The 144,179-nt window shown below is 40.0% G+C and overlaps 1 protein-coding gene across 4 annotated transcripts; it reads left to right on the top strand.

Moving 5' to 3' along the window:
- Positions 1-28,690: 28,690 nt before the first annotated feature.
- On the top strand, positions 28,691-114,691 carry LOC149286018 (transducin-like enhancer protein 1). 4 transcript variants are annotated; one of them, XM_089494537.1, is made up of 20 exons: positions 28,691-29,586; positions 30,921-31,009; positions 32,833-32,896; positions 33,244-33,288; positions 56,002-56,064; positions 57,747-57,821; positions 70,220-70,424; positions 71,237-71,253; positions 86,940-87,056; positions 88,740-88,793; positions 90,455-90,607; positions 91,579-91,723; positions 92,688-92,878; positions 95,032-95,108; positions 100,289-100,538; positions 104,150-104,397; positions 112,119-112,266; positions 112,903-113,053; positions 113,675-113,751; positions 114,065-114,691. In XM_089494537.1, the coding sequence occupies exons 1-20, from the start codon at positions 29,563-29,565 to the stop codon at positions 114,170-114,172; spliced, it is 2,301 nt and encodes a 766-aa protein (XP_089350663.1). In that variant the 5' UTR covers positions 28,691-29,562; the 3' UTR covers positions 114,173-114,691. The 4 variants fall into 4 exon arrangements, with proteins under 4 accessions (XP_089350663.1, XP_089350660.1, XP_089350662.1 ...); XM_089494534.1 differs by having other exon boundaries at positions 57,747-57,851; XM_089494536.1 differs by having other exon boundaries at positions 30,909-31,009.
- The last annotated feature ends 29,488 nt before the right edge of the window (positions 114,692-144,179 follow it).

Raw genomic sequence — 144,179 nt, 5'->3', positions numbered from 1 at the left:
ATAGCATGAAGGTAATTTTATGCAATATTTTAAAATTCTTTTGTACATGAAACAAAGTTTGTGTACACTGAGCTATCAGGAAGCAAAAGTGTTATTATCTTAGCCACCCATGGGAAATGTTTTTGCCTTTTGGAATATTTTGGGTTTTGGAATTCCAGATAAGGGCGACTGAAGCTATAATTAGCTTAAATAATATCAATACATGGGTTTCAGTTACCGGTTTTCATGTCAGAAGTCCTTCCACATCTCTGTGTAACAGTGTGGTTATTTGTTGACATTCAAGTTGTTCTCAAAGATGTATGGGCCAGAGTAGTTGCAGTCATTCTTTTCTGTCTACATCAGTGATGGGTAACTGTGACCCCCCCCCCCTTCAAGATGTGTTGGACTCCCTTTATTACTCACCATTGACTATGTTGGCTAGGGCTGTTGGGAGCTGTAGCATAAAGACATCTGGAGACACACAAGTCGACCACCTCTGACCTATATATCTGCTGAGTCTCGTTCCCCCCCCCCCCTCGCTTTAGAAATGAGCAAAGTAGTTGAAAATATAATCGCACACATGAAAAAACACCTGAAGGTCAGGGCAAAAAGCCGCCATCTGGCAATCTTGATGCAGCATAACAGTGGAATAGTTTTAAAAGAAAACAGCTCATTTCACTTACTAATGATTTCCCTCATGTGTGTAATTATGCTATTAAAAATGTCCTTAATTTTTGCCAGTTTTCAGCGACTTGCTGATAATTTTACACACAAAAGCTATCAAAAGACCAAGTAAAGGGCAGGAAGCCATGAATAAAACTATGAAAATTCTTTAAATGTTCCTTTCAATTAAAAAAGGAATCTGTCAGCCCATGAGATTTAAAAAGAAAGCCAACAAGTAGGAGCAATTCAGTGCAGATGTCAGCATGTGTTGCCTCAGAAATGTTCATTGTGCAGAAGAGTAAGCAGTGTATATAAGATAAACAAGAGAACAAGCAAGCAGTTGATGAAGCCTTATGCTTATTGGCTAAGGGTGAATGGTCTTGCAATGATATGGTTCAGTAGCAGACATTTAATGCTTTTAAAACTTGGTGGAGTAGAAATAAGGGAGGGCTGACATTGATTCAAGTGTGAAATAAATTCAGCTAAATCAGTTTGAGGCCAAATCACATCTACATGCACACATATATGTAGGGAATTAACTAATTTAGGCCTGGGACAGATGGGCCCGAAGTGGTGTGCTGCCACCAATACCAGGGTTTGGGAACGCACAGTAACCACCCACTCCCAAGCCCTAGCATGTCACGGCGGTGGCATCCCATCCACACGGGCACTGCCATGATGACATAAGCGACGTGCAGTGTACAGATCACTGGTGCACCAATGGCGCACTCGTGAAGTGCGCTGGGCGCCACAAAAAGAACCCGGTTTTTCTGGGTTCTTTTTACTGTGCCTCCAGCCAGCCGTTTTGGGGCAGTTTCAATCCATCACAAAGAAACAGACTTTTTTTATATACTAGTAAATATTACCAGTATTGCCAAGGTTGATGTTCATGTTTTTACTTTGATAATGTGATTACTTGATAATGTCATTTGATAATTCAATATAATTAAATTATAGTGTAGTGAGTACAAGAGAGCCAGTGCAGTGTAGTGGTGTGAGTACTGCACTGCGACTCTGAAAACTAGGGTTCAATTCCTCACTTGGCCATGAAATTCACTGGGTGAAAGTGGGCAGTCACATTCTCTTATCCTCAGAGAATGGCAAACCTCTAGACAACTCTCACCAAGAAAATCCCATGATAGGTTTGCATTAAGGTTGCAATAAGTCAGAAATGATTTGAAAGCACACAACAACAACAACAACAACAACAACAACAACAACAGTATAAGAAGTGGAGAGCCAGCATGATGTAGTGGTATGAGTGTTGGACTATGACCCTGGAGATCAGGGTTTGATTCCCTGCTTAACCATGGAAATCCATAGGGTTACCATGGGTGAATCACATACTTTCAGCCCCAGAAAACCCTGTGATAGGTTTGGCTTAGGGTTACCATAAGTTAGAAATGTCTTGAAGGCACACAAATCAAAAATATAAGTACCAGTAGCTATATTCAAACTTATTCACTCTAAAAGTAAAACCATTGGCCTAAATCCAGTACCTAGTCCCAGCAAGAATATACCAACTGAATCAGTGAGAATCGTATAAGTGTTCATTTTTCACTCAGCCACTAAACCATGTAGTCAGCAGGTCTGTTAGGCCAGGAGAAAGAATTGTATTACACTCCAAATGTTGTTGGACTGCATGCAGTCCCAGGGCAAGAGCTTGTTCATTCCTGTTCTATAGAAAGCTTATTATTATTGTAGACATGAGCCAGAGCAGCACAGAGATCAAACTGTTGGACTGGGAATTGAGAGATCCATGTTTAAGTCCCCAATGAGCTATACCATTCACTGGACCAGTCATATACTCTCTTTCAGCCAACTACCTGACAGGATTGTTGTGAAGAGAATATAGGGTGGAGGAACAGCCATATATACCACCTTGAGCAAATAACAAATAATAAATGGGGGGGGGGGCAATTAAATTTATATCATCCAAAGGATACAAACAGTTAATCTAATGTTAAATCCAGTAAATAATTCTCATATCCAAAGCAACATCACTGAAAATGCTGTCTGTTTGTAGTGTGTTTCTTCTCTTCACGTTTGCCTGTACTTTAGGTAACATGCAAAGCTACTCTTAGAGTAGATATTGGCAAAGCATAACCCTTCAGATGTGCTACCAGCAGCCTTAGCTTGTATAGCAAATTGTGAGGAATGATGAAAGTTTCAGTTCAATAACATCTGGAGTGCCATACAAGTCCCATAACTGATTCAGGCCTTTGAAATACACTTCTATGTATTTTAAAGATGCCTTAAATATATATATATTTATAATGTGTCTAAATAATTACCATCTACAGGACTTACTGTAAATTAGTCATGAAAAATGTATCCCATTGATTTAAAGGAGTCTGTTCTAAACTGGAAAAAACAACAACCCTCTGGCTCCCTAGAACTATTTCCAAAAAGGTTCTTAACACTTGTGAACTGGAACAAGGCATTTCTTTACTTCCCCTCAGAGCCATATTTTGTTGTACAATCTACCGTAGAAGTAGATCTCCTAGGCAGGCATTCTATGACATTGTCATCTGAACAGTTATTAAAAAAAAAAAGAGGGGCAATCTCAGCCACTTTCCTGACTAGACACACAGAACATCTGAGAGAAAAATAATATCCCAACAAATGTATTGCTTTTTTGCTAAATATTCCAGCCAATGTAAGGTTTTGGGACAAAAATGATCCAGGCGATTTCTCAAGGACCCCTAAATGTGACAGAGGAGAACTGATGTGCTCTGGTTGTTAGCAGCACATGGGAGGAGGAAACAGTAGACTTCATTAGAGCCAGGAAATATCCCATAAAATGTACAGGAAGCGTACATATTATTTTATTTTCTCTCCCCTTATTTTAATTTTATAGCATCCAGTGTCTTCTGGCTCTGGATATTTTGGTAGAACACTCCTGATTCTAACAATGTTTTGAACAAGGGACTTTTTTAAACATCAGGGGATACACTGGGATTCTAACTGAGGGTAGAAGATACTTTTTGGTTTCTGCATGGCAAACTTTCTCTTATCTCAGTGCAGTAGAGTCAAAGTGGCTGAAGTGAGAAGAGAGCAGTCCATTACCATCTGGAATAGCAAAAACCATGGTTCCAGATAGCTTTACTTTCCTTCCCAAAGGAACAATCTCTTGCTGAGTTATTATAAAAATAAATGAATGAATAAATATATTTATGTCTCTTCTGCTGTGCTTTTTGTTGGGGTTTTTGTTGGGGGGGAGGTGTTCAGTCTTCTGCTTCATGTTCTTAACCTTTGGACTTCTGGTTTCTGAATCATGGTTTATTATTTTAATTTGAAAAAGTACTTTTATGTTCTACAGCAAACCAGTGGGTGCGCCTGTGTTGTTTCAACATGATTTTGTTTGGGAAACACTGGTTTATAGTCTGCCCCAACAGCCAGAGCTTAGGGAAACACTGCCAGCCCGTAATACATTCACAGAGGTCAAATATCCCTTTGTGGAAAGGAAACATGTCAAAAGAAATACAATTCATAATTTCCCTGGCTGGTACAGGTCTTGGGGCGTTGTCTTACACCAGTCATATTTTTATACCATAATGTTTGCCCATAAAATGGGTGGCTGAAAGTTACGGGTGAGCAATTGCTTGTGAAGCATAGCGTGAATTACCACCTTGTTGCCAAACGAGTGTACATTTCACACAAACTGTAAAAAAAAAAATGTCATGCAGGGAGGTGAAGTCTGAGATGGAAAAGATAAAAACATCACATTGTTGGCATTACAACTAAGGTAGGAAAGCAAGTGACAATAGAACTGCATGTTGGTATAAGGCCTATAAAACATAATCACATTCCTTATGTAGAAAGAGAAAATAAGGGGATTAGGAAAAGTTACATCAGACCTGTCATCACAGGATTCCAGAAATGAAATGTGAAATATTTTTTTAAAAAAATAAATAGTCGTACATGTGCCAAAAAGAATGGAGAGGGGGAAAAGATTCATGATATCTATGTACAATGACTATATTTGGGTGCACCAGTTTCCCTCATGTGGTTACAATTATGCAAAAGGTAATAGTGGGATTATGCTTCACTAACTCTTTTGCTGTTCTGATTTCCCTTCTAGAAATAGCTCTGTGAATGGAAGGATTGATTGTTTGACTCTACAAGGACATAACAACTTAAGACCAAAGACTTCAATACTGTTTGCACAGTGGCCAAACATGTCTCCGGTATGGGAAAATTGAAAGCAGGGGACTTTTCACACTACAACATTATAGCACTATGATTCCATATTAACTTCAATGGCTGTCTACTGTAGAATCCTAGATTTGTAGTTTGGTGATACCCTAGAGATATCTAGCTGACAATCCTAAATATTATTTCTTTAACTCAGGCGGGTTATAGACCACCATTTTGGACGTCCTCAGGACGTCCTATTTTTAAAAAGGGGCGTCTCTTCTAGACGCCCCTTTCCCTATCACGGACTCAGTCCGTGACAAATGGCAGCAGCCATTCCACATGTTTACGTCTTGGACGCATAGCGTCCAGATGGGTCGCAGCGGTTATGACGTCCATTTTGGAGCTTCTTTTTTGCTCCACGAGGGAGTCACGCGGTTTGTATGCTGCGACTCCCTCGCAGAGCAAAGAGCAGTGCCGGCAGACTGCCGCAAAGCGGCGGTTTGTAACGCCTCAGAGATTCCAGGTTGCCATAGGATGTTGCCTTAGCAGTTAAAGTGGAATCATAGCACTATGTAATGTGAAAGGGCCTCTAAATGTAGACTTTGGAGATCCAGGTTCAGGTTACCAGTTAAGGTGTGTCTACACTGTCTGCTTAAACTGGGGAGTCCAGAGCATTATGCCTCTGATTGGCCCTACACCAACCATAATGATAACTACATGCATGAGGCCAAACCCAGAGCAATGCTGTGTCATTTTGTACATGGTCTGGCCAGGTCAACATGGCATTGAGCCTGCTGTTTTGTCCCCTTGTCCCTGGATGCACCCTAATTGGCCAAGCAACTTCTTGTAAGAGATTGACCAGCACCAGAACTTCTGCTTAAACCAGAATGACATGCCTCACCATGTGATTAATAAGAAGGAGATCACTCTACTCCCTCCTCTCTGATCACATGGGCACCTCATTTTGACCTCAGCAGAAGTTATGGCACCAGCCAGGCTCTGGCAGGGAGCTGCTTGGCTAGTGAGGCTACAGCTGTAGTGGCCTGTTGATCATATCTCCAAGCACCTGTTTCTGTCCTCAGTAGAAGCAGTGGTGCACTGAGCAGGCTTTACATGGAGCTCCAGTCCACAAAGAAGTGGCAGAGGCTCCAAAAATAGGCCACCCCCTTTCCCTGTGCTGCTCAGAGTGGGTAAGGGGATGGCATGGTGATCCAGATGTCCACACACCAAAAGAACTTGAGGTCACTTCAGACTATCTGAGAAACACCAGGCTTTTCTCCAAGTTTGTTTAATTTGGAGTAAAGTTGGGTTACGTGCCCAAGATTGTAGTATCTTCCTTGAAGTAGCCATAAGACATGAGGACTGCTGGCACCAGCTTTGGGTTGAGGTCAGCATTTCTCCCCAGTGTAGACAAGCCCTGAGCTATGAAATACATAGGGTGAATTTGGGGCAGTCATTGGCTCGCAGTCTGCTCTCGCTTACATGATTGTTGCCTTAAGATAATGTGGGGAAGGAAAAATCCATCTATGTCACATTGAGTTCTCTGGAGGAAAGAGAGGGTATAAATGTAATAATAAAGTAGGCTCCCCATATGATTCAGAAATCAAAATTCTAAATTGTGTGGAAAACTACCCTAGCACGTGACGGGGGTGTGAAAATGGTGGCGCCCTGTACACATGGGTACTGCCATTTTGATGTAACAGCCACGTTGCATCCAAATGGCGTGGCGTGGCCATTGCGTCCTGGCACCCTTTCAGCAGTGCTGAAAGGAGCTCCAAAACAGAGCTCCTTTCACGCCGCGTATCACTGGTGCGGCCTTTACACGGCCGCACCACTGATACTGAAGAGAAAGGGGCCGAGCGGCCCCTTTCTCTCTCTCCCCACCACTGTTGGGGTGTCCTTGGGGCATGAAGCCCCAAGGATACCCCTTTCCAGGCCGCGGGGAAGCAGCATTTTACCGCTGTGGCAGCTTAGGCTCCGATCTGTCGGGGAAAGGGGCAGGTGCAGGCCACTCCAAAAGGGCAGTCTGTATCCCGCCCTAGTTTACCTTAGAGGATGGTGGCCATACAGCAATGACACTGAGATCAAGACCTGCCATGCAACAGGTTCATGGTAAAAGCATGAATTGGTGACCAAAAGGACTTTTTGTCACATGCTAGACCTTGGAGGGGTTAAGGAGAGTGGCAGCTAGTGACATCCATGTGGGGTAGTGAAACTTCTCTCCGTATTAATCTAACTTTAAAAGTACTGTCCAAGGGGCTGAATGTTATCCCCAAAATAGGACCAATGTGTTGGATATCTCCCTTAAGGTTTAGATTAAAACTCAAAGCAGATTCACCAGATTCACTGATATGGGACCCACCAGCTGCCACTGGTAGGGGTACTTTTTGAGTGTGGCTTCAGGCAGCAAAATGTCTTGGAATGGCAGCGAATAAAATTGCTAAGTTTATGGAACATCATTTGTCAGGATGAGGGAAATTATAATTCTTAAATTGCACATCAGCAATGTAGATTTCAAAAACATTCCAAACTGTCAATTGACTTACAAAGTTAAGAAGGGTTCCTCCCAATTTTAAGGTGCTGTTTTCCCTTCCTACATCACAAGTCCAGAGTTGGAAAACTTATTTTGGGAAGACTACATCAGTAGCTTTGTTGCCTGGAGGATTTTGGAAGATATAATTCTGAAAAAGTAATTTTCACAAGCTCTACTCACAACTTGCAGTGTTTAGGAGGATGAGAAAAGGTTATTTCCAATGCTTCCCCCAAATTTCTGAAATTCTCCTCCATCAGTATTTAATGCTATCTCTGGGTGTGACAGATTTCCATCCATCAATTCATTTATAAAAGTTGAAATTTCCCTGGGTCCACCACAAGACAGTATAAGCAAAGGCCAGGCAGTTGTTATTTCCAAACAAAAATTCACTGTAGTTTTCTTCCATTGCAATATGATATAGCATTTCATTTTGGGAAATGAAAATGGTGGCGAGGCCCACTGTTCACTATTACCATCAGGATTCTGAGTGAGAAGGATGGGACCGATCAGGAATTACTTTACTCAGGACTCCCTCAGGGCCCATCTACACTTGGTCAAAAAGTCTGAATGGATTCCTCATCCGTTCTGCCCTCATACCCACCCCAGAGCCTTTCCACACCTGCTTTATCTGCAGCAGTTTTCTTCAGTGCTGTTCATGTGGTCCACTGTTAGCTCCCAACTTCACTGTGTTTCCCACAGCTCCAGGACAGATCACTGCCTGACAGGGGCCACCATTTACCTTCTCTTCCAGAATTTATGTTAAAATAAAGAATTTTTTTTCTTGCTTGTGAGGCACCCAGCACTTTGTTAGAACCTCAGAAGATGCTGCCAGGGGCAGAGTGGAGAAGAGAAAACCAGCCTGGCGTGAGGTTTTCCCCTCCTCTGCACCACTCTTTAAAGGACGTTTTGAGGTTACAGCAAGATGCTGGCCACCTCACAAGCAGGAAAACTCTTTCCTTTAATATCTTTCTGGGTGGAGAAGGTAAATGGTGGCCCCTACCAGGCAGTGATCTGATCTGTCCTGGTTCTGTGAGTTGACAGTAGTGGCTGACCTGACTAAAAATGGTGATGCCTAGAAGATAATCCATCCTGCTCTTCCCGCCTCACCTCCAAATTTGGTGTGGAACTTGCCCCCCCCCCGCCCCGCACACACAACACCTCCATATAGACTTGGAGACAGACTTTGAATCAACACTGTTCAAGCACTAGAAAAATGCTCAGATTGGTTTAAAATGTACCTCAGCTATCAATATCTCAAAGTCCAGAACAACAAGACACATTTTTTCTCAGAAGTCTTTCCCTTGGTTCCCCTTTTACTACAATGTCATGAGAAGAAACTAGAAAGAAGCCATTCTTTCAAGGCTATGGCTCACGTCTATGGTCTCAGGGCTACACAAAGTTCATCTGTGAGGCAACATGTGACTTCCAGGGTTGTTTTTGTACTCCTTGACTCTCATGAATTTTCTGGACTACCCCTTTACTAGCCAAAACAAAGAGTGATTTGCCTCTCCAGAAAGCCTAGCCTTTTAAAAAGACTGCATATGTTACACCTCATACCATGCACTATTTAATATTTTTTGAGGGCGAGAGTCATTCCGCTATTCCTTTCTTTGCAAGTCCATAAATGTGGGTAATAATGATTGCTGGATCAGTGATGGTTGTTGAGTAGCTCTGGCTTTAAAAGATACCTGAATTTCACACCTTGATAGCTTTCTCTGAGCTTCTGGTTTACCACACAATTGCTGAATTGAGAGCTCAGGAAACTGTCTGGACGTGCCCTAACTCTGCGGTGAAAACTCGGCATGAGACTTTAAGAGAGGGTTCCTTTTTTTTTTCTTTTTTGGGTTTTGGTTTGTTTTTAGGGGAAAAAAGAGGTCTGAGAGCACAAATTTATTCTCCCCTGTTTGTGGTCTAAAGCCAGACCTACTTCTTTCAACCCCATTTGTTACTTAGAAACCACAAACAGTACATTTATGGCTACTGCAAATCATATCCATTTTCTCCACACGAAGCACTTATTCTTTTTTTGGACTTTTCTGCACATGTGAACTTTTATACACAATTTGCATATTCCCCCCAGGGATTCTCCCTGTGTAGAAAATGATGAAACTTTGAAGAGTCTCTTAGGTTTTTAATATTTATTTTTATGACTTGTTTTATTTATTCATTTTAAATTTTTTTCCTATGCTGTACTTCATTGCTAATTCCATCATATTAAATGAAATAACTACATACAGAATAACAAACCAAGAAGCATAATGTTTTAAAGTCTGGGAGAATGAAGATCTTTTTGCCAGCTGTTCAAGGCATAACAAGTCAAGTGACTGCCAAATTTCCCTGGGGAAGGAATGCCCTGGGTGGAAAAAGCCATATCTGTGTTTTTCACCTGTCCGATCTTCACCATAAAGGAAGGCATCAGCAAATACCGAGGTTGGTGTAAGTTGGAACAGGTGTTCACTTTTCAGCTTGGGTCCCAAACCATGTAGGATTTTATGTGAAAGTACGGACATCTCTGATTCTATTTGGAAATCAACTGACAGTGTGTTCATTCCTTTCAGCAGTAGCAAGGTATGCTCTAAATCAGTGATTCCTAAAGTGTATGATATCCCCTTCCCAGCGGGTGGAGGAAAGATCCAGGGGACTGGTGAGGGCAGCAGAGGGGCCTTCAGTCAAAATATCAGTGCACATGAAAGACAAGGAGAACCAGCAGACTTTAAGACCATGGTGGTGATGAGGGTTGGATGAAACGTCTTTTCGGGGTTTCTTAAAACCACAATGCAGCCTCTCTGATCATTTTGTTTGGTGGTGTCTCCCACTCTTTGCCTGCCCACACAAGCTCACTCCCTTCGCTGGCTCTTTCACTGGTGGTGGCACTGGCGTTTGGGAAACCCTTGCAAGCCTTGGGCTCAGGGGCATTGCTTCTATGGCTCAGAAGGGCACCATTTTGGGACAAACGGACTTGAGTTGAGCAAGGCGTTAGTGCATGTGGCAGTGGGAGAGAAGAGGCAGCAAAAAGGACCCTGCTTAAGCTTTGTGAGATTTGCTGGCAGGTTAGAGCTACTCTACTCCTCCTGTTTTCTTTCATTGGACAAGCTGGGAGCAACAACTGAGCAACTGGCTGTGGAATGACTGAAAGCCTTCTTGCCTTTGCTGAAGGTGTGACATGTGTGAGAGGCTTCTTGGTTGCTGTTCAGCCAGTTGCTTGGTTGCTGCTCTCAGGTGTCAAGGTGCAAAGCAACCAAGATTGGTTATTTTGCATTTGCAGTAGAAGAGTAGTAATAAGATCAAGAAATATGCAAGGGGGGGCTAGGATCATCACCCAAGGTGAAAGGGGACAGTAGGCAGAAAAAATTTGGGGACCACTGCTCTAAATAGACAGAACAAGTGTATCCTGTACTACCTGGTAGTTTCTGGGCCATCTTCAAAGACAACTAAGCCCTAAATGGCTTGGGCCCAGGATACCTGAAGGACTGCCTCTCCCCATACATTCCGTCCCGCACCCTCAGAACATCTGGGCAGCAATTACTTAGGGTCCCCGGGGCTAGGCTTGTCTCCACCACTAGGAAGACATTTTCCATCGCCGCCCCGGCCCTCTGGAATACGCTGCCCATAGAGCTCCGCTCGGCCACCTCCCTGGCCCAATTTAGGAGGGATTTAAAGACCTTCCTTTTTAGAGCTGCATTCCCCGATTAAAGTCCAATGGGCCTCCTTCCTCTTCACTGGCAAGGGGATTGGCTAATTCGGGGCTTTTCTGTTTTTCTGTTTTTTATTGAACCTGTATTGTACTGATGTTTTTATTGTATTGTTTTAATGTGCTGTTAACCGCCCTGATCTATTGGAAGGGCGGTATATAAATAAAATTTTTATTATTATTATTATTTATTTTTTATTATTATTTAACTCAACATAGAAGTATATTCAGTTAATGAAGTAGATGTGTTTCTGGCCATTACTTCTGTAACAGAAGATTTGGTAATAGCGGTACAAATAGCATGAAAAGAATAGGGATAGGTCCCTACACCACAAAAAAGAAGACTAGTTCAACAGTTCAGAAACTATTTTTCCTTCAAAATTAAGAATGTGCACATGTGAAATGGAACAACCAGCTCAGTTACACCTTACATAGGTCTGAACTTTCTAGAGACTGCTTGATGGCTTCTTCCAACATGCTTCCAAGATAACCTTTTCTTTCACCAGGCACCACTTTTTCTTATGATTTCTGTTTTTGTAGTCAAACTTAAAGACTGATGCTTTTTAAAAAAAACATGTAGGGGGGAGCTAGTGAGGCAGGTCTCTTTTCTCTCTCTTTTGTTCTTAATAAGGGAATTTGGAGGCAGCTGCTGTTTACCTTGCCTATTGCACACAGGTGCATATGGTTACAGTAGAATCAGCCAGAGTAGAATCCCACTGTTTCCCAGATCAAGTTTTGTTTATTGTATTGCTTGCTGCATATGCTGTGCTGCAACACAATAGCAAAAATCTGTCTTCTTCACTATCCTGAAGCTTACTATTGATCAAGCCTACTAATATTTTATCCAGATATTTTAAACAAGTTTTTTTGATACTGAAAAATGTAAAGGTGAAATGAACTACTGTTGTGTCAACAATATCCCCCATTTCTCTCCAAAGAGTGTCTTCTAGACAAGACTATAGTGAAATAAATTAATGTCAACCAAAGCATGCATAGGTCAGGCATGGGGAAAGTGAAATGTCTGGGCTTGGCCCATTTGTTTGGCCCCTAAAGTCCTTGGAACTCACCTCAGCAAAGCATAAACACAGGGAGCCCAAGAGGCACTGATAGCAGCAAACAGCTTACTGGTGGCACTCTGCGCCAAGCTATGACAAATGCTCTTTCATCCTCTTTCTGTACCATAGATCAATGCCATCCTTTGTTCTTACTGCAAAGAACATTTTATCCCAATTAACAAGGGTTAATAACAACAAAAGACCACTCAGCTTTCTCACTGTGTCCAAAGACAAAATAAAAATAGTTGAGCAAGTGGCTGTATTTTCCTAAAAAATGCATAAAACTAGTTCCTAGTATAGTCCAGTCATTCTGCAAGAACACACACACACTGTAGACTTGTTGATCAATAGATAAGCTCAAAATTATAATACCTGCTGTGTAAATGGTTGCACAACTGTGGGATCCAGCATAGCTACATTGTTGTATATTTATGCCACATGACAAGGAATTTTATTAATTATATTGTTTATTCATTAAATTTATATTCCAACATGGGACCCTGGGTAGCTGACAATTTGAGTTAAATAAAGCTAAAATAATACAGTTAAAATGATACAAGGGATTGTATAGATTTTTTTAAATGAATAAATAATTATATTAAAACATTAACTTAAAACAGTTTTTAAAAGGCAGTTAAAATATGATAATAATGATAGAGATATAAATAAAGCTCATGCCAGTTAAAGGACTTTCTGCAACAGTTGACATTCAAAGGCTGGAGTAAACAGAAAGGTATTTGCCTGCTAGCTGAAAGAGAGCAGATCTTGGCCTGTTTTTTAGTATGAAGACTGTCATACTTGGGACATATCATGAGAAGACACAATTCACAAGAAAAGACAATAATGCTTGGGAAGATGGCTGGCAGTAGAAAAAGAAGAAGACCCCATTCCAGGTGGATAGACTCATTCAAGAAAACCACAGCTCTGCGCCTCCAATAACAGGGTGACTTAAAAGGTCTCTTATTCATAGGGGTGCTATAAGTCAAAGTCAACTTGGTGGCAATTAGCAATAACAGACATATTCACTTTATAATTCAGAGAAGTTCCCTATGCAGATTCATATGCTGAAATGCCCAAAGCAGAAGTGGGAAAACTGTGTTTATTTTTCACAGCACAAAAGGAAAACAATGCTTCATCAAAACTGCTTCGTCTAAAGTCATATTCATTAACGCTGTAGAGCTATACTCACCAGGGAGGAAGCCTCATTGCTCTCATGGGGACTTGCTTACAAGTACAGGACTGTACTGTCTAGCATTTATATAAGTGAGCATTCCATGTGTATCCTTTTCACATGCAAGTACCAGGAATACAAGCTGTACCGACAATCAATGGCCCATGTGGATATGCAGGTATCTTCACCACCACCACCACTTACTTTGTATTTTTTTCTACGTTTTGTCCTAAATGGGATGCACATATAAGTATTTTGTAAGTGTGTTCTACTCTTTCTGTACAATATAAACATAAATAGGACCATCTACAGAAGACATGCATATCCTCCAGGACATATTCAGAGTCACAATTCCTCTTTTAAGTACAAATGGTAGAGCATATTCTGTGTACACAGAAGATTTTCTGAGCACTCCTGCTCAAAATGGATCATATGTATGGTGGGACCTGAAAGCCCTCCTGAGAGCTGGAGAGGCACTGTCCATCAGAGGAAATCATACAGGACTAGATAGAAGCCTTACTCCAGGATGCTGGTGTAAGGCAGCTTCCTATGTTCCAAGAGCGAGTCAGAATCGGGAAAGTTTGCCACTCTTAAATACATAAGAGGTATGTTTTTATTTATTTATGTAACTTGACCTTTCCCACCAGTTTAGCTTCTTTGATCTGTGGACCTACCTGGTGGTTGAAAAGGTGTATCTGAAATATGTGCACATGATTCACTTCCCAAATTTGCTTCATAAAAGATGTGTGTTGACATTTTTAGAGAGAGGCAGTAAATGCAAATTTCATCTTCTTTTGATCTCTGCTATTCAGACTCTTGCACCACACCCATTATAATTATACCATGAGCGCTCGTCAGCAGTTTATGAAAAGGTGACATCTTTCCACTATTTGCTGCAAAGAATATGTAGTTATTTTAAAACATCAGTGTTTGGGTATAAAGCATTGCACCAATTAATCTGTGGTAGGAAAATATAAAACCTCAAGGAGATAACAAACAGATGTGAGGTGGTCTCTATTACTTTAAAAATCTTCTCAGCTATCTTAGGTTATGAGAACACACAGAGCAGCTCATTTGTATTGTGGGAAAGAGATCAGCAATGTCTTGTCCGCATGGGCCAAAAGGCCTGCTTCCCCCTGCCCCCTGATCTGGCATTGTCCTGTTCAGACAACATACGGCACAAACCCCAGTTCCAGTGTAAACAGTCCTGATGATGTCTGGCACATTCAGCACCAGAACTGAAGTATAGCCCCATTTAAAACCAATTAAAATAACTTATTTCTTATTCCTTATACAACTGAGCTGCTCAGGATAGCTGATATGTGTTAGCTTAAGGAGATCTGGAGCTCTCTGTTCCCATGCAGAGTCTGCATGGGCTTCCTGCTAAACTGCCCTTTGCATCTGCTGCTGTTGCCAGTGGCTCACCCTGAAGTCAGAAGAAGGTGCCAGCCATGTGATCAAAGATGGGCAATTTGTTCTGACCCCAGGAAAATGTGACCTACAGCAGCAGTGGATATGCTGGGTAGCTCAGTGGGACACCCATGCAGACAGCCAAACCAGCATGGGAATGGTAAGCCTTTCTCAGGGTGACCTCTCAGTCCAAGGGTTGGTCAGTGACAACAGAGTCCCTGGTCAGCAGTTAGCCTACCCCATTGCCCAAGTCATGGAACAGTCTTCCTGGGAGAGCTCATCTGCTGATTACAATGTTGTCTTTCTAGTGCCAGGCAAAGATGCTTTTGTTGTCTTAATATTGAAAGGAGTAACCATATTAGTGTGGTTTAGCATTTAAAAAAAAGACATAAGGAATGAATCCAGGAGAACCTTTGAGACTAAGAAAAAGAATTTCTAGCATGAGTTTTCATGGATGCAGTCTGATGAAGGAACATTAAATGAAGAGAACTGTGTCCACCAAAGCTTATGCTAGAAATTTCTTCAAAATGCCTTCATATCTGTTGTCCTAGCTGTTTCAGTATTTGTTTTTGTTTTTTCTTTTTATATATACCGCTATTCCAAAGATCATAGCGGTGAACAGCAAGTAAGCTAATTAGCAAGTAAGCCAACAGTCTGGGTACTCATTTTAGCGACCTCAGAAGGATGCAAGCCTGAGTCGAGCTTGGGCCCTTTTGCTGGTCTTGAACTCGCAACCTTGTGGTTTCGAGTGAATGGCTGCAGTACAGGCATTTAACCACTGCGCCACCAGGGCTCCTTATAATATAATAGTATAATATTAATGTTATTAGTATCATTTACATATTGATATTCCCATGATATCTCAGCTTTTATAGCACAGTTCTCTATGATCTGGTCATTTTCTCAGTTCAAGTTCTATATTCTGTATTTGATTTTTTTAAAAATTCTCATAGCACAGTTGAATGGTCTGTTTACATTTTTCATAATGTTTCAACCCTATATATTACAGCTGAGCAACTAAGAAATATAATAAAGAATGTTGTCTGTTTCCTGCATATAGTCTGTTGGCAATGGAAATAATACTGTACATGATTTATTCTTTTTTAAGTAGATTTTTGTTGAATTTAGACCTTTCTGCTGGCTGATACATACAGATTATGACAAATGAGGGAAATGTGTATGTGTTTGTTTTTTAAATCTCAGAAGTGACCTGTGATGGAAATGTTTTATTATTATGACTGTTCAGATTAGTTTTGGCATATAAAAGCAATGAAGTGGTTCTGCTAAAGCAGCTAAAGAAACATGATGAACACAGGGCAAATGTTCAAAAAGGGAGCGTTTGTAAAAGTCTCTTCTGCCAAACTAAGCAGCTATATATATTTATTCCAAAAATAAAAAAATACAAAGTATATTATGTTGTGGTATAGTGCCAGGATTTTAATAATTAATGCTTTCTCTGTTATTTTCCATTATTTTCTCTCTCACAGAGAGACACTTATTGTACCTATTTATTTGCAAATATGCTCCACTGAAGTCAGTATGGCTTACTTCTGAGTAGATATGTGTAAGACTGCCAATTGCATTGTAAGGAACAGAGCAAAGAGCCACAAAATCTTGGGTTGAAATGTTGTCATAGCTGTGATCTCAACAGGTGAATAGGCCCATTTGCACAGTAGGAACAATAATACTACTGTACTTAACAGGGTTGTTGTAAAGATTAATGAGATAAAGCACTTTTGAATACTTGGCAGCCCTGTTTAAATGTTAAGTATTGCTATTATTTCTAGCTGCTACAAAAGGGTAAATGACCACAGGAAAGGCTGCAATATCCCCCCCCCCCGAACTATCCGTACAGTCACACAAATGCTTTATTTAGGTTGCAACCAACCTGGAAAATTAATGCAGTTTGACACTGCTTTGACTACCATGGTTCAATGCTTTGGAATTCTGAGATTTGTCATTTTGTGAGATATTTACTTTTATTTGTCGGAGAGCTGTGGTGCCACAACAAACTACAAATCCCAGAATTCCATAGGATGAAGCCATGGCAGTTAAAGTGGTGTCAAACTGTGAGGGTCTTAGTACTTGGGAAGAACTCTAAGGCGGGTTACACCTTGCGCTGCCTGCGCTGTCATTAGCTGCGCCGAGAAGCCCCAGCGGCCAAACCGTGAGGCTTCCCGGCGCAGCTAAAAAGAAGCTCCAAAATGGCGCTTCTTCTTGCATCGCAGAAATGATGTGACGAGGTGCCAATGGCGCACTCGACGTGTCATTTTTGTGACGCTCCGTGCGGACGCTAAGCGTCCGGCATGTAAAAATGGCCGCGCCCGTGTGTATAGGGTGCGGCCATTTTTACACCCCTGTCACGTGCTAGGGGTGAGGCCGGTATGGACACTAGTTACTCGGCCAACCCCTAGCACATGACGGGGGTGCCGCAAAGGCCTGTGCGGAACGGGCCAAAGTGAAGGGGTAATAGTGAAGAGGTATCCTGAGGGATATAGGTAGCCATCAGTGCAGGTTTATTAATTAGGTTTAAGGATAGTAAGCCAGCAGTATGACTATGTGAGGGTCCTGGATAACAGTAACTCTTATTCTCTGAGAAGAGCAGTGTACAGGAAATGGTAATTGCAACAAAGTTCAAACTAAGAAAGTAAAACTCTCAAGTGAAACCAGTAACACAAATACATGCAGCAACAAATGCTTTATTAACCTACAACCAAATATCTATTGTTTGCAACATCTTCTAAATAAGGTTCTGTTATTATTTTAGTAAAAGCTTGTTTGAAGCTTGTTTGAATATCCATGTGACTAACCATCAAAGCATTTTACAGCACAGTTAAAGTGCATTTATATAAGAGTGAAGCAGTTTCACAAATACATTGGAAGTCACAAGAAAAGTAAAGTGACTTAAGTGAGGCAAACAGTAAGAAATAGGGTCACACTTACTACCTCACCATAGCACTCTGTCAAAGTCTAGGGCCAGCCTGGAGAGAAGAGTGAGCCTTGGCCAATGTCGGATGATGCTGGTCTCTGATATTTTCCCTGGATAGATTCATTCCCACTGGCTAGACTTACAAGCTGTCCAAGATTTCTACAGGGCACCATGTTGGAGAATGCTGAGATACACATTCTAGCATTCCTGACTGAGCATTACCTTGCAGTTTCATTGCCCAAAGGCCATAGAGACCCCCAGCTACCATGGAGACCACACTTTCCACTAACATGGTCTACATGTCAGCATTCCCAAGTCTGGGCATATCTGCTAAGGCAGTGATTCCCAGACTTTGGTTTCCCTGATGTTTTGGTCTTCAGTTTCCAGAATTCCTGACTGTTGAACAATCTGGCTGGGGCTTTTGGGAGCTAAAGTCCAAAACACTTCAAGGACCAAAGTTTGGTAATCACTGTACTAAGGTGTTCTTATACTTACTACTAGATTCTTCACTTTATTTAAACTAAATATATCTGCTGTCATGTTTTGATAATAAGACTTTGCTTATTTGTATGTAGATCTTATTTTCAATGCCATGTTTTGCTTTTGGTAACCTCAACCTGGATTGGTGCATAGCCAATAGACATATGACCACCAATGTCCAATAGACACATGACAAGTAATCCCGTTGGTCTATGGAAAGGGGGAATAAAAATAACAGAAGCACTGAATACATTAAAGAAACAATAGGAAATAATTCCTTTAGTAAAACTAATTAAAATGTGTCAAAGAAGTAAGCAAGCTTCCATATTCCCCCAGGGCATGTTTTCAGGCTGATGTTAAGTAAAAAAACACAAAAACAAGTAAACAAGCAAAAGCATCAAAAGAAGAGAGTGTGTGTGTGTGAGAGAGAGAAAGCTAAGCAGGGTGGAAACATAAATGTTACAGGAGTTTAGGAGCAGCTTTTTACTCAGTTCAGGCAGATACAAGGGGGGGAAAGGATGCATTGGCAGGTGGTCTTTATTACACAGATTATCACTGTGTCAAGTATCTCAGAAAGGTGATGCTGCATGTAAAAGGTTATCAGATCTGAGCCATGGAGTCTAAAAAAATTACTTTGGCAACACTGTGATGGTTAATATCACTGACATTTTTCTCAAATTTTATTTATTTCATTTTTATTCTAAAACATTTACACCCTGCCATATCACCTTGGACTTTCATATGGCAAAACATACGTGGGAAATGAAAATTTCTCTCCAGAATGAAAGAGTCTGTTCATCTCTTTATCTTTTTAAATCCTTTGCATCTAGACTCTCTCTCTCTCTCTCTCTCTCTCTCTCATATATATATATATATATATATATATATATATATATATATATATATTCGCTTCTAAATACTTGCAAAAGGTATTGAAGTTTTAAAGGAGCTGCTTTAATTATAAGTGCTACAGTAATGAATTCAAGTACACTAATTTTTCATAAATGACTTCCCCATCTGTCTCTAAAGTATGCTCCAAAAATTATCTCAATGTGATAATATTATGGTTCAAAGTTTACCACATTTTCCTTGTCATGCATACAGCACATGTTAGGTTTTTTTTTTAAAGAACTATTATTAGATGAGTGTGTGTGTGTGGTCTGTTCCTAATTTATTTGCACTTCAACCTATTAGAATCAAACATCAGTTCCTGTAGGCAAAGAAAGTCTGGAGAATGGAGCAGACATTTTCGCCCAGACGCAGAAGGGAAAGCAACTTCTGAAGTGCTGCAACTTCTTCATCTCTTCTAGACCACTGTACAAATTGTTCACAAGCATGGAAGGCTTCCAAAAGGCCTAATTAGCAACTCACTGCAAACATTTTTTGCATTAGCTAATGATCCAGCTACACTTGTAAGTAAACAGTCCCAACATATCTAATCAGTGCAAGGAAAGAAAAAGAAAAAAAGAACGGGGGTTAAAAAAAGCCAACAGAATGCCTATTAAACATCTGGATATAATTTTCCAGTTTGGCTTAGAACAAAATGAAAACATATGCGGCCTCTTTTGATCTAAGCCTCAACAAAGAAATTGTTGGACTTCTTTTTTTTAAAAAATGGGGAAAAAAAGAAAATACCACTCTGGCCAGTCAATGTGTCATTTTCATAAAACCAGGTCATTTTTCTTCAAGTGTTCCCAATTTAATTCTCTTGGTTTCCTGCAATCTCTAATTTTACCATATTGTGTGAAACCAGAAGAGAGTCTTTGGAGCTGATCTTATTTATGTTTTAAGTGCTCGTGATCCCTGCTACTGTTTCTTTCTCTTTCTTTCTCACATTCTTTCTTTCCTACACTCAAGGTCCCCACTCCTGGGAGCAAAACACCAAGGTTGCATTGTGATGCACAATGGTTGGTTGAATATAATGATGATAAAACAAAAGAACCAGAGGAACTGGCAGTGCATGGCTTTCCATAGTCCTTCATCCGGGTCCGTATTCTGTTAGACCCTGGTCTATCATTTGGATTAGACTAAGGTCATGAACAGATGGGCCAAATGAAGTGGCTTCCGGCTGCTTTGAAGGTGTGCTGTTTAAATGACACATGGCTCCAAACCAGCTGGAAGCTTTACTCTGGACCTTAGGACAGAATAAAAAAGGAGACAGGATGGTCCAGTTGGCCTCTGCGTCCATGGCCTATATTGGGGGCAGGCCATGTGGACAGCTGGGTTCTGACCCACTTTCGGCTAGAATGGACTCAAGACACTTTTTTGTGCCCATCTGTTCCACCCCATTGACTGCATCCACACTGCAGAAATAATCCGGTTTGACCGCCATGTCTCAATTGTATGGAATTATGGGAACTGCAGTTTGTTGTGGCACCAGAGCTCTGTGACAGAGAAGGCCAGCCAAGGTCATGAACTTGTGTGGTCTCATGGTCAAAATGGTGGACCAGCACTGCTGAGAATGAGTGTCAAATCCCCACTTGGTCATGAAATCCTTTGACCAATCACTCTTTCCTGCCTAATCTGCTTAATAGGGCCAATGTGACGATAAAATGAATGTTTTATGCATTCTGCCTGGACAACAACAACAACAACAGCAGCAGCAGCAACAACAACAACGATGATGATGTTAAAAATGCAAATAGCACTGATTAACATGGACCACAATTTACTTGGAAATTTTCCCATACAACCTAGAGTGAAATTAATGTCTTGTAATTTTTTAATCTTTTCCTTTACAGGACAACATGTCGATTGCTTGTATCTGACTGTTTGACGTTGATCTATGATCCACTTCATTGCCTTTAAAGCAATTTAAGTTTGCCACTCTGCTCTCCTTTCTGATACAGAAAGCAGCATTTTAAAAATAGAGTATACAATGCAAGATAAGAGCTTGCAACTCTATGATGCCTATTACTATTACTACTACTACTACTATTTCCTTTTACTGGTAAACAACGATAAAGCCTGAAACAGGATATCCTAGGGGCAGGTTGGTGTTGGCTTGGGTTCCATCAGATCCAAAAGTTGCTTCATTCTTTTTAGAAGAGACTGATCTAGATTCTTGATCTATGCCAGCCTGAAAGTGATATATGTAATTTCTGTCCCATCATGTAACCAACATTTTTTTCCTTATCACGTTCAGTATGAAAGTTAGTGTACAGTTACTATATCAGTGCCACCCTTGCAAAGTAGCTAATTTATGTAATAATTCTTGTCAGTTTTTGTATTAATTTTCTTAGGCTGGAAAACCACGGGCATTAAAGGTGACATTATAATGAATGCAAAGTGTTTTCTCGTACTTCAGTGTTGGATGCTGCTTCATATCCTGTTTATTTACACATAAGATTAAATGGGATTATTTATACTCAAGACTCTAGCTGCTGGTGTGTCTCCCCCCCCCCCCCTTTCTGCCTTTTGAAATAACTGTGTGAAAATGTTGTGTACTGTAATTATCCTAGCAGGAGAATCAAGGAGAAGGTATGACCTTAAACTCCATGACGTTTCAAATTATGTCCTTCATTAGTGTTTCTCCAGGCAGCACAAAATCAGCCCAAGCGAGTTACAACCTTGCTAAATCAGAAAGTATTTGTGTGTTTCTAAAAGTGTAGCAACTTTTAATTTAGGCCCAAGCAGTCATTCTGGAAATACAGAACAGTTGACCATGGCTAATCACAGCCATCACATTCATGAATAACCAAGGACTTTTTTGGGCAGATGAAAACAAATGAATTTGGATTAGGACATTCCGAAGGGACAATAAAAATGCCTTTTGTCTCAAATGTGGCTTTGCTTAATGATGAATACAGTTAACCCAGCATCTAATGTGGGAAAGAGGTTTTTTCCTCCAGACTTGAATATTAACCCTCATAAGAGGTATTTTTTTTTTAATCCAAATGATGTGGCAGACATGATTTTTTTTGATCTGTGTGTGTGTGTGTATGTGTGTATGTATATATAGCTCATGAGTGCAAAGTTACATTATTTGCAATGCTTGTTTTCGATGGTACTCTTAATTAATGATATGAAGTGACTATACTCAGTGTGCAGGCTAAACCCGTGACAGCCTACAGGTATATGTAGCTATACATTGCCCAAATTGCAGAAAGTGAAATGAGACAGAATTCTTAAATAGCACTACAGTTTGGTCGATTGCATACATTAGTATCAACTGATGTTTAAAATGCATAATTTCATTATAGGCAAATGGGGTTTCTTTGGTGGGGCATTATCCCAGTTAGGTTAATGTTTTGGTAGGACTTCCATAATGCCATCATCAGTGCTGATCACATCTTTTTGACAAATCAGCAACTAGGTTTAGTTTGTGAATAATAGATTATTTTTTGTAAGTTCAAAATATTGTCACAGCCTGAGCTTTACTATCTTGGTTAGTAAAGCATTAATTGTACAAATGTAAATATTTATCTTGGTATAATATGAAAATACAAGATGCTTGGTTTTGAGAATCATTCCATGCCCTTCCCTATCCATAAAATGAATACAATTCCTGGAGAGCTGGGAAGTATAAAGAAGTGGGATATATGAAAGGATCCAGTATGCAACAACATGTTCAAAACAGTGTAGTGTGTATTTAATATGCACAACCTATTTCCATGTGTATATATGTGTGTTGTGTGGGTGCAGTGCGTGTAGGAATTGAACATGACACTTAGCAGTGGTAGAAAAATGTATTGTCCCAGTCCACTCATGGGTGAGATAACAACTGAAAGCATCCTGGAAAGTGTGTGTGTGTGTTGCAGCAAAGCTTTTATAGCCCTTTATAGGTCACAGTGAAGCTGTCCCCAATTTAATGTGTGAATCAATATAATAAAGAACAGGGCTTTTTTTTTTACCAACCCACCATCAAATGTTGTTGAACAGGAATAATTTGTTAAATATGTAAATGAGCCAGCCTTTATGGCTTTAAATATCCACTGATTTCCCACTGTCATTTCAGCAACGGAAAATAGGGGGAAATGCTTGCTGGTATCAAAATCTTATGTAGCTTGAAAGCATGCATTTCGAGGAACACAGTTAGCAGAATGTACCTTTAGATATGTTGGAACTTGCCCTGATAAAATTAAACCCCATCAATAATTTTATCCAATTAAATTTTAATTAATTATATAGCACACACACACACACACACACTAAATGTATGAGCAAGTATGGGATACAGAAGGGAGAAAACTCTTCTTCATATTGCAAAATTCATTGTTTGAATTAACTTTTAGCTCATAATAGCAGCATGTGCTAGCAGGTTAAACACAAACCCTAACCTAAACTTTGCTGTCATAACTCTACACTAAAATTGTTTCTTGGTTTGTAGCTATTACTTATGTACTTTACAATGCAAGCCTGTACAAGTCTACTTAGAAGTAAGCTGCATTGATCTTAATTAGTCCTGGCAAACAGATATAGGATTGCAGTCTTAAGCGCACAGATATGCATCTCTGCTGCCTATTATGAAGGAGTCATAGGCCTAAATCCTATTGATACTCCCAACTAGAGCAGACTCAGGGGCTGTGCAGACTGCCTCTAAGGCAGATCGAGGCCACGGAAACTGCATGCTATGGCCTTGATCTGGCCTTTCTGTGGTGCAAAAAGGAGCTGCAAAAAGTGGCTTCTTTTTGTGCCCTGAAAAGGGCACCTTAGCTGCCACACTGTGGCTTTATGGTGTTCCTTTGGTGCTATGTCATCTAAGCACAGCACCAGAGGAGCGCCATGACGCCACATGCCATGTGGTGCTGCAACATGGGGGCAGAGTTGGGGCATGTGTTGTGTGAATGCCATGTTCCAACTCCACCTCCAGGCCGATCTGCACCTGAATAAAAAGGATATATATAATTGTCAACTCACCATATAACCCTTGCTTCAGTGTGGCTGTTTTCATTGGCACTACTAGTAAGATTCATTCCTATGTCCATAGTTGAGCATTGGTGAAGGCAGCAAAATTATGTTATATTCTTCATCTGGTACATTGAAATTGCATACAACATATAGCTCTTCTATCCTTAAGCCTGTTATTGCAACTACAAGTTTCTGCCTTTGAAGAATTGTTTCCTCATCTTTATGTTATTTATTTTCTCTCTCCTTTAGTACATTCTGGTGAATGTTCTGGAGAATAAAATGGAACCTTGGTTCTTAACATATATTGGACTACAACCACCGTAATCAAGCCTTCAGGTTTCCTGGGACTTCTGGAAGCTGATGTTCAAAACATTTAGAGGTCAATGTTTCTTCAGCCCTTTTCTGGTCAATTCTCATAGAGTGCTTATCAGGCTTATTGGCACTCATCATTGTGTAGTTTGAACTGGAAGTACACCTTGGAACAAATTCAGCATTCCCTGCTGTTGAAGATCAGTAGTGTTAGGTGCCAAGCAGTCTTTCAAAGAAATGTGTCTGCCATCTCATTATGAAATCCCTGATAAGCTTCTGAGAAACCCACAACATAGCTCAAAAACCACTGATGAAAGTGATAAGCTTTAAAATGACTCAAATGAGCTTTGTATGACTTGTAAAGAGTCGTAAATATATTTTCCTTCACCGATGTTCGTGCCACAGAAATATGCAGATCTCCATACACTTTTAAATTAACAATGCCTTCTTTTTGTATCCCGTACGGTAAATGTAGATAGCTTTTTGTTTCTGTTTGGGCTGCCTCTTCTTGGCAACACTTGGAAGTCGTTGCATGGGGACACTCTAAAGAGTCAAGTGTAGTGTCACCACTATCAGTCATTGTGTAGAATCAAGCCATATGATACCACACCTGTTTTTACCCCACTTGGGCATTAGGGATGGAATGCAACCACAGTACTGAGGTTTTAAAGAAATATGATGACCGAATATTATGGCAGTAACAAATTCAGCAACAAAGATACAATAAACACACCTCTGGGAAGGAGCTGTGTCATTTTCAAATGCCAAAAAATTACTAAAAGTACAAATCGTTATGAATTTTGGCTGGCATGACAAACCTAATTCTGTGCACACTTCACTAGAAGAAAGGCCCATTGAATATAAAGGGGTTCATTTCTGAGTAAACAGGAAATGGAATTGTAGAGCATAATGGTATCCTGATCTCACTGGAGCATGTGTGAAATCCACAATTTACATTCATGAAGGACTTCATTTATAAAACCCATATTCAAAGCATCCCAGTGCCTAAGGCATTCTTATTCTTCAAAGATAAGTGGGGTTTATTGTTAAAAGCAGCTTTTAAACATGAAACATCAATAGGGCCAAATAACCTTAGATCCAAGAATTGTGCCTTGATACTTTGCAATTCAGACTATTAGGCTGATTTTTTTAAAAGCAGTCTTGAAGTCCATTTTTTGGAGACAGGTTAGCAGAATTCAATTAGGAGGGATTTCTAACTTCATATTAAAAATAAAATAATATAAATAAAACGATTCGCTTCCAGTCCTAAATTAAACTGGCTAAAATGGATAAAGGGTGGACTACTAGGAGTGGATTTTTGTGTAGAATAACTGCGAACTAGATTTGTTTCTGGAACTCAAAAGCAGTATCTTCAGAGTGAGCATCTTATGCGCTAGGTACTCACTGGTGTATCTCAGGATTCTAATGAATAAAACTGACAGGGATGCAGTCCTCTCGTCCTTGCACTATGGCCCTTTTGTCATAGATAGTTCTATGGGATATTCTGGATATAAATCAGGTGAAAAGGGTCACCACGATGCCCTTCAACACTGGGTAACTACTTCTTCTGTTTTGTTCTACATGGCACTTCTCTGAATCAAGTAGGAATTTTGCCACTGTCCTATCAAAAGCAGCCTCCTAATAAATAATAATAATGATGATAATAATAACAATAAAGCAGCCTCTTAAATGCATTAAAGGTAGGTTGACTTTTTTCTTTATTCTTCTTTGTCCAGCAACTAAGGGTGCTTTCGGATGAATATCTTAATGTCTTGTTCATGAGAGTTTACCATTTGTAGGTTCTCCTATGTGCACCCCTTTATTTCTTCAATCTTTTTTCTTACCAATGGGGGGAAAAGACACTATAAACACATGATGCTCTTTTTTTTAAATCAAGGTATGAGCCTTCTGGGTGCTTCATGACGCCTCCTCATGTGCTTCTAGTAATTCCAATTTTTTTCTCCTTCACTGATTTCCTATGGTAAGAAGACAATATAATAATAATAAGAATAAGAATAATAATATTTCTATCCCACTTCTGTTTACAAACAATTGGAGCGGTTTACATAAAATTCCAACAATACCCCACAATTCCCTCCCCCCTAAAAGAACAATTAAACAATTAATAATTAAAAGTAATCTGTTGAACAGACCATAATTTAACAAAATGATGGACCAAAATGATGGAATGTTTGGAAAACCTAGGGAAGGTTCAAAGTCTTTGCTGAAGCCCTTATAAAATGCAGAAACTGAAATGTGGAGGCCTGAGGTCTTGTTTGAAACTCTCTTTAGAAGCACTTAAAGACAGGGGCAGGAACTGGGTGGTCCTCCAGATGGGGTTGGACTGTGATTCCCAGCATTCCTCACTGAGACCTATGCTGGCAAAGGATGATGGGAGCTGCAGTCCAACCAGCGTGAAATTCTGTTTGGGAAGAACCTGAAGAAAGACAGGGGAGGAAACTGGGTAGCCCTCCTGATCTGGTTGGACTGCAGCTCCAAACATTCCTCCCTGCTAGCTAAATAAAGGATGATGGGAGCTGCAGTCCACCCAGTTCTGGATGCCAATCCATGGCCTAAGCTAAGACTTTGGATTTGTTTACCTTTTGGAGTTATTTAAGGGAGGGGAGGGCATTGCAGTGCCTGGACAAGGAAGCTTACAAAGGATGAGGCAGTCTGCGCTGAGATTTAATGTTAATCCTTTAAAAGATAGGCTTTGATGGGGGACGGGGGGGGGGGGGAGGGAGGGGGCCACGGACTAGTTAAGAATCTCTTGGCAGGGCCTGCCAGCCTGAATATTAGCAAAATATAGTGGGCCTTCGACATTCGCTGGGGTTGGGGGCACAGGACCATTGTGAAAGTGGAAGCACACTCACACAAATATAATTTATTTTACCCACAAGAACACCTCTCTAGGAATGTCTAAGCTCTCCTTCCAGAGCAACTTTATGGTCGACATCTGCCCAATGTTGGCCATAGAAGTGTGTTGGAGGACCTACAAAGGCCTAGAGAGGTGTTCTCTCCAAGAGTCTGTAGTGGATGTTCTGGTGGATGTTGACCATAGAGTTGCTCCCGAAGGCCTAGGAATTCTGAGGGAAAACATCTTAACCAACCTGTGAAGAACCAAACCTGCAAAAGGCAAAGACGCAGATGTGGAGGACTGACTGTATACTGCAGAGCCAAGGGGCCCAAAACAACGCAAACCAAAACGATTCCAAAGTGCCTCATTCTTCCTCTTCTTGAATTCACCTTTGGGGGCCTTCATGACGATTTAAGAGGGGAAAGTGTTGTGAAAAGAGGCTACATTTCCCAAAGCCTTTGAGAAGAGGAAGCTTTGACAGGACTGGTGAGGGACGCACCATTCTCCGAGGCAACCACTTCATGGGCCCCTAGTGATGATAACAACCACCTTTCTATAATGCAGAGAGTCAGCATGGCCTAGTGGTTTGAGCGCTGGACTACGACTCTGGAGGCCAGGGTTCGATTCTCAGCTTGGCCATGGAAAGACACTGGGTGACACACTCTCAGCCTCAGGGGAAGGCAATAGCACAAGCCCCTGCTGAAGAAATCTTGCCAAGAAAACACCACAACAGCTTTGCCATAAGGCACACAACCACAAGAAGTGTTCTTTTAAAAATGTGAAGTCGAAGGCTTCCATGGCTGGAGTCCATAGTTTCTCATGGGTTTTTCTGGCTATGTGTGTGTGTGTGTGTGTGTGTGTATATATATATATATATAGAGAGAGAGCAGATAATAATATATATATATATATATATAAACATGTGTATGTGTATATATATATATATATATATATAGTGTATATTTATATGCCACTATCCTAAAGCAGCCTCCACATCAACTCTTGAGTCCTTCCTCCATTTGCTTAAATAGGTCCAGCTCCTGCCTGCCCTGCAGACAGGAAAGATGCCTTTATTTATCTCCTTCTGTCATTTCCACAGATATCTGGGGGAAAGTCGGGCAAAAGAAGGAGTAAAAGAGGAGTCAAAATAATAATAATAATAATAATAATAATAATAATAATAATCGTAGTCAAAGAGAAAGGGGGACTGCGCATGCGCAGAGACTGGAGAGGGCAGAGCCTCCCTCCCTCCCTCCCTCTCTCTAAGTGCCCCACGTTACTTTGATTGACACCTCCGCCTCGCCACTCTCCTTCTCCCCGACCTTCCCCGGTCTGAGCGTTCCACCGCCTCCTATTGGCTCCTCGCTCGGAGGGGTCCAGCCGCTCGCCTAGAAAGGCTTCCTAGCATAAAAAAAAGAGGCGGAGGAAGAGTAGTAAGAAGGAGATGCAAAAAAGGGGGAGGGGGCGGAGCGAGGCGATGCCTGTCAAGGCGCGCTCCCCATTGGCGCGACGTCACGGCCCCACGTTGGTCCCCCGAGCACCCGATTGGTCCTCTCGGGGCGGAGGGGCGGGGCCGCGGAGCTGGTTAGCTGGAGGAGTGTGAAACCGCGTGTTAATGTAACCAGCGCGGGCGGATACATTGTGTCCCGTTTACTGAGATCCCGCCGCTGCCTCTGCCGAGCGTCCCGAGGAGTTTTCTCCGGGAAAGAAAGAGAGAAAGAAAGAAAGAAGAAAGAAAGAAAGAAGAAAGAAAGGAAAGAGCTTTAATTTCTCTTTGGGCGAGGTCTGTTTCGGGGAGTTTGGGGCCATCGATCGCCTGGATATTTTGTTTTGTTGTTCCTTGGAGCAGGAGGAGAAAGGAAGGGAAGGAAGGAAGGAGAGGAAGAAGGAAGGAAGGGAAGAAAGGAAGGGAAGGGAAGGGAAAGGACGACCGGACGGGGATGAGGATGATGGGGATGATGGGGATGACGCTCCCCTTCCGCCCCGCTTTCCTTTCGGGCCCCAAATAGGCGAAGCCGGTGGAGAGGAGTCTTTGATTTTGGGTCCGATTGGTTTTGATCCCTTTGGATTGCTTGGTTTCCATTCCTTTGCAACTCTCCGGACGAGAAGGTTGTCTTTATTGTCTCCTTCCCCCTTTTAACTTCCCGCCTCTGGCCATAAAACTCTCCGGACCAAGAGGGCTGGATTGTTCCTCTCTTTGATTCCTGCTGCTCCTCCGGGCAAACTCTGCCCCCTTCGCTCGCTGGCTCTCTCGCTCTCTCCGGCCCCCCTTCCTCCTTTCCCCTGCCTCCTCCTGGGAAGGAAAAGGAAGGAAGAAAGAACCGGGAGAGAAGGAAGGAGCCTGTCGCCTCCAACCGAGCACAACAACAAAGAGGCCAGCGGCGAGGATGAGCCGCCCTCAGCCCAGCAGCAGAGCCTGAGCACCGGAGGGAAGAAAAGTTGGGGCCTTTGCGGAGGAGGAAGAGGAGGAGGAGGAAGAGAGCAGCCCAGGAGCCATGTTCCCTCAGAGCCGGCATCCCGTGAGTGACCACCCTTTCCCCCCCTCAGCTGCGTCCACACTGGGGAAATAACGCGGTTTGGCACCGCTTTAAGTCTTTGTCTGACTCCTTACTATGGAATTCTGGGAGTTGGAGTTTGTTGTGGGGACCAGAGCGGATTTAAAGCAGTGCTAAACCGGGTTATTTCCCCAGTGGAAACCCATAGCCCCCCCCTTGTGCTTCCCCTGTTGCCTCTCCTTCCCTATGGATTCCCCCATAGTTTATTGACCACGTCCCACAGAGAAGGGTCTCCCATCCAAGGACTAGCCAGGGATGGCCCTGCTTAGCTTCCAAGACCAGGCAGGGTTTGGTTCCCCCCAACTCACCTCATGGCCAGCCCTATGGATTCCATAGGCAAGGCTGCCCCATGGGTTTCATAGGGTTTGCTCAGGCGAGGGAGACTCTGGAAGGGGGGGGGGGGTTGCCAGTTCTTTCTTCTGAAATGTAGCCCACAGTGTCGTTGGCGGTCTTCCCTCCGAATGCTAACCAGGGTTGACCCTGTTTAGCGTCCTCTATCAAACAGGATCCGGTGCCTGTTTTGTGAGTTTGTGCCTTCAAGTCACTTGATAGGGTTTTCTTAGGCAAGGGAGATTCTCAGAGGTGGCCTCACCACTTTCCCCCCTCCAAAATATAGGCTGCCAGACCTGGTATGAGTTGGTGGTCCCTCATCTAAGTGCTAACCAGAACTGTCCCTGCTTAGCTTCCAAACAGGATCCGGGGCCTTTCCAGTATGGACCTTCAAGTCGCCTTCATGACTGACCCCATGAATTTCATAGGGATTTTTTAAGTAGGGAAGACTGAGAGTTGTTTTTTGCCCATTTCTTCCTCTGAAATATAGCCTACAGCGCCTGGTGTTAGTTGGTGGTCTTCCTTCTAAGCACTGTCTAGCGCTGTCCCTGCTTAGCTTCCAAGATTGGCCAGGATTACGTTGCCTTTAGAGCAAAACTGGTCGTGGATGAAAGGAAGACACCACAAAGTGGCATCAAGGTGTTTGGGAGCAGGCCTCTTGGCTGACTGTTGTGTGTGTTTAAAGAAAGGGAGGCTGAGCATGTGGTGGCTAGAAGTGCTCAAATCTCCAAGGGGATATTTAATGCTGCCTTGGCTCCTTTGGTGCCCTTAGGTCATGCTGAGTGGCTGCTTTCTGTCCTTCCTGCTCGGCTTGCGTTCTGGAGGGTTGGCCAAAGGTTACCAGGGTCATGGGATTAAAGGGACGCCTTCGTCTCCTTCTCTAAACAGTTTCCTTACAAGTTGACTCTTTTCTCTCCCTCTCCCTCCCCCCCCCCAACATGGCACCTCTCCTTCAGACGCCGCACCAGGCTGCAGGACAGTCCTTTAAGTTCACCATCCCGGAGTCTCTCGACCGAATCAAGGAAGAGTTCCAGTTTCTCCAAGCTCAGTATCACAGGTAGGTGCGGCCTGGACAGTTCACCGACACCCTTCTTGTTTTCCTTTGCTCCTGCTTGGGATTCGAGGCCCTTCTGCCACCCACCGCACGCGCTTGTTCAAACGGGTGTGTTGGGCTTCTTCCAAATGTACTTAGCCTTTGCGCCCAGGTGGTGGCGTGTGGAGTCAGTTTAAGGCCTGTCACTCACCGCAGGAGAAGGGAGGGAAAAACTGGAACCATTGTTTTTATTTGTAGGAGTTTTTTTGCACTCCTCCCTCGTATGTTTTCAGAGCTTCACGGGAACTGTCAATATTTGCTTTGCAAGCCTTTGATAGCCGTCTTGAGTTGACATTTGATCAGTCAGTGTTCCTGTCCTCGTTTCTGCCGCTAAATACTTGAAAAAATCGATTTAAAATGTTGTTCTAAAAGCAAGAGGTATTATCAGGATACCCCCAGTCCCAATAAAGGAGTCATTTTCCTGGCTGTTTTCAAAATGATACTTGAAAACGTATTTTGGGTACTAACAATCTGATTCTGAGCACATCTTTTCATCATAGACATCAGCTTAGTTCAGTGAGATTTACTCTCAAGTAAGTACGCATCAAATTATAGCAGAGCGGGCAGATGTGGTGTCTGCATACACTATAAAAATGGCCTTTAGGTTTCGCCACTAAGCCTACTTGTTAACATGTCCAATAGAAAGTACTTCAAAGCAAACATGTTTTTACAGTCAGTTCTAGGAATGTTTTATGGTTCACCATGTATTATCTTCGTTTGTAACAACACACACAAAATTGAAATCAAGTGTTGCACAGTTTGAGCACTCTATGTACACAGTCTTAACTCAAAGATCAAGCCCATTCAGATAAGTAGTGATCAAACAGCAGTTTTAACATGGTGTGAGCAGATCAGGTATTGCAGTATACCACTGCAAATACCCTTTAATCATAGCAGCAAAATCTGGGTACTTGAATTTTCTAAAGGATTTGTTTTAATGGCCTTCGGCCTTCAGGTGTCTATTTGGAGCAAGTGCACTTTAGTTGTAATTTCATTTGTGGGAGTTTTAGAAGTAAATTTCCATTGATCTTAATTCTGTGGAAAGTGTTTGGGAATGAACAACCACTGCACAGTAAAACATCCTCTGTGTTTATTGAGGTGTATTAATAAGTAAGTTGTACATTGGATTGCAGCTGGGCAGCATCAGATGGTTTACTCAGAAATAAGTCTCATTAATAATGGTAATAATAATAATAATAATAATAATATGATTTTTATTTATTTTCTGCCTTTTCCTTGTGGAATCAAAGTGGATTACAAAACAAGATATCAAAAATACAAAATACACCCCCCCCCCCATTGAGTTCACTGAGACTTTGGCCGAAGTTCACAGACTTCTCTAAGATATGTTTCATTTGCCTTCAGTTGAAAGGAATACAGAGCTAATGTAGGTATATAAAGCAATTAGTTATACATGCGATTAAGCATATATGTGATGCAGCAGTTGCTCTGTGGCATCACTGACATTGCACTGCCATACTCATTAAAAAAGGATTTTTTAAAAAAGAAGAAGAAGAAGAAGCTATTTTTGGGAAGGACAAGTACCTTCTGCAAAGTACACATACAGCTAGATTGTTCATGGTTTCTCCATACTCTCTCTGTGTAATTTGATCTGCATAGATATTATGTACTCTGTGTATTCAGACTAGGTCTTCTATATTAAAGCAGTAGGCTAAAGCTTTTCTATATTTACACTGTATATACTATGACAGTTTCTCAAACTAGTTTCTTTTCAGAATGCAAATAGAACTGACATAGCTAAACATTGCTGTTTTTCCTCCTCCTAGCCTTAAACTGGAATGTGAAAAACTGGCAAGTGAAAAGACAGAAATGCAAAGGCACTACGTGATGGTAAATATGGCCTCATCTGCTTATTTCTTTTATTCATGGTATAAAATTGCCAAATTGGAAGGGCTTTGGAGGGTATCTATTCCAGCCCCCTGCTTGGAGCAGAATCTAGTCACAGTATTCCTGACAGATAGCTATCTAGCCTCCACACAGATACCTCCAGCAAAAGAGCCAAGTGCCTCCCAAAGCAGATTGTTCCCCTGCCTAACAGGCTCTTTGAACATTGTTCTTAATGCTTAGCTGAAATCCGTTTCCCTGATTGCTCTTGGAGTAACGAAAAAGCATTGCTCCATTTTGTGCATGACAGTTTCTGGATTTTATTTTTAACAGACTGTTCTCCTTCTTTACAGTACTATGAAATGTCATATGGATTAAATATTGAAATGCACAAACAGGTAAGAAATTGCTACACAACTCATTTGGTAACAAATGTTTAATGTTCTTTGAAATAAGAGATTCTGTGTTTATAATTAAAACTGGCTGCGTAATAGATGAAATCTAATAGATGGGGAATTATGCGTATAAAATACACAGCTTTTTAAAGTGCTGGCTGGTGGTATGAGGACTGTAGGAAACAATTTTCATTGCTCTGGTACTATCCAGTGCTTCAAAGACACTTAAAGTTAAATGCTTTCAAGGAAATGGATTTCTAGAAGGAAATTCCATTTCGGTGCAACCTTGGATCTGCTTCCCCAGTCTTTTATGTCCATGTAGCATATGGTGATGGTTGCTCAAATCCTAGCAATTTAAAAGCATGAAAAGATTAGTGACTTGGAAAACTCTCCTTATGACTGAGTTTGCAAGTTCCCATAAAATTCACACTTATGGCCACTATAATGGTGAATAAAAAGAGTATTGAACTGGAACAAGGCACTAAGGACCTCATAAGAGAAGAAAAGCTAAATGATTGCCCAGCCCAAAGGACCTTCAATTGAGTAGTTATTGTCTGCCAAAGAAAGCATTAATGGCAGGGTGTAAGTATTCTGTAGATATGCTGACATCCACTTTTTCATCAAGATGCTGGTACAATAAGTCTTTCAGAAATCGATGGCCTCTTTAAAAAATTATCATTAGATGAAGTTGCACAGTTGGACACATTTCAAAGTGCAACAATACAATTCTTTCTTGATGTATATGTGCTATTTCATCTAAAACTCTTGTTTCATTAAATTAAAGAGCATGGCTGACCGGCTAGGGCACAGCGAAGAAATTGATTAGTTCAGGCTTCACATCTTCAGTATATTCAAAGGCTTCCATTAAGCAAGTGTGTTTCAGTGCTGAATTCTGCTTTTGTACCTCTGAACTCTTTGATTTTTGGGGGGTGGGTCTACAAAGTCTATCAGATTTAAGAATATTGTCTTTGGTAATGCAAAGTTATCGCAACACAGTGTCAGTGGTATAGACAGTGCATTTGGTAGGCATACTGAATTATATTAACTTACATAAATACAGTATCTTATAGTCTCAGGATATATTGCTGAATTTAGAGAACAAATGTTAATTCTGTTTTCATTTATAGTATTCAATCTACATGCAGCCTTACTTTGAAAATATTAGGCATGTATGTATAAAATACATGGAGGAACAAAATATTCAAGTCCTTATTTACTCATACTTGTTATTAAATGGAAGTTTAAGTTTAGTGGCTTGTGACATCTATTTTACCTCAGTTGGTCTTAGTTTTGTTTAAGAGCTTGACTTATCTTCTAGTATAACTGAGGTAAATGGTAATTTGGAGCAGAAGATTCAACACTGAGTTACTTTTCAACAAAATTTAGTCTTCAATTTGACGTCTCAGATTTTATCCTTAATATGTGTATTTACTTAACCAATTTTGTTTCCCTCTATTTTAGTATTTTGTAGACAGTGTGACCTTGCCTATAAAAACACAGTATGAACTGCCTACATTTCTGGTAGAGAAAGCTGGCAAAGACAATGTTTATACTCAGTAGGAGTTCATTATATTGTATACAGCAGTAGATAAACCTTGACTTTAATCTACAAACTAGTGTCATACTGTTGTTTTCAATTGCACAGAATTAAATAAATCCGTTCTTACCTGAGCAGTATGTTCTGAAGGGAGTGATGTCTTGATAATCTTAGACTTTAAGAAAATTGTGGAGGAGGGTGGTTGGGTGGCTGGGATAAACCTTCCTGGCTTTAAACGTGGACAGTATGTTCCTAGGCATTTGGTAGAGAGTAATCATAATTCTTATTAAAACTGGTGATGTGTAGCCCCTAGGGAGTAGCCAGGCTCAAATTGATGCTTTTTGCTGGCTGATCACCAGCCTGGCCTAAGTGCTCATTATGTTGTAGAGAGAGGGCCTTCAGAGCTCTCATTACGTTTGACAGGAATTCTCTCCAGGGGGAAACTGGGCATTAGCTAGACTCCTGACAGGCTGGAATTATTCCTGCTTTATGGCTTATAACCAAATGCTTAGCAAGGCATCATCAGGGGACACAAAAGTTGTCATATCTGACAACATCTTTAAAAAAAGAAAAGCTAGAAAAATGCTGTGATGGGGAAAGTTTCACTGAGCCCTGTGTCTATATGTCTCTGTAGCAATGCTTTCTGAGATCTCTTCCCCTAGCCCTGATTCTTAAAACTTTGATAAAGTAAACACTGCAGTTGCTTTGCTAACATGGTTAGGCAATTATCTAGGCTGATGACTCAAGGAGAAGATTTTTTATTGCTTACTTCTGTAGTTGCTCTTCCATATTAGCACTGTGTTTCTAAGGTTTAATCTTGGCTTTGTGAATTTAAGACAATGTAAAAAAAATTTCGGAGCGGGGACAGTCTTGTATTGTATTCCTGTTCCCCTGTTACATTCCTTCCCTCTCAGAAGATAGCGGAGTTGCATTTTGAGATTCCTTAAATATAATTCTGTACTCTTCCACTTCAAGAGGTAGTGCTGAAGTTTTGATAAACACGTGGTTTGTAGTTAACTTCTGATGTACAGACCTGTAGGGAGGGTCTCTTAAAAGTACTTTAAGTAGACTTGAAAAAGTACTTAGTTTAAGGGGTGGGGTTGGCCAAGAACGATGACTGATTGTTTGGTTAATCCTGTCCTTCTGTAATTAACGTATATGTACAAGAATTCTTCCAATCTTACTCTGTATGTCTTGCCTTACAGCAAAAAAGAAAACAATTCTTTTCAAATTTGGGACTATCTTTTTAAAAGTTTGGCCTTTTCAAGCTTGTGGTGTTCCTGCCCCATACTGCTACTTACATTTTTTTTAACCAAATACTGCACTCGACAGGTTGAGTATCCCTTATCCAGAATCCCAAAATCCTCCACATGGATGGCTGAGATAGTGACACCTTTGCTTTCTGATAGTTCAGTGTACACAAAATTTGTTTCATGCACAAAATTATTAAAAATATTGTGAGCAAAAGTACTTTCAGACTATGTGTATAAGGTATGTGGGGGACATAAATGAATTTCATGGTTAGAGTTGTCTCCCATCTTCAGGATAGCTAATTATAAATGTACAAATATTCCAAACTCTGAGAAAATCCAAAATACTTCTTGTCCCAAGCATTTCGATTAAGGCAGACTCAACCTATACTACTTATAATTGTTGTGACATGTAGAAGGGAATTTCTTGGACCAGAATGCTCATATATCAGCCATGATGTAAGACTAGTACCATATAAATCAGAGATGGGTAAAGTGTATAGCATGTAGAGAGTCCCTAAGGTCATTTTTGTGGTCCCTTGCTCTTCCCCCCCCCCCCCTTGGGGGGGAATAATAGTGTGTCAAGAATATTTTTTGCTCCAAAATGCACCAAAATATCCTCTAGGGTAGAAAGGGCATTTCCAACATATTTGGAGGTCTTCTGACCCCCCCCCCCCCAGTTAAACAAATGCCCTTGAGGATATTTTTTTTTGGGGGGGTATTTTTAATGGAAGCAGGTGCAGCCAGGGTGTGTGTGTGTGTGTATGTGTGGCCCTTCATCGAGTCCTGGAGGGTTAATCCAGCCCTCTAGCCTTCCACTGTTATATGGATATAAACAGACTTCTGCCTGCCACAATATATATAGCTTAGTTTATTTCTTGAGTTTGTGAAAGTAACTTTAATCCACTGGAGGATCCTACATGAAGATTTCCAGTTTTTAAAAGGATTTTTAATTGAAGTTTTATATATGCTTTTAAAATACAAAGAGCACCAATTACAACAACAACAGCAACAAAAGAGCAGGGGAATTAGAAAGAGAAAGCAGAGAGGAAGGCCATTTGTTTTAAAAAATGTGATGTCCCTTCTACCATGTCCTGGATAGTTCTCGAGTACTTCCCACCCTTCTGTAGTAGACCTTTAGGACTCTATGAAGAGTTGGCAACAGTTGTCTTCAACCCATCTGTCAGTGGGATTTGCAGTAAATATATTACTGTGAGTGGACGTTTGCTCATGGGATTTCAGTTTTTATTTTCAGGGGGGGGAAAGCAGAAGTAATGAAGATTACTTCTTAACTATTAGTAACCTTATTTTTCCATCCAACACAAGTACAAATAAAAAAAAAAGGAGGCTTGCCTCCTTTTAGGATTCCACATTTTAGCTATATTTTTCAGACAGAGAAAAACTTCCTTGCTTGTTGTGCTTCCATTACCTGCACAATTTTGTGTAGGTGAGGGCAGGCTTGGTATTTAACAGCTCCGTTCCTTTCTAGATTGCATTCTGGAAACAAAATTAATCCTTGATCTGAACCTGACGTAAATTTTTCTAGGAAACTGCTATAAAGGTTATGAGATTTATGTCAATATTTCATTTTTAGTGGACTTACTCATTATGGCAGTAGAATTAGCAGGCATTAATGTGGTGAACGTGGTGCCAAGACACAATTTCTTGGATAATTGTAGCTGCATGGAAAGCCTTCTGTCTGTCATTCTCACCAGTCATGTCTGTTGGCCTGCAGAATAAACCAGAAGGTAAACCTTCTTGTGTGTTAAAACCCTAAATTGTTTAGGTGTAAGATTAGCCTTTGTTCAGTGGCAGCCGGCCAAAGAAAGATTGATCATAGCTAAACCCAGTGACAGACTATATAAACTACTACAGTGTTTGAGTTCCTGCCATCCTAAAAGTGACAGGTGGGCCTTTGTCTGCTTCTGGTAGATTGCTATGATCTTTCTGACCTGCCTTCAGGCAAGCTTGTCACTCTGCCCTTCTACGTTTTTCTATTTGGTTTCCTGCCTTCTCGCTTCCAAATAATTACAGCTTCAAAAGCAGTGCACACTGCTAACAGTGCTAATCTTCTCTTTTAAGGAATCACTCATGTATTCAAGACCTCTGTGCCCCCCCCCCCCCCAACACATGCTCACAGCATCATGAGGAGTAGATGACTACCATAGTGGGTTAAATACAGTGGGAATGAAGAGACCTCCATGGTTCTCCAGAGCTCTTTTGAAAGGACTGGAAGTATTAGTCTACTCCTCAGTGAGATGATAAACTTGAATCTGGGATGCATTAATAGAGACTGCAAGGGGAGTTCATAATGTTTAAATTTGCCATTACAGTAAACTAGATGTAAAGAAGCCAGGATTCTAGCTACCTTGATTTCTACACAAAGAGAATCTGTGGTTATATGGTTGTCTTTGTTGTGAGTGTATAGATGTTGTCGGAAGTGGTACAGGCAAAAACTGGTTGAAAGGCAGATTATTGTTTAAACAGATTTAAAGGTAACCTCTTTAGATTGTTTGCAATTTGATTATGGATATGAATGGGTTTCTGGATTTCTTCTGAACACATTGATTGTTTGTTATGAAGTCATTAATGGGAGAACTTTTAACAGTGGATTACTGAAGAATATATAAGTTTGCAGGTTTTATCAACAAACCTAGATATTATATTAGACCCAACTGACAGGGTTGAAAAATGCTTCCAGTATAAATGTGCTCTCTATGTCACTAAAATGCTTTAGAGAATATTGTGAAAGGAGCTACTATTTTTTGTAATATTTCCTCTTAGTCTGCAAAATGGTAGTCAGATGACGCCAGGCACACTTAACCCCTTTCCCCAGTGAATACAACCAAGTGTCTGGGAAGGCAATGGGAGAATTCTTTTGCACCACTGCTCTCCCTCCTGGATCTCCTGCATAACTTTGCTGCCAGAGCTTTATACTCCACAGTCTTAAATAGGATCTCAACCAACAGGAGAGGAAATCTGCAGTCTAGTATGCCTTCTAGCCCAAGGGCTGGTATTACAGCACCCTGTGTAAGCTTCCTGAGACATGGAAAAACTTGAAAGAGGAATGTGCTCCCATCATCAATCTGCTGCATCTGCCTTGTGATGGTAATTCATAGGACAGGACTGTATCACATGCCCCTGTATGAGGTTTGGGTTGGCTCCAAGTTAAAAGGGACAACATGTTATCTAAAATGGAAACATAGTCATAGTTGCCTGTGCCCTGATTTCTTCTCCTGAGTGTGTGAGAAGTACTTATCTGCAGTCTTACCTTGGTTAATCAAGGCACTCTAAACAATTAAACTAATTGGAAATGATTAAAGTTAGGGCATGGCTTATCTCTTGTGTGTTGTGTCTCTTCTGGATTGTGACAGAAACCTTTGGCTAAAAGTCAGCTTCATGTAGTAAGGCTTTCAAAAATTACTGGATAGAAAATCAAGCCATGTGTTGTTGTCATGGTTTTTTTTTTTTTTTTTTTTTTGGTTCTGTTTTCAGCCTTTTGATATCTTGAGTAAACAGTCGGTCAAAGCAGCTTATGGAGTAAGGTGACCAGTCAGTGTATTGACAAGAAGAGACACAATAGAAAACTGCATTAGCAGGCAAGCCATTGGGATTTGCAGTAAATATATTACTGAACACAAGTGAATTGCCAATACTGCTTGTTTAGCAGTTTGCAAGGGCAATGGCAGTATGGATTTTTGAATTAGAAGGGAAGGACTGTTCTTTCTCTGTGCTGGAACATCTAGCGGATGGCTGAGAAGAAAATTGATTTAAAGAACAAAATGCTGCAACCTCTGTTTTGTGCCATGTGAAAGGCTTCTATGGATTAGTGAGTGAAAACACAAAGGTAGCTTTCAGTTTTGTAGAAGGCGAGCAAAGCAAAAGGGTTCTTTGTTTGCTGCCTGGTCAAGATGGCATTCAGCTAAGCCGAAAAGATGTGTGGTGAGGCATACTCTCCCTCCCTCCAGGCTATTACAAGGGCTTCTTTAGTTTATTCCACTCAGATTGAAAGTGCCTCAAATAAACTGGTTGTGTGAATGTACTGCAGCGAGCACTGTCACCATTTTATGCTTGTGGTGACAAGTTCAGTTCCACATTGTCATAAACAAAAGGCTATGCAACACCACATAGTTGTACAAATAGGCTCACAGTCAGCCATCTACTGACAGTGCTTCTCTTATCCATTTCTACATTTTCTAACATATAGGCTGATTGTACCTACTCAGATGTAGGTTCTGTTGAGTTTCAATTGGTTTACTGCCAAACAGTTCAGCACAAGATTTTGGCTCTAGAGAGTAATGTAACAGATCCTGTTTTTGACATGTTCACCATAAAGAGATGTGCCAACTGGCTCTCACAGAGTGAGGTGTTAAGAACTTAAGAGCAGTCATGCTGGGTCAGACCAAAAGCTCATATACTCCAGCATTCTACTCTTGTCATAGTCAAGTACATGCCTGTGAGAAGTCCACAAGCAGTTTAGGAGGGCAACAACATGACCCTACTCAGATTTCCCAGGAACAAGTATTGAGAAGCATGACTAGCAGTGATTTATAGCCTTATGTTCCCTGATATTGTCTAATCTCCCTTTAAAGCTGTTCAAGTTGGTGGTCATCACTGCCTCATGTGATAGTATAATTCCACAGTTCAGTAATGCACTAACTATGTGAAGAAATATTTCTTATCCATCTGGAATCTCCTACTTCACTGGATGATCCTGGGTTCTAATACTCTAAGAGAAAGAGAAACAAAGCCATCTTATTGCTTTACTTTGTACTAACTGCTATATTCTTAAGTGGATATTGTATATTCATTTGAATGATAAATCACTCTATGTGACTGTTTTTTGTAAATTACATAATTTAGTTGAATTAATGTAACAGCAGAAGAAAATATTCCTGAGGGTTAGCTGGAGAAAAATGTTGTCATTTTGCGTATAACTAGTTAAAGGTAGATCATGATAATATTGCCTGCAATAATATAGGATGATTATTAGGAGAAGGACTGGGATCTGGGTTAGATCCCACATTAATTGGGATTTGCATAGGAGATCTTCTAGCCCACCAATGTTTTTAACATTCTACTGAATATATCGCAAAGCACATAGGAGCTTATTTGGAGAAAGAGTGGGAAAGGATAAGGAACTGTACATGGCCTGCACACACCCATGTGACAAGCACGGAAATGTGTGCACCAGAGAGAAAGAGAGAGAAGAGCACATACATGTTGGGAATCCCCAGTCGACCTGGAGGCATGGCAAAAGAGGCCTGTCTGGGCTCCCAACATGTGACTTTACTCACAATTTCCTGCATGGAAGAGGTGCCATTGTCAGAAACTGATCATGCGTGAAGTAGCTCTGACAGAGAGCAGAAAGCACAAAGCTCATAGACTGAAAAGAAATGAAAAGGTGAACAATTAACAGTCTCATCCACTAACCAGTTAAGAGAATTAAGTCTGCTTCAATCAAATTACTCTGGTTTCCACTGACTTGTGAATCAGACTGTGAATGACTTATTGAGGCAGACAAGAAGAGCATAATGCAGTTGGTAGCCCTCTTTGAGTTCAGCATCTACTCATATTCACACTCTACGCTGCACAGAGGCATTAGTAAAAATGTAACGATACAGGCGTAGTTGCATTCTTAGCTAGGGAGAAGAATATGTGCAATACCACATTCATAATATGTGAAGGCACAGTTATTACACTGGGTATGAGAGGCTGGGGAGATTTGAAGTGATGGGCTGTTGTTGCAAATACATTTAGACAGCCACTGATCAAAGCTCATTTGAAATGGGTGTATGTGCCTGTTTATCAGTCTGAGTTTAATCTATTTAGATTACGTTTTCCCACCCCTTTCTGTTGATGACAATATTAATGATGACAGCACCGATAACTTGAAATATAGGTGAAGGCCACCTTCTATGGCTTTTTGTGTAATGGTTAATATGGCTGTAAATAGGAGATGAATGTGGCCACTTTTCTAAGTCTATTACTCAGGAGGCCTGTAAACTTGATTGGCTGTTACAATTCTAGCAGAATCATTCGATTTGAGAGCAATAGAGAGATAAGATATCCAATTACCCAAATGATTTGCAGGGCTAGCCAATGTTGTCATGGAGACGTGAGTTGGAACAAATTAAATTTTACGCAATAAAAATAATCTTAAAGCACGTCTGGGAACAAGAACATTTGGCAGTGGCACTTACCTGAATTGAATCTTAGTTTGACATGCTGTTGTTTGACATTGATATACTGTGGGGGCTTAAACATTTTGAAATGACACATTGTCTCTTCATGTGTTGCTGTCACTGCCAAAATAAGACACCAGCATATTTTGTTTTAAATAAAAGGTTATTAATAATGCATATGTATTGGGGATGGCATGGGGGGGGGGGAGGCAGCAAACAGAAATTTAATAATGGCTATGTACAGATGAATATTTTGTGACTCGGTATATAATTATTGAATGTCTCATTTTATCTATTTGTTCGTTTGTTGCATTTTAATCTCACCTTTCTACAAAAACTGCTCACCAAACATTGCTTAAACAAAGAACAATAAAAACAAATTACATTAAATTAATACTAGCACTTAAAAAAACCCCTAAACTAATACCAAAACATTTAAAAGGCCAGTTTGAAGAGATGAGTTTTCAGAAAACAATGAGAATGGGAGTTCATCACAACTCCTAAATGTAGTGTTAGCAAGAACGGATTGAAATGGTAGTCCTCATCAAGGATTTGCCTGTGTACCTGTAGGGCTAATGCTGGGGATGCAGATGCGAGTGGACAGTTAAGCTTGATCTTTCTCCATTGCCTCCCAGCACGCAGATGTCAGCAAGACCTTTGTGCATTGAAAACAAAGGCCTGTAAATTGTAACTGCTTTTGGTTGAATGTGGTTATACTGTTCTTGTGAGAAGGACACCAATGTACCAAGGTTCCCATTCATCAAAAGTTATAACCATGTTCAGGCAAATGGGATTATAGTCGGCCCTTCTTATACATGGATTTTTTATACACGGATTTAAGCATACACGGTTTGAAAATGTTACAAAAAAGTATAGATTTACCTTGATTTTCCATTTTTTATAAGGGACACCATTTTGCTATGTTATTATATGTAATGGGACTTGAGCATACACAGATTTTGTTATACACGGGAGATCTTGGAACCAAACCTCCGCGTATAACAAGGGTCCACTGTACAGCCCTTTTCAGACCACATCACCCATTGTACACATGTGCTATGTCTCCTCTCCTAGTTGTTGCTCACTTGTGTGTTCTGGTGAATTCCCAAACAGTACATTCCACAATTGGGGAGCAAAAAAGCAGAAAGCACACTTCATCATGTCTATCAACCAGGCCTCTGCAAGTGCTGATATTCTTTTTTATTAATTATTTTAATACAAAATTTAAATAAAAAGACTTCAGTGCACACATTTGTTTTAAGTGGGGGGAGGGATTTCTGGAGAGAGGATGAAGTCTGTGCATGTTTCATAGTCTTAATGATTACAGTTATCATGTGTGTCTAAGTCTTGGTGTTGGCATTCTTAATATGGCTGCCTGAAGATCTTAACATCCAGACAGGTTCATATCAAAACAGAGTTAGCCATTTTGTTTATGGCGTCTTAAAAAGACACTGGCTGCAGATATGATTGGGATGGTTACATGGCAGTGTGCATATACTGTAAGAACATAAGAACAAACATGCTATCCAAAATTCTTTTTACCAAGTGGCCAGACAGTTGCCTATGGGAAGAAAGGCATGATTGCAACTGCATCCTCTTTGTCTCACTTTCTGAAACAATGAATGTAAAGAAGCATATTGTCCCTGATATTGGAGTTGATATGTAACCATCCTGAGTAGTAGCCATGAACTTAACTGCTGTGTTCTTGTCCAACTCCCTTCTAAAACCATCCTTCCCTCAGATTATGGGCACCTTGACTATTTCAAGTTAAGGGTTGAAGATATTTCTTTTGAGCCATCCTTCCCTCAGATTATGGGCATCTTGAGTGTTTTAGTTAAGGGTTGAGGATATTTCTTCTGAGCCCAAGAGACTTTTAAAAACATTACAGCTTAGATCACAAAGTCACACTGCGCAAGACTGAGGTCTGTCTTCTTCCATTGGGAAGGCTGTAAGTCCTTGGTGCTTTCCCATAAGACCTCTCTAGAAGACTTCCTTGCCACCCAGAAGCAGCATTGGTGGGAGTCTGCAGATGTATGAATCCACAGTTTCTCTCTTTCTCTTCCTTTTTCTGTCCACTCACCACTTCAGCAAGTAGAAACATGTTCCTCTTTTATAGTGGGATTGTTGAATCTAAATTATTGTGTTTAAACAAGTTAAAAAAATTAGGAGAGTAGACTTCAAAGGAAGGGGGAATAAAACATAACAATCCAAGTGTATTTTTTTTTAATGGCAGAAAAGCCTACTTTTCCTTATTAATGTTATATCGAACTGATTCCTGGCTTGCAACATGGTTTAAAAAAACAGACACCAAGAACACCCTATAAAGAGCTTTTATCTTCATGTCTGTTAGACAGATGGAGACAAAAATTGGTCTGAGGTCAAGCCATTTGCTGCATAGTCGCAGCCTTCTATTTTCCTCACCACAGATCATCTCAAATGATTCGGTAATGACCAAAAGTGCAGCCTTGACCTTTATTCCCTGGTGGATTACTGTTACACAGTATAAATGACAAGAAGAACATTTTGTTCATTCGGATGGAGTTTTCAGCTCTATTTTGCTGTGCCTTCTACCGCACAAGTCCAGAGTATTAAACCTACTTGCTTGCTGATTCTGTGGCAAAGCTAAACATATCAATTCAGTTTCAATTAGGTGATCATATCTCCCCTTCTCTCCCTTATACAGATGATTTTACAGTACCCCAGGGAGTCATTATATGTTTTTAAAATGGCATGTATTTTGGGTTTTCATTTTTAATTGTGAGCAAACATTTTATAGTCCTGTAGAACCCAGAGTCCTAATTGTAGTTATTAGGTGTTTCTGAAACATCCCCTGTCTTCTCTATTCACCCTTCCCCTCACAACAGTGGGGATTTTTTCTTCCCTTTTTGGAGCCAGAGCATCGTTCAGCATATGGATTTGTTCTTATCAACCCTTTTATAATCTATTAAAGTGGCTAATTATGAAGAGCTTAGAAGACTGAACTTCCTGTGTAAACAACATGGCCTTAACCCTTTTAAAGTAAGATGCTTGAAAATCTTCTGTGGCTCATCATCAGAGAGATGAAATTGTGGCAAATATTTTTGGGGGATTAAAAGTCCCACTTGCTGTGATCTGGGAGAGTTAACTTTGCACCCCATACATTCAACAGATATATCTGATCATTGAGAAGAGATCTAAAAGCTGTCAAACATAGGTAAAATAATAATTAGTCCAGAGTTTATGGAAGTTATATCTGCACCTGGTGCATCTGCTGATTTGATGTTCCAGGAAGTGGGAGGAAAGATTGTAAACTTCTGGGGTAGCTTTGAACTTAAAAAGATCAGAGGGTACAGGAAGTGCAAGTGACATAAGCCTGAGGAATGTGTTGCTTCTGTGGTCCTGGTAATATGTAAAGTTTCCTCCCACATGCTTGTAGCATATTGTGTAGGAGAGGAACACACCTATAGTACTGCCTGGTTCTGTTCAAACCCTCCCCAGTGTTCTGGAGGGGTAATACATAGATTGGGACTTTCAGTTGAAATAATAGAAATAATAGAATAGACCAATTTGCTATGGAATGGTCTACATCTGTACAGATTCCATTTTGCCATTTTGGCTCCCTGCCTAGGGAATCAAAATAGTCTCCACAAGTAGATCAAACTCTCCAGAAAGGGGCTTTGTAATTTTTTAGCATATAATAATTGTTAAATTCTGTTTAAATGGAAAGCTTATGTCTTGCTTGTTTCCCTTGTGGGGAAACTCAAACAATGACCAATGGTAACAATATTTAAAATAATTTTCATAATATAATATTTTAAAATAAGGAGGAATAAGTTATTTATAAGCCACATTGATCCAAGTACTGATGACGGGCGGAGTATAAAATATTAAATAAATGAATGTTAATAAAAATAGATTGAACATATGAACTAAAACATACTCACTTGCTACTTACGCTGTTAAACAAATGCCTTTTTAAAACTGCCACATTTTCATACTGCAACTCAAACTGGGATCTGAGCCATTTGTGTTGGAAGAGCATTCCCCACAATATGTGTAACCCCTGAAAAGGCTCAAGCCTTGTGCCCTCATGCGACTGGTGGAATCATGTAATGCTAAGATGTTACCTTTCCCCAACATGACTGCATAATATAAATAGCATCAGTAATTCAGTTTAAGATGGTACCAGAAGTAATCTTGTCATTTGTAGCCCAAATATATTCTGTACTATCTTTTGTGCATATTAATACTCTGTTGATTGTTCATGATGTCCACCATATGCTATGGAAACAGCCAGTTTGAGAGGTACAACACAGCTTGCCCAAAACAAAACAAAACAACCCCCCCCCCAAAAAAAAACCAGAGGTTAGAAAAAAAAATCCTTTTTTACACTGATATTCCCAGAAGCATGGCCAAGCTTTGGCCCAAACTCCTTCCCTTTCACACTTTGTTTGGCCCCTGTTTTTCCAATGTACTTCCACTTGTGAAGAATGGGAAAGAAACATGGTTAGTGTCTTTAGCAGAAAAGATGTTTGTTAGCTTACACTAAGGTTGGCCTGTAAGCCAAGCAAGAAGGCACCTCACCCTAGAATGAGATGGTTCCTACCTTATGAGGCAGATAGTGCCTTATAAAAGCAAGTGAACTCAGTGTAAAAAGTGTTAAACTGTGAAGGCGAGACATATGAACAGATAACATTTGTTTGTACTGAATTATTATCAGTGGGATGTGCTTTTCACTGAGGGAATTAATGTTGTTTTGGTCTCTACAGTGGAAATATGTTTCCACTTCACTGATAACTGTTCTCCTGCAAACACTTTTGAAAACTCTTCCTGAAAGGGGAGTGTGTGGAAATGTTGGCAATATGTGCCCTGCACAAACAGACTGGGTCAGCTTTAATACACATTTCTTAGCTATTTGTAAGCAGCAAAGTTCAATCCAAGGTAAATGAGGAATTCACAATGCACTCTTTTCAAACAGAAGAAAGAAAGCATAAAGGAATTGGCTCACTGGAATAAGTCTCCTTCAAATGCAGAGGCTATCAGGTGTAACACATCTTTAGCCAACCTTCTGACAAATTAGTCATCTGTAATTATGCAATATAGGGACAGAACAGATGGGCAGGAAAAACTGGCTTGATCCTGAGTTTTCTGAAAACAGGTGGAAGCCCTGCTGTCCACACGGCCAGCTCCCAAAGCAGTCTGAACACCTATGGGCAGTCTGCATCACGCGGCCTGAAGCTGTGCCACTTGGTTATTTTTTCTTCCTCCCCATTATGCTTGCACACCATCACACATACACACTGCCTCTGACTGCCAGTTCCCACCCTCCTCCTGCCTAGCTGCCATTCCATTGGATGCCACTGTGTCTGGCCACGCAGTTGCACAAGTGACACACTGGCAGAGCACACTGATAGGGCACCCCCACCCCACACATGCCTCATTTCCTCCACTTCACCTGATAGCACCCTTTGTACTGTCTGGTTTGTATATGTTGTAACTACATCTATTACATTATTGGTGACCTGCCATATTTGTCATACTTTCACATCATTGGGTGTGTGACAGCTCAGTGGTGTAGCTTAGCCACACATGCACATACACACATAAACAAAAACCCCATATGGTGAGCAACAGCATCAGTGGCAGTGTCTCACCTGTCTCAGGGTGCATGCTCCAGACTGCTTCTATATGTTGCCTTACTTTATCGCAATTACACTGTGTTGTTTATATGCACATGTGATAATGCAAATTTTTGGCATTGGGATGGAATATTGGAGCTTCTTTTTGTTCCAGTTTCTTTTTCCAGAGCATGTCTTCATTTTAGTTTCCACCCAGTTTCACGTCATGCATTGTCCGAGCGCCTCAGCTACAAGTCAGTTTGAAGGTACTTTATTTTGTCAGTGCAGACAACCCCAAAGAAAAATTATAAATGTACTGTGAAAAATGATAGATACTTATGTTTCAGAGCACTCTTGACATTCTCTAAAATGGGAATTGTGGCTAGATTGCAACTTCTAACCGCCCCCCAAAATATAGCCATTGACAAGGTTGATCAAGAAGGTGGCTCTGGAAGCAATTCTTTAAAAAGCTCCCACTCTTTGGGCAGGTGTGAATGCCATTGTTCAAGTGCCCACTTTGTTCTATAGCAGATGAGATCTGGCAGTCTTGCCTGGCCAAGAAGAACCCTCCCAGTTCCCTTTATGGCTGAGGATGAGGGTGGCATGACCAAAGCCAGAGTCTCACAGACATTGGGTCCAGTGCACCAGTCATCACCCACAGGGCCAAGGTGAATTGATGCTACCCATCCTTGGGGGTGGTGATGAAAGAGATATCTACAGCTCTCATCTTTCTTGGAACCTTTCTCCCTTGACCACATCACAATACAATCTGTGTGGATGGGTAGGCTAAGAGTAGTATATTCTCTAACCACTAAGAGCCTGAAAAAAATGGTACTCCAACTGCACGATTGAAAATCCAGCCTTGACCAATGGTGAGGAATGCTGTGAGTTGCTGTCCAATAGCATCTGGAAGTCCACACCTGGTCCCACCCTGGTTTAAAATAAAATAAATATGTAGAAATGCATATAATTGCCTTCCTGTGTGATGGAAACTAGCTGGAGTGGTGAGAGGTTTATGATGATTTCAGTTAAAAGTTATGTAACCTCAAGATAGTTTCTTCCACATGAGAAGTGGTGGTGGTGGTGGTGGTAAAAGATGAGGGGGGGGGAATGCTTATATTATCTTCTCTCCCTGTCCTATCCCCTTCCCACTTTAATAGTACAGTTTTTCTGGCATGAATAGAAAATTAACTGGAGGTAAAAGGCCTCCCACTGAATCCCTGAGATATGAAAATTCTTTGAAGGATTCCTCCAGGGCAAAATGATTGTCCTAGAATCTCAAAACTCTCCTCTTTATCTTTCATGCATGTGCTAATATTTTTTTTCTTGAAAACACTATTTTAGAAAAGGACAGTTCAGATGTGTCTTCTTCACCTGTGCAGCATTTGCTTCTGTTTACAAAACTACAGTTCCCAGAAATCCCTAGTATTGAACCAGGATAGTTAAAGTAGTCTCAAACTGGATCATTTCTGCAGTGTATTTTGGACCATTGTTTCAGGACTTCATTGTCAGGCAAGGGAGTTCGCAAACCTGTCTGTATCTGATGATTTGCTATCCATTGATTCCAGCATCCATGGACATCAAGCCCAGGTTGGGGGGCAGCAGAGGAAGAAGAATGAGGAGGGAGGAAGGAAGAGAAGGAGGAGAAGGTGGGAAGGAGGAGAAAGAGGGGGAGGAGAGGAAGAAAAGAGGTGAGGTGGTGGTGGGGAGAGAGGAGGAGGAGGAAGAAGGAAGAGGGAGGGGGAGGATGGAAGATGAGGTGGCATTACGGGGAAAGAGGAGGAGGAGGCAGCCCCCTGTTGCCTGCCATGGTGAGAGTGGCAAGGTGGGCTTTGGACAGAAAGGGCGGCAAAGTGCCATTGTCCCCATGTGGCCTCACCACCATTGAGGGCAATGGGACTTGAGCATCTGTGGATTTTGGTATCCATTGGGGTATCTGGAAATGGATCCTCTGCAATTGCAGAAGTCTGTTGTGGAGTACATAAACACTTCATCTCAGTTTCATACCATTGTGACTTACTAGGAAAGAAACAAACACTGAGTGTTGTATGTATTTTTTTAAAAGAAAAAGTATCTGGTACAAAATGTTCTTTTCTTATTTAACACTAGGAATCTTATACTAGAAAAGAAAGTAACAATGGAGTGAGAGTAGTGGCTGTCTCTGCACCTTACCCCATGACGGTCTAGGGCTTCAGTTATCTTGCCACGGGAGATAGTTATAGATGTATCTCTTTTATCAAATGGATTTTTCCAGCTAGACAAAAGACATGCTTTTACAACTGTCCATGCAGGAACTATGCACATCATGGGGTAAGTCACAGAGAAAGCTGTTATTCTCCAGCTCCATTTCTTATTTCTTTTCTCATGTGATAAGGCTCTACATCTGAACAGGACTATAGTTCAGTAGTATGGCAGTGCTTTGCCTGCAGTGTTGACATTACTAGGTCAGGCAGAGCAGTGGTCTGCCTCATTATACAGCAGTTTCCTGTGTTCATAAGAAATTTTAAGACCACTTAAACAGGAACACACATGCACACGCGTGCACACACACACACTCTAAGGTCCAAGCAAGAATGTCAGGTCACATAACTGAAAACTTTTAATTCCTGACAAATGCAAATACTTAAAAATGGCATCACAAATGGTACTTGGACAAATCTTAATGTTGTGTAGGTATAGTATGCAGCCTAAATACCTAAAGAACCATATCCTATCTGATCTTAGAGGCTAAGCAGGGTCAATCCTGTTTAGTACTTGGATGGAAGACCACCAATGAATACTAGGTGGTGTCACCTTTTATTTCAGAGGAAGGAACTGGCAAAACCATGTCTGAGTCTTTCTTGCCTAAGAAAGCCCTATGAGATTCACAGGGTCACCATAAATCAATATACGCATAACTTGAAGTCATATACAGTATACACACACGCAGAGGTATTGTATAGATTAGTAGCCAAATCTTCTAGTCCAGATATGGAAACATCTTAATGTTATACTGTTTTAATGGGGGGAAAATGCTAATCTTGTGAAATTGATACAGTTCAAAGAACAGTCTAGCAGTACCTTTTATGAACTGTGAACTGCGGTCCAAAACATACTGCAGAAATAATCCAGTTTGAGACCACTTTAACTGCCCTGGCTCAATCTATGGAATCCTGGGAACTGTAGTTTTGTGAGACATCTAGCCTTCTCTGTCAGAGAGCTTTAGTGCCACAATAAACTACAGTTCTCAGGATTCCCAGCACTGAACCAGGGCAGTTAAAGCATTCTCAAACTGGATTATTTCTGTAGTGTGTTTTGGAGCTATATCAATGGTATGGAATGTTGCCTCGGTTGGCAATATGCGAGTGTGTGCGCGTGTGCACATACACACACACACACACACACACACACACACAGAAATGCTTGGGTGTGAGGGGAGTGAAATAGAAAAATCCAACATAGATCTACAGTTGGCATCAATCAACAGGCAGTCGGTGAAACCAAAAACATTATTTTTGGGCACTCACTTCAGTAATGAACTTTTGACAAAATGGCAGCAGCAACAGCAGCAACTTACAGGTGGCTTCGTTTTAGGTCAAAACACTTGACGTGAATAGGAAGACACCACCCTCCCCCGCACAACCTTCCCACAAATGATGGACGTTTTTCAGTGTCAAGTTCATCTTGCAAAATGCATCTGAATTCCTTCATGTTAATTTAAATGATGCTTCAAAAAGAAAAAAAGAAAAAAGAGGGCAGCACTAAAGTCTGGGGGCTCAGCAAGGCTGTCATTTACAAATAAATCAAAAGGCCATCATTGCTGATAGCAAGGACTAATGACTGGCATTGCCGTGTACTCTTAGATAGGCCCCACACTCAAGGCTGCTATTAAAAATGAATGCGTTGGAGAGGCCTTGCATTAAGAACATAAACAATTAAGGGCACTTGAGCTGCTCCACGAAAGCTGCCATACAAACAGAAGGGCTTTCACGTGAGGCCCCGGCCCCTGCAGTCTGTTTTGCTAGCGAGCCACAGAGAACGTGGGCAATTAGTGTTGATGTATCTGCTATCTGCAAGGACTTGTTTCTTTTGTCCCTCAGTGTTTTAACTGCCCTCTTTGTATTTGCAGATCAGAAATCTTAACGATAAGCTGTGTCAATCTGGTGACAGCTCAGAAAGTCATGAATACTGCATGAACTTTTGAGGCTGTGACAGGCATTTCACAGATTTAATGCTGTCTATATTGTATGGCATATCTCTAAACCATAGTTTATATTTTGATTGGCTGACCTGCTGGGACTTGCTCATTCTTTTTCCTTTATAGGTTAGATTTCAGCCTGTTGAGTATTTCTGGAACAGAGCTTGTTTTGTTTTTTGGTATTTTTTTTAAATATGTGAGCTTTTCTTGGTTCTGTAACTGAAGATTTCATTTTCTAGCTGCTAGAGGTTTCAGGCGAGTTATGGTCTTGCATTTCCACAGACAAGGAAAGAAAGTATATTCAAAATCATGTGTTGAGTGAAAATTGGTGGTAATTTATCTGACTCATAGGTGGAATGAGTTTGAGGCATTGAACCAGTGCCTTATGGTCAAATATTATATTCACAAAAACGTCTTGCTATTGCCCTACAGACTAGGGATATATGGTGATATGCTGACAATTCCTTGTATTTGCTAATAAAATGCACATGATGCTATAGCAAACATTGTAAATATGTGAATGGCATGCCAAATATTACCACTAATGACTGGGCAGAATTTCCCTCCAGCAAAAATGCACATGGAAAGTTGAAGTAGGTGCTGGAGTGTTTCCAGGAGCAGACATTACTTCTCTCAGCAGGTCTGTGCCCATTTTGGAAATGTTAGTGGTAGGTGTAGCATGACCCTGGGAATCTGCTAGCTTTACTACTCTGCCTATTTCTCCTTCCTGTGAGCCCTCCTCTGAACTAAGCAGCATTGAAATACCTGCTTTCCCAGCTCCTCAGGGGAGTATGATGACAGGCCTATCATGCAGTGCAATACCATTGTAATATTAAAGGAGAATGAATATTGCCATTCAGATGGCATGCCCAGCGCAGATTGCAGAATTTTATGGTCACATAATGGATTGTTTCCTCTCTACATCCAAACTTTGGGAAGTAGAACAGGACAAATCCAGTCCTGGCATACTACTCTCCAAGCATACTCCACATTTTTCCTCTTTCACAGTTTGTTCTAGAAGGAATTCATGGTTTTTATACCCTAAAGACATAAAATATTGTCTGCTCTTGGAAGATAAGCAGGTTCAGCCCTGGTTAGTCCTTGAATGGGGAACCACCAATGAATTCTTAGTGTTGTATACTGTATTTCAGAGGAAGAAGCTGTTGTACACTGCTGTGATCCCTGGAATAGCGGTATAGAAATAAATTAAATTATTATTATTATTATTATTAAGAAAGTGGTAAAAGAACCTCTGAGCATTCCTTGCCTGAGAAAACAATATGAAATTCATGCGGTCACCATAAGTCAAGGGGCGACTTGAAGGAACACACCTCCACACACACTTGGGCCATGCCTCACCATCAGACAATGAAACTGGATTGTTTCTAGCCCCCAAAGCCATACTGACAGGGCAGGATATACAGTAGAAATAAATGAATGGACAAAAATGAAGACATTATTGAAAAAAGGGTAATCACAGAGTAATGTTTTTTTGTGAGAAGAGTATACCCTCAAAAACAAACTATATCATGATAACCTGTAGATTTACATAATCATACAATCATAGAGTTGGAAGAGACCACTAGGGCCATCCAGTCCAACCCCCTGCCATGCAGGAAATCTTAATCAAAGCATCCCCGACAGATGGCCATCCAGCCTCTGTTTGAAGACCTCTAAAGAAGGAGACTCCACCACACTCCAAGGGAGTTTATTCCACTTGGAATTATTAAATGTAAGTGGAGTAAACAATAACAAGTACTGGCATTGGTTTCATAGTGCTCATTACAAATGCTGTGATAAACTTTTCTCACAGCTGGATAACCATGAATGAACATTCCCTGAATTTAGATAAACTGTGAGATACTCAAGTGATTTCTTTCAAGTGTGGTAGAGATGCTCTGTGTACAATTTGGATTTCTAGCCTTCTAGATTATGTCTGGCAAGTGAACACTCAGCAATACAAACTACTGGATGGTTCTAAGTCTCTTAGCTTGGATCTGCACTGCAGAAACAATCTAATTTGACATCACTTCAATTGCCTTGGCTCAGTACTATGGAATTCCAGGAATTTTAGTTTTGTGAGGCATTTAGCCTTCTCTATGAGAAAGCTCTGGTACCACAACATACTATAATTCCAAGAATTCTATACCATTGAACCATGATAGTTAAATTAGTGTCAAACTAATTTATTTTTGCAATACAGATGCAGCCTTTATTGAACATAGTGACCAGCTTTTAAAAATTTCATGACACCTGGATTAGATATCTAGATTTGGAATGGATATTAAAAGCCTGTGTATCATACTATTTCCTAAAATGCAAAGACATACAACTTAGCACAAAAGTCAGAATCATACAAGCCACTGTATTCCTTATTGCCATGTATGGAGGTGAGAACTGGACAGTCAAGAAGGAAAATCCATTCATTTGAGATGTGCTGCTGGAGAAGAGTGCTGAGGATTCCATGGACAGCCAAAAGGACAAACAAATGGGTCCTAGAGCAGATCAAGCCAGAAATATTCCTAGAAGTCAGGACTTTGACTGTCATACTTTGGACACATCATGAGAAAGCATGAATCGTTGGAAAAGACAATAATATTAGGAAAGGCGGAGGGAAGTAGAAAGAGAGGAAGGCCACATGATAGAAGGATTGAAGATTTTCACACGCCATTGTTACATCGTTCCTTTATCGTCCCAAAGTGTAGTGGAATCATCATAACAGATAGACGATTCCAAAAGATTTTCACATGAGGCTGTTAGTGTTCTTAAAACATTGATATATCAGAATTCAGCAATTCAACTGTTTTGAAATCGTTTTGTAATCATTTATTGCTGAATTCTGATATATCAATGCTTTAAGAACACTAACAGCCTCGTGTGAAAATCTTTTGGAATCATCTATCTGTTATGACGATTCCACTACACTTTGGGACAAGAAAGGAATGATATAATGATGTCGTGTGAAAATCTTTTTTATTAAAGAGACCATGAATATGAGTTTGCAGGAGCTGAATAGAGCAGTAGAGGACGGGGGGCCTGGAGATGCCTCATCCATAGGGTCGCCATGGGCCAGCATGAAGGCAGTTAACAGCAAATCATCCTATTTGATTGATTTCACTTGAAATTTCAAGCAATCTTTGTTCAGTCTTGCTAAACAGAGCTCCAGTGTTATAGGTTTATTCACTCCACCCCTTTACCAGAGAGTTGCATGATCCTGTCCTATCCTGTCTTGGTTTTTCTTTTTTAGCTTGAGTCATACAAAAGTGGGTTGAGAAGGCTAGCGCTCACAATTTTATTGGATTATGAACCAAAATTAATTCTGGTAAAGTTCAGACATAATATACAATGTAGTTTAAATAAACCCTGAATTTGAATTAAGTTTGGTTTACTGTCTTCCAGGACATGAATCCAATTTCCTAGAGACAGAAATAACAATGTAACTTTGTTCTGTGGATAAGAACTTAGTGGGGGGCATGTCTTCACTCTAGGTGTACCAGTCTAGAAAAGCATTTATTTTAAGGATGCTTTCTACTGGCATGTTTTTCTTTAATTCATCGAAAAGATTCATTTGCTCTTTCAACCTGTATTGAAATTTAAAAAGATATCTTTTTAAAAAACATACCTTTGTGACAAATGATTTCATATAATGACCTAGTCACATGAAAATCAATAGATTTGTCAATCTAAAAGTCTTTAGTTCATGCTGGATTTTAACCAATGCTTTACTTGCTAATGAGCTACTTAACAAAGAATAGATTTGTGCCCTAATATATGAGGAGTTGAGGTGCTGGAGACATAACAGATGTTGTTCAGCAGACTGAACCCTGTTCTGATTAACCATACAACACTTTAGAAATTGTATATAATGTTGGGCTGCTTTAATTTTTTATAACAATTGTATTTTACATGATTATATAAATTAACTAACAGAATGGCATGTTTTAATCCAAATATTTACTTTTCTCTATAGACAGAAATTGCCAAGAGATTGAATACAATCTGTGCACAAGTCATCCCATTTTTGTCTCAAGAAGTAAGTACAAATGTTCAGCTGTTTAAAGTGAAATTATGTTGCATCTTTGTTTGTAAATTGGTTAATTTTTAAAGATGTTAATTTTATTAAAATTCACAAGAGTGAGGAACATCTGTTGTAGCTAAAGTATGCAGGCCCCCGGTTAATTTGGTCTAGCAGATGAGATGGGATACACCAACTGTATAACTGGTGAAATAGCTCAACCACAAAATTATTGTTTCCAACACAGAGGGAAGCAGACTTAAAAAGATTATCAAGATTTTTTTAATGCCAGTGCTAGCTTGGCAGCTGCTAGTCTAGCCATTTGTTAAATTCTATGTAAATAAAAATGCTGGCATTTAATAGCAGCTTTCTAAAACTTTTGAGTGGCATTTGTAAAGTATGATTCCTAGATAAATCAAATGCAATTAAAAAAATAAGAACCCTGCTACTATGTTGATGGAGACACAATATTGTGGTGATTATTGTTGAACTGCTGTTTCATGAAAAATTCATATTACCATGTATCTGGCCTGTAGAATTCTGCTATTTTAAAAACTTGATACTTCAGAGGCTGGATTAGCACAGTTCTGCTCTACCACATTTGTGGGTAGAAATGTGGTGTTTGTGTCCGTCACTGTTCTGCTTAACCATTAATCCTGGTTAGAGTTGGATATCATTATGGTGCCGAAGTATGTGTCACTGAGCTGGCACTTCAGTTGTTCTACAATACTAACTTTGCTGGAGAACCAGTTTCTAGAATGAGATCTTATTTTGTTAATTACTCTGAAAATATATGTCATAAATCTGATGGGAATTTTAGTATTTAGGAAAACACCATCATAGAATTTGTAAACCAGAAATAAGCAAAGAAGAAGCTCTGGCTTATTTCTTTGGGCTTTTGGGAAAGGAACAGACTGAAGGGCTGGCTCCTGCTAGTTCTGTACATTACAGCAAGCCAAGAACTGAAAGTATGCTATTCATTTAGCCACTCTTGTTTCAAATGGGAACAATTGGGTATAATATTTGTTCCTCTAAATTTTGGCTTTCCATGGCATAAAAACCCAAGCTCTGTGTCAAAATACAATAATATATATTATTGTATAATATATATTAGATACATTCACTTGTAGAAAAGTTGTAATATTTTTTAAGCCAAGGATTTGTGACTGTCAAATGGCAAGTACAGTGCGCCCGCGTCATATGTGGGCGCATTATACGCTGCTTCTTCTGGTGCCATGCACTGGAAGAAACAATGGCACTCACACCTGTGGTGTGCGTGCACCATGGATACCGTGCGCTGCCACAATCACAAGCCCCATTAATTGTAATGGGGTTTGAGCATACACATTTTTTGGTTTATGTAGGGGGGGTGGGGTCCAGAATGGATCCCCGCGTAAAACAAGAGTGCACTTTACAATACATCCACATCATATGCAGGTGCAACTTATGTGGTTTTCAGCATGCGTTGAAAGCCATGTGTGCTGTGCCGTGGGCACAAGCCCAATTCTTTTGAATGGGGCTTGAGCATATGCAGCATTCCTTTTACATGGGGGAATCCGGAATAGATCCACCACATAAGGGAAGGCCCTACTGTAATGTCCTCTTCTACATGGAGAACTAGTTTGCAGCTTGGAAATACTCCTTTCATATGTTAAAATATCCTTATTACAATAGTACAAATGTCATGTTTGTTTTTCCAGCATCAACAGCAAGTGGCTCAAGCTGTAGAACGTGCCAAACAAGTGACCATGGCTGAGCTGAATGCCATCATCGGGGTACGTGGCCTTCCAGGTCTACCTCCTACAGTGTGTATAACCAGCTTTCCTTTCTTATTGCTTTGGTACTTTTAATGTGTTAATGTTTGATATGTAATAACTGCTTTTGATAATTAAGGCTAATTCGTAAACAGCATTTTTCTTGGTACCTGCGTAACTTTCAAATTGGTAGAATTACTGAAAGCACATTTTGTAAAGTGATAATGCCTGATTAGGACTGCATATTCATATCTTTATTTAATTTGCTTGTTTGCTTATTTTTTAAAAAGCTTCTGGCTTTGTTCTGCTCTGTACCTTGGAGTTTGGTAGTTAGTTGGTTGCCAAAGCAAAGGCTGCCGAAATTGAAATACAGTCCCTGAGATTAACAAATTATTTCATTGCATTTGAGTCCTTTGATGGCCTGGTGGCCCCCTTTCCCTCCTCTTTTGGTACAACTCTCTGAAGCAGTTGAGGACATTTGTTTGCTTTGCTTAGCTGAAAGGAGTGGCTGTGAAGTTTTGGGATCTGCTTAACCACAGCTGATCATGTCTGCTGGACCAATAAACTGTGGTTAATATTAACTGTGCTTAATTTCAATCCATAGTTATTGAAACCGGGATCTTTAAAATAACCAGTCAATCTTAATTACAGTTCTAAATCAGGGCAAACAGAGAAAACTATGCCTAAGCAGAAATGAATGTTTCCAAACTCCTTCTGACTACATGAAGGGAGGAGGAAAAGTGCAAAGCCCAGAGAGTAGGGTTGCTTGTTCAGGTCATGCTAATCTATAGTTGACTGTGATCTGTCATACTGTCATAGTGTGTGGTTGTGAGTGATAGTCAATCCCAGGTAACTAATTTGTTTTGCACTACTGAACTTCATGAGGTCTGTGTTCTCTCTGCTGAATTCAATTCCCAAGTCCTGTTTCTATGCCCAAGTACAATTGCTTGGGTTTCTTGTCCTTCCAGAATAAGCAAAAGGAGCTGAAACAAGAAGTGCTTCTCTTCCTTCTGATTTTATTCATATGCAAGTGCCTTGAGCAGATTCAAATTATTCATTTATCAATTTATGTTAATTGCTTGTGAGAAGATGCCCTGCTGGTCTTTATAGTTCCCTCAGACACTTTGTAATGATAATTAGACATGCTGCTGTATGGATTAACAGTGCCATAGTCCAATGACGTCTACAGACAATGGGACCAGTTAATCCATCTGTGCTTAAAATTACATCCCAACTGGAGATGGAAAAAAAGCCCCATAAGAGCGAGGGAGGATTAAAAGAATGAGCCTCAGCTTGAAAACTCTCCTTTTATCAGTTCCTCAATTGTAGATCTGCTGTTGCTTTGCCTGTGGTAAGCTATTGGCAGTCAATTAGGTGAAATAAACTGGGAGGGTGACCTTCATTTCCTTTTAATAGCTATTCCTCCCTGCAATGGGGAGTGTCAGTGGATTTTCAGCTTAAATTTTATTCAAGCTGCTTTATTACACTTGACAGATTAGCTCTGCATAAACATCTCCTCCTTTCAAACCAGGTCCTTGTTTCTTTCCCTTCTCCCTCCAATCAAGTACTTTAAAAATAGTAATTAAGTCTCTGTTTGCCTGCTGTCTTTGTAACCCTCACTTGTCTGACAGATTCTTGACATGAAAGTTCTGCTCAAAAGCTCACCTGGTCTATTTGTTCATTTCTCAAACACCTCTGGATAATGGGCATAATTTGAGAAGAAATCACAGCTATATCTACAGTGCTATTAAGCAGAAATGAAACAGTGGCAATTGATTTTCTTTAAAAGGAAGAACTTTCCAACTGGACCATGATGCTTTTACAACATATCTGGCTGGGTTTATATTTGCTCCAAAATATTCCCTCTTCCTTGGGAGGGTGCAAGCCTGACCCCAAAGAACAATGCTCTGACTTATTCTTTTGTAAGCTGCCCTGTGTTGCTCCCTCTCCCCCTCCCTACTTAATGGTATATTTTAAAAGAATCAGACTGCCATTCATTGACCTAAATCTAATTGCTAGTCTCAACTGGAGAAGACCCATTGAATCAGTCATCTTTACAGAATGGTTGACTTACCATTCAGCAATTGATTCAGTGATGCTGTTTTACTTGGGACTAGCAATTGGATATAGGCCATTAGCTTTCATAAGCAAGTTGCAATCTGAAAGCCTGTAATTGTTTCATTAAAGACAGCTTTTACATAGGTGCTGTTTTTGCCTCATCCAGTGCAACCCTGTGTAAATTTACTCAGATGGAAATGTCCTCATTTTCTAGGGTTTATTCCATAGCAAGTTTATAGAGGATTGTAGCCGTAAAGTACTTGAGGAATTGACATGCCACTTGCCAGTAGAAATATACTTCAGTTTTCATTGAGTGTTCATAAATGCTACATACAATCCTGTCTAACCCAAACTACCACAGTCTAGCCTTTCTTCCTCATCTGAACTTCAGGCACAGCTGATTTGACAATTCTATTATAGCCTGAAGAATAATCTTGTGCACTGCAAAGCTCACTACTACTGCTGCTGCTTCTTTCTTTCTTTCTTTTTTTTAAAAAAAACATTTCCACCAAGTTGGTCCAATAAGAGATTCTCTCTTTTTCTCTGTCTGCACATTTGTATATATCAATAATTATCTTACGCTGCACAATAAGTTTCATGCTCTGACATATGCTTGATTTGTTTGAAAGGGATTGTGTGCACACTGGAAAATTGGAGTAGCATAAAATTGGGCTGACAATTCAGTGGACCTTTGCTCCTCTTCATTGAACATGCACTGTGTCAGTCTGTCTCCCCAGAGGGGAGGAGGCATCAGGAGCCTGTCTGTTCCTACAAGCAGCAGCTGCACCGAAAGTAAGCTGCAGCCCAGTTTGATAGCAGCTGTCAGTATTGTTCAGGGACCCAACTTAGTGTAAAGAACAATTGCGGGGGCCATGCTCTTAAACTGCAGTGTCTTTCGGGCTAATAAAAGAAATAGCAATTTATCGGTTTAGACGTCTATTGTGAGAGTGAAAGGTTGTGAAAGACTTCTTTTTAAAATGCAAATAGGCTGGTGCATTCTCCAGCACTGGAAACACAATCAAGTAGCCAGTGGCTTAACACTGCTAAAAGATATTTCTGTTCCCTGAAAGTAGGGGCAAAGGAGAGGGTGGAGGAGAAAAATTGTATTGGAGGAGGAAGTTATGCAGATCCCTAATAGCTGAGCTTGAACATCAAGCAGAATCTGCATTCTTGGTACTTCCCAATGAGAGTTAACTTTATTGTTGTTACAGAGCTGTGCTTCATGGCATGACACAGTGATGCCAAATAATTGTTTCTAAATTCTTCCTTTGCCCTGTTAATTGAGAATGACTAACTATGGAGGCAAGGCTGAATTTTTGTTTTCACTTGGCACATGAATTAGGGGGCAAGAGGAGTGTGTGTGTGTGTGTGTGTGTGTGTGTGTGTGTGTGTGTGTGTGTTTACAGGGTGGATAAGCCTCCAATTAGCAAAAATGAGGTTGTTGAAAGATAGACATGTTTTGAAATAAAACAAACTAGCTCAGGATGGTAAGTACGTACAATGTAGAGAGCAAATAGATATTTGACGGTGGGGAGAAGAAGAGCAACAAAAGGAGATATTTCTGCCAAACAGAATGCATGAAAAGACATTTGTCTCAACATATTGGTTCTATTCAGATTGTACAGTTTGTAGAGTTATGCAACTTGGTAGTTATTGCCATGGAAGGAGAACTGAAAGTGGTATATGTGGGAACAAGTAGCGAGGAGTAGACAGGACAAAATATGCACATCCCACTCTTTACGCAGACAGTTCTGTTCATCTTTGATGGGCATACAGATGTCTCCAATTAACTACTTTTAAAGGAAAAAATTAAGTGAAGTAGTGACCTGGCAATCTAAGCACTTAAATGCTTTCATGTGGTCCCCTTTCTGTTTGTCTTAGGTTTGAGCATGGTGGTAGATTTTGCTCTGAGTGGAGAGAATCTAGATTATGGCATGAAGGGTTTAAGTGGATTATCTTGGTAGAATTTGAAGGGATTGGAGAAGGAAGAAGATGGTTAAGCAACAGGCTGGAAAATTAAAAGTTGTGCATGCCAAGAAATTTGAATGACAGTTGTAATTGGACCACACTGGTTGCCAATAAAATCACCATATAAGGTTGATGCAGATTGTTAGACTGTTTAAAAAAAATAAAAAAGCAAAAGCCTTTCTAAGTGTGGTTCACAGTACTTACAAGAAGTAGGCAGTCTGTGAGAGCCTTTCAGTTTAGCATCTTCAAAAAGAATTTGATACTTGAGAGGTGTCAGGTTCCCCCCTCCCCCCTTTGAGGTGTGCTGCTAATGGTTCTGTGAAATGTATCTCTTGGACTGACAGTACTTGTGAGACAGATTGAGTTGTCGGCCTCCAAAGGGCTTTCCATCATTGCATGAGGTGATTGACTAAAGGATTAGCACGATGCTGGATTATTTTTCCTCTTCTTGGCGGTGGTTGCCAGCTATCTCTGAGATTGTAGTGTGTGAAGCTTAAGAGGATGAGGTTAACCTCTTGAGGGTTTATTATGAGCATGCAGTTAATCTTTAGAAAGCCTATAAATAACTGGGATGCATGTTTTGTTGCAAAACAGAAATGTGGATGCAAAGAGAAGTGAAAGCAAAGACGTAAAGCTACAACTGCTTAGTTTTTGCCTCTCATGATCTTTGGAATCCTCAGCAGCAGTTGGCATTTAATGTCAAATGCTGTCTGAGGTTTGAATGTTGTTGTTTTTAAAGACAATGGGGGTGTGCAGGAAGGCAAAATAACATCAGGTGCCTGCTAGGGGATATATGGGACAGAAGGCTTAAGCCTTAGTGTATTTGTTGAATGTTCTGCTGGCTGAGACATAGGGGAAAGATGCTGACTGAAATAGTTTGGGAGACCAGATGTCTCAAGTGTAAAAGACCCGAGCCTCATCATGCGTTTTTCTAAAAAAAACAAACAAAAATCAAATCCAATGCTCTCCCCTCCCACAAATATGAAACTAAATTTATGCTATTACAAATAAAGCTGCCTGATAATGGGTGATAAGAATGCAGAAACAGACAGCCAACCACATTTCTTCCTAAGTGCTGAAATACTTCAGCAGGGTCCCAAAAACATAGATAAAATAAATTTATTTAGCCAGTGAAAAGTTAGAGTTTTGAAAGTTAGTCTTTTGGACACAAAATCACGCACTTCGCAGAATTTTGCTTGGGAGAAGTGGTAAAAAGAACAACAGCAGATGAGTGTGATTCTTAAGCTCTGCTAAAAAGCTCCAGAATTCCTCTCAGTTTTTATTCCCAAACTTTCTTAATGTTGTTTTCAGATTGTGATGCTGCTGTGTTTCTGTTCCCTGTTCTGACACTTAAGAAAGTTCACTTGCATTGGTTATTGTAAATGTTGTAAATCCAGTTTGCTAAACATACTTTACTGTGTATACAAAGTGCAGGTTTCCTCCTTGGTTTTCCTCCTCCCCACTTCCTTTTTCCCACACAAGTGAACTTTAAGAAAAATCCCCTGAAGATTTAAGCCTTAGCCTACACTGGAAAACATTCCAAAGCAATGAAAAGCAAACATTGTATTACTTTAGTTATGAATGTTTAACTTTCTAACCAATTTTTAATTTCAGCCCAAAGAACTGAGCTTCTTTCAACTCTGTCTTGTGTCTGTGAGTGACTGCAGGCATAGAGACAGACATAGCCACGGTGCATGGCCCTTCTTCCCACATTTATTTTTGCTTTAGTAGGCTAGGCTTTGAAGCATGCTGATGTTTTTCTTTGGACATCCTTGCAAAAACTGGACTCTTGATATGTAATGTAAAGGCCACACAAGCAAATTCAACTGGCAAGTTCGATATAAAAGGAGATATTATTCACACATTGGTTTGCTTCCTTGGATTGTCTTTGCTCCTCTGTCTCTCAATATTGTAGTCAAGGAGCAATATTTAGAAGAGCAAGTCTGCACACCAGCTCTTACTTTACCTGTAACTGTGGGCCTACAGATAAGGGGAAAGTATATATTAGGAGGTGGAATTGTCATCCCTGTTTGCTATCCTATTTATATCCCCCCTCTACAAATATGGTTGGCCTCTACTTGGGTACAATATAAATGTAGGCTGTTGTATGATTTAAAAAAATCCTATGAATACTAATTTATTGTTTTAACCCTCAGGCACCAGGATGGAATATTTTAGTTCCTCAGAGTCATGGTTTTGCTTCAGAATCCACACAGAACTGAACCTGCACTGTAGACATTCTGCATTATTATCACCTGAACAAGTTGTAGAACCACCTCCAAACTTTAAAAAAGACAGAAAGAAAAGTCCCAACAGATGATCTATTGCTTTTTGCTAACAGAGTGCCTTTTGTTCTACCCAGCGTGACATAAATGCCTTGTGTTCTTTCTTTTTCTGGCAAATCATGACACAGCAAAGCAGAGTTCACATACACTGGTTTCCTCTAGGTTAGTCTAGTGCTGCATGTTTACCATTAAAGAAGGATGCCATCAGTGAAAATGTATGTGTGTAAGAGAAAGTCAAAAAGTAGGAAGCAACTGTAATAATCATGAAATATAGCACAGAACACAACAGCTTGCAAGTGTTATCACTGTAGCAGTGCTAGCCTATGTACATCTTTTAATGTCCTTGAAAAATGAGGAGGGAAATGGTACCTAGTTTTTAATATACCTTTTATTGGATTACATACATTTGGATACAGAACAGCAGTAGAGAGAGTGGAGCTAGATTTACAAATAATGTGGCCCAGCACAGTGTACCCTCCAATATCCCTCCACATTTGCCTCTTAATGAATTCTGTTTTCAATCTTAAAAACAAAAAGAAGTAATAAGGTACAAGAAACTGATAAATCATCTGAGTATTCCATGTCTGAGTAAATCCTAATGAAATTAATGGCAACTTGAAGACACATATACAGTTGGCCCTGTGTTTTTGCAGGGGAACCATTCAAGATCCCCCCCCCCCCCCACCGGCGAAAGTGGAGGCTCATGCATATTCAAGCCCCATAGGCTTGAATGGGGTGTCCTCCATTAAATATAGTGGAGGTTGTTCCTCCATGGATTTCCAAGGTCGCAGATCCAAGATCCGTGAGTTAAGAGGGGCGAAGGTACACACATATAGTCTGTAATGAACATTGGCAGTACTGAGACTTTCTCCCAGTGTGCTTGTTTCACACAGTATAAAGAGATGACCTTTGGGGTTTGGATGACAAGTTTTGAGGGCTTTTTGCACCTACATAATTGGTTCTATTATCAGTCTTTTATTATTATGTTCTGTTTCATGACTTGTTCACATCAGATACTCTATTCCTGATAGCAATGTAAGTTCATGAGAATGTGTCAGAGCTTCTTAAATTTATTATCATAATAGTTTGAACAGCTAAAAGTGCTTATAGGACAGTCACCTTTTGAGGATATACTTCATCCCACCACACAGAGGGAAAGACAGAAGTGGCAACTATGAATTTTTAAAGGATTAACTTTCATGTAACTCAGACTGAGCAACATGTGTAGATATGGAAGCAAACACACAATATTTGTGTGCATAGACATGCCAGTGTGATCCAGGGATTTTTACATAGGACAAGAGAGCCTTATAATCCATCTATTCATTTGGAGTGAACATATGTTCCAGCCTGTATTGCTGCTTATGATAATTCTTTTTATGTTAGTAAATGCAATTAATGCTAGTGACATAAATCCAATTGGTCGTCCCAATTAGAACAGGAATCTTTGAATCAGTTTCTGAACTGTAAGATACAGTGTATGTAAATGCTGCATGTTCATTGGGTCTTCTCTATTAGCAATTGACTTTTGTTGGGTAAGCAACTCAGGGCTTCTACATGTTTTTGGCCTACAGCTCCCACAAGTCCTAGCCAGCACAAACACTAGTAAGGAATTAAGGAGTTTCATTCCAAAGACAACATTTTTGCATAAAGCATCTCTGGATTCGGCATGATCATATAATGTCTGAACAGCTATAAAAAGAAGACAATGACCACATTTTGGATGGACATATTATGGTTTATTATGAACACATGCAGCTCATGCAGAAGGGCATCTTCAGCCCTTCTGCATGAGCTGGTAAACAAGAAAATGTTCCAACTAACTATAGTATCACATTGTGCCTGAATCCATATAACTATGCTTTATGGGTTTGGAAAAAGGCAGTTATGAAAATAACTTTCAAGTTATGCTTCAACCTCCCACTTTTTCTGAAGCTGTTGAACAGTGTTTCTTGCTCTAAATGAAACACACAACTTAGTCAAAAGACCCGGATTTTTCAGCTTCCTTGTGCAAAAGGCTCATTCATATCACAGTTAAAGACAGAAGATGAACATTTAATTGTGGCCTTGGGTACCAATTGAGGGTGGAGAGTTTATCCCATCTTTATGTGATAAAGAACATTTGAGATAAGTAGAACTTTAGTTTTCTAAATCTCTTAAATGCTGTACAATTATACCTAAGTATTCAAACCTCAAAATTCCAATGTGGTTTACACTGGAATTCAGAGAAGAGGGTGAAAGCCTCAATCACTATTTCTGCAAAGAAAACCCTTCAAATATCGTTTGCTACAAATATCTGTTGGACAGTTCTTTGCATGCAGACTCCCATTTGCGACAAAAATTAAGAACGTATAGTACATATTTCTTTTGCCTATTTAAGAATGCAGTCTTTCAATTAACTTTCTGTGGGTTGAAAGTTGGTATTTAAAAAAGCAGTATTGTAACTTCTTTTGAACATGCTCCAAAAAGATTTTTATAGAGAGGAGCACTATGAATAAAGAAATGTTTAATATAAAAAATGTTGCACTGGTTTAAACAATAATGTTTTTGTCAATGAAAATTAGACTTTTGCCTTTGTCTCTTCTATTTCGACCATGATGTTTTGCACACTTGGTAAGCTGGGAAGTCTTTAATTAAATAGCCTCCTATTTAATCCAGATCAGGAAACTACAGTCAACCACCTTCATAATAGGCCATGATTTTAAAACACATTTTTTATCCATGACAGTGTTCTGAAGCTGAGAACGATAGTTTTCTGGTTTGGATAAAGTGAGAAACTTAATTAGAGGCTTCCTGCCATATCTAGTATTCCATGAAGGGTGGGAGACAACTGTTGAAGACAACTAGAAGCACATTCAGATGAAGCACTGAAGTCAGGAGCCCTATTGTCTATCTTCAAGTGGAAAGCACTTTTTTTTTTTTTGCTTTTATAAATAACTACTTTATAATACAACTCTTTCTATCACACTGAAGTGGATTCTAGAAGCTTTCTCAGCCCTGTGCCAACTAATTGTTGGCACCAGTTGGTACAAGGACTCCTTTGGAAAATGATGTAGATACTGATGCTTTGCCCAGTACTACACTGGGCTGCAAAAACATCAACAAGTAATCAGCAATAAAAGTAGTAGTGATTTTGCACTGTTAATTTCATGATTAAACTTTTCAGCTGTCCACAGCAGATTTATCTGTTGAACAGCATCAAACGCGGGTGCATTATACGCTGCTTTCAGTATATGCTAAAAGCAGCGCTGCTTCTTCCGGTGCTGTGTGCCAGAAGAAACAATGGTGTGCGCACACCGCCACAAGCACAAGCCCCATTACTTGCAATGGGGCTCGAGCGTACTCGTTTTTCGTTTGACGTGTGGGGGGGGGGGTCGGAACAGATCCCCCGCATAAAACAAGGGCACACTGTATGTCAGGGGAAGTGCCTGTATTTTTAGGTAGAGGAGAGAGAGTGACAGATAACCTTCCCCCATACATTGAAAAAATGGTCAAACATGGGGAGGGTTGTCATGTACTGTGGGATATTCCTGCCCCTACTGCTAATAATCAGTCATTCAAGTTCTCCACTGTCTCTACTTTGGGCTTTTTGTGGGTACTAATGTTAACAGAGGTCCTCCATGCAAGATGGACATTGGCCCAGTTATGGTGTTTCCATACATGTTTGATAACCATACAGGTGTACACACAGAGCTCCTATACACACAGTCAAAATGTATGGGAGGTGTGGTTCTGGGGACAGAGCTTTTCCACATAGCCACACAACCCACCCCTGTCCTACATTCTTTGCAACTCACCCTCCATCCCTGTCATGGATACAAGTTAGACTATCCATTCTCCAGTTTGTTTTAATTACTTAAAATGGAAAGAATGTAGTATTTTTGCTATATGACTTTCTGTAAAGGTACTGCAAATCAATATTGGAAAAAGCATTTTCAGTATTAAAATGGGCTGCTGGGGAAATAACATGAAAAGTTGCTGTACTTGATTTGAGTGAGCCACTGTTTTTTTTCTGAGTGTTGGCATGAAGAGGGGCAGAGCACAGGTGAAGAACACCTGAGTGGAATAGTCATGATGAAAATGAAACAAAATAAAAACTTAAATGGCAACAATCCTGTAGAGTGGACTATCTTAATAATTATGTCTGTATTAAAAGAGGTGCTTCTAATATATCCAATATGTAGTATGATGGGTCTGTTAGAACAGTCATGCAATGAAAGGGTTCTTACATAGAAAATTTGCATTGTGAATGTGAAATCCTTTATACCATCTTAATAACTTTGTGGGTTGGGTTAGTTTTTTTTAATTATAGGAAATGCAGCTGAGTTCATGACTTGCTCAGAGCTACCTAATGAGATTGTAACTGAGACAGATTTTAAATTTAGCTCTCTCCAAATTGCTATGTACTAGATTTCACTGCCTGTCCAAACAACTTGTTTCTAGAATTTTATTGATAGCAAGTGGCCAATTTTAACTTGAAAAGTAGAGATGTTTATCTGACTTTCTTTAAGTACCTGCAGGGGAAACAAGTTTCTGTTTTCCCCTTATGTCCCCCCAAATTCTTGTTTCCTTTAAAAACTATGTTCCTGTTTAGACATAGAACAGGCTGTTCTGACCATTTTTAAAAGAAACAATATCATTCAAAAATGCTAATCTGTAACAGACATGATAGCTGAAACTGGTGTGGTTGTACCATGAAAAGCTGGGTTTAATACAGAACCTTGTTGTTCTATTATCTCATGGGATTTGCAATTTGTCTGAAGTCATGAAAATAGAAAGTACTAATGTAAGCAATTTGGTTAAATTTTGGAAGAAATAAATGAGGATTTGATGGGACTTTTAGGTAGCCAAGATCTAAGGTTTAGGTTTTAATGGCATATGTATTTCCCTGGGAGTATGTTTCATGAAAGTCAGTGTGATTTACATATCTGATTAGATGTGTAAAGGACTGAAACTTGCAGCTTAATGACTGCCTTTGCACTTACGTTTGGAATCAGTCACATGGGTTATTGCAGCCCATCTTAATCTCATTCTTGGGTGGGGTTAAAGGTAGATACGATCTACCACCTTATCATTTATACAGTCAGTCAGATCTGAAACTGAATGTGTTCACATAGCATAACAAGCATGGTGTAATAATTCTAAATAATTCTGGTTTATTGCTAATGCATAGTTGCATTTGTTGTGTAGTTAAAATAAATGATTTGTTGTGACCTGCGAGCAGAAGCTCTGTGTTTTCTCTCCTCAGACAGTCATAAACTAAGAACAAGCTGTGGATTAGGACTCTGGCTTGTCTTACTTGTATGCCACTTCTATTTGCAGGAGGAGCCAAGTGGGAGCAATTGGGCAGCAATGCACTGGCGTGTTGCTTCATTTATAATCAATATTTTGAATTTTGGCTTACCATGTCCTGCAAAGATGGCCATTGTGAAGTCAATCTCAAATATAGCTTCTTGGGAAGTAACAATAAGCAAAGTAACATTTCTATCAGGTCTGCCATCTGTTTGTGTTCTGGCAGTGCTCATGTGGGGCACACATTTAAGAAAGGAAAAGAAGGAGAATTTATAAATGCTAGGTGCCAAAATGAACTTGTAAAGTATGGGCTTAGAGTTGACCACTGAGTATGAGAAATATTTCTAATGGATGTTACTGCAGTTCCTTACTTTAGACACAGCCTTCCAAGTCATTGTTTCTATCTTTACTCAAAGCAGTTGTGAAAATAAGCTCTTTTTTGGAGGGGGAGGGAGATATGGGCCAGCAGTCTTTGAGTTTACACTAATTCTGTTAATATAGAGGTGGATTTGGAGAGGTGCCAGATGTCTTTACGAGTCTAGACGGCACAAATCTCCTGTTAGTCGGGCTGTAGATTAAATTACATGGCTTAGTCCTGTAATACAAAAGAGGATCAATATCTGAGGAAATATTCGAGCAGTTGTAAAATCTAGTATGGGGTGATTAGCTGGAGCAGGTTGGAAAGGGGATAGGCTTTGAAACAGGAAGTAGTCTTGAGTTCACTTGGCTAACCAGTCCTCCTTCTTTTCTCTCCTTCCTTCAAAACTCTCTGCTGCATGGGCTGCTCCTACCTGGAAATGGCTCCACAAATAACAGCAACAACAGTTGCAAGCTCAGCACCTCTCGCATGGCCATGGACCTCCAGTGCCTCTAACCCCACACCCATCAGGACTTCAGCCTCCAGGAATCCCTCCACTTGGGAGCAGCGCTGGCCTTCTTGCCCTCTCAAGTGCTCTGGGTGGGCAGTCTCACTTGGCAATAAAAGATGACAAGAAGCACCATGATGCAGACCACCACAGAGGTGAGAGGCATGGAAAGCCTGATTAGGACTCTTGTCAAATGAATACTTGGCACGTTGCTGCAAATTGCGGGCATCACTAAAAGAAAGTGAGAGCTGTGTAGGATGAAAACCAAGAACAAACTGATTGCCAAACATTAAATAGTTCTGCATTTATACGATCACTGAAGCAAAAGTTCAGCTTGAAGGTTTTCAGTATTTGTGCCTGGAGATCACTAAGGATCTCCTGCTTTTATGAAATGCAGGGCATTGTGGCACCCAAACAGATGCTTAGTTGTAACCTCAGTGGCCTGCACAATATTGTGGAAACTTGTTGAGACAGAATAAGTGGGTAATTTTCTTTCTTTGTTTCCCCCTTATTATTATTAATATTATTATTAATTATTATTATTATTAAACAAAGTAATCTTTAAAGGAAAGGGAGTGGGTGAAGGGTGGGCAAATGGAGTCAAATTTTGAGGTGAATGTTTTGAAATGAAAAGTTTCAAGCATTACATCTGTTTTGTAGGTTTGTTTAGGACACCTTGAAATACTGGGCAAAATTGCACTTGAATAATTTTTGAAGAAAGAAAAGTAATTTATTCTGTCATGGAAAGAACTAGGCTTTGTGTATGGTTAAAACTGTAAATCATGTTTACAAAAATGTAATTTTCAGGAAATCACTGTATTAGGAATGTGCAATGACTTATATAAATAAAAGCCATTTTAAAACTGTTCGCGGCTTGTGTTCTAATTTTCCCCCCTTTTTTATTTCTGTTCTTGCTTCTGTGTCTGAACGGGCATGTCTGTGCATTTCTTGGTTACTACGGGAACAGACAGAGATCCGGGCACAGTAAGTACCAATATTCCTGCTAATGTTAACATTTTCAATTACTAAGTAGTTTATGGCCGAGATAGTTATATTTCCTTCCCAGTAGGGCTTCCTTGCTGTATCCCTCCTATTTTAGATAATGGGTATGATGTGTTTTCTGTGACTACAGCAGTGCTTTGGTGGAAGAATTATATATATAGAGAGAGAGGGAGGGAGGGAGGGAGTGAGATTTTTTTGGTGGGGGGGGGAGAATGAGAGCAAGAAAGAGAGAGAAGACCCTTTTTAGTGACTGTAATAAACTCCCTGAAAACTAATCTGGTTGTAGATAGCAGCTGCTTAAGCTTACATTACTTGCATTACATATGTGTATTTTGAAAATGAATGAGTTAAACAAAACAAAACAAAACAAAAAAAACATTAGCTGTAAGCAGTCAATGAGGATTTGTTTTTCCCCCCTTAAACTTCACTTGTTCCTGTCTTAAGAATGTGATCACTGTATCAGACATTTCCAATCTAATCTGGCATCACCTTTTAATACTCAAATGCATTATTAAAGATAAAAACTAGAATGTGTTTTTAAAATCTCTTGTTATGCTTAGGCTGTCATTTTTGAAGAGTTCCATTATTTTTTTAAAAAAGCACATCTAAAACAGTACTATTTATTTTGGTATAGCTACCTGTTCATGGTGCCCCATACATATTAATACTACTACTACTACTACTACTAATAATAATAATAATAATAATAAATGTTTATTTATAAACCGCTTTTCCAACGATCAAAGCGGTGTACATGTCGTTAATCAAACAGTAAAAACAGTAAAAAAGAGTCTACATCATAAAATACATATTAAAATAGAATTAAATTCAAACGACAGTAAAAGCATCGGATAAAAAAACTGTTAAAAACATAGCAATCTATTAAAACCAAACTGCAGAAACAATAGGGGAGGTAGAATCTTAGATGGAATTGGGAGGGTAGGCTTGTTGAAAGAGATAAGTCTTTAAAGCCTTCTTGAAGGCTTCCACCGTTCCACTGTGGCAGATATCTTCAGGGAGGGCATTCCATAAGGAGGGCGCTACAGCTGAGAATGCCCGTTGCTGTGTTGTTACCAATCTCACCTTAGGGTGGTCGAGTAAACATTTTCCTGTAGTTCTGAGCGTGCGGGGAGGATTATGTAGGGAGAGGCGTTCCCTCAAGTAACCCGGGCCCAAGCCATTTAGGGCTTTAAAGGTAATAACCAACACTTTGTACTGGGACCGGAAACGTATAGGCAGCCTTGACTCATCAGGCAAAACAGTTCATTGCTGTCAGAAATCACCATGCTTCTTTGCCCTTTTCCCCATCCCACCCGTATGAGGCAATATTTTTGTTGAAGTAATCCATTCAGTACCATAACAACATTAAACAGTGTTGTATATTGCTTATAATTTCATTTTTTGGTTTCCTGTAATTTCTAGTATTACAACAACTTAATTTTAAATTGAACATTTAGAAATACAGATTAGCAATCCAAAGAAAAGAGGCAGGCAAAATTATCAAGAAAATACAAAACAGCAGTGTAACAGTTACAAGTGTGAACGATTTCCAGAATCTTACTATCTACAATGCAAGAGATTTGTGGACTGAAGGAAAAATTCATCTGAGAAGTCTTATTTCAGGCAATGCCCTCATTTTACTGCATCACACACTACACTCCTGTCTCAAGAGTGCAAATTCTATTGGTGTTGATTTTTCTTTGGCATCATTGAAACTTTAAATGGGTGAGTTAGTTATATAAGCAAAAGCAGTGAGGTAACTTTTAATTAAACACATACTCTAAGAAATGTAATCCAGTACTTTTTTATTTTCAAGCTCAGCAACATTTTTTAACCTTACAGAAAGTATTGATTCTTCCTCAACCTGCCCCATTCAAATGGTGAGGGCATTTTCAGAACCTCTGGACAATGGTGGGAAGAGCAGAGAATGGGAAAGTCAGAATCGGGCCACTCCACCCATAGGCAGATCTTAGATTGAAGCCTATACCTTCCAACTCAAGTTTACCTCCATTGATGATAGTTGAGTTGCACCTTTTGCTAATTTCCCCATTTCTCTGCAGTCCCTTGTGTCTCCACAAAATAGTGGAACAGTGTAGAGAGGCTACAGGGTAGGAGATATTGCCAGTATCTATGTCTTCCCTTTCTGTCAGAGGGATCCTCTTCTAAATCAAAAGCCAATTCACCAATGTTCTGTTCACAGAAGGCAGTGTTTTGGGATCCAAGCCTATGATGATTGTCACACATCAAACCCATGCTGGGATCTTATTGCATTGCCCCTATTCTTGAAAAGCTGCGGGAGAAGCCCCGGTTGAATATGGGATGCCTACTGCCTGGGCACAGGGCAGTGCAATAAGATCTATAGGTGAGGGTTACAATCCGTGTCTATCCTGGCATGGATTTGGCATGTGATAATCTCCTATATTACAGATTGTTCATGTTGACCTGTTACAGTTGACTTATTACAGTTGCACCCTTTTAAAAAAATTAGCTAGTTTACATAAGGGTATTTGTTAAGAAGTAACAGTTTATTTATTCTAAAATGGGATCCTGTGAATATTTGCTAGCACTACAAAGGGAAGAGTTTACACTGTGCTGTAACTGTTGTGGGGAATCTCTGTCTTGCAAACCAGCTGTGCTATCCTAGGCCAGTTCATCTCAGGAAAAAGCCTTTCTTTCCTGAAGTCCCTCCCTCAGAAAAGAACAATTGAAATAGGGATTGATCCACCACCTCAAGTCACAGTTCAGTCTTTCCAACATCCAGTCTCTTTCCCCATATGGGGAGAGAAGACAAGGAGCAATGCCAACTAAGTCCTAACAAAGAGGTTCAGCTACTTCCTAAAGAGCTAGATAAGCCTGAGTCACACCTCTGTTGCCTTCTCTTCAAAGCCAGCTTCTCCAAGTAGCAGCTGAGCCCTTTTCACTACTTTACTGCCTTCTCTGCATGGGGAAGGCAAAGGAGGAGAAAAGCCATATTGATCAAAGTGCCAACTGGTGGAGAACTTTTCCAGCCTTTGTCTCAGCCAGGGACCTGGCTCTTCTCAGTGCATGGTGTAGCATGAATGGTGAAACTTAATCCCTGGCTGAGGAGCCAACAGGATCAAGACATCTGAATGTCATCCATCCCCATGTACCTCAGAAATTCTCAACACATGATGTAGACACTTCCTACTTCCCTAGAAATCAGAAGAACATCTTTGATTTTAGCTCACCCACTCACCCTTTGCAATATTCTGGACAAAATATAAAACAACTTCAGTGAGTTGAAAATGCCTTCTTATGGAAGCGCACCTCTTGGATTAAATCCAATATGCTGAATATATTAAACTTTGCCATTTTAGAAAGTGTAATAGAGTACACTTACTCGGACACATAATTGGCTGTGGTACTATTAAAAATGCCGATAAACAAAACAATACTTGCACTCATAAAGACGAGCAAAACATAAACAATGGAGCTCAAATAATTTAAAGGATGGTGATAAATGTACTGAATACTCTGTAAGAAGAGTTAACTTTATATGCCACAAGGAATACAGTTGGTTTAAGTTACATCTGTCCTTCAATATATTCCACCTTTTAAAAATGACACTCGTGGTATAGAAGAATGCTTTCTAGGTTACTACTGTGTGCTTTGAATGTAAATTTCTTATAATATTGTAAATTCCTCATAATATCAATCAACTTAGATTAAATACAGATCACCTAGGCATCTCTGATAATGTTCCACTTTACAGGTCAATAAAAGGTAATGTGGTTCTGGCACCTATTTATTCAACTTTATGAATGCTGCTTTTTTCTTCCTGTCATCATGCCTTTGGACATGTTCTCAAAGAAAGAAGACATAAGTTTCAATTATTTTCTTGCATAAATATTCAAGGATTCAGGAAGACTCAATTCTAGGACGTTGCCTATTGAAATATTGAATACATGTTTCCGGCAGGCTGGACCTACTTTTGCTTCCTTGAGTGGATATGGTCTAGAACAGGAGTTCCAAACCTGTGCTCTGAGCGGCCCTTAGGACTCTGTGTACACTTCCCAGGTGCTCCTGAAAGAAATAAAAATTGAATGAAATTAAAGAATAAGACTATATTTCTAGATATACTCCTAAATACCATTAACTTGTGAGACATAGGGTAAGCCTCTTAGGGGCTCTGCCATAGAAATAAGGGCTCCACAAGTTTAAAAGGTTGGGACCCCTGGTCTAAAAGTATAAAAACTTTTGATCCCATGACTGTCTAATTCAAAATTTTACTAGGATTAAACCTACTACTTCCAGAAGTTATCAGTGCTATACCAATTGGGTATAGCAGGTTCTTTAGCAGGTTCTTTTCTATTCTTTTATGAACTGTGTCCCAGAATCTGGGTGTTTCAGGCCAAAAAAGGAAACCTTTTCAGTCTCTACTGAGATATTAAAGGTTGCCCATGCCTATTTCCATCACTGCTCCTGTACTCATATGGAGAGAGTGTGTACTTTATAACTATCTCTCCTGCTTTGTGTCTTTTAATGGACAATCTAAAGAAGTGCTTCTTCACTATATCGGTCATCATTAGATTCTTCCTCCTCTATGGAGGAAGTATAATAGCCTTCGGGGGGGGGGGGAGGTAGTTCCATGGAGGAGATCCTCAGACCCACCTCTTCTGTAGTTAGACAGGATACAGAATAAAGTTATCAAAACCCTTCAATTTATTACATCAGTACTAGTTCCTGCTGTGCTGTCTTACATCAAATCACCTCTGTTGTCTAGTATTTCTGGGAAGGAATTGCTGCTGTCCCCATGCTGCTTTTGAACAGGTTCTCAAAACAGAGTATACTCAGTAATACTGAGGTTATATCATATGGTTTGAGAAAAGCACACAGGTAGAGTTTTATAATCCCTTCCACATCATGAGGAATACAGAAGACTATATACCAGCTACTAAAGTCCCATGTGAGACAACTGATAATACACTCCCCACCCCCAAGATCTTATGTAGGATACAGTGTTTTTTTATCCAGAGGGAGACAGGAGCAACAGTCTAAGGCTTAAAAAAAATTACCAACTTTACATCATCCATTCCACATGGGGACCTTGTTGTCCTTGTAGATGGCCACGTATAAATATATGGCATCCACAGATCACTGAGATATCTATATGTATACAGTAAGAATAATCCATAGGAGATTTCTCAGTCTCTGTGTTAGACAAAATTTAGTGGGCTCTCCACGTAATCTGGGATGTTTGCCAAGATGTTAATCATTGTGGTTGTGGGATCATCATACTCTCTAGGGAAAGCACAGATGGATGTTGTAAAGGTAGTGAAACTGCTGACACAGGTAGGTTTCATAATCATTTGGAAAAAGAGTCCTCTAAACCCAGTGTAAATCATACAATCTCTGTGTGTGATCTGAGATACAACATTTCTGTATACTGACAGAGAAGGCAGGTCTTAGTTCTCATAGATAAAGCTAGAGCAGACAAATCTATGCAGATCAAGATGTTGTATAGCCTTTAGAATCAGTGCCTTAGGATCATCTAAATCTTGCCTTGCACTGAGGTCCGCATTTTGTTGCTGGTCAGGACATTTTTACAGAGAGCACTGGCTGGAAATTCTCTTTCAGATTATGGAAACTGTAGTCTAGTGGGAAGATGTGATTTGAGACAAATTTGAACACTTCACCCTTCCCTTCTCTCTCCCATAATAAGGGCTCATAGTCTGATTAGAAAGAGAGCTACCCCAGACTCACAATGGATTCAAAATATGTTGTCCAGTGTATGTGAACTAAATATTAGCGTGTTAGAACTTTGAAAAATAAGCCTGGTGATCAGTTATCTGCCCATGCTTTGTGCATGTGTTGTGGTGGTGATGTTAGAATATTCGTTTAATATGTTTGAACAACATGATATTCATAAACTAACAAAGAGGAATGAAAGTCTCAAGTACTAAACAGCTTTTCTCTCCAGCCAGAGATGCATGATAAAATGTTAAATTCTGTATGCTGCTTTTAGCTTGATTTTCAATTGTTGGTTATTATTTTTATGCTTTAACATGTAAGTCACTTTGAACAACTAGTTTTTGAAAGGAGAAGCATGATACACATTTCTTAAGTAAATAAATTATATCTGTCAAAGGCCTTTGCATCCTACAATCTGGCTATATGTTTTTCAAAAAGAAACATTCAGAATATTTTGTTTCGGTAAACTAGGAAATATTCTGAACAGTTATCTGTTTCCCTCAGAACCAAGGTTCTAGGTGATCTTGAGCAACATGGGACATTAGAGGAGATTGGAAGAGTAATCTTGAAGGTTTAAGATAGAGCCAGAGCTTTGCCACTGCTACACAAGCAGAGCACCTGCTATATAAAGTATGTGTTCAGTCTTGCACAGAAAAGGCAACATTGCAGTACTGCCCCATCCAGGGAAATGAGTGGTCTGGATTAACTTCTCAAATCAGTCACAAACTAGAGGTCAACCCTTCCCCTTTTTTGAGGTAGTCTGCATTCTTAATAACAAAACATTTAGAATGACAAGTAGAGGAGTTTATTATACACCTGTAGTTAGCAAGCTACATGTTGCACTTCCATTTGTGGTTCTTGTTGTAGTAGTATGCCTTTAAGTAGTTCTCAATTTATGGTGACCCTAATGTGAACTTATCACAAAATTTTTCTTGGCAAGATTTGGTCAAAGAGGGTTTGCCCTTGAGTTTTGGACTATGACTCTGGATATCCATGGGAATCCACTGGGTGATCTCAGGCAAGTCGTACACACTCAGCCTGAAAGGGAAGGCTTTCATTCATACAGTTGGTCTTCTGTGTCCCTGGATTCTATGTCCCTAGAATCTGTTTTCATGGATTCAACTAGCCACAGTTCAAAAATATTCACACACACACACACATTTCAAAAAGCTTGATTTTTGCCATTTTATATAAGGGATGCCATTTTACTGTGCCTTTGTATATAATGGGAATGAGCATTCATGGATTTTGGTATCCATTGGGGGGGGGGGGGGGGTGGAGGTCCTGGAACCAAACCGTAGCAGATACCAAGGGCCCACTATAGTTTCTTTATAATCTCTACATATGAGATGGAAATGCAGTGATGAGCTCACTGATTCTTGGCCACTGTTTCTCAACTGCTTCACCCATATCCTAGTGGAATGTATGGGTAATCTTGGAGATGATTCTGTGTTGAGGCTTCAAATCCTGTACTAATTCTAGGAGTGTTTGCTGTCATTAGTCACTCCATTGTGTTGCAAGCCACAAGGAACCTGAGTGGTTCTAAAGATTTGCCTGTCTGCCTGTGAGATAAGGATAAGGTTTTCATGAACACACTTCCTTTCTTCATGATCAAATCTTGCTAGCAAGCATTTCAGAAGTGATACTGCATTTATTTTTGTTTTGTCTTTTGTTAGTTAGCAGTCAGGTCTCTTTACATTAGACTCAAGACATATACAAATCACTGCTGTGTAAGTTTATGACTATTCTGCTTCTCATACACTATTGTGCATTGTCTGGCTTTGTTAAATTGAAAATGATACCATTTCCTGTTGAGTATCACAATATGTTATGTGTCCTTGACAGTGGTTAAATTAAATCCCCAATATCAAACGTTAAAAATGAACAGTATTGTCTAAACAGGCTGTGTATTGTATTTAGTGTGTATTTAGTGTTCAGGTCTCTGTGAAAGCAACTTCTCTCAAATAGGTTTCATTTGTTGTACTTTAGTCTTCTAAAAATTCTCGTTATTTGTCTGTAATGAAAAATGTTCAGAATCTAAATCTCACACAAAAAGGCTACATTAATGGCACTTTGAGGCTATATCCAATTGTTAGTCTCAACTAGATGCAACTCACTGAATAAATGGGATAGATCAACACATGCAGTCCTATTGAGTCACCAGGTCTACTATATTTGGGTCTCATAAATAAATTTGGCTAACACTGCAATTCAAAACTATTGAAAAACCTGCTTCCATCCAAAGGTTGAGATTCAAGAGAATGTTGCCACTGAAACCTGTTGCTTGTCTACTGCTTGATTATAACCAGAAGAACCTCTTGGAAATGGTTAGAAATCTATCATTTTGGATTTATTGAGAAAGTTGGGTTCAGAGTTTTTTCCTGTCCTGGATGTGTCTCATTGCAACATCAGCTGGCATACAACATAGACTGTGGTTCACATTCAAATGAATCCTAAATTTAGAGTGGATCTCAGTCCAACTGAGTAGCCTTGAAATCAGTCTGAGTTGCATCAGGCCACTATCTGAATTGCTAAACTGGGGTGTGAATGTGATCTTGTGAGACACTATAACATATCCTGAAGCAATAATGACAACAAGAACAACAATGACAATGATAATGATGATGTAATAAATACATTACACATTCAGGGAAGATTAAACTCTTTTTAAACTCAGGACTAGAAAGAGACATCTGTTCTAGGATACTAATTCCACACAGAACTAAAATTAGTCATACCTAGAACAGTTCTATTGAAATCAATGGAATTTAAATTAGTTGTGAATTATTTATTTTAATAGGTCCACTGTAAGTAGGACTAATGGTGGATTTAGCCTTCAATATTAATTTCTTACATTTTTTTTAGCACAGTGTTGACTACACCGTGAATCACACTATTGCAACACACATGCTAGTAGAAATGCTGAAGATGAGGAATGCTGAAAATGGTCTTGTAACCAGAATGAAATTGATTTTAAACAGTTGTTAGTACAGTTGTTCGTCCATAGCCATGGATTCTTTATCCATGGATTCAATAATCCATAGCTTTAAAATATTACAAAAAGATATAAATCCAAATCTTGATTTTGCTGGGCAAGTGTGGTTCAGCAGCCATGTGCAGCACCCAGGGATATTGTTGTGGCACGCAGACATCTTAGATCCAACACCTAAAATTTGTTTTCTTCCAAGGGGTGGGTTTGAGAAATCAAATTGTACTGCTAGGGAGCTCAAGGAGCTGCTGTATCCTTTTAAGTATGTTGCAAATTTAACCTGTACCATTCAACACCCAATAGTATTTGTTTTTCCAGATTGGAAGTGGACTTCCAGTTGTTTCTTCTTCTTAACCTTCTTGTAGTACTTTTGGTGGCCCACAGAGCTTGTAAAATGGCTCCCTGATCCATCACCAAATTTCTTACTAGCTAGGACTGAACTACATGTAACAACTTCAGCATGTCTAGCCTGGCCAGTGTAAATTTCCTGAGTTTTTGCTTGCTTGTTTATTAGAAGGTTTTTAAAATATTTTTAATTATAAAAGAATCCCTCTGTTATCCCTCTTCATAGTATATTGTAGATGCAGCAATAAGAATCCATTTTTCTTAGCTTTCTCCCTCAACTCTTTCTTATAGTTTGCTGAAGTGTGTTAAGTTTTGTTGTTGTTGTGTACCCTCAAATAGTTTCCGATTTATGGTAGTCTAAGGCAAACTTATCATGGGGGTTTCTGAGGCTGAGAGTGTGTGACTTGCTCAAGGGGAATCAACCCTGCTCTCCAGAGTCATAGTCCAACACTTAAACCACAGCACCATGCTGGCTCTCATGTTAAGCTACATCTCTTTATTAAATGGAAATTAAGGGACATGATAGTAAATAACTTTTTATTAGACTGCATAGTAGAGGTGACTACTTGTATGGTGATTCTTCATATTTATGTAAAAGATACAGAATTTGAAATATTTGTTATGTGGCTGTAGTAGTAATATGTAATATTGGTACCAACCTTTTAGGAATGTATGATGCTTTGGAGTAATGTAAGGGAAAGGTCTTTCCTTGCCCCAAGGAGGAGCAAGAAGGGACACATGTGAGCAAGTGTGTGTGTGTGTGTGTGTGTGTGTTTTCTTTGCAATAAGGAGTGCTTGTTAAGCCAGAGGCTTGATGTAAACCCTGCATTTTGACCTGGTTTTTAAATTCCTAGCATCCAGACATTTTTGGAAAATGTAATAAGTAACAGCTTCCTGGAGTTGCAGTTTTGTGGGAAAGGTAGAGTATCTTTTCAACAACCACCAATCTAGTCAAGACATCTGAATGGAGTTTGGAATTAATAAATATTCTACACTATCAGAACAGTAAATGCAGTATAAGCCCTATATCTGCAGGAATTACGTACCAGGATATCCCCTCCCCATGGATACCTGAAACCATGATAATAGCAACCCCTATTATTTTCAGTATCTTAGAATCACACTAAAGGACCTAGAAATGCCTGGAGATGACATTTTTCTAGGCAGTTCTAGGTCCTAGTGTGATTCTATAGAATGCTTGGGCCGGAAGATGACCATAGAATCTCACTAGAGAACCTAGAAATGCCTAGAGAAAACATATTTTTTTTTCCAGAAGTGGATAAATGAAAACTTGGATATTGAACTTGTGTATATGAGTTTCATACTATAGTAAAATTACTAAATCAAAAAGAATAATTACAGAATAGAATCATAGAATCATGGAGTGTGAAGAGACCACAAGGGCATCCAGTCCAACCCCCTGCCATGCAGGAACTCTCAATCAAAACATACCTAACATGGCCATCCAGCCTCTGTTTAAAGACCTCTAAGGAAAGAGACTCCACTACACTCCGAGGGAGTGTGTTCCACTGTCAAACAGCCCTTACTGTCAGGAAGTTCCTACTAATGTTGAGGTGGAATCTCCTTTCCTGGAGCTTGCATCCATTGTTCCGAGTCCTATTCTCTGGAGCAGCAGAAAACAAGCTTGCTCCCTCCTCAATATGACATCCCTTCAAATATTTAAACAGGGCTATCATATTACTCCTTAACCGTCTCTTCTTCAAGCTAAACATACCCAGCTCCCTAAGTCTCTCATTGTAAGGCATGGTTTCCAGATCCTTCACCATTTTGGTTGCCCTCCTTTGGACATGCACCAATTTGTCATCATCCTTTTTGAAATGGAGTGCCCAGAACTGGACACAGTATTCTAGGTGGAGCCTGACCAAAGCAGAATAGAGTGGCACTACTATGTCCTTTGATCTTGACACTATACTTGCCACACTATGTATATCATACTGTCCTCAAAGTGGCCCCATGCCATCACCCAGCACTATGCCATCACTGATCAGCACTCAGCCACGTGATTTTGCTCCACTGGAGAGCTTCCATCCTTCAAAATTCATGTGCTTGAGCCCTGACCAGGGATGGCTTAGTGCCAGCGATGGCATGGGGCTGCCTTCAGGACAGTATGGCATGTGATCATGTTTTCACTCAGCCATGGGCATCCCCTGCCTGTGTCCAGATGGGGGCAAAAGTGTGTGAAATATCATCCTTGGTGTCTGCGAGTTACTACAAGTGGAGCAAACTGTTTGTAGAAATCAGCATGCAAAGTGATCTTGTAGTACCTTTGAGACTAACTGAAAGAGAGACATTAATAGAATTAGCTTTTGTAGACTTGAGCCTACTTCCTCAGATGCATGGGGAAGAAAAGTTCTTTTAATATATTTGAGAAAGCAAAGAAAAAATGTTGATACATGTACATATACAGAATATATTGAATGCTGCAGAAACAAACGAGGTGAAAAAACACCTTGAAGTTTGACAAGCCACGTCACTAGAAAGTCAGCATATTCAAAGCATAGAAGGGAAGCTGAAAAGAGGAACATGTGGAAGTGGTTACAGGACTGGACACTGAAAAAGAAACTGAAGCATATATATTTGTGGTTCAAGAAGAGGCATGCCAAACAAATAGCCATCAAGACAAACATTGAAAAAATCAGAATGGATAGTATACATTATCCATATAAAAACAAAGATGAAACTCTTGATCACCTTATCAGTTTATGCAGTAAAATTGTGCAACCTGAATATAAGAAATGCCACAATAAAATCGCTGCAATAATAACACTGAAATCTATGCAAAAAATATGGTTTGTCATTCTCAGAGAACTGCTAGGAACATACTGTAAGCCAGCAAAAGTAGTAAAAAAGTGACAAAAAAATCTTAGGGGGCTTTAAGATTCAAACTGTTAAAAAATTAGAACATAATATTACAGAGATAACTGTGGCTGATAAAAAAAGAAAGTCTAGATTATAAACATGGTGATCCTGGGAGACAGCAGAATTGAAGGCAAAGAGGGGGAAGTGATTATAAAAAACTGAGACCCACAAATTGTGATTCAGTGCCTCTGGGGAAAGAAAACAACTGTTATTCCAGTGGTGATAGATGCTCTAGGGGCAATTTCAAATGGACTGCCAAGACATCTGAATAAAAACATCATAGATAGAATCACAGGGGCATTATAAATACCAACATGGCTTACTGCTTCTTGGTTGAAATCCAAATTATTGATTGTCCAAAACTAGTTGGTAACACTTAGTAGACTATAAAATTGAATAGATTAATAACAACAACAACAATTAAAGAGCAGGAAACGTGTTTTTACCATTTCTTTATGTTGAGAGGCACAGCTTCTTGATCCCTAGATTTTGTACAAGTTCAGATTTTGCCCAATTCCTGTCTCATGTCAAAATGTGAAATTAATATTGGTATCCGAATCTTCCTGTACTGTTTTCCTAGTTTCCTTGTTTCTGTTAGTATGATGATGTTTTTAATCCAATCCTTGTTTCAAACTAATGATCCAACAAACTTACCTTTTCAGCCACAAAACACTGTAGTGGGGACTGCTTTTTTACTTGATTTCATTAGCTCATCCCGCATGCTTTATAGAAAACCCCAGTGTGTGTTGAACTTGAATAATCAGATATAAAAAAGGTTGGAGCTTGCTTTTAAAGAGTAGTTGAGATTGGTGCTCTTGTTTGTCTTGCATGTGTGTGTGTATATGTGTTACTTCCTTTTTGCTTGTGGTTAAGAATTTGTCTATGAGAACTACAAAGCTCCTAGAGTAGTTGTCCTCCATTATTGTGAAAGCTGTTCCTATTACCTTTTTTGTTGTTTTCCTTCCCAGATCTGAGTAATTTTGAATATGCATAGATGTGTCCTTTGAAGCAGGCTGGTGGTGGCAGGCAGATTTTTGTATAAATTTTGAAAAGTGTGTTGGCATTATGCTTTCTTGTAAAGATGACTTTTAGAAAGGAGGCCTGTCAGGTCTTTGTGAAAAGAGCCCCCCTCCTTCCCCACCCCTCTTCCACCCTTCATTCAGCATTGTTCATGGCATTAACACACCATTGAACAAATTGCCCTTCTTGCATATGCTAATCCTGAACTTAAAAGAGCCCATTGTGACATGTTTAATGCTTTAGCTGGAGGGAAGATGAGAATTGGAGGCATGTCAAATTATCATGTGACCCAGAAATATCTAAAATGCCTCTCTTCCCCTTTGGGTCAACAGTTTGTACAGAGCATTATCTAAAAGAAAGTAGCTGTAGATTGTGGACAAGATTAGTTCATGCTCTCATCTTTTGGCCTTCCTTTCACATTATGAGTTTTATCTTGGAACTTTTGGTTTTTTAAAAAAGTGCAAGCAGTTAATTGTGTGAGACCAACCATTTGCTTGCATTTTCAGTTAAAGCCATTGTTTCATTTTCTTTTTGTGTTTCTTTTTATGCTTTGGGCATACAATTAGATTCATGCATAAGTTTCCTCCTTTTAAGATCTGATACACATACTAATTTCTGACACTTCTAAGTAGCTAAGAGGTTATACTCCAGTACAGAGAGTTGCAGACAAATCACATTGTTATTGATCCAGAGCCTCTCCAACATTCAGTGACAGCCTAAACAGAGTGCTACACCAAATTACAACTCTGTTATCCTGTTCTGCACATTTCCCCTCATTTCCTGGAGCTCTGTTTAATTTTTGCTTAAAGGCTCATTGGCATATTGACAATCAGGAAAGCCAGATCACAGCAGACTGTAAATTAACAGATTCTTGAGACATGCCATTAATTTTTCAGAAACACAAATGCTTTCTTCTTGCTTAAAATGTGTTTCATGAATAGTCCTGTTCTCACTATACCTTCTTAATGTAAAGGAATTGTTCTTTAGGAATCCCTAAAGCAACTAGTTGTTTTTTTTTTTTTTTTTTAAAATAAGCAAACGTTACTACATTGCATGTTTCTTTCTAAAATGGCTTCCTTGGAGAAACCAGAATACGTTTTTAACTCTTTATATATATTATGTTAGAGCTCTTCATATTCACATAAACATACAATTCAATATTTCACAGACCAACATCAGAGTGTAGTCAAGATGACATAGAAATATCTGAAATGCAGAAACCAGGAGGGATTGCAGCCATTTATTTTTGCCTGAGCCTGCTAGGAACCTCTCCTTTCCTCTCCCCTTTGCTATGTTAACTGAGTAGAAGCTGCTTATACACTGGAGGATATCACACAACTGAAATTGGAAGTATATGTCAGGAAAAAGCAACATGGGATATATAGTCACAAGAAATATAATATGTATATGAATGTATTTGAAAGTAACATGACACAGCAAAAGCTATTGAAATGGCACATAGGTGTTGCATATAATGTAATTAGAAGTTCCTAAAAGTCAAGGACACATGTGGCAAGGACAAAGTGAAAAGGTGCAAATTGATATCACCTGAAAGTCATTGAGTGGACAGCAATGTATGATGCAATGTGAGGTAAAGATTGAGCCAAGTATGATATGTCAATCATAATGTATGTACACGCCCAGGAGGTGGCAACTGTATAATGAATAGAGAGACAAATGTCTATATAAGCAATAATGTATGGCAATACTTTTTGTGGGTATTGAGGAGTATAGTAGTGTGAGTTCTGTGAGCAGTGGAATTGTTTTGTGCATAGTGTATATATTAGAATAAAAGTAGATCTTTTATAGAAGACTACTGTGTTGACTGGTGTCTTGAGAGCTGAACAAGAACCAGCAGACTCCAGAGAAGATTGGAAAACATCTTCAGCCAATTCTCAGAGCTACTGGTCAAACTGGTTGCTCTTCCGCTGACCAGGGGGGTGAGAGTGAAAGCCAGGAGAAGAGCTGCAACTCCCATCATCCCTAACAGTATAATCCAGTGTCATCCTGAATGCAATCATGTGTATTCACGTTATTGCGCAAAGGTTACCACACATGATCATTGGCAGTCCGAACGCAATCATGCGTCAATCCATACTTAAGTAAATTTGGTGAACTAGCGAAGTCACAAACTCTATTCCTAGTCAACTATTTCTCTCCAACCTCTTTTGTAAATTTTGGTTCCTCTCTCTCACTCGCCTAAATATGCTATGCTCTGGTCATCTGGAGTCTCACTGAGCATGTGCAAAGGTGCCAATTCGTAATTAAGAACCCACTGATGTGATGGCTTACTTTGCACAGAATCTGGGTCGCGTTCAGAGAGGCCATTACAGCAAATTTAAGGTGTGATAAGTAATCACGTAATTGAGCAAATTTTCAACGTGACCTCGCTATCTTCTCTTTTGAAATTGAGAGACTCCCATCCTGTGTCATATCCTCCACTGTCAGCTCAATTTACAGCAACTGAAGTAAGCTCAGGGAAAGTAGGAGGAAAAGAAAGTAACTGAGACATTGTAAAAGCAGCTGAAAAAGCAGTACAACAGAGGATCAGAACAGCCCCCCCAAATTCGGAAAATTGGAGTGTAAGTGCAGTGTAGGAAGGTAATTAATAAACTTTGAATAACAAAAATAGGGCTTCTAGAAATGCCCACAGGAATCTCATGTATTCTAAAGGTGAATGTAGTAAAGGTTGACCAACTTGTATTTGTGCTTGTATTTGCAGAGTAATTCACTCTTGGTCCCTGACAGCCTGCGGAACACAGATAAACGAAGGAATGGGCCTGATTATTCCAATGACATGAAGAAAAGAAAAGTGGATGATAAGGATTCAAGCCATTACGTAAGGAAATCTGACAAAGATTATCAATTTACTGGGTATGGAATGGAGAAACTGCTACACTACAGGGGTTGTTACACACTTAAGTGTGGACACTTGGATAGCATGCCAGCTTCATAAAGTGTACAAGGACCATATAACTTAACCGTTACAACAGCTTCACTGGCTGCCACTCCTGTTGCTAGTCTCAAATGAAAGTGCTGGTTATGATTTAGGCCCAGTCTGTTTGACAGACCATATGTCTCTGTATAAAGCCTTGGCCTTGAAATAATCTATCTGTCCCAGAAAGAGTTTAGATCATGCTGTCTTGTTTTTAATAAACTGCTTATAAATGCATTTTATCCTCTCTAGATGGATGTTTTAAACTGTTTTCATATTGTGAATACAGTCTGTTTTAAAGTTGACTTGTATATACTTCTAGCTGTATTGTATTTGTTTTAAGTTGTAAGCTGCCTTGATCCCCAATTTTGGCACATTTTGTATGTATGTATGTATGTATGTATGTATTTATTTATTTAATATCTCAGCTTTCTTGTGATATAGGGACTCAAAGCGGCTAACAACAAATTAAAAACAATGCAAAAACATAAAAAGTATAATTTAAAAGTATATACAGTACAAAAGCATATAGGAAGCATAATTTAAAAACAATTATACAGTTTATAAAAGTAAAAATATCAAATGTTTAAAAAATATTAAAATGTATTAAGAACATACATGCAAATCTTAAAATCTGAACCATATAGCATTTAAAAGCCCAACCCTCTTAAGCCTGAAAAAGTCTGATGGCACTTTTTTTTTTACTTACCTCTAAAAGAAGTGCAAGGATGGGACCACCCTGGCCTCTCCTGGAAGGAAGTTCCAGAGCCTTGGAGCAGCTACCAAGAAGGCCTTCTCCCTTATTTCCACCAAATGAGCCAAAAAGGGTGGTGGGACAGAGAAGAAGGCCTCTTCAGAAAATCTTAGAGCACTAATGGGCTCATAAAGTGAAATGCAGTCCTTCAAATTACTTGGGCCCAAGCTGTATATATAAAGATGACATTGATCATGATTATCATAATGATAATACCAGGCTTTAGGACACCAACAAACCAAAGATCTGCTGTGGCTGTAAAATAAGCAAAGTAAACCGCAGACTGAGAGTTTTTGGTTTGTTCAGCCACAGGAGAATCCAAGAGGGAATTGTTCAGATACAGTAAGTTACCATTCTCAGCAATGTACTGTTTACTATGAATTCTTAGCTACTTGCTAAGCTATTTCCTAGCTAGTTCCTAAGCATCTCAGAAATGGGGAGAGGATGTGACAGAACATATTGGATATTTCGTGTGAATTAATTTGCCAAACCCTTGTGATACCATGACGAGAAATTAACTTTTCATTCATTACATAAGAGAGTCCTTTGACACAGTGGTTGGTGCCTTTTCTTAGTTTTCTAGATTTCTGTACAGTGCTAAACAATTAAAAAACATATTCCCTGATTGTAATAGAAATATTTTCAAATAAGAAACTCTGGTGCTTAGAAAGTCACAGAAAACTAGTCTTCAGTAGAAATGGCCAAATCCTTTTCATGTTCAATACATTTGATCTGAGGTTTTGTTTTTCTTTGCTTGTTTGTTTATAACTACTGAATATAACTGACAGCATGACAGAATGTAACATTGTGTATTGTTGTTGCTTTTAATCTAGGACAGTGACGGGGACAAAAGTGATGACAATTTAGTTGTGGATGTGTCTAATGAGGTAAACCTCCTTTACATTTATAATAATTTGAGATGGAGAGGGCTAGATGACTAAAGTACCGATTAATGTCCTTGAAAGCTGTGTATTACCCTGCTGTGAATGGGGTCATTGGACAGGGGAGAAGAGGAGGGGAGGCAGTACCAGAAAGGCTCTATTAGAAACAAAGCCTCTTGGGGCCACTCCAACAACACGGCCTGTGCTTATGGATTACAGTGATGTTCCGTCATTTAATTATACACATTTTAAGCCTGAGGCTGCATCTACACTGCAGAATTAATGCATTTTGACATTACTTTAAGTGCCATGGTTCAGTGCTATAGAATTCTGGGATCTGTAGTGTTGTTAGACATTTAGCCTTCTCTGTCAGAGAGCTCTGGTGCCACATCAAACTGCAAATCCCAGGATTCTCTGGATGGAGCCACGAGAGTGAAAGCAGTATAAAACTACATTAATTCTTCAATGTGGTAGCAGCCTTAGAAAGTTATATAACCCTGATACTATTGCTTTATATCTCATAGAAGATAGTCATGTTGTTGTTGCATGCCTTCAAGCTGTTTCCAGAGTATGGGAAACTAATGTGAAGCTTTCTTGGAAAGATTTGGTAAGGGGCGGGGGTGCCATTGCCTTCCTTTGAAGCTAATTAGATTGTGACTTGCCCAAGGTCACCCAGTGTCCTAGTCCAACACTCAAACTACAATACCACACTGGCTTTCTTTTTGTAACTTTGTTGTTGATGGTAGTGTTGTGTGCCTTCAAGCCGTTTCCAACTTATGGTCACCCTACCTGGGAGTTTTCTCAGGAAATTTCATCGGGGGGGGGGGGGTTGCCATTGCCATCCCAAGGACGAGAGAGTATGACTTGCCCAAGGTCACTCAGTAAGTTTCCATGGCTTAGCCAAGATTCAAACCCTGATCTCTAGAGTCATAGTTCAGTGCTCAAACCGCTGCACCACTCTGGCCCTATAATAATGTATAAATAATTAATTCTGGGAAATAGGTTCGAAATCTGAAAAAACAAAAAAAGTCCTTGCTGGTTTTAACTGATCCTGTTTACCATGAATACCATGATCTATCCCCCTCTACAGCTCATACTATTGCTTGAGCTATGTAATAAATATCCCACGATATAATAATAATAATAATAATAATAATAATAAGATTTGTATTTTGCTGCCTCTCCCAGATGGATTGAGGCAGGATTATAAAACAATAAAAACACATACAAAACACATCAATAAAATACAATACCAATAATAATTCCATTAAAAATTAACTCATCGTCAAATAACAATAGCAATAAAATTATGCAGTGGTCAGAGAAATGGAGTGATATCTCCTACATGAGGGTGGGTCAGCTTGCGGAAGAGATCTGTCTTAAGTGCCTTCTTAAATGCCTCCAAGGCATACTTAGCCCAGCCTAAGTACTGTGCAGATCTACGCAGATATAAACCCATTCATTTCAATAGGTTTAAGCAAATCTATCTCTGTGCTGGTTTTAGGCTACAATACTGCTGCCTTTAGCTGTGGTGCACCTCAGTTGTCAAGGCTTCTCCTGTACTTCCCCCTCTTTCTCCTCCTCTTTATGGTGGTGATGGTGGTGGTTGTTATATGCATACAGTGTTAACAGCGCACACATTTGCTCATGCCCATCTATCTACTCAGGACCCTTCATCTCCACGGGCAAGTCCTGCTCATTCACCACGGGAGAATGGGATAGACAAAACCCGCCTCTTGAAGAAAGATGCCTCCAGCAGTCCAGCATCCACTGCCTCCTCAGGGAGTTCTGCGTCTATGAAATCCAAAGAAATAGGCTTGGTGAGTATTTTCCCCTATTGCATGGTTTGTCTGTAGGCCTACTTTGTCACAATCATCATCATTATTTATTACTGCTTCATATATGAATCAGTGAATAATAATAATTATTATTATTATTATTATTATTATTATTATTTGGCTGAGTTGCTTGGAGGGGGAGCAGTTTAGTGTGTGAACTTCCTGCTCATTCATAATGTGAAGATCTTTCTCTTTACTCAAATTTTCTTTCTTTTCCTTTCTGTCCTTCTCTTTCTAAAATTACTGCTAACTGTAATGAAGAGATCACAGAAAGAAATACTGGGTGGTCACCTTTGATTTTCTTTGGAATTATTCTTTGGAGATAGCAATGCCATAAACAGCAGATAACTAGCTATCTGTTTACGTCTCATGAGAATGTAACTTAACAGAGTTCAAAATCTCCTAACTGCATAGCCACAACACTCCCCCACCTAAGAAAATCTTGTAAGCCTTACATATGGATTGCCTTATGATCAAACTGTTGTTTAAATCCAAACCTACTAAATCCACTAGAGATTTTGCTTTTTGATTTCACTGTTGTGTGATTTGAAGAACTCTGAAAAATGTATACTAAAGCATTCTAGCTTGTGGCTGTCAAATGCTCACTACTCCCTATCTGCAATTGGCAAAATAGATACGTATAGTAACATCAAACTGTCAAATGTTTTGTCAACATGATCCACAGAGCACTTTATACTGAAGTAATTGCAACTGCTCCATTTAAATTAAAATAACTGATAAAAGTTAAAGAACAATTATCCAATCGATGCTAGTTCCTGCCAGTAAAGAATACAATTAAAGCATTTTACATGTTTTGCCTTTTTCACAGACAGTATTAATATTGTTTATGTTTTAGGAAATTGATTGGGGGGAGTGCTCACTATTGTGATGCACTGTGTAATATGACCTCAATTTCAAAATGATACTTAATTTCATTTGTTCAATGATGTCAGCATGAAAAAGCCAGCACACCAGTTCTGAAATCCAGCACACCAACTCCACGAAGTGATGTGCCAACCCCAGGAACTAGTGCGACACCAGGCCTTCGTCCAGGCCTTGGCAAACCTCCAACAATGGACCCTCTGGTCAACCAAGCAGGTAACAAACTTTTTGGTTATGATTTATTATTGCTTACACAGTACATGTGTAACTATCATGTACCTGTTGATTTAGAAAACCCAGTGTGTAAAGGGCTCCCATTCAGTCTCTGCACAGTCTCTTAACCTTCTCAGTTAATACCATCAGTAGAAGACCTCCACAAAGTGTCTGTCCATTGTTCTGAGTGCAGTTATTACTGCTTATTACCATATATTTTAGATTGCAGCAACTACTTTTTTTAAAAAAACTGACACCTTGGGCAGTTGACTATTAGCTATAGTAGTGACTTCATGTATATAAATCCTGCCCAGCATGAAAATGAGGGCAAAAGACAAATATGTTCAGGGATCCGTTGTTTTTGAAAGGTGTATATGTTGTGGGGAGAAGTTTGGCTAAAGTCAGCTAGGAGGATGAGGAATGTAACCTACTTTCATGAGCATTGTAAAATCTGCTCATTTGATAGGTAAATGGTTCTGTTAAAAGCTATCACATTCAATATGGTTGAAATGGCTTAATCCCAATCACATGTCACACCCAATAAGAAAAGAAATCTGATAATGATTAATTGAGCAAAACAAAAATTCTAGAACACTTACAGAATCCCATTACAGAACATTTTTAGCTGACAAAGTTAAACTTTTATTTGCCCCAGAGAAGAAAAAGCTCCTCCTTCCCTGGCCTATATCAGTCAGCTTCAACTTCAGCTGCTGTTTTTTTCAGCCTGATAATTTCTGGAGCATGAACTCTGAACCACCAAGTTGCCCTAGATAAACAGTGGGAGAAATCTAGTGTTAGCTTTGGGAGTCTATGTATATAAAGACAATAGTGTGAGTTTATAGTTGCAGTGGGAAGGATGAGGTCTACTTGAGCACAGTATAACTATAAATGTGATTGTTTGGTTTTTATGAAGGAAATAGGGGGAAAATTACACTCAGTTGAAATATGCCATCTCTTTGTACTGCAGCTGCCGGCTTGAGGACACCTCTTGCTGTACCTGGACCATACCCTGCTCCATTTGGAATGGTACCTCATGCTGGCATGAATGGAGAGCTAACCAGCCCAGGAGCTGCCTATGCCAGTCTTCACAATATGTCCCCCCAAATGAGTGCTGCTGCAGCTGCAGCTGCTGTGGTTGCCTATGGGCGATCCCCCATGGTAGGTTTGTAGCCTAACTGGTAAGAAGTTTTGGTTCACTGAGAGAAATGTGCATTCTGTACTGAGCATGATCAAACTCCTGGGATATGACAACACCAGAGGTTTTGACTGTTTGCCATATAGTACATGCTGTTGTATATCAGAAAAGGATTCCACTACTTTCCATCTTATTTGAAAAGGTAGTTAGAAGGTAACTTAAAAGCAGATGATAATAATAATAATAATAATAATAATAATAATAATAATATATTCACTAAACAAATATGCTGCCCCAGGAGAACAAATACATGAACCAGTGATACAAGACTGAGACTCAGGGTGGCTTACAACATTAAAAACACTATAATTTAAAGCATACAAAAATAGTACTTTGAAACAGAATTGCTGCAACAATTAAAACAAATTACGTGTTAAAATATCAAATAGTTTAAAAAGATAAAAATGTTTAAAACACATTGAAACAATATGACACTCCAGCCTATGCTTTAAAAGCTTTCTGTTTGGAATGCCTGTCTGAAGAGGAAGGTCTTTGCCTGTGGGCGGAAGGCCTTCAAGAAAGGGGCCATTCTGGTCTCCTTGGAAAGGGAGTTCCACAATCCAGGGGCACCCATAGAAAAGGACCTCTCTCGTGTCCCCACCAACCTTGCTTGTGGTTTTGTATAATAATAAGTTTTTATTTGGTAAAGCAGAAATTGCCTCTCACCCGTATGAATGATTGAACAGTATGTCTCTTTTGTAGTGGGGATAAGGGACACACAGTCACACTAGATGGAAATGAAACATCATAATCTCTCACACCTATGGACAACTAACTTTTTAGGCCTAGATTTCCTAATTCCTTAGTCCTGGGATAGGGAACTCAGTGTCCTCTCTGGATATTCTGAACTATTCTTTTCACAGTCTCAGAGCACTAGCTATTCTGACTGGCATTAATGGGAGCTATAGTTAAAACATGTTGCCCAGCTGCCTGCCCCCTTGTCTTAAATTAGGAGTACTTTTAGCTTTGGGCTTTGGGTGATATCATAACTGCAGTCCCTGGCTGGTTTACTGTTAGGTGAAGGAGGCTGTGTGAGCCTCCCCACTCACAGCCCATATTTTTCCCTGATCCATTTACAAGGAAGAAAATTTAGCATGTCATCTGAACTTTAAATATTCACTAACCAGGCCAAAATTCAACTCTATTATGGTTTGGAGAATACTCCAACCTGTGGTTAATCTAAAAGTTTCCAGAGTCTTCCTTGTGGCTGTGCCAAGGAAGGGAAAGAATAAATTTGTGAGCCGAGGTTCACTGCAGTTCATTTTTGTAGTTCACTTTTGGCAGCACAATTTGTGTTCACATTACACTTACTGTGGCCTTGAAATGAGGCTATATGCCATTTTTCAAGTGCTTCTAAATCTGGATGGATGTCTAGTCACTAGCCTTTGAATTTCTTGCATAATATTAGGAAAGAAATGACAGTTTTATCTCAGTTTTAGCTCGGTTTTATCTCAGATGAAACTAGATGCAAAAAGTGAGTGGAAACTTCTGCAGAATGAAGCAGAAGTTCTATATAACTTACTCAGTGCCCATTTTTAAATTATATCTTGAATCTATTTAATCACATCTGCTATTTCTTCCTTCTTGGTTCTTTCCCCATTCCCTCCTCATTGCACATAGGCTTCATCTGTTTGGGGAATATAGCAATAGTCTTGGACTTTATATGTTGTCTTCATCATCATTTGTAGGTTATCATGTTTAATTGTAACACCAGTGTATGCATCCATGCATGTCCATTCTGAGGATTTGTTCACCATAAAAGAAAAAGGTGCTATTTAAATTATTAGTATTCTGAAGAGTGAAATGTGAAGATGCTTGTTTAGGAACAATACCCATTTTTATGTGTTTTTAAAACATGCCTACATTCTGTGACTTAACTACAGTTGCTGGTCCCAACTAGATCAGACCTACTGAATCAATGGGAGCTTGATATGTCCATTTTATGTAATGCCATTAATTCAATGGGTCTATTCTAGTTGGGGTTAACAATTGGATTTAGGCCTGGCTTTCTGTTCCAATTTGGCAGGTTAGTGAGTTGAAGTGAAGAGAGTGCTTAACTGTTAACTTCCTAACTGGTCAGCAAGTTTTGAGATACGTTATATTTATTCATCATCAGGTTGGATTTGATCCTCCTCCGCATATGAGAGTACCTGGAATCCCTCCAAATCTGGCTGGAATCCCTGGAGGAAAACCGTAAGTAACTTTGGATATTATAAATCTGAATCAGCCAGAGCACACTTTGTTTACCTCAGGTCAACTGATGAGTCCCAAGGGCATAGATACATTGAGTTTTACTGGAAAGGCTACACTCTTCTTCTGATAATTTAAAATATCAACAACAATGCTGCACAGTGCTTTCATCCTGTGTATATAACCAGTGCCTACCATATTTAGGCTTTAGAAAACATTAGTGGATTTGGACTTGTACTTACTTCTTTGTCTATACATCATAAAATAGCATCCTAACTGTGAGGCAAAGATCCTGTTATAGCTCTCAGGACCTCTTTTAAAGTGAAGCTTGGAAAGTTACTTTTCATAACTGACAGGTACTAGGGTGATGTTCTGGGCTGGAAATGTGGAGCATGTTGTTTTGCTAAAAATTGTACTTTCAGGAAGAACGAATTGTAAGTATTTTCCAACTTCTGTCAATGTGAGTCCTACCACCTCACACTTCTGTCCTTCTAGGTAAACTGTTTGCTCTTCTTTCTTTGTTCTGAGTCTTGTAGATATTCTAAAACAGTGATTCCCAAACTTTGGTCTTCCAGGTGTTTGGGACTTCAACTCCCAGAAGCCCTAGAAAGCTTGGCCAACAGTCAGGAATTCTGGTAACTGAAGTCCAAAACATCTGGAGGACCAAAGTTTGGGAACCGCTGTTCTAGACCATCAGGATTCAAATTCTGGGCCAAAGTACAGTGGTACCCCGGCATACGAATTGATCGCGTTACGAAATTTCCGGGGTACGAAAAAGTTAGATTGGAAAAAACTGTTCCGGGTAACGAAAGATTTTTCGGGTTACGAAATTCATTTCGGCGCGAAATTCAAATCCGAAGCGCGGCTAGCGGCTTTCCAGCGCTAACGGAAAGCCTTTTCGGGTTGCGAAATGTATCGGGTTACGAATGGCGCCGCGGAACGAATTAATTTCGTAACCCGAGGTAGCACTGTAATTCAAAATCTGCATCAAAAAAAGTTGAATCCTGCAACCTGTGCAAATCCATACACATAACTTATATTGGTACTTCTTTGGTTGTTGTCATTCTACTTCTGCTCCTCTTGAAAATGCCCCCAACATCTTTGACTACAGCCTCACATCTGCACTGCTCAGACACCCTTCTGACTCTTCAGCCTTGACCAGGCATGCATTCTGAAGATGTTGAATTTTTGAATGTGCACTGTACAGTTAAAGATTGCCCTGAGCACACACCATGCAGACACATTTATGGGATTCTGTATCTTACTTTTATGGTACACAGCACTGGCAGCCAGAACTGGATAGTCTATGTTATTATGGGCTAGAGTGAAATATAATATCTGGCATGTGATAATGGACTTTTGATATATTCCCAGAGCTTCTACATTCTTGTTATTTTCATTATTTTAAAATAGCATTGTTACAACCTGTGTGGCTATTGGAAAAATTGCTATTATTTTAATTTGGGTACCTGTGAAGAAGCCAAGAAGTAGAACCAATGTCAAGCAGGAGCTAAAGTCCTAAGGGTATTATATAATTCCAGGCTTCTTTTCTATAGTTCCTGTTCATTGACCCTAGTTTGTTAGACTTAACTTTAAAAACAGCTTTTACTACCAATTTCTTTTCTTACACACACACACACACACAGAGAGAGAGAGAGAGAGAGAGAGAGAGAGAGAGAGATACACACTTATTGCTTGCTGGGAGCTGCTTCCATTTTAGCTTGTGTGTACTATATAAATAGACAAGATAAACTTTGAAAATCCTAGGTGCTGAGTTGATCTCCTTTCATTATTTGCTTTTGAAACCAGACTGAAGCTACGCCTGATCACCTCAGGCAGCAGGATGCCTTCAGTTACCCATAGCAACTTTCTGATGGCATATCCTTATCTGTGATAGATAAGTCTATTGAAAATTTCTGGTGGAGAAGTTCAGATAATGTGCCGTCTGCAGCAGCTTCATATTGACAGCAGGAGAGTTTTTGGCCTCAGTTTGAAAGCTAGTTTCTTTCAGCCACACAAATCGGGATGTCACATTGAATTTATTTTGTAAATGGGATGCAGCACCCTAGCTGTGCATCCTCTTCATGGAAGAGGTGATAGTTCCGATCCCTTCCTTTTCCCTCCCTAAACAAATAACTGAAACTGAAGCACCATGTCTCAGCTGATTACTATTTTATTGTTTCTGATATGGAGCAACAGGTGAGTGTTGTGCTTTGTATTTTTGATGTGTGTGTTTTTTTTTTTAAAAAAACCCTGTATTCATAAGCTCTATCTTTTCAGAGAAATAGCATTTCTTTACAAACAAAAATACAATTAGAATAGAGCTGCCTGTTGTTGTTTTTGAAAAAATTAATCAGCCTCTTAGGAACACACTCTTGTTTTCCATTGTGCTGTTGATGAAAGGATTCCCTCTAGACAACTTGTTTCCTTTCTACCATCTGACAACCTGTTAATATAATCTGAGACCCAAAACTACTTTAAAAAAATAATCTAACCCTTGTTTAAGGCTTCCTGTATTTAAAGTCCTGAGTGTGAATTTGGACATTAATGAGGTGTGCAAATATTAGAAGCATGGGGAGGATGAACAATAACATTGCATCTGAGGAAGCAGACCATGGGCCGGAACAGACCAGAAAAATATGCTAACTTTCCAGCTGACGCACACCCCCAAGCTGGCTATGAAGCTGCCCAGCTGTTTACATGGTGGCAGCTTTTTGGCACTCTGGCAGTGTGGCGTTTAGACACCTCATGCCTCAGGAGTGTCAAAAAGCTGTGGCAGTGGCAGAAAGGGCACTCTTTTTCTCGCACAAAAAGGAGTGGCATTTTGCCACTTCTTTTGTGCCAGAAAAAAGCCAGATCAGGGCCGCAGTGTGAAATTACAAAAACATGTACTACAAATTGTTTCACACAGTTTCAAAGGTTCTACAAGATCCTTTTGCATAGTAACCGTATTGTTATGCATATCAATAACATCCAAAGCTACTGTTCTTTCTGTAAAATACACTTCTGTTAATACACTATTACTTCTTGCCATTTTGTTTAGCATGTAGTTCTCTTTAGCATTGGTACACTTGGCATGCACATCCTAAGTAGCAATTATAGTCATTTGATATTATTCTAAATCTCATGGCTCTATCCTGTGGAATTCTGGGATTTATAGTTTAGTGAAATACACAGAATACTCTTCTCCTGTTTAGGGGAGTCCACTAGAACAATGATCCTGAAGTTTTGGTCCTGCAGTTGTTTTGGAGTTCAACAAAAGAAGCCTCAGCGAGCTTTTCCAGTGATCAGAGATTCTGAGAACTGAGATCCAAAGAATGAGAACTACTGCCCTCTATACAGAAATTCTAAATGCTTCACCATACTACAGATTAATAATAATAATAATAATAATAATAATTCCCTGTCTCTCCCTGTGGATCGAGGCGGGGTCACAACCCGATAAAAACATACAAATACAATGAATAAAATCCAATACAATACATCATCTCAATAGTAATAATATCAGATAAAAACTAATTTATCATAATACAACAGTTTTATAATACTAGAATTGCACAGAGTCATCGTTAAGGGTTAAAGGATGGATCCTAAACAGGGTCGGATGGATAGGTCCACCAGAAGAGCTCCGTCTTAACTGCCTCCTTAAAAACATCCAAGGTGGTAATGAGATGGATCTCTTCCGGCAGGCCATTCCACTATTTAGGGGCAGCGGCAGTAAAAGTTCTTTGGGAAGTTGTAGTCAATCTAGTTGTTTGTATGTCCAATAGATTCTTCCTAGATGTTCTGAGAATGCAGGGCGGATATGTAGGGAGAGGCGTTCCCGCAAGTAACTCAGGCCCATGTAGAGCACAATACAGAAATCAAGACGAGAAGTTACCAGTGCATGTACTACTGTTTCAAGGTCCTTTCACTCCAGATCTCTAGAGTATGTAGTATGGAGCCATGCCAGCTAACATGCTGTGTTGTTTTTGTGTGCCTTCAAGATAGCATTAAGGTGAACTTATCATAGGGTTATATAACTGGGGCCAGTTATGTTTCATTATTAATTAGTTACCAATATCAGAAAATCTTTATATATGTGTTGAGAGTAATGTACCTTTGTTTATACAGTGAAACTGATACCTGTCTGGCTTGGGTTACCCCCCCCCCCCCCCCCGTATGTGTTTTTAAGGAGACTAGAATAACAAAATCAGTATTTTAAGCCCTGAAGAGATGAGAAGTCCAGGAGTAAATGAAAATACAGCAAGGAGGGAAAGAGGAAGAAAACACTTTAGTGCCCTCTTCATTCTCCCTCTTCTACTTTGGTTCATATATGATAGACTTAGGGCTTCTAACAGAGTAATTGCATTGACTTCCTCTTCATGTTCCTTGAATACCCATGCATCACATATAAACAGCAAGTTTTGCCATGAGTTGTGAAGCTCTGGGTCATCAAACACTGGGGGTGGGGAGACCACAAAGTCATGATAGGTAATGTTGAACTTACTTTCATCTGAAGACAGTCCCATAAGTCAATTATATCTCAGCAAAGGGAAAGAATGGAGGTTTTAAAGGCTCAATTGGATGCTTTATGACAAGGCCTGTCAAACATCAATTGGAACAGAGTTTCACAACTACTGAAATGCAATTTAATCATTACAGTCGGTCCTCCTTATCCACAGATTTTTTTATCCATGGATTCAAGCATCCACGGCTTGAAGATATTCAAAGAAAGTATAAATTCCAAATAGCAAAACTTGATTTTCCATTTTATATAAGAGACACTATTTTCCTTTTCCATTGTATGCAATGGGACTTAAGCATCTACAGATTTTGTTATCCACAGGGGTCCTGGAACCAAACCCCAATGGATAACAAGGACCCAGTGTACAAGTATTTATATATTCCACTGGAGAATCTTGAAGATTTCCTCAGGTAAACACAGGTACCCTTTCACATTCATGTGTGTTCACTGAGCAGTACCCATACCAGCTGAACCTAGACCTGGTGGTGGTCTTGTGGGAAGGAATTATGCCACCATCCATATACCAGTGATTAGTTCTTTTTCTCTCTCCTTACAACCATAACAACAACTTCACTGTATTTCCAATTTTGTGGCTTTTGATATATGAACTAGACAGAGCTGTAATTTAGTACAAGAATTAGACTGATTTGACCTGTGTTCTTTTCATCCCAAACAGAGCATACTCATTTCATGTTACTGCAGATGGTCAGATGCAACCAGTTCCTTTCCCCCCAGATGCTCTCATTGGACCAGGAATACCTCGGCATGCTCGCCAGATCAATACCTTAAACCATGGGGAAGTGGTGTGTGCAGTTACCATAAGCAACCCCACAAGACATGTCTACACTGGTGGGAAGGGGTGTGTCAAAGTCTGGGATATCAGCCAGCCTGGCAACAAGAGTCCTGTTTCTCAGCTGGACTGCCTGGTAAGTGAACATGTCCCTTCCATGTATAGAGATATTCGATTGGTAACAAGTATGAAAACACATGTCCAGATGAACATAGTTACCTAGGTAGGCTACCTAAGCTGGTAACTGGATGGCCACTTGTGTGTGTATCGCAAAAATATTCCAGGGGCAAAGCAAAAAGAAGCATTGTAAACTGAAAATAAAAGTTTAAAACAACAATGTAAATTAAACAACACTGAATAAAGCACAATCAATCTCAGAGCCAAGAAGCAATTTGAATGGGAGAGTAATTCATCCATCATCCATGTTTAGAGTATTACTTTAAAAAAATAATTGCAGTTATTATTCTAGGGCAGTATTTCTTAACCAGGGTTCCCTGGAAATCTGTAGTTCCGCATGAGGTTGCTAGGGGTCCTGATTGGAAAAAAAATACATCTTAGAGAGGGGGAGCAGTAGGTACAGTATTTATTATGCAGAGATTCCTTGAGACCTTTCAAGGGTTCATCCAGGGTAAAAAAAGGGTGAGCAAAACTGTTCTAGGGCCCCCAAATAATTCATTACCATTACAGTTTCAGTTTCTTTTCACAAAATCTATGGGAGTTTATTTTTCTGTCCTTTCCATTTTGCATTCCTGGAGATTAGAAACAACTTTGCTAAGCACATGATATCACAGCTTTTCATTTTTAAATTTATCTCCCTTAAATAATATGAAAGCTGTAAGGTAGAACATATTAGCTACTCTAGTCAGAGCTGGTGTGACTAACAGCTTATTAGCTTATTTAACCATAGCCATTATTTGAATTATTTGTGGGAATGTCTAGGCTTCAAATGTTTGTCTCTAATAATATTTTTTATTTTTGTTTAAGTTGTTTTAAGTTATTGAAATAAATAAATATTATTATTATTAATAATATTTTTTATGATTTAACTATAAACACTTCAGGAATGTTCATGATGAGCACTCATTTACAGCAAACTGTAAATAAAATCTATGGCATGCAATTGAGTAGTTAGTCTTTCAAGTCTTGGATGCAAAGTTAGGGGCTGAAAAGTCTTCGGATTGAGAAGATCTACCACACATTGCCAATTCATTACCACACCCACAGTACACTCCCTTTATGCTCCTCCCAGATGTTGAAATTTCACCGGGGGTCATGGTGGCCACTGTGGAAACCCTTGTGAAGGCCATGAAGGAAATTCCATATCCAAGCACCGATAGTGACTGGAAAGGGGGAGACCCACTCTGTCATTGGCTCTAGTGATGCCTTCACATGAGATTGTGGCCTCTGTGGAACTCCCCTATAGCCTAAGCTTGTGTGATAAAGATGGCAGAGGTAAAGCAATTAGTTGCTTTTTAAAGTACTGAAGCAAAGAGTAACTTTGATGGTAGTATTTAATGGAGTGTATTACTACAAGCCAAACCAAGTTACCTCTGTTGCTGTATTTTTCTCTACTGTTGCCCCATTATTTGATACCAAGCATTGTCAAAAGTGCATCCAGAAAACTGCTTTTATAGTGAATTATAGTCATGGTCCATCTAGCCCAGTATGATTAGCATTGACTGTCAGCAGCTTTCTAAAGTTGCAAATAGGATTTTTTGCCAGCCCTTCTTGGAGACCGCAGGTATTGAACCTGGGACCTTCACTATACAAAGCAATTGTGCTACCACTTCTGTATCTAATGCTTCAAGATGTCTAACTGTACCATGTGCTGTTCTTTATTACTACTCATGAGGTGAGAAATAAAAATCTCACTATAACAAAAAGAAATCCTTTTACAGTAAGGGAAGCATAACATAGAAACATAAAATAATTGCTTTCTCTTACCAATACTGGACATTTTTTATTGGTTTATCCTCTTGGCTGCTGTAGAATTTTTACCACTCTAATGTGGCTATTAAAAGTGAGACTCTTGCAACTGCTGCATTTATGGACTAAAACCTGTAATAACCAGGGCTTGGAATGTTTTCCATTCATTTTCCTCATCATAGTTTTTTTCTAACAAGTATTATTAAATGTGAAACTGGGGATATTAATAATTAAACTGTAAGTGAGCCACCATAGCCTAGTGAAAGCTGACTAGTTTTTTCAAAACGACTCCTTTGACCAGAGTATGGAAACCTTTCTTTTAATAAACTAAGGCCCCATACAGACAGGCCAAAATAAAGCTACTTCGGATCATTTTGGAGGTACAGTTGGCCCTTCTTATACACGGATTTTTTATACACGGATTCAAGCATACACGGTTTGAAAATGTTCCAAAAAAGTATAAATTTACCTTGATTTCCCATTTTTGATAAGGGACACCATTTTGCTATGTCATTATATTTAATGGGACTTGAGCATACACAGATTTTGTTATACACGGGGGATCTTGGAACCAAACCCCAGCGTATAACAAGGGTCCACTGTATGTTGTTTAAATGATGCATGCATCCTAAGAGTCCAGAAGCTGCGCCAAAGCCACGATCCAGTCTTAAGGACAGGAGCATAGCTTTGGTGCAGTGTCTGGACTCTTAGGACACATGCATCATTTAAACAGCATACCTCCAAAGTGAACTGAAGCAGCTTTATTTGGGCAGTCTGCAAGGGGCCTAACTCTCCCGGAATTCCCCAGCTATTATGGCCATTGACAATGCTATTTGAGAGACTCCTCGAATTGTTGTTCAAGGAATCAGTGTTTCCAGATTCTGTCTTTAATAGTGCATTTCATATTGTAATAAAACAGCACATGCAGATACATAGACATACACAACAACCCCAGGCTTTATTTTGATGAAGAATGTATGTATGCAGTTGTTAGCTACTAAGATTAAGGACCATTGACACCAATGACTATAGGAAATAAAATAAACTTTTATTATAAAACCTCCATCAGGAAAGCTCTCCAAGGCTGATAGGCTAAGCCAAGCTAGAACAGGAAGAGGACCAAATTAGTTTTAGTTTGGGAGCAATGATAAGAGTTAAAAAAAAAAAAAAAGGTGAAAAGAAGTGGAGTGGATATCATTCTAAGAGAGGTTAGGATAGGTGAATAAGATATGAGAAGATGTTACTTCACTGAAACATTCATTAACACTGCCAGTACTGCTCTCTCTAACTCTAACTCTCTCATTTAACCCTTTAACCACTGAACATTGTTGAAAGAATAGCCATCCATCCCACTGAAAAAGAAAGTAGAAAGCAGTGCTTTCAAAAGAGGAACTTAATCTGAATTTTTCTAAGCAGGAGGAAACAGGATTTTGTTATTGTAGTTTACTTTCAAGTTGACTCTGACTGATGTCAATCCTATTCTAAAGTTTTCTTAGCAAGGTTTATTCAGAGGAGGATTGCCATTCTCTTCTTCCAAAAAGGAAATCTAAATAAAGAGAATGAGAGAATGTAAGTAAGTAAGTAAGTAAGTAAGGATGCCCAGTGGGTTTCCATGGCTGAGCAGGTATTTGAACCCTGGTTCCCAGAGTTCTAGTCCAACATTCAACACTAGTCCACATTGGATTAGCAGTTCCTTATATTGTTGATTTTTAAACAAACGTGTTCTAATGTTTAGGATCTGAATGAGGCATAAGACATATCATTGTTCATTATTGCAGAAAATGTATTAATGTGATTGAGGTGGGTTTGTGCTTCCCACAGAACAGAGATAACTACATTCGATCTTGTAAATTGCTGCCTGATGGATGCACCCTGATCGTTGGTGGGGAAGCCAGCACGTTATCCATTTGGGACCTGGCAGCCCCGACTCCTCGTATCAAAGCAGAGCTGACGTCATCCGCCCCTGCCTGCTACGCTCTAGCTATCAGCCCAGATTCCAAGGTCTGCTTCTCCTGCTGCAGTGATGGGAACATAGCAGTGTGGGATCTCCACAATCAAACACTGGTCAGGTCAGTTGATGTTCTTTAAACTTTTTTTGTCTGCAAAGTTGCTCTGTGAAAGATTTTTTTTTTTCTAAAAGTGGCTGTTTTCCTATGTTTGTCTAAAAGAGAATATGTTTTCCACCCATCCCATCCATGTTTTAAGTGTCTGGATAATCCCTACTGAAATCTTGGAAGCCAGTGAGGCTGGAAAAGATTTTTACCAGTTAAGGGTGTGGTTGACATGTCCTGTAACCACCAAAATAATTAGACACACTTGTAGGGGTTACGTGTGTTCCAAGTGGGGACATATTCAGGCTCATGCCCGAGCATCGGGTGAGGCAGTCTGCCATTTCCATGTAATCAAATCATGGCTGTCAATACAAACTAAAAAAAAAATGGCAAAAATCAACTATCATTTGTTAATTTGTTCATTTTTTTTAAAAAAAAAACTGCTTGATTTTGAAATTCTAAGTATCTTTGTTTCAATTTTTTCTTGGTTTTCAGTACCATAACACTTCCATATACCCACCATCCCCTTCTCCCCCCAAAAAAAATCGTTTCCAGCCTTTGGGAACCTTCAGGGCCATCACTTTCAGAGGATAATGAGGCAGGATTGCAGCTAGCTGTGTTTGTGTGCTTTAGTCACCATGTATAAGATTACAAGGTTTGGAGATCAACACAAATGCTTGAGAAAGTTTATAATAGCCTTAAAGAAGCTTTGTCATGCTTGTGGGAACATCTATACATGACAGATGACATTCATTTTGGGTTTTTAAGTGGTTACCAGGTTTCCAAAAGCCACTCCCTTTGTTTTGTTTTCAGACGATGTTTGTTTGCTATTACATGTACATAAACATCATACCTGACTTAAAAAAATAATAACTGGCTGCTAGCCATCTTTGCTTTCTGAAAGCACAGCAGGTGTGCTCTGCAAACATCTCTGAAAATGCTGAGTGGCCAGAATATTAATAGCTCATTTTCAGGTTATCTGGTTGCCCTCAATTGCTTTTGGCATAGCATGCATCAGGGGAAAAGCATAAAGTAGAATAAAAATCCTTTGGTGTATTTGCAAATAATGAGAAGCTGAAGAGTTTCCCATTGGATTTGCTTTCACCAGGGACATTTGACATTATGATAGCCAAATTATGGCAATGTTTCTACATAATTAACCTTCATTTCTTTTATATGCAAATCATGAGCTGATCTTCCATTGATGTTCCCCATCCATTCTTCTGTCACACACTTCAGTACATCCTCATCCTCCAGTATGCTCCTTCACTTCCCCTTGTATCCCCAGTTTGCTTCACAATTATTCTTTCTCTTTCTTAATTCTGGGGTATATAACCTCTTCTGCCTACTTCATCTTCCTGTTCTATTGATCTTTCCTTCCTTTCTTTCTATAGTTTCCCTCCTTGATATATTCCACTCCTTGTTCTGTATTCTTAAGGGCAGAGAACCAGTGTGGTGCAATGGGTTGAGTGTTGGACTAGGACACTGGGAAATCAGGGTTCAAATCCATGCTTGGCCATGGAAACCCAGGGAAAGGCAATGGGCAAACCTCCTCTGAACAAATCTTGCCAAGAAAAGCCTTAGGGTCAGTATAAGTCAGAAATGACTTGAAAGCACACATCATCATCATCACATATACCTAGGGTTGCCATAAGTCAGGACCTCCAAACCGGGGCAAATGTAGGACAACATTTTCAAATGTAGGACACATTTTTTAAATGGAGGACACTCAAAAATTTGATGCTTTTTAAAAAATGTTAATATAAATGCATGTTTCTTAGGCATGCTCAAAATGGAGGACATTTTGGCATTATTCCTTAACAGATGGCAGAAATGTACTTCCCTTTCTGGCCAAACCACCCCCCTCCATTCTAAAACACACACAACAGCACATTTGGGCATTTCACATGGCTTTACTGAACATGGCCTCTTGCATATTTCAGAGGCTTATTCCATAACCAAACCCCTTGGGTTCAACACAAAATGTAGGACATTCAAACAATGGAGGACACAACCAACTAAAAGTAAAAAAACATAGATAGATAGATAGATAGATAGATAGATAGAAACACATTAATATAAATCCTTATATCATTGAGATCTTGTTGCACCTCTGAGACTAAATGCATCTGAGGAAGCAGACTCTCTCAGTTGATAATAATAATAACAGAATTAAGGGACATGGGATTTTGGAGCACCTCTGAGACTAAATGCATCTGAGGAAGCAGACTCTTTCTGATGATGATGATGATGATGATGATGATGATAATAATAATAATAATAGAATTAAGGGACATTAAGAGGCAGTGGTAGAGAAGGACCAGGGTTCTATCTGTTGCTTGAACATAAACATACCCCACTGGGCTAAATCACACTCTCTCAGCCTCAGGGCATGGCAATGGCAACCCCTCTCTGAAGAAACCTTGCAAAACCCCTGGGGAAAATCAATCTCTCTCAACCTCAGAGGATGCAATGGCAACCTCTCTCTGAAGAAATCTTTGCAAAGCCCTGGGGAAATCCTTCCTTCCCCTGTGCTCCCATTCCAGAGACAAGCCTAGGCCTTGCAAAAACCATGCCTTCTGCCTGCCTCCTCCACAGCTCTCTCTGTAGTCTTCTGAGTCTCTGCTGGGCTGAATGAAAAGCTCCTCCTCCTCCCTGCCTGGCCAACAGGGATCATGCAGGAGCTGGAAGCCTGGCTGCAGCCTCTCCAGCACAAACGGATGGAGGCTGCTTTGGAAGGGGAAGCAAGATAGAATCAGGTGTCCAGCTGTCCTGGGGACAGAATGCAGAAGCCGGGAAAGACCTTCCCTAAGGTCAAAAAACCGGGCAGGTCCCGCCTGGAGCCGTGAAATGGCAAGCCTACATATACCGCTTGTTAAACCAGTCCCAGTATTCCTGCATTATATTCATGAAACTCTCTCTGTATTCTGTCTTGTATCATACCCCTTCTTTCATAGAACATGGATAGGTCACAGATACTAAAGTACAGTCTGAAAGTCTCTAATTTGGCCATAAGAGAGATGTACTTTGAGAGTTAATTAAATTTTGATTTTGGAATTCTGCTTTCATACAACTTGGCTAAATGTGAAAAGAGTTGCCTGTGATTCTGTTGGCTCAGAGCTTGGAAAACCTGCCCAGTATCCCCTAGCCAGCTCAGCAGTGACCATAATGGGTGGGGGAAATTAGGGAGTTATAGTCCAAGACCCTAAAGGAAACCTATCATGAGGCTTTCTGGGCAAGATTTGTTCAGACACAGTTTACCTTTACCTTCCTCTGAGGCTGAATCAGTGTGACTTGCCCCAAGCAGGAATTTGAACCCAGGTCTCCAGAGTCATAGTCCAGCACTCAAACACCTACACCAGCTTTGGTTTGGATGAGTGCAAATGGTATTTGCCAACTGATGAGCCTTGCCATGTTTCAACACTGCTGTTTCTTCATCACTTGCAGCTTCCCTAAATTGCACATTTAAGAAAGTATTCTTATACTGGCCAAGTGGATGTCTCCAAGATGCCTTAGGCATTTATGCTAACCTAAACTTTTACAGGCTTTTACTTCAGTCTCTTGGCATCAAGGACCCTGTACTGGGGTAGGCTTGCCTATTGTATTTTTTGAAAATGCTTAAAGGACAAATAAATCTAGAAATTAGCTCATGAATTCTATGTGTTCTGTTTTTCCTAGTTCATTTTTGGCAGCTGGTCAGATCCTCCACACCCTCCCTCCCCCATTTCTAAGAGAATTTTTCTTTCTGCATATAGTCTCTAACACAGGTTTGTAAGGCAGGGAGTGTGGTTAACATAATGTCCACATACCTAATTTTCTTTGAGGCCTTCAGATTTAATGGGTTAATCTAATGTGTCCTTGATTGGCCCCTTGATGCAAATGTCTTGGCAGGGCAGTAGTTCAGAACTGCCCCACATAGCTTTGTAATATGACAGTGGTTGGTGGACCAGAAGACTTTTCATACATCAAAACAAAATTGGTAGAAGCCAACGGTAAATCTCAGCAAGTGCAGCTGACATTTGCACCTGCCTTGGTAATGAGAAGCTATTTAAAGCTTCAGAGTTTGGATGCTTAAGCATTTCTGGACACTTTGCAGGCTGTGTGAGTCATCTTAATTATGCACTGAGCTGTGAGAGCTCTGCACTTATAGGAAATACCAAAACTTCATACTAAGGTAGTCCAAAATACAAGTAGATTCAATTTCTTTCAGTCTGTATCACTTTTATGTAGACCAGTTTGATGTAATGGTTTGAGCTTTGAACTATCCACATTACCGCGCTACACTCTTATAGTGCTGCTATTGCACTTTTACTGCTCTGGCTGCCTCCTGTTGCATTCTGAGGTTTGTAGTTCAGTGAGGCCTAAGAGTTCTCTGGCTGGGAATTCTAAATGACCCTCCTTAAATCATGATGAGTTTTTGCTTTTATGGTGCAAAGATAGGTTGCAGAATGTAGATATGGATCCATTTATGTTGTATAGTGGCTGTTCTTGGGGCCCACAAATGGACTATGTTGTATCCAACTGCTTCTGAAGTCAAGTTCACTACTGGTTGCTGTTTACTTTTGTGTCGGACCCATGAGCCACAGTTGGACTTGCATACCAAAAATGTTCTGCCCAGTAACATATGATCTGGAACAGCATCTTTCACTTGATTCTTGCTTGTAAATTTCTTGAGGCTGTTATTTCCTTAATCCAAATGTGTTTCAGCTGTCTTGTTTTGCCATGCTCATTAGAAATACATGCAGAAATACAGAAGGTGTGGCACACTGTTGGACATCAACTCCCAGAAGCCCTCACCAGTGTATCTAATGGTGGAGAATGATGGAAGTTTTAATCCAGCAACATTGAATGCTTAGGTTCCCATCTCACACATAATTGAACAGACCCTTTCAAAGGGAAGCATTGTATTTAAACAATAAACGTTGCTTATGGGAAGAAGGGACAAATCATAGCCATTAGCAGTTTGTTTGCAAACAATTAAATAAAAATTCTTTCATTATTGCTTCTCATTTTATTTTATTCTAAAATCAAAATGATTGGCAGAAAAACAGATACACTTAAACACAATAAAGTTTTTAAAAACATAAAATAATGAAAGACACATTATAAAAGCAGAGTAAAATAACAACATTGGTGGTAGAATTCAAAGACCTAGCTGTGTTAGTCTGGAAAATCAGTATGCAAAGGGATCTTGTAGCACCTTTGAGACAAAGGGGCTGTACAGACAAGCCTGAAAGGAGCAGGTCTGTACCACCCCTGGGAGTGCTGGATTGGGGCCACAGTAACTGGATAGTCCATCTGTGGCCCCAACCTGGTATTTTTCCAGGCCAAAGAGAAGTGGCAAAATGCCCAGAAAAGGGGTGTTCGTGCAGCTTCAAGCCCCTGGACACCCCAATAGCCATGAGGAGAAAGGGGCAGCCCCTTTCTCTTCTGGATCTTTCCCACAGCCGTGTGGTTGCCACAGGAATGATACACTCTAAGAAGGAGCTGCAAAATACAGCTCCTTCCTGAGATGTCATAAAGACTGTGTCACAGCCCTTATGACGTCTCTTCCTGTTATGGTCGTGGGGATGCTGTGTGGCATCAGCAGCATCATGGCAGTGCCCATATGGACAGGATGCCACCATGATGTTGCCTCCCATACAGACTAGGGTTCTGGAGTGTGCGGTTGCTGCGTGCTCCGGAACCCTAGTATCAGTGGCAGCACGCCACTTCTTCAGTTAGGCCTAGTACTTCTTGTGTACTAGGCTTAACTGAAACAAAGAGGCTGATAGCATGAGCTTTTGTAGATTTGAGTCTGCTTCCTCATGCATCTGAAGATGTAGGCTCAAGTCTGCAAAAGCCTATGCTATCAGCTTCCTTCTTTCAGTTAATCTCCTAGGTGCTACAAGATCCCTTTGGATACTGACAACATTAGTGATTGGGAAAATGCCTGAGCACACAAGTAGGCTATTCGATGTTAGAGGAAACATCCAATATTCATCTGTTGTGATTAATTGGCACTCTCTGTGAAATCTCAAGAAATGCTTTGCTGCTTTCTTCAATAGAGAAAGGAACGTGAAAATCAGAACTCTCATATCTTTATTATATCTATGGTCAAAAAAATGTCTGTTGCCAAAGTGACTTTTATAATGCAAGTGATGCAAATAATATTGATGCTATTGGTCATGGCTTTGTAGTTATTTCTGCTTACAGCATCCATTGCCTTAACCATCTTACTGCCCAGCACTTTCTTGATATGCCAGTGCAGAAGGAAATATAACATAGAGGCTGGGATCCTGTCATTAATCACAACTAGAATAGACCCATTGAATTAGTGAGATCGACTGATGTGTTAACTTGCCATTCAACAGTAGACTCCATAGGTCTGCTGTAGCTGGGACTAACTAATAGGATGCCAGTGATTGTGTTCAGAATGAGAGTAAGAATGCAGCTGTGCCTGGTGAGCAGCACAAAATACAAAATGCTCTCTTCAGATTGCTTTCCAGTGCCAGTATGGAACCACTACATGAATAAATAACATACCAGGTTTAGTTCATGCAAGAGAAGACAAATGAGCATGAATGGAAATAAGCTTTCTTGTCTAACCATTTAGTGATGGGATACAAGGCTCTACATACAGAAATACCTTCATATTAGACATGAAGAAACATGTGGGGTGGGGGAGTGGGCTCACTTGTCATTTACCTGGGCAAAGGTGTCTGTGTCTGTATTTCCAGTTTCCCATAGTAAAAGCAAGGGCTTTTGCTTATCCACTTCTAATATACTTAATGACCGTAAAGCAGCTGAGTTCTTGCCAGGTTTCCTGAGCAATAAGTATTGGTTGCCAATTTGTTGTGGTTCACTTCTTATCCTCACTTTTGTTAGTAAAAGTAGCAGAAAATAAAAGAAGTGGGCTAACTGATAACTCCTTGAATTTTCGGACCAGTGATTTTTGGACATGATTCATCGCTTGTCCCATGGCAGCCATTCTTCTCTTCCCTCTTTTGCTGTAAAGGCAGAGATCTAAAGCTAATTGCTGGTGGAATAAAGGAGGCACTCTGAACACACCAGTTAAGGGATTAAAGGAGGCTTGAGCTGACTTTTTGTTACTGAGAGCAGGGGTTGCAGGACACTGAGATATTTTTTTTTTTAATGTAAACCATAGTTGGATAATGATGACAGATCATGACCTATTTGCTATCAAGGGCATCATTTTTTCAAACTCAGCCAATACAAGTCAAAAGTGTAGGGGTTTTTGGCTCCCATTCTGCATGTGTTTATATAGCTGCATCTTTTAAGTATTTTTTTTAGATGTTCTTGATTCGCAGTTTAAGCAAAGACTATAAATAACTGGCTGCCTCTGTTGAGATAATTTGTCTTTTGTACTTTGAGTTTAATGTGCTTAATTGTTAATTTTTTATTTCCAGGTGTCATCCTAGTGCATTACATTACATCTCCTCAAGTCATCTCCTTACCTTTTACAGATCTATGCAGATAGGTGGTTAGTGGTCATTTACTAGTTTGTCATATACTTCCATGGTCTTGGCACCTTCAAAATAGCTTGTATATAGGGAGCATATTTTTACATGGTGGGGAGAAGGAACAGGGTTGTTGTCTGCCAAAATGTAGAGATTTCAAACACACACACACACACACACACACACACACACACACACACAGTCCAAAACTAACAACACAACAGTGTTTACCTTTAGTTCTGGCAGGAAATCATTATTCAATCTGGTTTGTTTTATCAGGCAATTCCAGGGCCACACAGATGGAGCCAGCTGTATTGACATTTCTAATGATGGTACCAAGCTCTGGACGGGAGGTCTGGACAACACTGTCAGATCTTGGGACTTGAGAGAAGGGAGGCAGCTACAGCAGCATGACTTCACATCCCAGGTGTCTAGTATTTTCTTACAGCATTTCTGAAGTCTCTGATTATTACAATACTTATAGTGGGTACATTTACTAACATTGGGGTGAGGTTTAAAGCCTTAAGAACAGTAATACTACTCTTAATCATTAATATTACAACTACTCTTCACATGAATTGTTGGTATACCTTTGAACTGTATTGAGGCAGTATTTACTATGAGGCACAATCATTTTTTGTGAGGCACCCTATCGGTAATTTGCACCTCACTGTTTGTACCATTTTTTTTAACAACAACAACATATTTCTATTGAAAGTAGAATTAAGTAGGGAAATAAACTGACATTTTTGCCAAAGCTTTGGTAGTGAAAGCAAAGGAAATAGAAATGCCATGGAGCTGTGGAAGATAAGTCTACATGTCATTGCTACATGTTATAGGATTAGCACAACAAATGATATATTATATGTACTTATATTACTTGTATATTATGTGTACTTATATTTGTATAAATACAAATATCTCAATACTAATATCCCAACACTACCTTTTTGCTTCAAATCATTCTGTGTTTTAAAAGAGATTCAAGGTTCTGTTTTTCCCCCTTTCCTCTAAGTAACTCCACTTTTGTCGCTTTCTCCCTCTTTTTTTCTCTTTTAAAAAGATATTTTCCCTTGGCTATTGCCCTACTGGTGAATGGCTGGCTGTGGGAATGGAGAGCAGTAATGTGGAAGTGCTGCATGTAAATAAACCGGACAAATATCAGCTTCATCTGCATGAGAGCTGTGTCCTGTCTCTCAAGTTTGCTTACTGTGGTAAGTTGGAAAAGGGTTGAGTAGAAACCATTAACAATTGAAAAATAAAAGGTAACATCCCTCCCCCAGGATAGGTGTGAAGGCTACAGGTTCATGTCTGTAAACTGGCAACACCATGAAAGCAGCATTCATATACATAGGTTGCAAGGCTGTAGCATTTTGAGTATTTTGAATAGTGCCCGTACCTTATCTTTTTTGTTGTTTCATTTTATTGCATGCATGCATGTATATATTTATTTATTTAGCTAGTTTAGTCTTTATACAATTCTTTTGCCATGGTGGATTTGTCATTAGAAGACCCTGAGGATTATTACCAATACAGTTGTTGGTTAACCATACAGAAACATTTGTCAAAATGAGAGATTATTGAATGATGCAGGCAATTATATTTGTTTTCTATATGGAAATCTTTGACAGTCTTTCATGCCCTCTGTTCCCTAGCACCTTTCTCTCTCCCCCAGTCCCAGTAATCTTGAAACATACCAAGGAAATCTGAAAAGCAGTTTAGCCATATTGGTGGGGGGAGGAAAGCTCCTTTAAGATACAAGTATCAAAAAATATATAGTTTGACATGTTGATCTGGGATGTTTTACTTGGTTCTTATTGCTGATATTATTTCAGGTAAATGGTTTGTAAGTACTGGAAAAGATAACCTCCTAAATGCCTGGCGGACTCCATATGGTGCCAGTATATTCCAGGTGAGACTATTTGCTCCTAAAGAGGATTTGGGGACTTAGGCTCTTGGAGAGAGTGGGAAGAAGCCAAAAAAGATCCTATTACAATTCATATTCATATCTATATTCCACACTTGCACCAAAGAATTCAGAGAAGTGGGTGCAGGATTATTCAATCCTCAGAAAGTTTTGTTCCACATTGGGCCCATTATCTCTTAACCCCAAAATTTTGAGCTTGGCATTTTGTGGGGGGAAATAAACAAGGGTAATTTTTCTCTTGCACACATACACAAACACAGCATATTATATCTGTGGTTTTTTCCCCTCTCTCTTCTAGTCCAAAGAGTCATCTTCTGTGCTTAGCTGTGATATCTCCGTTGATGATAAATACATAGTTACTGGCTCTGGAGACAAGAAAGCTACTGTTTATGAAGTTATCTACTGAGAAGTTATGTTGGAAATATAAAGAGTTGAACTGGGCCAAAATGTTCTTACATTGTAGATGTAGAAAGACTTTTCCTTTTTGTAATTAAAAAAGGGAAGAACTTGGTTTTCTCACATCTTCACACAATGCTATTCAAGTTCTATTAAAACGAAGGCAACTTTGGCATCCAGCTACTGGACCAATGTGAAGCAAGAAGGCAAAATGGACTAATATAGCATAGTTTTGATGGATTTTTAAAAAGAGGCATCTGCTGAAGATGGTTGCAGCCTTTGGGGTCTTATTTTCCTTTTTATGAACTCATAAAAATCATGCTCATTGCTTGAATAAGTGGGATTACGTTCCAGCACTTGCAATTCCACCTGCATTCTGTCATGTGTAGAACAGTGGTCTCTTGGATAAACTTGTTTCCTGGTTTTGCCTTTTGGGATATGGGTTTTTGTATTTTTTGTTCAAGATCAAGCTTTGTATAAATTGTAAATATATTTGGTTTATTACAGTAAAGGCTTTAGTATCAATAAACTGTCTCTTTATTTCCCTCAGTGACCTTTAAATTATCTTTAAAAACCATTTTGTAATTTAAATATTTTCATAAACCAAAGTAGAATTGTGAAGCTTTAGCTGAGGTTTTTAAGATTTTATAAATTTGTATAATTATAAAGCCTGCTTTACTGTAGTTAATTTGCTGCAAATAGTTTCCATTCAGAATTCATGTTTGTACTACAGAAAACTGTACAGCAAGAATTTTATACATTTGGGGGGGGGGGGACCAGAAATACGAATTTTTATGAACAGTTTACTCAGAGTTGTCTGTAAAGGAATTATGAAGGAGTATAGATTGTAATCTCCTGATGGTTTATAACCTGTGGTTGATTTCCATGTTGTCTCAGGGGAAAAAGTGTCCAATCTTTTGCCTCTTTGGGTCCATTCCACTGCCACATTGTGTCCCATGCTGCAGCAAAGCTTATAGTACTTTCAGAAAAAGAGGTAGGGCCAATGGTTTCTGAATGAATCATAGGAGAGCAATATGACAATTAGTAGATATCCATTATACTGTTAAGATATTTGCCATTTCCTTGCTGATAAGTGAGAAGCTTTTCTGCAGTAAATCAGAAGAATGTTAACAAAGTGACATGCATCTGAGAACCACATTGGTTCAACTGCTGACAAAAGTTTTTCCTTTTGGTAACAAATGTCCTTCTGTGGCTGAAGAGACATTAGTTTTCTTTTCAATTTATATGTTCATTCTACTGAATCCATTTTATAGCAGTATGGAATGGTAATAGCCCTAATATATATAAGTTTGCATTTGGAATGTAAAATATTAACTATTCTTGATGACATAGTTTAATTGCCTTTAAAATTAGTACTGTTATTTGTCTATATATGCTTAATGGTCATGTTTTAGATGTGCATCATCATGAATATGGATGACTGTACATTTTCGTGTGCAGTTGGTGTGCAGCTTCTGTAGCAACATGTTTAGAGCCTGGAAATTTACTTTTCTCTGATGCCATCCCGTATACCAGGGGTAGGCAGCCTACGGCCCGTGGGCCGGATCTGGCCCGCCAAGGCCTTCCCACTGCCCCCTGCGCAGTCCTGCCGCCGATCGCCCCCGTTTTACTGCTGCTCCGGGCGCCATTTTGTTTTTCAAAATGGCGGCCGAAGTCTCACGTGACCTCAGGATGGCAAAGGCGCCATTCTAGGAGGCCTGGTGCAGCCCCTGGAGCACTCCAACAGGGCTCCAGGGGCTGCAGTGGACCTGCAGCAGGCTCCACCTCGCCCTCCGCCCTCCTCCTCCTCCTCCTCCCTAAGAGCAGGGAAAGGAGGAGAGGCAGAAGGAGTGCAGAGCCAGGGAGAAAGGGAGCCAGAGCGGCAGCTGCAGCCACAGCCACAGCGAGAGGTTGGTAAGGTTCAGTGGGGGAGGGTCTGAACTGAAGCAAAATCCCCTCTCAGCACCTTGTGGCTTTTGGGTTGAGACTGTGCATGCTTGCTGCCTGTTATTTTGAATTGCATTTTAGTAATTTCCATGCTTGTAACTTTATTATTATTATTATTATTATTATTACTACTTGCCCTGGGTGTTCTTTGTGCAAAATCCCCTCTCAATGAGAAAGAGGAGGATGAGGAGGATGAGAAAGAGGGGGAGGAGGTGGAAAGGTGAGTCATTTCAGATCTGCCTTCGGTTTTTTTCATTAATTTTAAAAAATATATAACACTTATTTTTGTTTTTTTATTTCATTATTTTTATTATTGCTTTTTATTTCATTTCATTATTTTTATTATTTATGAAGGTGAGACAGTGTGACTTTCCAAACTGCTGTAACAAAGGTCTGCTGTAACAATGATAGTGGTGGTGGTGATGATGATGATGCTTCAGTGGAAGCTCTGCCCCCGGTGTGTGGCTCCACCCCTGGAGGGTGGAAGCTCCACACCCGTCATGTGGCTCCGCCCCCTGAGGGTGGAAGCTCCACCCCCAGCATGCAGCTCCACCCCCCGGCTTCGGCCCCCCCAGTTGTCTGAGGGACAGCAACCTGGCCCCTGACTCAAAAAGGTTGCCTACCCCTGCCGTATACACATACCTGGGAATAAATCATGCTGAAGTCAGTGGGACATATCTCTCAACAGATATACTTAAGATATTGTCCTTGGATTGAATTTCCCAGAATACTAGCATAATTTCTGGCTATGTTGGCTCAGATTCTGGGAGTTGTAGTCCAAAAAAGTAATGTTTATAGGCTGTAGTTAAAGCTTAATATTCTGCTTTTGGACTATTCACAAGAACTGTATCAAACTTGCAAGTATGGTACTTGAAAATGCCTAATCTACTGGGACATTTTTTTTAAAAAAATCATGACGTTTCTGTTCTTCAATTTGAGGTATCATAATTGCTCCTTTGCTTTTCACAGTGCTTTTGCAAATAATGTGATTTAAAGGCTCAGAAAAGAGTCCGTGTGTTATGTTTTGTAAATGGGATGGCTCTGGCTTTCCAGATAAATGAGTGTAGATTTGTATATTCACAGTCAGTCCTCCTCCTAGGAGACGAACCTAAATACCCTAAAGGCATCAGTTCCTGTCTGAGCTTAGAAGGGCCAGCCTAGGTTAATACTTGGATGGGAGGCAGCCAATAAATACCAGGTGTTGTACGATATATTTCAGAGGAAGGCAATGACAAACCACCTGTGAGTATTTCTTGTCTAAGAAAACCCAATGAAATTCACAGGGTCATCTTGAGTGGACAGGTGGCTTGAAGGTGTGTATATGTGTAAACACACACACCTCCTTTCAGGAATCGAGAACTGTTGGAAAGTGACACTGACTGCCTCTACTTCTGTAACTTCAGTAAACATATGCAGTATTTAATATACAGGTAACACGGGAAGTTCCTACTGCAAAGTTCTCAATGATCACTGATATGCTGAGACATAAATTTCAGCAGCACGTTATTTTGATGAACTGAACCCCCAGAAACAGAGAGTTACAAGGCTTAGCATAGTATGCAGCCATGGGGCAATCAGTCTTTTTTATAACCTTCACTGTGGGGGGATTCTATTAGGCCTTTTCTGTCTGTCAAGATCTAAGATGAGTTTGTGTGCATGCTATCTGACCCTCCTGAAGTAGATTTACAGCAACCAGTAATAGTTGACTCCAGGAGGCCAATCCTTCTCTGTAATTTTCAGTTTAAGTCACAAACTTTCCCCGTTTTTCTGGCAATATAAAGGCTGTTGGTAGTACAGTATTTTGCACTGAGTGCAGCTATACACTGTTTTAACCATGTTTCCAAGTGCAATTTAATTAAGCTGTTGGTCTTAACCTATATAGCCTATATGACCTGGCATAAGAATGTATCAAGAAAGTCTTCCTACATATAAACCTTTCCTGGCACTATGATCCATTTTGCACAGTTTCCTGGTGTCTGATATACAGCTGGTTATCACAAGAAATAGGGGCAGGAATGGAGGGAGAGCAGGACTGGTGATAACCTGACTTTGGGACCCCCTCTGATAAAAGGTCTTCCTGGTTCTTTACTGCTCGTCTTTTGGAAGACAATGAGTATGCCACCATAGATATAGAAAGTATTGTAAGGACCATCTATTCCAACCCTGTGTCATGTAGGAAAACACAACAAAAGCCCATACAAAAGATGTCTGTCCAATCTCTGTTTAAAGACCTCCAAAGGAGGGTCCACCACATGCCAAGGCAGCCTAGTGTACTGTTGAACAAGAATGATTTGTTTCTTTTCCACTGTATTTTTCTAAATGCTGATTCTAATATGGAGTCTCTTTTCATGTTTATGTTACAATCCTATGGCAACTATTAACTGCTTTGATCAGTTATAAAAAGGCCAGGTTCAAAATATTGGGAAGAGAATAACAGTCATGGTGCAGAACTATATCAACAGTGCTAGGAACGATTAATTTTCTCCCTTGAAGGCATCATCTGTGATAGCATCAGGCACTTGTTAGGAAAATTATGTGCATTCTTTGTTTCCCACCACCATAGGATGACTGCTATGCATGTATGGTTCTTTATCTAGAAATGTGTACCACATATAGAATCCTGGCATCTGGTGATGCTGATGTAGCATTAGGCACTGCCCATATCCCATCCTTTGGCACATATGGCACCATCTTTATTCGAGAGAGGTATGCACAAGCCTGCTTGGAAAGCCACATTGCCATTGTACCTAAGGACAGGGGTATACTAAAACCATAGTTATTTGTTTGGGCTACCAGAATTCCCAACTGGCTGTGTTTGCTGGGAATTCTGGAAATTGAGTCCCCATGACATTCTTGCAAGCAAGCTTGTAAAATGTGGGCTAGGAAAGGTAAGTGTTACATGGATTTGTAACTGGTTGACTTGCTGAACCCAAAGGGTGCTCAGTAATGATTCCTTTTCATCCTGGAGAGAAGTGACCAGTGGTGTCCCACAGAGTTCTGTCCTGGGCCCAGTGCTATTCAACAAATTAGGAGAAGTAGCTAATACCCCAGAGGACAGGAGCAAAATTCAAAATGACCTGAATAGACTAGAAAGTTGGGCCAAAGCTAACAAAATGAAATTCAACATGGAGAAATATAAGGTACTGCACTTAGGGTGGAAAAATGAAATCCATAGATACAGAATAGGGAATACCTGGCTTAACAAGACTACATGTGAAAGGGATCTAGGAGTCCAAGTAGACCACAAGTTGAACATAAGTCAACAATGTGAAGTGGCAGCTAAAAAGGCTAATGTCATTTTAGGCTGCATCAATAGAAGTATAGTGTCTAGATCAAGGGAAGTAATAGTGCCACTCTATTCTGCTCTGGTCAGGTCCCACCTGGAATATTGTGTCCAGTTCTGGGCACCACAATTAAAAAAGGATGTTGAGAAACTGGACCATGTCCAAAGGAGGGCAACTAAAATGGTGAAGGGTCTGGAAACCATGCCCTATGAAGAATGACTTAGGGTTCTGGGGATATTTAGCCTGGAGAAAAGAAGGTTAAGAGGTGATATGATAGCCCTGTTTAAATATTTGACGGGATATCATATTGAGGAGGGAACAAGCTTATTTTCTGCTGCTCCAGAGACTAGGAGCCGGAACAATGGATGCAAGCTCCAGGAAAAGAGATTCCACCTGAACATTAGGAGGAACTTCCTGACAGTAAGGGCTATTCGACAGTGGAACACACTCCCTCGGAGAGTGGTGGAGTCTCCTTCCTTGGAAGTCTTTAAACAGAGGCTGGATGGCCATCTGTTGGGTATACTTTGATTGAGAGTTCCTGCATGGCAAGGGGTTGCACTGGATGGCCTTTGTTGTCTCTTCCAACTCTATGATTCTGAGGAAAAGGTGGGGTATAAATGAATCACAACAACAATAGCAACTGTCCAAAAAGTAACTTGACTACCCTCTGGGTACAATCATTATCTCAACATTTTGGGCAGGAACACATAATGTTTCAAAAAACACACATCCGTCAACAACCAAATGACTGCTAATTTGAACTTTAAATGCACTCTTGGGGCTACTTCATAAAAAAAAGATTACTTATACAGAACTTACTTCTATATAGGCAAATAACATGATGATAAAGCCATTTTGTTGTTTGTGAACTTTATGGTATATGAAGCAGTCCTCACGGAAGGGGTCAGGAGTATGTGGTCCTCCAGATGTCATTGATTCAATTCCCACCAGCTCTTACCAGCATGAGGGATGATGGAAGCTACAATCCAATAACATCTGGAGGGCTACATGTTCCTTATTCTTGTCTTACAGACATGGAGGCTGATGATGTGAGCTTTGTGACTGGAAGTAATAAGCCCTTGTACTCCAAGGATTATGCTTAATGACAAGAAAAAAAATTAGCAAGCAGGCTGAGAAGGTCACAGTGGGAAGTTAACCCATAACATGAAAAACTACAAAATCACTTGTTACATCCCAGGGAGTGGGCTTAATTTGTTTAAAATCAAATCCATCTGTTCATTTCACACGCTTTGTTCCACTTCCTTGCAGCAATCCACAGTGGAGTACTGCTTTACTTTAAAAATTGGCTGCAATTATGATAAGCTAATAACTCTTATTTTGTGGTTAACTGCATCAAGATATTTTGGATCGCTTCCAAGCTTCCCCTTAATTTTTCTGAATTATCCAAATCATCTCTTGGACCAAGTGCTCACTGCAAAACTAGGTTTAAAATTAATGCACTCTTTTAATATTTATAAATTCTATATTAATGCTGTCACTCAATTACTTGCTTCTAATGAATCAGCCATGTATTTCCACTTAATATGACAGTAACCTTAACGTCAGATTAGTATTTGCAAATGTATTGCATGTATTATTGAAAGAATTGCACATTAAGATTTTACTTGTCCATTTGAAATGCATATTTCTCTCTGAAGTCACTTGCTTCTATCCAAGTTAGTAGCTGCCAACGCACTGGCAAGGTGTGTGATAAGAACAAGTGTAAATGAGGGTCACACAGAAGGATTCGCATGAGTATTCCTGTCATTTCCCCTTACTTAAAAGTAAGTACTGTGGAACCAACCAACCAGTCTTGGGGCCCATTGACATTACACAAATGTATGTGTATGTGCCTTCAAAGTGCCTGTCAACTTAAGGTGACACCATTAATTTCATTGGGTTTTCATACAGCATTATTATTCCCCTTTATTATTCCATATTTCTTCCTATGTAATCCTGGGATTGGCAGTTTAGGGAGGATCATTTAGAATTCTCTGCCATTTAATTCTGGTGCCTGGTTAAACTAGAAACTCCCAGGATTTCAGAGGATGAAACCATAGCAGTTAAAATTGAATCATAGTGCTATAACTGAGTAGTGTGATAGAGACCTTAATCTGCATTTAAGTGATTTCTAACCCATTAGTTATGTCTTGCCAAACTTTAACGTTTTTCCCCTTGCTGTGGTCCTCATCTTGATCAATACCCATATATTACATGGTGAAAAACCCCCATTCATTTTATTTCAATGGATCTAATTTTTTTGCAATGCAAGTTGCAGATATGGTGGACCTCCTCTGAATTGTGACTGCAGTAGGTGCAAAAGTTCAATTTCTGCTACTGTGCCCCCCCCCCAAAATCCCCACTATGGTCTCAGTCCACATCAGGCCCCTCACATTTAATTTGGAGGGAGGGCAAGGTATGGTTGCATGCTATGCATTATAAGTAACATTTCATTGCCCTGACTCTAGATTCTGCTCTCACTCCCTCGCAGACTGCTAAAACTTCTAGTTTTGCTGATGGAGTAGACAATGCCATGTATATATGTCAAGAGGTATACAGCAAAGTTTTTCTCATCCACTGAAATGAATGGGAACACTTGGTACACAGAGGTGTCATGTAAACAGTAGGGCTACACTCAGAACTGTGTATCATAGGGACATGAGGGTGAACTCCCTTTATTTACTGGAGAATTTAGAAGGGTAGTGGGAAAGGAGCTCCTGGCTATACATGAAGGGATGGGATTCAGTGAGGTTCTTCAACTCTTTTCCTTCTCTGACTACTGGTGGGCTGGGAAGAGATTCCAGAGACCCACTTCATGGGGTCCTCCCAGTGGGTGGGCCTGCAATGCTCCCAATGCCAAGGAAGATGAGTGAACCGTGGGAGGGCAACAGAGTGGCCATTTGGTATGGAGCCTGGTGGCCCTTCTTTGTTCTTGTGTTCAGGCCATTTTGCACTGCAGCTGCAGGAGCAACTCTCAAGGAATCCATATTTCTTTGCTGGTTCTGAGCCCTTCATGGCCCAGATAAAAGTCTGTACAAAGGGGTTCCAAATTTTGTATACAGGTTGAATCTCCTTTATCCAGAATTCCAAAATCTTCAGTCAAGAAAAAAGAAGACTAGAAATGAGAAGGGCAGCTATGAAAGACAAAATTCTAAAAGTGTAAAGATATAAAGCTGAACACTAAGGTTAGAATTGTTCAAACCATTATATTCCCAATTACCATGTACAGATGTGAGAACTGGACAGTGAAGAAAATGGATAGGAAGAAAATTAACTCATTTGAAATTTGATGCTGGACAATACTGCTGAGGACAGTGTGGACAACCAAAAAGACAAACAAATGGGTATTAGAAGACATCAAGCCGGAGCTCTCCCTAGAAGCCAAGATGACTAAATTGGGGTTGCCATACTTTGGACACATAACATGAAGGCACAAGAATAAACAATAATGCTGGGAAAGGTAGAGAGCAGTACAAAGAGAAGACTATATGCAAGATGGCCAGACGCAATCAAAAAGGTCACAGGCATGAACCTACAAGATCTAAGCAGAGAGGTTGAGAATAGGGGTTTATGGAGATGTCTCATTCATGGGGTTGCCACAAGTCAAACATGTCTCAAAGGTGGCTAACAAGAACAATTGTGAATAGCCTTCATGCACCACTGCCTGTGTTAGATTTTCAGTGAAACTATAACCCTAGAGTTAAAAACAAAACAAAACAGGTTGATGTAATAAGTACAGTATTTGATTTGCATTCCCCAGAACTTGCTGATTTGAAGATCTTGCAGGTGAGCCTAATTGAAAATTAATCCAGGTGTGCATTTCCATTATCCGGGATCATTTTGCTTCAATTCCACTTCCAAGTCAGGATATGTATGAGCATTTTAGCAAGTGCAGCTGCTGGGCTTTTTTTTTTAAAGTTACATTTAGAATGGTAATTATATATTGCCTCTTATTGGTGTCTGAGTACAACTCACTAACTTTTCTATGCTTTGAAAGAGCAGCACTTCATTAAAAATATCAAAAATGAAACTGGATATTAAGTGGTGTGTGGTTTAAAATTGAAGAATTGGAATGAAAGGCTGTTTTGACACTTTCATGGTAACTTTACATTTTTCATTAGTGAAGTAATTAAGCTTCTCAAGATTGAATTTATGGTGTAATTTTATATATTCCCTCCCACTGAGAAACATTTGCTCCGCTAAAAAAATAATCTTTTGCCTCATTCATCCTTGCTTGAAGATTGGGGAAAGGGAGTATCTTCATGAGTCCATTTCTTGTATACTGTGAAGTAAAACAGCTTACCTGAAAATAAGTGTCACTTACAGCTTACTTGAGTACATTTAAGACTTCTGCTCAAATTACTGTTATGCATTTTTCTGTTTTCAATAGTATTTATAAGTTCCTATTATGCATTTAGTATGTGGAGCATTACTACACCATTTTATAAAATGGAAAAGAATTTGTCCTCCAGATGTTGGACTGTAACTTCCACGATCCTTCACTTTTTTCTATGGCTAAAGGGAGTTGCAATCCCAACAAGTTCTGAAGGTCACAGGTTGCTCATCCATGGCCAACATTTCAATGTATGGGTTTTCTCCTTTGTCTTGTACATGCGTGCTCAGAGTAATTATTTTTGTTTTTAGTTAAAGACAGATGCCAGGGACTGGTGATGCAATTGAATACAAGGGAACTTCCTTCCAAGTAACCCATGCACAGGATTATTCTGGATAATACCCATACACATATTTTGGGATTTTTTAAAAAAGGGAATGTTATTTCAGGGGATACAATAGCCACCACAGAACATATTATTTTTTGCAGTTGGTATTTTTAAAAATTTGACAAAAACCTAGAAAAGTGAAAGCCAGAAAGAGCCTTGAGGCAGCTTTACAAATTTAATATGTTCATTAGGGCATAGGATTCTATGGCCCCAAATGCACTTCATCAGAAGCCATAGAATACTATCCTGAGTTGGTGGGTACATACATACATACATACATACATACATACAGTTTGATTATTTATTTAATTAATTTATACCACATCTTTCTCCTTGTAAAGAATCCAAGCTGGCTTAAAGCTAATAAATTATTTCTACAAAAGTTAAAAACTGATTAGACAACAGTTTGGTCAAAAAACCACTCAAAGCTCTATCTGCCACCTCAATTATAAGCCCTTAAGCCAGCATGGCATAGTGGTTTGAGTTCTGGACTATGGAGTTTATCGCATGGGTCCTGGAGAATGGGCCTGGCACGGAATGGAAGGGGACGGAAAGGGGATATCACTCATTTTACCGCAGGGGAGAATACCGCCAGTGCTGCTGGAAGTCCCCATTCTGTTCCCCATCCATCCCACAGAGGCCGATTTTCAAGAACTGTTCTGAACTTGTGCGATAAGCTCCTATGACTCCTATGATTCAGACTAGAGTTTGAATCCCACCTCAGTGATATAAAACCACTGGGTGATCTTGGGCAGGTCACACTCTCTGAGCCTCAGAGGATGGCAATGGCAAGCCGCCTCTGAAGAAACCTGTCAAGAAAGCTCCATGGTAGGTTTGCCTTAGGGTCACCATACATCAGAAATGATTTTAAGGCACATAACAACAACAAATAATAATAATAATAGAACAAAACAAAATGACAGTAGCAGGTAGGATACTTCTGGCCACTTCCAGTTTTATTTTATTTGGGGTTCGGTGGGAGTTTAAAGTCATAAATACATTGAAAGCATCTTGAATGGAGACCTGCCACGGGATATCAAGTGTGGTGGGTTATATTTCAAAGGAAGGTGATGGCAAACCATCCCTGAGCATTTCTTGCCTAAGAAAAATTATATGAAATTCATTGGGCCACTGTAAGAGGACAGGCAACCTGAAGGTACACACACACATACAGACATATTAATCTGTTTTATTTCTATTGCTGATGGATGATAGCATATATCATATATGTTGTGATTTTGTCGTACAAACAAAGATTTTAATTTCATACACCAGTAACCATGGTTCTCAAATCTGGGAACAACACTGTCTTCCCCAGTGGTCAATGCAACATAAGCCTGGAAATTCCTGACTAGTTGAATATTATTCTACTTGCTTTGAGGCTTCGCATCTTTTCCTGTGAGTCCTTTATAGATATGTCTTCCTCACAAAACTCCCCCTTTCTTATTGCTTCTTCCTGTTTTGCTTAAATTCTCTTAAATTGTCTTTATTTTGCATGAGTCAACAACAGAGCTTGGAAAGTTTCTTAGGCTTAGGGGCAGAGTTGGGGCATAGCATCAACATGATGCACACCCCGACTTCATCCCCATGGCAGCATGACACCGTGTGCCACATGGCACGATGCAGCACTGAGAGAGCGTTGTAAAGCCATGGCGCCACAGCTATTGCTCCCTGCAAAGGCCAGATCGGGGCCATGGCAACTGCATGCCGCGGACCCGTGGTCCCAATCTGGCTGCAAAAGGGGCAGCTGGAAGCTGACCCTTCGGCGCTCTCTGCACAGCCCCTTTGTTACTTTTTAAAATGCATTTAAAATGCTTGTTAGGTGCTTGACCAGATGCTTGAAGAGTTACATTTGGGACTACAGCTCTTAGAATTCCAGTCAGCATTCCCAGCCATCAGGGCCCCATTATTCACATACAAATATATGGATGTTTGAGACATTTTAATTGAGTTCTTGTTCCTTTCTGAATTTGGGGAATTATGTATTCCAGAGGAATTGTAATAACACACCCTGCAGTATGTAACAACCAAACAACAGTTTGGGTTGTACCCAAAGTTGTACTGTATGGACCCAAAAATTAAAATTACTGCCAAGAAATGCAAATTATGAACAGGAACGACCAAAGGAGACCCTGTGGAAGTAATACTATACTGTGTGCCTGCATAAACATGATATATATAGAACACTGCTTAATGAGAGCATATGTGTGAAGTGATTCTTTAAAAGTTTGGCATTTCCCATTAAACTTCTGTAAAATTAATTTCTTCTCTGCTATCGAATCTCCAGGGTGATTTGCTGCCTCGTCTGAAAAAAGATACCAAAGGAAAACAGGCCTGTGTCTATGCATTTCCCTATTTTGAATCTGAACAATCTCTAGGAAGCTATTTGAAAGGCAGTTAAACCACTAATCGTATACAATCTATTTTGTAACTGTGGGTGATATGTGGTGATAGCAAATTCAGATGGAAGAAGAATATGAAATTCAGATAGCAGCTTGAGTGATTTGGTGTTAGCATGGGGCCCAATAACACTACAAAGCTATAAACTCTGTCGATCTAGATTGCCCAGTTAGGTGGCAGAAATGCAATTTGTCTTTTCTGAAGCCGCCTGCTGCTAGCTAGCTCCATCTCCTGTCACAGCCTATTAGCTCCCTGAGAAAATTGGTGGGAAATTGCCTACAGATTGTAGGAAATTGCATCTCCAGGCCCTGGAAAAAATGTAGGATAGGACAACACTGACCCTCCCAGAGCAGCTATTAATACAGCAAAAGCTGACCTTTGGCTTGGTGTGAAACGACTTTGCTATTTACTGAATAAAGGCTGTATTATGTGTGGTTGGAGGAAGGTACAAATTATTGTCCTAGCTAAGCTGGTAGCTATTCTGCTTTGGAAAGCTTTTTAAGCATTTAAGATAGAGGCTTTGCCTTGCCTCTTGGAAATGACAACAGTTGGTCAGGAACTTGAGCCTCAGACTTCTTAAAAGTGTAGTCATGAGTATCGTCAAACATCATGATAGTTAGGAGATGAACACCTCTTTCCCCTCCTTGCTGTCATAGACTGTATGACATGAAAACATCTTTTTTGGAATCCACACTCAGCATTAACTAGTTAGCTAGTCTCCAGATTCCGACAACGTGGGAGATAAAGGATTTGTAATTTAATGTTTGCTTTATTGATCGTTTGAATGATTACTGTGAAGGATGCTATTTCCAATATCAGTGGGGAAGTGAATTTGTTCTGTCTGTTTAGTCTGAACTTTGAAGGATACATCCCAGCTACTGAACCTATCCCCAAAATAGGTTCAGCCCCTTGGGGAGCTCATTTAAAATTTGGAGCAAAACACGATGTGTATTTACTATTCCACTGTTCTCCACTGAACTTTGTTTTTATTCTACTCTCCTCTTTCCCTTGAGATGAGGCAGTACCTACACTCAATTTTGCTAGGTTTGGGGGACATTTATTGCACCAGGCCCACCCTGTTTTGACAGGGCTGCAATCCAGAAATAGATCATAGTGGTGCAATTGGAGAAAATGCTCCAGGGCTCTTGTGGCAAGGGAATGCATTCTGTACACACAGATGCATGCTTTTTGTACTGTGGTGCTGTCAAGAGAGAAGTGTCTCTAAGGAGAGGGGGACTATGAGGCTGCACAGATTGACTGGAAGGGCTGGAAAATGTTTTTGCCCTGTATCGGGGCCATGGCAACCGCTCGCCGTAGCCCTGTTCCAGCCTTTGGAGGACACAAAAAGAAGCCACCCCAAGCAGCTCCTTTTTGTGCCCTAGAAAGGGTGCCATAGCCATGACGGGGTGGTGTGATGGTGTCCCTTTGGTGCTGCACCAATTGGACACTGTGCCAGAGGTGCATCATCATGGCGCACACCGTGTGGACTGTTGTGCACCAAAATGGTGCCCTGGCAGCAGCATAAGGGCATTGAGCATCAAGACACTCAGCCCCGACTCCGCCCACAGACCAGCACTTTTCGCCAGTCTGTACAGGGCCCATGTTGATGGTTCTAAGATACAGAATTGATTCTTCTATGCATGGTAGCTTTCAGGGCACTGAGTCCATTAGGCCTGGGATCCTGTTAATCATATCATGAGCAATGTGAAACTCGCTTTCTATAATTTCTCAAGGTCCTTACTTTTTGTTATGTTTGCCACTCCTTGTTATCAATCAGCTTGGATATCAGGTTGACTCTTGGCCTTGGCTCCTGGTGTATGTAGGAAATAATAGCTGGAGGCTGGACACTCTGGGATTTGTTGTGAGGGAGCATGTCTCATGGTGAAGAATGGGAGCTTAACATACAACAAGCTTGGGTTTCCTGTAAAACAGAGGTGGGAGTTATGCAGCAGGAGAAGGCACATGCAGCCCATTAAAACAAAACAAAACAGTGCAACCACCAGAACCCTTCCATAAAAAAAAAGCCTAAAATTGGATACTAGCACTCCCAGAAGCTTGCAAACTGACCATTTTGATGTGATTTTCTCCAGCTTAAAATGACCCTTTTTGGCCAAAAATGGATAGATGGTGACATGACCTTTGAGGCTTTATGGTCATCCATCGACTATATAGAATCATAGAGTTGGAAGAGACCATAAGGGCCATCCAGTCCAACCCCCTGCCATGCAGGAACTCTCAATCAAAGCATACCTGACAGATGGCCATCCAGCTTCTGTTTAAACACCTCCAAGGAAGGAGATTCCACTACACTGAGGGAGTTTGTTCCACTGTTGAACAGCCCTTACTGTCAGGAAGTTCCTCCTAATGTTGAGGTGGAATATCTTTTCCTGGAGCTTGCATCCACTGTTCCGGGTCCTGTTCTCTGGAGCAACAGAAAACAAGCTTGTTCCCTCCTCAATATGACATCCCTTCAAATATTTAAACAGGGCTATCATATCACCTCTTAACCTTTTCTTCTCCAGGTTAAACATCCCCAGCTCCCTAAGTCGTTCCTCATAGGGCATGGTTTCCAGGCTCTTCACTATTTTAATCACTCTCCTTTGGACACACTCCAGTTTCTCAACATCTTTTTTGAATTGTGGTGCCCAGAACTGGACACAATATTCCAGGTGGGGCCTGATCAAAGCCGAATAGAGTGACACTATTACTTCCCTTGATCTAGACACTATACTTTTATTGATGCAGCATTGGCCTTCACTCCCAAATGTGTGAACCCTAAAGCCAAGATGGCTTTGTGACCACACAATTCCCACTCTTGCCTTAACATATGGGTGAGGCCCAATGCTAGATCAGCAAGACAATAGGTGAGAGCCTTTCCTGTAGTCACCACTGAAGTTGTGGGACTCTGCCTTATGGCTGGCTTGTTTAGCTCCCTCTTTTTAGCTCTGCTGACAAGGGGTGAACAATTTGTTTGGACAAGCTTTCTGTGAAAATTAGTATTTTATACTGTCAGCATTTTCATTATCTGCTGCCCCTTTCCTATTGTGAGCCTTTAATTGTTTAATTATTAATTGTTTTATTCTGCTTAGAATGTTGTTAGACACCCTGAGATGTACTTTGGGAAATGGAAAGGTGGGATAGACATTATTCAAGTAAATAAGCAAAGAAATCTTTCTATAATTGTTTAGTCAGGTTGCTGTACATCTGGTCACAAAATTAAAAATCTCTGGGCAATGAATACAGCAATACCCAATAGTAATACACTTCCAGATGATATTGCTTGAGATAAAGTCCAGGTGCATCCATTTTTTCTCCATTGATAGCATTTCAGCCTTCATAACACACGTTGCTATGACACAGCAGTGTCCGGCATAAGCTGGAGTTCTTATCTTAACCAACTGAATGCCTACTGTCTGTATTTAGAAGAAAGAACAGATTTGCTAACGAAGTCTAATAGCTTTTCTATGTCATTCTGAACTGCTCTGGTGCTCTTAGGGAAAAGTGGTTTAGGTCTTCTTTGCTTCCTGCTTTGGTTTTTGCTACTGTGGAGAGTCTTGGCTCCTTTTGACCCTGAGCATTGTGAGGTTGTGCCCAGCCAAGCCACACTGAACATTCACAGTAGGTTATTATTATTATTATTATTATTATTATTATTATTATTAAACTTTATTTCTAAAGCGCTGTAATTATACACAGCGCTGTACAAAGTCAGTAAAATTAGAGAGAATATAAAAGCCTGCCCAAGGCATACATTCTAAAATAATAACAATTAAAAGAGGAATAGATAAAATTACCATATAGAAAAGAAAAAACAAATTAAAAACATCAAATATCAAACAAATCACATCACATCAAATATTGTCAGACAGCCAGATGACAATCACAAATTCCCTGAGAACGCTTCCCTAAACAATATGGTTTTCAGCTCAGCCTTAAAGCTGAGGTTACAATCTAGAAACTGTTTTAACTGGAGTTCTGCTCAGAGCATTCCAGTAAACTGGCAAGTACTTACTTACTAGAAAGCAGGTGGTAGTAACTACTGTGCCTTGTTAAACTTAGGGTGCATCTACGCCATAGAAATAATACAGTTTGACACCACTTAAACTGCTATGGCTCCATCCTACACAATCTTGGGATTTGTGGTTTTATGAGGCACCAGCTTACTTTGACTTTCTAAAAATCCCAGGGTTCCATAGGATGGAGCTACAGCACTTACAGTGGTATCAAACTGCATTATTACAGTGTAGATACACCCTAAGTTTAACAAAGCACAATAATTACTGCCACCTGGTTTCTAGTAATTAAGTAATAAGCACTCACTTTAAATATGCACATCTTAACGCAAGGGAGTTACAAAGTTACTCTGTCTTCTTATACTGAAGTTTTCTTTTAGTGTGGATTGGTGTGGGTTATTAAGATACAAGACCTTAATAAAGAAGCAAAATAAGCTGGTAAATAACAATAAAAATTTGTTTGGAAGAATAGTACATGATTATAAGCATAAATGAAACCAGAGTTTAGAAGTAATTTCCTCCTTTTTCCAATAAAGAGGGCATAACTAGAGAAGGATGACTTCACTTTTTTTTCTGCACAACTACAACTTTTTAATTGGATTTAAAGTTAAAGGGGTCTGAAGGAAGAATACTGCATGGTTCAAATGCTGGCTCAATCTACACCAAACTGTGGTTTATAGCATTCACATAGTTAAAGCAACTTAAAAGGTAATGATTTTATTTACTACCAAGAAACGGAAATGTTTCTCAATACTTTTAAATCACAACTATAATGATAATTAACTACTTTTTATAGTCTTTTAGTTGTTGCCAACTACTTTTTGAAAGAAAGTTTCCAGGCTTTGATGGAAACACAAACTTGGGGGCTCTTCAGACCAGCCATTAAGGCTGGCCTGGGGGAGGAGTCGGGGCATCACGTCTACATGACACATGCCCCAACTCTGTCCCCCAGGGCACCATAATGTCATGTGCCACTCCACATGGCACATGGCATCATGGCACACCTCCAGCACTGTGTCCACATGATCCAGTGCTGAAGGAGTGCTGTATAGCTGTGGTGCCGCAGCTATCATGCCCTTTCCAGGGCACAAAAAGGAGCCAGTTTTTGTGACTCCTTTTTGCGTCTTGGAAAGGCCAGATCGGGGCTTTGGTGTGCAGTTGCCATGGCCCCAATCCAGCTAGGAAAGGGGCAGCATCATGCTATCTCTTAGGGACTGTGTGTACAACCCCTTGGTTTTTAGATTTCTGTAGAGCACTGTTAAATATGAGGGTTAAGTATGAGCTTTCAGGTTGCTGTTTTTGCCATGCACAGTGGTATCTATCATGTACGTAAGTGGTTCAAAACTCACTCCAATCTATTGGAAAGCTTTTTTTTAATGGAAAGAGAATTATTTGATCAGTGTGGTGTCATAATTTCACACGAGACATAATTAATCCCTGGCATAAAGAAAGCTAAAGAAGTCCAGAAAACAAGTTTGTATTTCCACAAAGAATGCGCACCTAGAGCAGGGGCTTATTACCATCTCCACTGCTGCCCCACACCATTTTATATGTTGTGCCTTTGTGTTTTGACTGTGAGCCACCACGAGAGGTCAGGGGTGGAATTTTCCACTTATGAGATCATATTGGCACTCAAAATGTTTCAGATTTTGGAGCATTTCAGATTTTGGATTTTTGGACTAGGGATGCTCAACCTGTATTTTGAAAGAAGGAGAGAAACTTCCCTGTATTCAATTTCTCTATACTGTGTGTAATTTGATATACTTCTATCATCCTTCTCTTTACTTACCTTTTCTTTAAGCTAAACAGCCCCAACTTTTGCATAGGGAAGCTGCTTGACTTCCTTGATCATTTTGGTTGCCCTTTTCTGAAAATACATTTGGGCCTCAGTATGGAAATCATGAGATCCAGCACAGTGTAGTGGTTTGAGTGTTGCGCTAGGACATATGGAGACCAGGGTTCAAATACCCGTTTGGCCATGGAAACCTAATGGGTGACTTTGGGCAAGGCATAGTCTCTCAGCCTCTAAGGAAAGCAAGGGAAACCCGAGCCCCCCTTTGAACAAATTCTGCCAAGAATCTCTGTGACAGATTCGCCTTAGGTTTGCCATAGGTCAGGAATGATTTGAAGGCACACAATGGCAACAACAACATGGAAATCATAAACTTTTGAACTGATGCAGATCTGTCAGCCAAGATGGATGACTATAACCATGCCACTGCTGTATATAACAGGCCTGCTTCTAGATTACTGTGATGGTCACTTTGCAAGCCAATTAGCCTCTGCAAGTCAAAATACAAGCATGCAAAATTAGCCACCCTGCTTAGATTAATAATATTTTTGCCCACAGATAGGTCCAATTTCTCATTTACATTTCAGAGTGCTGTGAATGTTCTCTTGGTTTTGTTCCAAAGAACCCCAAATGGCTAATTAAGAGGAGATGGCTGTTATGGCTATGGCTGCTAAGTCATGGTCTGTATTCAGTGTCAAGAGGTCCTTCTCTGTTTAACTTTACAAAACACTTGATCAGGATATTTCTGTGCTCTGTACACCCTTTGGCATGCTTGCTCAGTGGGCTTCCAGATGAGAAAAGCAGATGTCTTTGTTTCTCCTAGTGTCCCCAAGCTATTCTGTTCACAGAAAACAAAATCTATAGAATGGAATATACCTTTTTCATATGAAACAATACACCATATTGTAAATTATAGCATTGCATCAGTGTTTCAAGAAAACCCATACATTGCTGAGGCCTTTCTCAGACCAATATTATTGTAACTTTTAAGACATTGCTAGAAATGCTTCACATTAATTCTCTTCTAAAGGTACCCTTCACGCCTTACTGCTGTTCTTATGAATGTGCAAGGAAACAGACACTTTATCATAAGCGCTGCAACTCCCATTAAGACTGTGGACCTCTTGTGGGCTTTCAGTTATAGTATTCAGCTCCAGAGCCAAGGGTGAGAAACTTTAGGCACTCCAAAAGAGGAGTTTTCTTTTCATTTTAAAATCCTCATGTTTTACTTCAGCTAATCTCAGAATCTGAAATGGAGAATTTATCTTTGTTCCCTGGTGGTGATAGTCATTCTCCCTTTGTCTGCTCCAGGTCTCTGTCCCTAAAACACATTTTTTAAAAAATTAACTTTTAAATTAGTAGTGCGTAACTTTTCTAAGTTCTTGGATAGGCTCAAATAAGCTGAGTTCTTCTGCTTGCTAATTTGTTTACTTAGGCATTTATGGAAGAATTTAGAAATTTTTTGAATCAATCCAAAATAAACTTAAAGGAGATCACCTGTCTTTAGTTATTCTTGAAGGGCACCAGACATACATCCAAGCAGTTCATCCAAACCATGTTTTTTTCAGTATCTGCCACTGCAAATCCTGCATTGGTTTGTCCTTGGAGAGTAAATGCCTCTAAGGCCCCAAATTTATTTCCTCATCGCAAAACTGTAAATCTTTTTGGAGTAGGAGGGTTGAGTCTTGGACTGCTTTAAAACGTTTTCAAGATTTTTTAAAACACATTTCTGTAAAATGTAAAACATAGGAAAACTGAATTGTTGCCCTCTTTCATGAATTAGTTCCTTTGTGCTTGCTATGTATATGTGTGGGCGTAGTTTCACAAAAGGAAAGATATGCTAATATACCCAAAGTATATTTTGCACAAATTGTGAAAGCCACAATTGCAGGGAGGGGAGTCAGTTGGTGTCTTGGTCCTGCACTTGAAGTCAAGTATCTTGAGAGTGCTGGAGAATTCTTAAAATGCTGTTTTTTTTTCTTATTGAGTTTGCCAGTGAACCTAGAATCTCAACAACTGTCAAATTTGTTCACATCCCTATTTAAAACAATTGTAGTGTTCTCACATCCTGCTACATCTGAGGAGCAAGATGCTTACTTCAGATGATAACCAAACACACAGAAGCCACATGTCTTTTATCTACTTTCTCCACTTCTGTTGTAGTTTTAGTGCTAATTTTAGTATGAGAACCAGCCAACCAGCCAGTCTTTATACAGACACCATCTCGTTCTGCCTGCATTTCTTTCCAATATATTCCTACAGACATAGCAGGACTCTTTTGTAGATGATATGCATTTAAACAGTGTGAGCCCTATAAAAATAATGCTGTACCTCACTGTCCTGATACTAACCTGTGAGCTTTTTACCTTACAGATATGTAGACATCCATACCTGACCAGACTCCAGTAGTATGGTTTAAACCAATGCTATTCAGATGAAGGCCCTTGGGTCTATGGCAGGGTATGCAACCTTTTTGAGCCGGGGGCCGGGTTGCTGTCCCTCCTCCTGCTACTCTTCTTCTTCTTCCTCCTTCTCCTCCTTCCTCCTCCTCTTCCTCCTTCCTCCTCCTTCCTTCCTTCCTCCATCCTCCTCCTCTTCCCCCGCCCCCTTCCTTCCCTGCCCGCGGCTGTCTGGAAGCCGTGGGAAGGGAAGGGAAGGAGGAGGAGGACCCCTGCCCCCTACCTGCCCTGCCCGTGGCTGTCTGGCAGCCGCGGGAAGGGAGGAAAGGAGGAGGAGGACCCCTGCCCCCTTCCTTCCTTGCCTGCGGCTGTCTGGCAGCCGCGGGAAGGAAAGGAAGGGGCAGGACGACCCCCACCCCCTCTTGCTCCACCCGCAGCTGTCTGGCAGCCGCGGGAAGGGAGGGGAGGAGGAGGACCCCCGCCCCCTTCCTGCCCTGCCCGGAGGGGAACAGGCAGGGCAAAGGAGCCTCGCTGAAGTGGGGCTCCTTGGCCCTGCCTGTCTGCCGGCGGAAGGGGCCAGGCAGGGCGAAGGAGCCTCGCTGAAGCGGGGCTCCTTGGCCCTGCCTGTCCGCCGGCAGAGGGGGCCAGGCAGGGCTGCTCGCACGAGAGGCCAAAGGCCCCGCGCCCTCGCACAAGAGGCTAAAGGCCCCGTGCCCTTGTGCGAGAGGCCTTTGACCTCTCGCGCAAGGGCGCAGGGCCTTTGGCCTCTTGCGCAAGCAGTATTTGGCCCCGTGCCAGCGGCAATCGGCGGCAGGGCCAGGCTCGGGCCAGTCCCAAGGCCTCGTGGGGCGGCATCCGGCCTGTGGGCCGGGGGTTGCTGACCCCTGGTCTATGGTGATCCAAAAGCCATTGGCTGCTGGTCTGTAGCACATTTCCAGGAAAGAATGAAACAGCTGTAGTCAAAGGGTACAAGCATAGTGCCAGTTCCTGACACAATGGGGGGAAAACCTTGCTGCCCCCCTACATTGGATAGATTAGCATGCACTGGGTTAAGCAACAAGAATGCCCAAGTGGGGTTACAACAAATTCATAAATAGAACAAAAGACAAACAAAACTTAATATGGGGTCATAGAAGTAATGCTGAAGTGAGCTCCAAACTAAACAGCAAAAACAAAACAAAACAAAACAAAAAAAGATTTGAAAAAGAGCACTTGAACTCATTTTGCCCTTCTGACTGTGGCTAAGATTGACAGAGAGATACCTTCCCACTCAGAGGTCAGCCTCTACCATAATTCGTTTCAGAATGACCATGACACCATCCCAGATTAATTAAATGCCTTTGTCCACAATCCTTGTCTGAAGCAGGAGCTAAACCATTGGGCTTTGTAGCGCAAAGCCTTGAGAAGTCAAAATACAGTTTATGATGGTATGTTTTAATATCAGGCCAATACAACATGTTTAGGAGTCAAGCTCATAGCCTGTACTATGGTTGATTTCCAAACATCTCCTCTGTGGGAAGTTCTTTCTGCTGTGAAATGATACCTGTGGCCTTCCCAGGCACTAGCAATGTAAACTGGAAAGATATCTTCACTGCATTGTTTCCCCTCTTCCTATGATCAGAAATGTGCAGTGGAATCAATGGTTGTTTTTTTGCTTCTGTTTGATCCAGAAACCCTAGTGCACAGCATGCCTTTGAATTCCCCTCAGGGCAGATCCAAGTATTACAATTTCAAAAGGGATTCTTTTATTTAAAAAGGCAATGTATGAATGAGATGCATGTTTGGCAACATGAGTGTATAGATAAACATTTGTCAAAAGGCCAAGAAAGACAACTAGAAAGATAAATATCTGGAAAATAATGGACAGAAAATTGGGTATGTGAAGATACACCACCATTTTGCGTTTCCAGTGAACTGAGTATGTATTGAAAGAGCACTCCTAAAAAATCCCCACTTTTTTCTGGAAAAAACACTGTTGAGAAACCACCTCTTTTTAAATGCAAAGTTAGGCCTGTTACAGACAGCCAAAATAAAGCTGCTTCGAGTCACAGTGGAGGTATGGTGTTTCAATGATGCATGTGTCCTAAGAGTCCAGAAGTTGCACCAAAGCCACGCTCCAGCCCTAAGGACTGGAGTGTGGCTTTGGTGTGGCTTCTGGACTCTTAGGACGCATGCATCATTGAAACACCATACCTCCACTGTGACTCGAAGCAGCTTTATTTTGGCTCTGCCCTTGTGCAAAAATCAAGATGCACAAAAATCGGGGTTTCTGAAACAGTTTATATTTGTCTTCAAATTGTGGTTTTGTTGTTATGTGCCTTCAAGTTGTTTCCAAGTTATGGTGACCCTAAGGTGAGCCAATTCATGAGGTTTTCTTGCCAGGTTTCTTCAGAGGGGATTTGCCACTGTCATCTGGAAATGATACATTTTTCATATGGATATCACCATATCAAATTGTGGTATTCATATGAAAAATGTATCATTCCCAAAAAGCCATATTTTGTGCAAACACCATCCTTTGGGGCAAAACCCAGCAATCCTGCACAAATAATAATAATAATAATAATAATAACAACAACAACAACAACAACAACAACAACCCTATGTGAGTTTCTGGAAAGTGTTGGGGGGAATAAAATCTGTTTTTCACACAAATATTCTTCATTAAAAACACTGTTTGCAGATAAGCACAGTGTGTGTGTGTGTGTGTATGCTTTGCGTGAGAAACTGCAGTTTTGTGCAAAACCACATGTGGCTATATGGTTTTTGCACAAAAGTCCCCCTCACATTTATCTTTGCCACTGCATAATTTCCTGAGACACTTCAGGATGTGTGAATACAGAATACTCATTTTCTCCAGCAACGGGGAGAAAACTGCAGAAATAGTGAAATATTTCCATCCTTGATGAGAATCTTTCTATGCAAATAGTTTATTCTCTTTTATTTAGTATAGATCAGTGGTTTCTATTTTCTGCTTCTGAAATATGAAACACTAGGATTGGACCTTGAAAGTAACATGGTAAAAATAACAGTGTTAAGTAGAATACATTGCTTCTTAGTGTAATGAGGGGAAAAATCATTGTAACTCTATAAAATGCAGTATATAATTTCTGTATAATGAAGAATGTTTCTTTCTGTAAAATATTGCCACTGCAGTTTTTTTTCTCTTATTAAAATGCAATGGACAACATTGTGTTAATAAAATATAACTGTTGGCATAGACAACTGCTGTTTGACAACAAAAAACAAGCAATGTTGCTTTTCTGAGTAATATTTTTGAGTATTGTTTACACACTTTGGTTAAGAGCCATGTGCTCAGGTAACCCAGGATGGCTCCCTCTGCCCTGCTTAGTCAGAGTGTTACTCATACAGCACTAAGGCATTTAGACTTTTGATACTGCACTCCTGGAATTGAACTCCACTGAGACTACAATCCTATGCCATCTAGAAGGATATCTCAAGAGTCAAGGGATTTTTCAAAATTATCTCTCCAGGGGCACTGAGTGGGGAGAAAGACTCAAACTCCTAAGTCTCCTCTAGAGGCTCAGGAAAGAATCATGGTCAAGACCTTTTTGATAATGAAACCAACAGAGAGCATCAGGAGACATTTTGTGAGTGTGACAGGAGATATTGTGATACTTTTATGCTAGTGACAGGCCCCTGAGATACAGCTACACAGAACCTGGGTCTGATGTGGTTTGTTTTCCTCTTATTGCCATAAAAAGACTCAATGAATTGGGGTGTGTATGTGTCAGAAAGCTGTCTCAGGCTGCATCTACTCTTCAAAATTAATGCAGTTTTGCACCGCTTTAGCTGCTATGGCTCAGTGCTATGGAATTATGGAATTTCTAGTTTTGTGAGATATTTCACCTTCTCTGTCAGAGCTCTGATACCACAGTAAACTGCAAATCCCAGGATTCCATAGGATGAACCCATGACAGTTAAAGAAGTGTCAAACTGCATTAATTCTGCAGTATGGCAGCAGCCTGAGATGGGAGATGCCAGCTGCCACTCCTATCTCACACACATTTACTTTGCATCCACTTACTTTGGAATGCAAAATACTTGAAAGCCCTTTCCAATCACATCTTAAGGCATGGTCAGAATGAAATGAAAGAAGGTGATCCTTCAGGCACCCTGATGCCTAAAGTCCACAATTATCAAGTCCATCATTTCATCTAAAACTTTAGGAAGAAGTGTCACTCGTGGACACTAAGTAGTAGATCCAGTGAGACACAAAACAGATGTATCTGAAAGCTGAATTGTACACCCATGCTTCATTTTTGTATACCCATGTCTCACTTTTCTTTAAAACTGTGTCTTTTCTAAGATATAAACAAATCACTGACTAACTTGCTTTGCACCATAGCTGAATGAATAAGCAGAATGTATCAGGGTGGCAGTGTTTGTACAATTGGACCTCAAAGTGAGAACAAGGAAATTGCCCTGCTTCTCATTGAGCTGGATGTAACAGGAAATCCATGAAGGAAGGCCACTAATCATTTTGCTGACTTTAAATGGAGCTGAACTTAAAATGGCAATTCTATACATCAACAGCGGGAATGGGTTGTTGGACTGTAATGCCCAGCCACTGGCTATAGTGGCTAGGGCTGCTGGGACTTGCAGTTTAGCACTGGGAAGGCTGCATGGATTATTGTTGTAGTCACTGAACATAATAAGACTTATAGAACCTAATGGGATTTATAGAATAGACCAGCAAAGAGTTAAACTGTAAACTGATGAGACATCCAGTTTCTAGACAAGATGAGGCTCATGTGATTGATAAGTGACTGATGAAATACATTTTATTGGAAAGACTAGCCATATTTTTAGCTGTTAGGGGTGCATTCTTTTGGCTGGGAAAAAGTCCTTAAGGTTTTTTTGCTTCATGACTATTTGAATGCTAAAATGGGCATATGGCCATCTCCCTCTGCCAAGAAGAGAATAGTTGTCTGCTATTTTGTTTCTGCAATGTACTACAGTCTGTGCTGATAACAAGTGTTTCTCACTGTGCTACTACTTTAAAGTCCTGAGGTTTATCCATAGCAATTTCCCACATTTTTTGGTGCAAAGCCTTGAAAAGATGCCTCAAGCAAGACATGCAATCAAAAATAAAACATGCCAGTTATTGACTGTGTCTCCAGCTCCTTAGGGGGGAACTTACTGCTACACTAGTCTGAAGAAACCCATGTTATGAAAAGCAAAATGAAAGAAAGCAGAAATTAAAGACAGCAGTTTTGTCTGGGCCTCCCAAAGCATTTTAAAAAAAATAAAACTTAAAAGTTTAGAGCTGCTTTCTTTCTCTCTTCCTTGGGTCTTTCTCCCCACATCACAAACACTTAGACAGTGATCAAGAGAGTCTCTTCTAGATGAGAAGACTTTTTATTTAGGGCAATGCTGTTTCCCTCACACATCTGTATCTGGGCCAGTGCTATCAAAATGGTGCTCATGTACTGGTGCTGGTCCAAAAGCCATTGGCTGCTGGTCCTGAAAGTTTCCAGGAAAGAAACAATTGAATCTGACGGGCACAAATATGACACCAGTCCCTGGGACACTGGGAAAAAAACGATTCTGGTTACGCACATGAGAGGCAAATGTTTGTGAATGTTGGGGCTATAATTCCCTGCATGGCCACTGGTTTTTGGAGCTAGAATACAAAAAAAAAGTACTTTTTTCCCCTGAGTTCTGGCATATTGTTTCAGGAGCTGTGATAGGCTGTCGGTCCTTGTTGAGTGCACATTGTATGGCAAACCCATATTTGTCTCTGCGCATTGTGTGAAATGGTCCTTATCCCTGGTTGAAAGAGGTGAAAGGAAACAAAAGCTCTACAAGCGGAAAGAAAAAGCAAGTGGAAAGAAAAGCTCTACATCTTTATAGAGAGAAACTATTTTTCACTTCACTCTTGGAATTAGTGCTTAAACCCTGTGATCTATATTCACAGCAATTACCAGACAATCGCCATAGTCATCAGATCCTGAAAAATAAACATAAATCCCAATGAAGTTCAGCAACCAAACATTATAAATCTAACGTAATAGAGCTGTTAACCAAATGAGAGCTCTTTCCTGATAATGCTTCTTTTTTTCATATTATGAATGAATCACTATTGGCATGCTTTCATTTCCCAGTTTAGATTTATAATTTGCTCCTACTCCTGGTGCTCGGTGTAACAATTATAAACGGAATACAATAAGGTGAAGTGGCTTTTCTCTTTGCTACATTCATATTCAGCCTTTCTATCACATAGCTCCAAGCGGCTTTTAGCTTCACAAGTTAAGCTGCAAGAATAAGTGATTTCTTCCAGGCCACCCAGTAGGTTTCATAGTTCAGTAGGGATTTACACTGGGAGTTTCCCACTTCAAGCCTATTTTAGCTACAACTCCACAACTATGGAGATTGTTAAGAGTGCTAAAAACTACACAGTGAACTTTGACAGCTGAAGTCTCTAGCTGTGATTGCCTTTAAGAAATGTGTGGTCCTGCTTGAACTGCATGGGAACTTGTGTCTAAATCTAAATACAGCTAGATCCAGCTACAGTGGGTTCACTGAATGATTTCTGGAGTGTCTTCTTTATGTTCATTGTGCTTGTCGCATAGATAAGAAACACAGTAATCTACTTTTAGCTGATTGTGGAGTTGGAGGTGGCCCATTAACATTAAGAGATTTAGGACAGAGCTCAACAAATGCTGGAGTCTGGAGGACCATGCCACCCACTATTTGGCCATTCCAGGATTCTGGAGGCCTGCAAAAGGTATACTCTCCAGTATTTCACATATGAAAACTGAAAAATGTAAGGCCAAGCAACATCAGAATGTGATCAAGAGGGAAAATGTTATTAATGGGGTAGAACAGATAAGCTAGGAAAGGCTGCAGCAGTTTGCTTGTTCCTGACCTGACTGGAAAGGGCAAGATTCCACCTGCTCATGTCCTCACCCCCTTGCTGAGTTAAATGAGCATGCATTACTTCTGCACCTTGAACGCAGTTTGCAGCAACTGAAGAAAGCTGAGGACAAAGGGTGAAAGTGGGAGGAAAAATGCAAAATTTTAAAAGCAACGTAAAAACTGGGATAACTGAAAATTAATTGAGGCAAACTGCAAAGTTCAGAGATATTTTGGGCAGTTTGAGGAGAGCTGTCTATTTTGGGAGGGAGCTAGAAAATCTTTTAAAAGCATAGTAGGGCTTCTGGGACTGCATATCAGTTGAGGAACTTGGCTTGGCTTGGAATGAATTTGTGGGGATGGGGGGGGCTTGGGGGTTGTTGTAGATTCCTGCAAAGTTATAGTGTACAGTGGGTCAATTACATGGGGGATCCGTTCAGGACCCTCCCCCCCATGTAAGGCAGAAAACGCATATGCTTGAGCTCCATTGAAAACAATCGGGTTTGTGCACAAGTTTCAGGGTGGCGCATGAGCCATGGGCGCGCATACCATTCTTTTTATTACAGCATGGCTTCAGAGTAAACTGAAGGCCGTGTATGGTATTCACATCTAAAAGCTGAATATTACATCTGCTACATAGATGTAGAGATGACATTTGTAGGCACCAAGGATTCTCCCCCCTCCTAACTTTGATGAACCACAGGAGAGACCATCAGCGTTCCAAAGTACTTCTTTATGTTTGGTGGATAATGTATAGAAAAGTGTGGCTGATCTCAGAAAGTTTAAAATACTGCTTAAGAGGAAATCTTGCACATCATCTTGTTTGTAGACACAGCTGAACAAACTGTTCCAGGAGCGTCAAGGGCCACTACAATGTAAACAGAATGAAGCAGTGACCTGCAGTGTGTGCTTGAGACACAATAAATACACTCTTTATGGTGTTGCTTGCTTTCTGCTGAATCAGGTCTCTGCTAATCACCAGAGGGATTCCTGATGTGTGTATACAAACACACACACACACACACACACACACACACCAATCTAATTTTCCATACTTACACTTTCCAGAATTGTGTTTGAAATGTTTCAGCTGGAGCTATCAGAAGTGTGTCTGTTACAAGTTATGCAATTGTTATGAAATGCAACAGTATGAGCAAGTATGTTCCAAGTGGATTGTAACTTTCCACCTGGAAATTTATGGATCACTACTTAGTCTCAATGAATTACCAGCAAATTCTGAACCTGAAAAGTTCCACTATAAGTAATATGATGTCTTGGCATATGTTTATTTGGATTAATAGGCATTTTTAAAATTGAGACATTTTACATGCATCTCAATACAAGATATATGTACACAAAATTTTACACAAATGCTCATAACTTTCATCAGATTCTCAAAGGGCTCTGTGAACCAAAAAGGGTAAGATTTTGTGGAATGGAAAGACAGGCCCTTAGACAGCTTTCATAAGTATTTGATTGGAATGCTTACAAAAACTTGTTCCCATTGGATTTGGACTGTAGAATTTCCATTTCCCCCCATCTTCCACATTCTCACTCCTGTTCAACATTTCTTAGCTACTTTACACATAAGCAAGGTGAAGAAGTTCCCCACATAGAAAGAGAGATAGGAGCCTAGTAAAAGTTCCTCTCCCTGAAACTGAATAGGCTTTTTTTGCCTGTTCTCCATCTTTCATACAAGGAATGTGGACATCAGATGGTGGACTTTAACGTGTTCATGGGTGCTAGATGTCCAGAACCCTTGAAAGTCTATAAATATATAGGACCCACATCCATATCCAATGCATGGACATGAGGAGTTGGTGATAAAAGTGACCATCTCTGTGGTGGAGCCCTGCCACTCCATCTTATGAAGTATGTATTGTGGTCTGACCAATAACTCACCAGTTGTCTGTGAAGTGGTGTCCCAGATCCAATCTCTGGAACTGATGTTCGCTCCTCACCCCAGAGTAGGACCTTGCTCTTTTTTTTTTGTCAGTCTATTCAGACATTCTAAACTTTCCATGTGTACAGAGCAAAGGTGAAATATGATGTCCTCTCCCAATCTACTTGCTTTTCATCTCTAAGCAGGGACAATATAAATAGAGCCTAGATAGCTGTTCTGCTTACTGTTTAGTTTCCCAGACTAGACTTTAACAAGCATTCAAAATGAGACTGTGCTTGGTTACTGCAGTGATAAATGTGATCGTATGAGATATATATGCAAGTTTTGGATGACTGACAGTAGCAAAATACCTTGCAGCCTGCCAAAACCTAGCACACATGGTCACATTTTATGTGCATTTCAAAATGCAAATGGTCTCTTGTGAATTCATTAGAGCCACATTATGGCTCCCCCGCCCCTCAGCATAACTTTAGTGTGTAGGTTAAATTTTTGAGTGTCAACCCATATCCTTTATAACAAAAGTCAGATGTTTAGGATTAAGCAGTTCAAAGTCAGGAACTCATTTTAAATTTTAGTTTATCTTTTTAAAATTAAATCCAGGTCTGGGCACTTAAATTATGGGATAGACTGTGCCAAGTCTCATGCACCTTTTTGTTATAAAATAATAATGTATAATGGG

Source organism: Sceloporus occidentalis, unplaced genomic scaffold (assembly GCF_023333645.1).
Source record: "Sceloporus occidentalis isolate IW3139 unplaced genomic scaffold, rSceOcc1.0.p SCAF_73, whole genome shotgun sequence".
Lineage (NCBI taxonomy): Eukaryota > Metazoa > Chordata > Lepidosauria > Squamata > Phrynosomatidae > Sceloporus > Sceloporus occidentalis.
The sequence above is the reverse complement of the archived record's forward strand: the minus strand, read 5'-3'. Positions and strand labels throughout refer to the sequence as shown.

Bases quoted from the DNA above. Each gene is read 5' to 3' on its own strand.
- LOC149286018 (XM_089494533.1), top strand. From the start codon at position 29,563: ATGTTCCCTCAGAGCCGGCATCCC. The intron at 56,065-57,746 runs GTAAGTACAAAT...TTGTTTTTCCAG, and splicing joins TCCCATTTTTGTCTCAAGAA to CATCAACAGCAAGTGGCTCA. The intron at 112,267-112,902 runs GTGTCTAGTATT...TCTTTTAAAAAG, and splicing joins AGCATGACTTCACATCCCAG to ATATTTTCCCTTGGCTATTG.